This window comes from Melozone crissalis, unplaced genomic scaffold, assembly GCF_028551555.1.
Source record: "Melozone crissalis strain CALT ecotype California unplaced genomic scaffold, PUWL_Pcris_2 ptg000017l_1, whole genome shotgun sequence".
Lineage (NCBI taxonomy): Eukaryota > Metazoa > Chordata > Aves > Passeriformes > Passerellidae > Melozone > Melozone crissalis.
The window spans coordinates 8,085,130-8,218,110 of NW_026535795.1; the positions used below are offsets into that span (position 1 = coordinate 8,085,130).

General features: G+C 53.6%; 1 protein-coding gene across 1 annotated transcript; it reads right to left on the minus strand.

Moving 5' to 3' along the window:
• Nucleotides 1-26,479: 26,479 nt before the first annotated feature.
• On the minus strand, nt 26,480-103,754 carry CDH22 (cadherin 22). Its single transcript, XM_054274428.1, has 12 exons — nt 103,691-103,754; nt 76,611-77,577; nt 72,570-72,864; nt 62,477-62,596; nt 53,053-53,220; nt 51,953-52,140; nt 50,857-51,110; nt 43,827-43,963; nt 36,916-37,037; nt 36,525-36,642; nt 29,056-29,307; nt 26,480-27,719 (listed from the first exon to the last, which is right to left on the minus strand). Exons 2-12 carry the CDS (start codon nt 76,827-76,829, stop codon nt 27,181-27,183), a joined length of 2,412 nt encoding a protein of 803 aa, XP_054130403.1. The 5' UTR covers nt 76,830-77,577; nt 103,691-103,754; the 3' UTR covers nt 26,480-27,180.
• Between the last annotated feature and the right edge of the window lie 29,227 nt (nt 103,755-132,981).

Consider the following 132,981-nt stretch of genomic DNA (forward strand, 5'->3'; position numbering starts at 1 on the left):
GGAAGCAGGAGCTGAGGAATGCTTGGCACAGTTTGGCCGCTGGGCCCACACAAGATTTATCCCTTTTCTCTGCCCCCAGCCATGGCCCAGGAGACTGTGCTTGGTTCAGCCCAGCTGGCAGGGACCACCTTGTATTCCTGCGCCCTCTCCCCAGGCCCTGGCCCCACCAGGACTGCCTGCTGCTCCTGGGGACAGGGGGACACCTGTGTACAGTGACTCAGCCAGAGGCCAGCAGACACTGAGCTGGGAAATTTAATCTACAGCTACAAGAAAGGGCTGTGGAGCCTCTGGATGCATGAGCCTGCTGCTTCTGTCAAGAAGAAAAATAGGAAAGGGGCGTAGGGAATTAGACAAAGGCCACGAAGCAGGGAGGGAGGGTCGGGTGAATTTGGGCAGAGCAGGCAGCGGCTGCTGCAGCCCCACAGGGGGCTGGTGGCCAAACATCCTTGGTCCCAAAGCCAAGATGCAGAGCTGGGACCAGGGTGGTGAGAGACATCAGTGAGTGCCAAGAAGGGATGGGGGTTGAGGGAGAACAAGCCCCTGGCAGTCTGAGCCTCTGGATTCAGCCTAGATAAGCCCTGCCGTGTCCCATCACCAACCAGGTTAACTGGAGGGATGGATTTGGGATGAATGAGAGCATCCTGAGCTCAAGGACAGATAGCTGAGGTGGCTGTGCAGCAGCAGGCAGTGTATCCATGCAGGCTGAGCCATGGAGAGGACACCTGGAGCCGCAGCACGGAAAGCAGTGACCTGGTCAGAGCTCCCTGCACGTCCCAAGCACCGCAGCGTGGAACCTGGATGACTAATTGCCATTGTCACCACGCCTAATTAGGAGGCTGGCCACAGCCGGCTGGAAACTGTAGGTATTAATTCTTTCTGGCAGGGGTAGTGCCCCGTCCAGAGGGGTTCCCAGCCTGTCCAGAGCAGCTCCCATGGCTCTGGCAGCACGTTCCCATCCTCACCCTGCTCTGCATGCACCCCAAAATCCATCGGCGGGCACACCCCGCTGGACCCCGGCCGGACCCCCCCCCAGGGGACCCTGCTGGGCCGGTGTCCCTCTCCTGTCGCTCGGGGCCGGGTGCGATGGTGCTCCCGCTGTGCCTGGCAGCCGAGCTCGGTGTCTGGGTGACAGGTTTACAAATCACCGCTGCTGCGTGTACTGGGAGCTTGGTTGCCTCGGCATTCATCCCCGCGCTAATTGCTGCCTCCCCGAGGAACCCGATCCATCTCGCTGTAATTGACAAAAGGCAATTAAAAAGCAGTTGTGAATAAAGGGGGACATCTCCGGAGGGCCTGGCAGGAAAGATTTAGGTGCTTTGCTCCCTGGTGCTTTGGAGACGTTCCAGTGGTGTGGCCGGGCAGTGATGCTGGGGTGGCTGTACCCCTCCTGTCCTGTGCCCGGGTGCTCTGCCCGGCTCCCAGAAGAGCTCTTTGCTCTCCCTGCCCTGCCCTGGAGGACCAACACTGGCCCCATGGTTGATCCCAGACTGACCTGGACACCCAGCTGGCTGCAGCATCTCTGGACACCTCCTGGTCCTGCATCCCCATGGGGCCAAAGCCATCACCCTGCAGAGAGCCCATCCCCGGGGCTCCCCTCAATCCCCCCGAGCTGGGAGAGCCCCAGCACCTTCCTCTGCTGGCAACTGTGGGTTCACGGGGAGCAGAGGGCAAAACCACACCAGGAGAGTGCCACGGGAGCAGCCTGGCCCCGCTGTCTGCGGGAGACAAAGGGCAATCAGCAGCGAGTGGCACCGAGAGTGGCACAGCGAGTGGCACGGAGCTGGGCGTCAAGAGCAGCTGATTGAGGAAGAGATGCGTCAGCTGCCTCTTGTGCACAGCAATCTCCTGATTGTGGAGAGCCGCAGGTGCGAGCGCTGCCAGCTCACCTGCAGAGAGGAGCCCTTCCTGCCGGGGTGGAGGGCAGGACAGCGGGGAGGATGCGACAGGGAGCGTGTCCTGTGTCCCCTATGGCAGTGTCCTGTGTCCCTGCACAGCAGAACTCTGTGTCCCCTATGGCAATGTCATGTGTCCCTGCACAGCAGTGCCCTGTGTCCCTGCACAGCAGAACTCTGTGTCCCCTATGGCAGTGCCCTGTGTCCCTGCACAGCAGTGCCCTGTGTACCCTATGGCAGTGCCCTGTGTCCCCATGTGGCAGTGCCCTGTGTCCCCTATAGCAGTGCCCTGTGTCCCTGCACAGCAGAGCCCTGTGTCCCCATGTGGCAGTGCCATGTGTCCCTGCACAGCAGAGCCCTCTGTTCCCTATAGCAGAGCCCTCTGTCCCCTATAGCAGTGCCCTGTGTCCCCTATAGCAGTGCCCTGTGTCCCCTTGTGGCAGTGCCCTATGTCCCGGCACAGCAGTGGCCTGTGTCCCCATGTGTCTATGCTTTGTTCCCCATGTGGCAGTGCCCTGTGTCTCCATGTGGCTGTTGTGCCCTGTGTCCCTGCACAGCAGTGCTCTGTGTCCCCAAGTGTCAGTGCCCTGTGTCCCTGCAGGTATTTTTCAGCTGGGCAGGTCTGTCCCACCCTGGCAGGGACAGTCCACCTGGGGACCAGGGCCCAGGCAGCCCCATGGGCAGCAGCAGGCAGGGGCACTGTGCTGTGTCTCCAGCTATGGGGCAGAGCAATCTGTGCCCACCTTGAGCAGTGCCAGCTGCTAGTGCTACCAGGAGCCAGCCTGTGGCATGGCAGAGCTCCCTTTCTGCCTGCTGCTTGCTTGGGTCAGGGCTCAAAAGCTGCCCAGGGACAGGAAAAAAGAGGCAAAATGCCAGGGGCAAAGTTGCAGACCCAGAGACCCCTGGTGTGTGCTCCACACCCTCCTCTTGGCCCAGAATCCGCACCAGCACTGGCTGGGCATGACTCTCACTGAGAGAATCCCACCTGTCTGTGCTCCATGGGGGGCAAAGTGTCACAGCTGCCCTGTCCCAGGGGTGGTTGCCATGGGACATGAGGCTTTGGTGGCGCTGCCATTTCCAGAGGTGGCAGATGGCAGGATGTGCTGATGCTGGGATGTTCTTCACCATCTGTTGGGTCTAATTGACTTCCCGCAGAAGTTCTTAAAAAAAATTAAACCAGTTGCAAGAAGAAAATTGTTAATTAAAAGGCCTTTTGATTAGATAGACAAATATTTACCAATTATGACTGACCCCGGCCACTCTATTTTTTGTTTGCAAACTCCACAATCAGCAGTTATCTCAGCAATTACGCCTGTGCCAGCAATTCCCTCGTGTAATGCCTCCCCGGGGGGGGGGAGTCCCTGCAGTGGTGGGGAGGAGGGGGGCACAGCACTCCTGAGCAAGGTGAGCTGCCTGCTCTGCCCTGGGCATGGCCACGCACACCCCACCCACACCCTGCTGGTGTTACAGGTGCCCCGTTGTGGCCATGCTGGTTTTGGGTGGCAGCATCCTCTCCTGGGCAGGCAATTTAGGCTCATGCCACACCATAAGCTAAGGGGACACAATTTCCAGTAGAAAAGCTGTTTGTGCTTTTGGGGGAGACTGAGCACACAGCAGGGCTTCTGGCTGACTCCCTTGGGACAGGGACACTGTGCCCAGGGGCTGCAGGACAGGGGAGCTGTGTCTGTCCTCGTGTTTGCCCATGTCATGCCAATGACTCCTTGGTAAATCCCATTCTCCCAAAGTGGCCAGGCCAGTGTGACCACAGCCTGTGTCACACCAGTCCCCCTCTCTGCAGAGGGCACCAGGGCAGTCCCACTGCACCAAGAGATGTGCTGGGAGGGAGTCTCCCAGTGCAGCACCAGCCGTGCACTCCCAGGGCGGGACGTGGGTTTTAATGTGGTACAAAATTGATGCATGATTCTGAGCAAGCGAATGTTCAGTGTAAATTACCCATGTTAGGCTCCAATCCGTAGCTAATTCATTAGACACACGTTTCTACACAAAAATAAAAAGCCTTCTGCATGCATTGTTCACCAAATGCTCTGAAGAAAAGATGTGGGGAGGCGAGGTAGTCTCTTGACCCACTCTTGAGGTTAAATCCTAATTCCCAGCCTCTCTGCTCCTGCTGCCAGGAGCGGGAACAGCTCCAACTCAGCCTTCCAGGGAAGAGCTGCCAGCACCTGCCTGCCCCAGAGCCTGCTTGACCATGGGGCTGAGCCCCCTCGAAGCACGGGGGCGATGGAGATGATGCACAGCATGGCACTGAGAGCCCTGGCTGCCAGAGCTGCAGGCAGAGCAAACCCTGGGCATCAGCCTCGGCACAGTGCCAGGATGGCTGTGAAGGCACATTCCCATGATGAAGCACTATTGAGAGTCTTATTAATGGAGTGGGAAAGCTAATTGTGATTAAAGTAACAACGGTGCTAAACAGATAATTCTGCCCTGAACGGCAAGATAGATTTTTTTAAAAATGGATGAAAAAGGAAAAGATAGAGTAACCAATCTTTAAAAATACAGAGATCAGTAAGTGAGGATTCATTTTTTTTATTAGCACAGGGCTCTCGAGGGAGGCAATGTGTCTGCATCCCCAGTGCCCGAGACTGCTCAGCCCATAATAAACGGCACACCGGCGATGCTGGGCCTGCCCGCTGCATTGCCATGGCTACTGCTCTCTGCTCTGCAGAAACTAAATATTGAACACAGAGCAGGTGTGCCAGGGATCCCAGCCCTCCCACGCCACCAGCGCCATCCCTCTGGGCAGCTGCTCCCTCAGGAGGGAGAGGTTGGCCAGGGGCACAGGTCAGTGCAGGTGGCCACCACCCCTGTCCCAGCCCCCTGGCTGCAGGAGCCGTGACACCTCAGCCAGGGACAGGGACAGGCCAAGCCCTGGGCTATGGAATCAGCAGGGAGCTTTCTCCAAGGACCTTAAAATTACTGCTGAATGGAGCAGCACCTTTCCCTGCCCTGCAAGGAGAGCCCAGACAGCACCAACACTGTGCGGGCTGCCAGAGCAGGACCCTCCCAGAACCAGGGATCCTCATTCCTGCACTGGCCACAGAGGATATGTGACAGGGACACCCCATTTCCAGCTCCCTTCAGGGCTGGGCTCCTGCTTTCAGCAATCCCAGGAGCTCAGCAGCCACCCTGTGCCTCGTGCTGCCCGCAGTGCCGGGCGCAGCAGCGGGAAGGAGCGTGCGTATCAGGATGCTGGAGGTTATTGCTTTCATTAATAGCTGCATGAGAGAGCTCGAGGTGAGCCAGGCAGGAGCAGAGCCCCCCTCTCAGCATGGCTCCTGCCTGCAAATAGTTTTCACCTCCTTTTTGCTTCCCCAGGGCTCCCCAGGGCCGGTCTCTGCCCAGCGGCTACAGGACTCCTGGGTGCCCCTGGGTGTTTTGCACCCCACTGCTCTCCCACCCCCACTGTGCATTTCTGCTCACCCCTCTAAACGTTCTAATACTGTAAAAGATCCATCAGAAACCTTCCACTCCAGAGGGATATATATTATCTAAATTTGATAAGACAACTTAATTTCTCTCCGTGTCTGTTACTGGCGATAAAACTGGGAGACTTTTATGACCCGGAGTCCTCTGTAAGATTGTCAGGAACTTATTATACAAGGTATAACTGGATTTCTCTCCACAGATGGCTCGCAGCCATGAGCTGTAACGCAATTCTGCAGCACATTTGGTAGAATAAATGCAAAGAGCTTGTTACAGTGAGTTAGATAAGAGAGACGGGAACACGGCTCTCGCAGGCTAATTCGGCATCTGATCTGCCTTTTTCTCACTGTGAAGGACGACTTGGAAAAGTGCATTTCACACTGAGGAAGGAGCCAAGCCCTTCCCAGAGCCACCTGGGATTGGTGCAGAGCCAGCGTGGTGCACTCAGAGGGACAGCACCCAGCGTGTGACGGCAGAGCTGCTGGCCCTCTGCGCGTGCCACCGCTGTGTCCCCAGCGCCAGCAGGTGCCTTCCCACGTGGCACGAGGGCCAGCAGGTCCCTCTCAGAGGCCCTCATGGCAGGCTCATCCGTTATAGTTATCACACAGCCCATTCAGGCTCTGACCAGATAAAGACTGGTGATTTTTTATTTACTGATTTTTTATTTCAGCATCCTGCAGGCAGGATGCCACGCAGCTAGCTCATTTATCTCAATTTGCTCCCTCCCACCTCCCATCCCTAATTTTTCAGCAGAGCCTTGGAGGTGAAAGCCTTATCTCTGTGGCTCTTCTGCACATGGAAAGCAATCATGGCCTCTCCTTGTAGGGGCCCTGGTGGGGCTATTTGTTGTCGGGGCAGTAGCTTTGTGGACTGGAAATGAGACAAATCTCTCTGCAGCTGCTCGTGGCCCTGGGCTGGGGCAGACCCTGCACTGTTTTGTGGGGCTCAGGTGTGGGGCTGCAAGAGCTCCCAGTCATACAGCAGCTCCCCACTGACCATCTCCAAACAAGAAATGCCTTCCCAAGCTCAGACCATGTTAGAGCAAATGGGAAGTGCTGAAAGCCATCAGGTAGTGACAGCATGTTCCTCTTGTAGCACCCATTCCCCTGCAGTCCCACTGGCTGCAATCCCTGGAGTGGGCAGATCCAGCCCTGCAGACTTTGCACATTTCTGCAGGCAGCACCCTGGTGTCACACTGTCCCCAGAGCAGAGGCTTGCCCAGGCCATGCCTGCCCCTGCACCACTGCCAGAGCTCCTGCAGGCATTTGGAAAAACACGGCTGCTCCTTGGCTCTTGGGTCCAGGGAATGGCAGGGCCAGGAGCCCAGCTCAGGGCAGGGCTGCAGCACAGCATGGCCACATTAATTCTGGGTGAAACGTGTTGTTATGTGCATCAGGTTTTGTAATGGAACATGTTTAAAATTCAATAGGAAGAAAGATTAAAAAATAAGTTTCTTATCTAGAGGAGCCATAGAGCCAGTGAGGAAATTATGAATGTCTCGTTGTCCAAGGTTAAAGAGTGAGAGCTGAGGCATGAAAAGGCAGGAGATAAGATGAAATGTTTTCTGTTCAAATGAATGGGCTCCACTCTGCTCCCTAATAAACGATCAGTGTCAATATGACAAATTAATTCTGCATTGAGCTCCACTCAGGGCTCAGTGTGAGCAGGGTGGGGAGGGTCCTGGCCAAGCCTCCAGTGCTAGACCTGTGCCAGGGCCAAGCCAGCCCTGCACAATCCCCTGCTCTGGGAGGGTGCTGCAGGAGAAGTCCCATGTCCCCATGTCCACGAGGCGGGAATGGGATGCCCTGAGCTTCAGCTGTGTGCTGGGATCTGGGAGTGCTCCCTGGGCAGAGAGGGGACCACTGAGGACCCCAAGGACAAGGGGACAGATGACGCATCCCGGACTGGCAGCGGCTGCAGCAGAGCTGTGCCAGCAGTGCTGGCAGAGCAGCCAGGTGACCCCACGGAAGAGATTGGACCTTTTAAAAGAGACAGTGACAAATGAAGCTCTGTTCCACTCGAGGCACAGAGGAAGGGGACAGGGAGGTGCTTCCAGGAGCTGCAAGCTGAAGGTCACTGAGGAGCTGGATGAAGGCAAGGAGGGGTCTGGGAGGGGACAGGAAGGTGCAAGCAGGGTGGGATGGTGGATGTGAACCTGATGGATAGTGCCAGTGTCGCAGACATCTTTTATGAAAAATCTTTTCTTTAAAATTTTTCCTCTTGAGAAGCTGAGAGGCTTCAAGAACAAAATTTAAACAGTGATTATCTGCTGCTGTGGAATGCAACAAATAAATCTGTGATTAGTTTCATGTAGTTGTTTCTAATTAATAGCTAATCACAGCCCAGCTGGCTCAGACAGAGAGTCCGAGCCACAAGCTTTTGTTATCATTCTTTCTTATTCTATTCTTAGCTAGTTTTCAGATGTAATCTTTTCTTCTATTATTTTAGTATAGTTTTAATGTAATACACATCATAAAATAATACATCAAGCCTTCTGAAACATGGAGTCAAATCTTTGTCTCTTCCCTCACTCTGAGACCCCTGTGAGCACAGTCACATGCCAGAGGGGCAGGCAGTGCTGGGAGCAGAGGGCAAGGAGGAGCTGACCCCACCCTGGGAGCAGGGGCTCTGTGGATGATGATTACATGCCTGGCACCAAGGCCTGGCCCTGCCAGCCCTGGTCAGAGTGACCCAGCCAGACCCTCTGTGGTCCTGGCAAAGCCCCCACACCAGTAAGTGATGCTGCTGATGGGGACTTGTTTTCCACTGCTGAGCAGGAGCCCAGGGAGAGGAGCACTGCTCCTTGGGGTGGGGAGCAGGCTGTGTGGGCAGGCAGAGCCCAGTGAACCAGCCAAGCCCTGGAGCTGCACCACCCAGGGAAGGAAAAGGCAGCCATGCCATGCCATGCCATGCCATGCCTGCCATGCCATGCCAGGCCATGCCAGGCCAGCCATGCCAGGCCAGCCATGCCAGGCCAGCAGGTGCCATAACAGCAGCTGCTGTTACTCACAGGAGCTCCTCAGTGCAAGCCATACTCCTGCAGAAGACAAATCACAGCCGACACACAACACTGTTACTCCGTGTTTATCTCCAGCTGCCTGAGGGCAAAAGCAGGTGAAGTTACAGAAAATGTGGGGTGTCTGGAGCTTAGCATCACTGCAGCCCCGGGCAGATCACAGCCCTGTCTGTGCTGGAATCACTCACAGGCAGCCTCTGTCCAGCCAGCCTGGCACATTGTGGGGCTGGATTTGCTTCTTTTGGTGCTGCTGCACCAGCTTGGAGCCCAGCTGACCAAGGAGGGCTCCCATGCCACCGTGCTGCCCTCACCCCAGCATCGTGGCTGGCATGGGAATAGAGCACCATGGGAATTCAGCTCCATTCCCACAGCTGGGCTGTGGGACCTGCTCTGGGAAGGGTTAACAGCCTTCCACACTGACACTGGAGTGGAATGGAAAGAGTATCTCAACAGCTGAGATTAAAACAAGAAAATGAGTATAGAAATTATGTTTGTTAAAGCGAAATAGCTAATATAATCCTCAAAGGATTTTTCCTTTTGACTTAAAAAAAATCTAATATCTTCATTTCCATACCTTTTTTAAGCTAATTTGTGGAAAATTAAAATGGTGAACCCACAAAGGCTGCAGTTTAATTGAATCTTGCATCAGCCCTTGGTGAGCAGTCTCTCTTGGATTCCTTGATTAGTTCCCTCCATTAAATCATTTTTGCATCGTTTAGCTGAGATACTGTCTTCTGGCGGGTCTGGGACTCAGGGACCTGGATAACTCAGTCTCCATCTGAGCAGATGTAAAACGACACGCCATGCTCTGGAGAACTCTCTTGTTTGGCCTCCTGTGTCCCTGGGACTCACTCCTGGGCTGGCTGGGCAGAGAGCAGGCACGGGCTGCCCTCAGCACCAGCCCTGGCACAGCTGAGTGAGTGCAGAGCCTGGCACAGCTCAGCTGGGTGCAGAGCCTGGCACAGCTGAGTGAGTGCAGAGCCTGGCACAGCTCAGGTGGGTGCAGAGCCTGGCACAGCTGAGTGAGTGCAGAGCCCTGGCACAGCTGAGTGGGTGCAGAGCCTGGCACAGCTCAGGTGGGTGCAGAGCCTGGCACAGCTCAGGTGGGTGCAGAGCCCTGGCACAGCTGGGGTGGGTGCAGAGCCTGGCACAGCTGAGTGAGTGCAGAGCCTGGCACAGCTGGGGTGGGTGCAGAGCCCTGGCACAGCTCAGGTGGGTGCAGAGCCCTGGCTCTGCAGGGCTCAGGCTGGAGTGAGCCCAGAGGTGGCAGGACAGGGAGCAGAGCAAGCAGAGGGAGCGATGCTTGGCACTCACAGCTTAGAGTGGGTGCACTCACCCAGCTGTGGGAGGTGTGGAGTGAGGCAGGGACCACAGTGTGACATCCTGGCAGGGGCAGTGCTTCCTCTCTGCCCACCTGGAATGCCCTGTGCATGTGCTGCAAGCACCAGCCCTGCTGGAGCCACCAGTGCCCGGCATGGGCAGCCTCAGCACTGGCAGCCACTGAAGTTCACCTTCTGTGTCTCCCTGCTGAATCCCCTCTTTTTAAGCGTGGATCAATTACACCTATCAAGGATGGCTCTTAATTGAGAGCCCTTGCAGCCTCCCCTGTGCCATGGCACAGCATTCCTGCAGGGACAGGGCCGCTCAGTCTGTCTGGGGGCACCAGCAGCAGCTGCACAGCAGGACAGCTGGCCTGGCTCTGAGCCTGGTGGGCCTTGTTCCAGCCCTGACAGTCTCCTGACCCCGTTGCACTCAGACTGGTGGGTGCTGGATGAGCCAGCTCTCCCTCCTGCATCCCCTGTGCAACTCTGGCACCTCTCGCTGCCCCAGCAGTGGTGCAGGAGTGTTCTGATGGCCTTGTCAGGCTATCATGTCCCATAGATTAAAACAGATTTATATAAAGTCCTTTTCACCCCATTAGATTACTCTGGATTAACCTTGATCTCAGTAATAGATGCTATAAATGTAAGTCCCGCTCAGGGGGATTTTATCCATATGTTCTTGGAAGGCAGAAAGTAGATAAATTCTTAGAGAAGGTCTTACTGAGCGATTAGAAAGATTTAACCTCTTCAGAGTCAGCTGGAGCTGCCAGCCCCTCTGCAGGGAGAGTGCTCAGCCCCATCTCCTCAGGCAGTGCCCCCCAGAGCCAGCACCCCCAGACTGAGCTGGGACACGTCCTGGGCTGTCCCCAGGGCTGGGGACACAGCGTGCTGTGCTGTGTGGGGCTGCCCCATACAGCCCGGGCTCTGCACCCACCCTGAGTCCCACTGCAGCCATCGGGGGGGCTGGTGGCCACCAGCACCTGAGCTGTGCTCACAAAGCCCCTTCAGAGCTGCCTGCTGCTGCTGCTGCCGCTGCCCTTGATTTATGGCCTGCACTTTCCTTGAGAGCTCTGTGCTTTTCCATCAGCAGAAGGGCCAAGCCTGTTGGGCAGAGCCAGCTGCAGCCCTTCGGTGTTTGGTGGCTCAGAAACAGTTAATGCAAGGAGGGATGAAGGCAGGACAAGGAAATTCAAGCAGCTGTTCCAGCAGAGGAAGGGGGAGCCAGCGCATTGCACTACCCAGCACACGTAGGTGTGGCCCGAAGGGGTGGCAGCAACCAAAATTAATTCCCCATCCCCTCCTGCTGCTGATATTAAATTGCTCTAAGCGCAGGCTGGAGCCAGAGCCAAGCTCAGCTCCTCCAGGAGAGTCTGACCAGCAAGTTGCCTTCTGCTTGCTGATCAGAGGAGCACCTGATGGAGGAGGGAGAATTTGGAATTTGGCACTGGGCTGGGCTGCAGAGAACTGGCCCTGCTGGAAGCTGCTGTGATCACACAGCCCGGGCAGGAGAGAGGAACAGGCTGCTGACAGCAGACACAGAAATGAAGAGGAGCCAGCTCTGTGGAGCAGGGCAGAGCTGCAGAGCCACAGCATCCAGGGTGGTCTGTGAACTCTCCTGGGGTTCCTGGTGGGGGCTGCAGTGCTGCTGCAGAGCCTCTGAGGCTGGAGCTGGTGGAAGGGTTTGATTCAGCATTAATCACTGCCTGCCTGTCAGGGTCCTGGCAGGGCTGGCCAGGGGCAGGAAGGGGCTGTGGTTTCACCTGTTCAGCCCCAAGGCAAGGGGCTCTGGGAGGGGAGGATAGACTGCCCTGTGTCTATCAGGGGACACAGCCCTGACAGAAACAGCCCTCTCAGTGCTGCCCACCCTGTGGGCTGCAAGGGCAGCCTGCACTGCACATCTGTACTGCAAGGACACCCCTCCCTGGGCTGGGGGGAGGCAGGGAGGGTACCCAGACCTGCCTGCAGCACAGCAGGATCAGGGGGAGCATGCCACCCCTCTGCCTATGCCCCCAGCCAGGCACCTCTGCACACACCGAGGATGTACAGGAGCACCTGCACTGTTAGCAAAGTCTGATGCAAATGTGCGTGGTTGGCAGTGCCCTGCAGCCAGGGCTGCACCTGATGAGCTGTGGCACAGGGACAGACCAGCCAATCCAGCTGGTGTGAGCAGAGCTCTCTTCAAAGCAGCAGGCACAGGGGATGCAGAGTCAATACTGCATCCCCTGCCCTCAAGGGTGGCTGTGTCCATTACTGCAATGACCTTGCTGCCTCCCCCTGCCAGTGGCCATAGCCACCCACACCCCCAGGGAGGGGGAGCTCCGTCTCCCTTGGATCAGCCAGGACCCACACTCCATCCTGGCTCTCCTCTTGCACCAGGAGACATTTCCTGTGCTGGCTCTGCAGGGCCATGTCCATTCCACACCCCACAGGGGCCCTGAGCAGGTCCAAGGCAGTTTTTGAGCAATGACTTGTGCTGCAGGAAGAAGCACCAGCAAGGAGAGGTGACTGCTCCTCATAACCATCAGTGGGACCCGGGCTGATGGCAGCAGCTGTGGCAGCATCACTCTCAGCTGTGCCCTGCCCTGCACAGCCCTGCAGTGCTGGCCCTGCCCCTGGGAATCTGCAGGGCACCTGTGTGCAGGTGAGCCCAGCCCTGCTCCCTGTGCAAGGCATGGCTCTGCAGGGTGGCTCTGTGGCTGTGCCGAGCTCCATCTCTCTTCCCTGCTCACCCAGCTACTCTGCATGCTGAGCTGAGCCTGCAGGCTCTGCCCACACACCCCTTGCACTGCCAGCCTGCCCAGACCCCTGTTCTTCCAGGCTCAGGAGCCTCCTTCCCACTGCCACTCGCTGGGCCTGTCCTCAGGGCCATCACCAGAGGGTGGGGAGTGCCAGCTCTGCTGTGGAGCTGCTGGGAGCCCCCCGTGCTCTCGAGGCACCCCAATGCACAATGTGCTGACAAAGGGGGGTGGCTGCAGGCAGCACAGGCACTACCTGCACGCTGCAGCTCTCAGGGAGCAGCTGGAGCAGAACCAGCTCAGCAGCAGCCTCCTTCCTGCACCTCCCCTGGGTCACAGGGAGCCCTGGCCCTGCTCACCACAGTCCCAGCCTGAGCTGTGCCCAGCCACTGCCAGGAGGTGCCGGGGTTTGTCCTGCTCTGCCCCTCTCCCAGGGGGCCAGGAGGTCTTACCCAGACGTACAGAAATTCTGCCTGCTGCCATGAGCTGTCACCTCCGATTCTGCTGAATATTTAAAAACCGCCTGAATCTGAAGTGACAAATCCATCATTGACCATCTGCCACTCTGCACGGTCACCCTGCAGCAGTCCCTGACATTTCCAGCTCTGCCCTGACACGAGCCAGTAACTCAGAGATGGAAGGCATCAGCCTCAGCAGGCTGACAGGCGCTGGCCCCCCCTGCCCCAGGCCCCTCGGCAGCCCACGCACGGGGACAGCCGGGTCCAGGGTCCCTCCTGGCACAGACTCTGTGTCCAGGGTCCTCCTGCCCCTCCCTGGCACAGACTCCGTGTCCAGAGCCCCTCCTGCCCCTTCTGCCCTTCCCTGGCACAGACTCCATGTCCGTCTGCTGCCTCCACCGAGCGCACAGCTCCACGCACACCGACCCCACTGCCAGCACAGTCTGGGGGACAGACAGTGGGACACCCTGCTGAGGGCACAGCCATGCCCAAAGCAGACTGTGAGCATCCCCTGCCATCCCTCTGAGGGGTGTTGGGCATGGGCAGCACTGAATCCTCCTGGACGTGTACCAGAGGCTCCCCTAGCACAGCTGAGTGATTGGGGCTCCACTGGGGGCCCCCAGAAGCCTGTCCCTCCCTAGGGCTGCACAGGAGCCCTGCCACGTCCCCATGGCCAGCCAGAGCAGCCAAGCCGCCTCATTCTCTGCACAAGGGATAAGGGGGATACTTGGGCATGAGACACAGCCCATTCCAGGGCCCCCTCCTAGTCCTTGACAGTGTCCTGTGTACACCAGGCAGGGATGATGGGATGGTGCAGGGAACAGGCTGCTTTGGGGCAGTCATTCCCAGATAGAGAAGTGCACATGTTCACTGCCACACATCCCCTGGCAGCACAACAACCACGCTCACTGCTTGGCTGTGTCCTGCAAGGTGAGCCCATGCTCAGCCATCCCTCCCTGCCCCACAGGGACAGGTCTGGGGGGGTCCCTCTCTGAGAGGTGCCCTCCCCAAGGCTGCTCCCCACACAGGATGCAAGAGGAGTGTTACAACTGCCCACTTCCACAGGCTGCTGCACCCTGCACAGCTGCTTTGGGGACCCATGGGTGGCACTGCTCATCTGGGCTCTGAGCCAGTGGCAGTCCAGGCTCCAGCACAGAGCAGGGGAGCCCCAGGAGCTCTTCTGCAGCAAGGGATGCTCTGGGAAGGCAGCATGGCTCTTGTACCCCATGGCCCCAAGAAGGGCCAACAGGTCCCCTCTGCAGAGCTGCTCCTGGCAGCTCTCCACAGAGGAACTGTCTAGCAAGGCCACAGGGCTCTCACCAGCTCTCCTGTGTCTGCAGCAGCTCCAGGGGGAGGCTGTGGGGCCACGTGCCAGGAGACCCCACGGGGGATGCTGTGGGCCGTGGCCCTACACGTGGTGCTTGGCTCAGGCCCGAGCAGAGACAGCCGGGCTGCAGAGAGCTCCCGCCAGCCATTCGCTCCGTGCTTGTAGCTGGCACAGAGCTGCAATTTACAATCAACCTGCTGTTTGAGCTAATTGTGCTGTAATTGCTGAGCTGTGCTCCCTCCTGTTCCACCAGCGAGAGGCGGCTCTCACACTTCTCTTGGCAAGCTGGCACATCCACGGCCAGCAGTGCTCCCACCCCAGCCGTGCCCCGGGCAGAGGCAGCTTTCCTCTCACTCCTCTGCCAGCAAACAGCACCCCGAGCTTGGCAGCTGCTGGTCTCTCTACAACCCTCATTGGAAGCAGCTGCTGGAGGCCAAGGATGACCAGGGCCACGGAGCCTCGTACACGTGGATGGGCAGGCACTGGGCACTGCACAGAGATGTCTCTGCCTCCTGGGAAGGCATCTTGCCAAAGTTTCCTTTATTCTGGATAAAATGTGGGCAATTGGAGGAGCAGAGCAGGCTGTGCTGGGTTCAGGGAGCGGCTGGGTAGGGCCTGGGGTGCCATTGTCCCGCCGCGAGGCAATGAGCTGATGAGCGCTGGGGAAGGGAGATGCCAGGTCATCAATTGTAATTAAAGGACACTGTCACTGCCGGGCTTGGGCTGGCTCCCAGCAACTCCTGTCACTCCCCCGTGCTGACACTGCAAAACTTGTACATCCTCTGTGCTATTTAAAAATCCCATCTTTAATAACTTGGAGACATCAGGAACCTGCATGACAGGCACAGGGGGGATGTCAGACACCAAGGGGACAAGCACAAGGGGAAGGCACTCCCTGGGGACCAGGGGATGCTGCAGGTGGTCCCAGCGCCATGTGAACAGGCAGGGCTCGGTGTCCCCTGCGGGCTCGGTGTCACCTGCAGGCTCGGTGTCACCTGCAGGCTCAGTGTCCCCTGCAGGCCCAGAGCCCCGGGCTTGGTGCCCTGGGCTGGGGCAGAGCCGCAGCCCCGCAGGCAGCCCCGCAGCTCTGCCGCTGCAGGCGGTGTGTGCGTAATCAGCGCTAATCAGGTCGCTCACTAATTGCGGGGCCTCCCGCCGGGTGGTGAGGGCTGGGGGGTGCTGAGGAGGGTGGCACTGCCCTCCCCATCCCCTCTCCTGTCTCGGCCAGGTGTCACATCTCTTGTTGAAGGCATCTGTGCAGAGTGGGCGGTAAACACTAACAAAGGCGCTTGGATTCTCTCAAGTGAGAAGGGTTTGGAAAGTCAATTTTTCCTGAGAAAATTCATCCCTCTTCACATCCCAACAGGTTTTCTCCAAGGACACCGTACCACTGTGTTTTTCTCACAGAGTAATTTGTGGTCCCAGTGGTGGGCAGCCTCATCCTGCCTGCCTGGTGTCCATCCTGCCTGCCTGGTGTCCATCCTCACTGCCTGGTGTCCATCCTGGCTTCCTGGTGTCCCCATGGGATTCCCAGCAGAGGAGATTGGCTGGGCACTGACCCTCCTGGCAGGGAGCCCTGCCCAGCACACCTGGATGTCTGCAGCTTGTCCTCATCATGGGTTTGTGCCTCCAAACCCCATCCCTACCTGACAGGCTGGGGCCTATGTAAATTCCCACCATAGTCACACTGAGAGCTATCAAACTATCTAATTTAATTTCTTTGTGAAAATAAATAGCTAAAGTGGCCCTAGGTACCTGCATAAATACTTCAGCTTTATGTTGGGCCTGTTATTACTTCTCCCAGCTCGTGCAGTTGTAATGCACACTTAATAAGTACATATTTATTGCATGCCTCGTCCTGGTGGAAGAGTAGGGAATTTTTGCTGAATAAGCAGGAAAACAGCTTAGTCTGTAATAAAAAAGAGAGGAAGTTAAACAAAAATATGCTGGGTAATTAATGATTGAGCTTTGAATGGCCATAATTTTTTATTAAGCAAGTATGCAAATATGGCATAAGTGGCTGTGTTAGTATTCAATGGCTTTTTTCAAATATTGATGGCTGATCTCTGGTAAGACTGTGTCTCTTTTCTTCATGCCTGTGTGCACCATGATGAGCAGACGTGAGCACTGCTGTGTGTCCATGTGGGGAGCTGGGAGCAGGTCCCAGGGAGGTGTGCTGCTCCTGTGCAGCCCTGGCCAGCTTCAGTGACCCACACACTCCTCATGTCCCTCCTGCCTGCTGCCAGCCTCTGCCTCTGTCTCTGCTGCTTTCTTTGCCTCCCTGATCCGTTTGTTGCACGCTTCATTAATCCTGATAAATGTGTGGGTTAGTGCTGGGAGAAGCAGCTGCAGGGATGCTGCCACCCTGGAGCTCCCTGTGCTCCTGCTCCGGAGGGTCGGTGCTGGCACCCACCAGCCCTGGGACAGAGTCCTGCTGAGCAGCTGGCACCTGTGCCTGGGGAGCAGGGAGAGCAGGGGACAGGCACAGGGAGAGGGACAATGGCCCCAGGCCTGTGGGGCAGAGATGTCCCATGCAGAGCTGCTCTGTCCCCAAGCACCAGCGCCACAGCCATGCGAGCCAGGTTGGGCATGCAGGTGACAAAAAGTTACTGAGCTGTGGCCAAACCATCACTCCTGTGGATACCAATGACTCTGTACCCTGTGCTGAGTCACAGCAGGGCAGCATGAAGGGTGACACAGACTCCATGGGTAGCTAAGAGGAGAGTCCAAGGGTGTGTGTGGCTGTTCTGGGGCTGCAGAGACACGAGCGGATATGGCAGCACCCTGGGTGTCCCAGCCACAGGGGCCAATCGAGCTTTGGGACTGTTGTGGTGACACAAAGGAGCCCTGGAGATCCTGGGGACGGACAGCCCATGGACAGCACCAGGAGGCTCTGCTCCCCACATGAGTGCTGCTGCTCTGTGGTCAGGGAAGTTGGCTTGGTGGAGCAGTTTTTGACAGGCCACATGAGCCCCAGGGGGAGCAGACCCTGAGTTCCCCCTCCCATCAGAGCAGCAGGGCAGGGAATGACACCAGCCAGTGAGGACAGGCAGGCTGCAGGAGTGACAGGGCCATGGCAGTGCACACAGCAACGCTGGCAAACAGCGAGCTGATCTCCCCATTAGCCCTCATTAGCACGTGGCTGAAAGACAACACGAGTTTAAATTAAGAAGACATCACAATGGTCCCAACTGTGTTACTGCTGTGCTCGGGAGGAGCCCGACAGCTGCTGTTTAATACACCTCCAGGATCTGTCAGGGCACACACGCACTGCACAGCACAGCGTCTGCCTCGGCACACACATGCTTCTGCATGGCTGCACAGCTCCACAGCACACAGCACCTGCCTCTGCACGTGCCCAGCACCCTGCCACACTCAGCCCTGCTGCCCAGGATGTGTCCCTGGGGCAGGAGGTGCTTCCTCCATCACCAGAACACCTTGCTGTGGCTCCATGTGTGTCTGTGCTGGGCAGTGGATGTGTCCCTGTATGCCAGGACACAGCTCTCTTGCACTGTGCCCTCCTGACCCCAGGGAGCAGGAATGAGCCTGTGGATCACCCAGGGTCAGAGTGATGGGTGGCACAGCACAGTCTGGGGTTGCTGCTCCCAGCACAGCAGAGTGGGATATCAGCACTCCATATTTACACTGCACATTCCCAGCGTGACGCCTGCTAATGACTCCCACTGCTACGGGGGAGCTGGTGCTGTCATGGGAAGGAAGGAAAGAAAAATCCTGTTCGTGGGCAGGAAGGGAGCCAGAACCATGTGATGGGAGGTGTAGGGGGCTGATGCTGAAGGTGTGAGCTTGCCCCTCTCAGCAGGGACAGAGCAACCTGCTGATGTCCCCCATGGGTGTCCCACATGGGTGTCCCACGTGAGTAACCCACACAGGTAAGCCTTGCCTGCAAGCTCATCTGCCAGCCCACAGCTCATGCCTGAGGGCCTGCAGGAGCCCCAATCAAGGATTGCCCTTGCTCTTTGTGCCAGGACTTGCAGAAGGGCTGGAGTGTCTGACTGGTGAACAGAACTGTGGTGGGACTCACAAGGGGCAGGATGTTTCCACTACTCATGGCCAGCTGAGTGAGGAAAGCTGTGCTCAGGGATAGATTGTGCTTCCAAGGCCACAGCAGCAACAAGCACTCTCAGCCATGGATTGTGAATTTCCCACACATTTAGTGACAGCATTGGAAATGCATCTGAGTACATTAAACAATTTCAGATAGCATTAACTGTGCTGGCCATGTGCTGGCACAGGGACACCTGCAGGTGCTGCCCTGGGCAGCTCTGGAAACTTCAACAGATTGGGAATTGGTGGGCACTGACAGCCAGGAACGGCTTCTGAGTCCCTGGGATCACTGGGCTCCTCTACCCTCGTGCCAGGTTCTCCCCGCACGTCCACACGTGGCAAGAGGCAGGAAAGGCAAGGCTGGAGCTGAGGGTCTGCACTCACCTCCTGCAGGGAGCAGCCCAGAGCCCAGCCCTGGGAGAAGCAGAGAAATCACTGTGGGGACAAGTGTCTGGTGCCCCTTCATGTCTGAGATGGTGAGTGGGAGAAGCAGAGGTCATCTCCTTCTGGAGGAGCAGAAAGCTGCAGCACAGAGCTCAGTGCAGACCTGCTGCCTCAATTATTTATAGGTACCATGGGTAGAACATGTTTTAATGACATTTGTGCTGGAGCTCAGCAGTGCGGATCCGCAGCCAGCCAAAAGGAATATGTCAGAGGCTTTATGGCCGCTAAAAGCAGCGTGTCAATCACAGTGGCATGCTCACCTCAGCCCTGGATCTGCTCCCCCTGCCCTGAGGAGAGCCTGCTGCTGCTGTGATGGATTGATGGGCAAACCCACAGACACACCAGCATAAGTCACCGGGCCGCTTTTATGGGTAAATCACAAGTAATAAGCTTTCTCTGTAGAATTAGAATGACATCCTGGAAAATTATGCTCTGGTTTTACAGCATATGATGGAAAGGCAATGGACACTTTGGAAGGGGATGCCTGTCCTACCATCAGGCAGCCATGGCTCGAGGCTGGGTGCGGATGAAGCGAGCCTGGGTGGTGGAAACTTGAGCAGGAGATGAAAGAGACAGGGCAGGCCTGGGAATGTGATCTGCACTGGGCTGCACCAGCTCTGCACACAGGACCCATCCAGGCCCTGGGTGATGGCTGGGTGCTGCTGTGCATGGGCAGTGCAGCCCTGGCAAGGAGCACGGCTGCCTCTGGATCCCAGCGATGTCTGCAGCGACAGGAAAGGGATGTGTCTCTGCTTAACCTTGTAATCCTGCAGCCAACTTCTCTGTGCAGCTGGTGGGCTAGGGGTGCACAGGCCAGGGCCCTGGCAGCCAGACCTGAAAGCAGATGAGATTCCAAATCAAGCCATCTGGACACAACACGCTCCAGCAGCTCCAGCAGCTTCCCAGAGAAGAACCTAGGACACAGAGTCGTGATGCTGAAGCACCTCCAGCTCACCAGTGTGTCTGACAGCGTGCCTTGTGCTGGGATTTAAAGACAATTGGCCCTTGTGTCTTTTTGCATTTCTGCTTGCAGAGTGTCATTTTCTTCAGAAAATGCTCTTTTGCAATTACTGTGAATTACACATGAAAAGCAAGCGACCACGTATTGATTGGAGCCCAAGAAAAACACAAAAGCCATTTAGAGTAGATTAACTTTTTCTGGAAAACGGCTTCACAATTATTTAAAGAGATTAATCAGTTCATTTTAGGTCATTTACCATTGTTTCCATGGCCTAGCCTGGAATATCCCCCTCTCCACTGTGGATGGAGATGAGGCCTCCTCAGGAGGAGGACGGGGGGTGCAAGCAGATGGTGCTGCTCTCTGGGTCCCTGTAGAGACTGAATCAGGGCAGGGCACAGGGGAACCCTCTCAGCCAGCCCAAACACCTGCCTGCTCCATGCCAGGTGCAGCCAAAGAACAGGAGGGCAGAATTCCTGGGCCACATCCTGGCTCATGGCTTGTGCACCCTCACTCTCCTCCTGCTCCCCACGCCAGCGTGCTGCAGGCAGAGCAGGCTCCTGCCCTCGAGTATTTCAAAGCGTTTTTTTTTTTCTTCAGGAAGAAAGAATTGAAGTCAAATAGCTCCTGTGGTGGAATACTTCCCAAATGTCAACACAATCTGTGCTACATTACGGGTAAATGTGATAATCTTAACGCCTGGCTTCTTAATGTCAGTGGCACTGAAGTCTGATGGATTGACAGACTGCCAGAATGACACGCAGTCATAGCTGATAAGGGCTCTCTCCGGGGAAATCACAGCTTTTTAAAGATGTTGGCAGCTACTAGCAAGTACCTTTTTATTTAAAAGGATTACAAGCATTGATTGCACTTCCTGTTTTCTTTTTATCACATTCCTGCACCAAGCGAAGCTTGCGCTGCGAGCTGAGCTTTTCAGACAATTATTCTGGAATAATGAAGGCGTGTCATGTTGCCTGTAATGAGTGTTTTCAATGCCTAATTTGCGTGCGGTGTGAAGGGATTTCAGCAGCTGCCGGGCTGCTGGCTAAAGGTGAGTGACTCCTGACCACGGTGGAGGCGGCTCTGCCGGGTGGATGGCAACGCGTGCTTCCCCCAGCTGAACAGGGATTAAAACTCCACCAACTACCACGGTGAAAAACACAAGCCAAGGGGATGCGTTGTGCTTGGAAATGGCTGGTGGCTGCTTCCCCAGCGAACAGCTGGACCAGTTCATGCTCACCTGAGCAGCTCCTCCACAGCAGCGGAGGAGAGAGGGATGAAAAATGGATGTCCATAAAGCTGCAGTGTAGCTGGACAGGGCAGTTAACAACCCTGAGCCACAAACACTTGCTGTCACTGACTACAGATGAGGGATGTCTAAGAATCAACACTTGGCCTCCCAACCATGGGCACAGCAGCACAGGCGGGTGGATGGTGAGCTCTGCACAGCCCAGGGGAGGCAAGCACCAAGCACTGGGCTCCTGCTCTCACCCTTCCTTGCTGCCCAATGCTGTTAAATGCCAGATTTGATCCCTTACACCTGGGTTCCAGTGTTGGTGAGGGCAGGTGGTGTTCAGGACATTCCTCTGGCTGTCCTGGACTGCCCCAACCCCTGCCAGGGGGCTCAGAAGCCCTGGCACAGAGCCCAAGATGCCCCTGTGGGTTTGATTATGACCCATGGAGCAAGTTGCCAACCTTGTATGAAGATCAGCAAGCCACAACAGTTTAAGTAGAATGATAGTGAATTTATCACAGGGTGAAAAAGTAGATTTTTGGGGTTTTTAGAATGGGGGTTCAGGGGGCAAGATGGAGGGATCTGGGTGTGTTCCAGCCTTTCTCCTTCTTCTTCTTGGCCTCCATCTTCTGCTGTGATGGTGGGACTTTTAGATTGGTTTAGAGTAGAAGCTCACTGTCTAACATAGGTGATGGGTATTGGAAAGTAATTGTAAATATTGTACAGGTAGTTTTTAATATAAAAAGATAACACTTCCCTGGGGCCAGGCAGAGTGCCTCTGTCTGTCCTGCTGAGCGGATCTCAGCTGGACAGGAGAAAGAATTTTATAGATAAGATACAATATACAACCTTGAGACCAAGAAATTAAGAGCTCTGATTCCTTCTTCGACCACCAGGCTGGGAAAAGAGATTTTCTGTCTGCAGGTCACTCTGACCAGCTAGAGATCCTGAGAAGGTGGGATGGGATGGCCCAAGGGAAAGCCAGGCCTGTGATTGCTGTGTGGGGAGCCCTGGTTGTGCTTTGCTGTGTATCCCAACTGCTTCAGACTCTGCCCACCCATGCTGGATTCAGCTTTGCAAAGCCAAAGGTATTTCCCTAAAAATTTGAAGAAATCATTAAATCCACATTCCTCTGGAAAGGAGCTGTGGGGCTGGAGAGAGCCCAGGCTGGGGTGTGTGGGTGGCAGATGATGGCCAGCCTGGCTGCTCAGCATGGCACAGCACCCCGAGAGGACACAGTCCTGCTGGCAGCAGGAGCACCAGCTCTCCACCACACTGCCCTGCCTGCTGCACACAGCCAGGGGTGGTCTCAGCCCCACTGACTGCCCAGAAGCACAATTCCAGCGCCAAGTGAAATTCAGTGATTTTGTTTCTCTCCAACTTCTCTGGCTGTGGTGACAGAGCTGTGACAGCTGACTGGAAACACAGCTCTGCTCCCAGCAGTGAGAGGGGAGCAAGAACTGCTGCTGAGCACAAAGCCAGGTCATCTCCAGATACTGGGAGCACTCCTGGGATGGGCTGGGAGGCAGCAGAGCCACAGCAAGCAGACAGCACAAAACAGAGTTCTGTGACAGCAAAAGAGCCCTGACAAGACAGAGCTGCTGCCTGCACCGAGCACAGGGCAGAGATGTGAAACAGATTTTGCTGAGCAGGGAGAGTCTGACACCAAGCCTGAAAGCAGCTCAAGGGCTGGGTAAATGAAAGGATGTAGGGGGCTGGGATATTAGCTGTGCTGGAGGTGGTTAAAAGGAGTCAGATTTCTGGTGATAAAGCAGCTTCCTCAGAGGGTATGGGGAGAGAAGGGATCACCTTCCAGAGCAAGATATTGCCAGTGGGAACGGGAGGTAGAGGTTGACACAGCCTTGCTTCATTCAGCTACCAGAGATGGATTTTCCTCCTGGGGTTGAAGGTATCACTGCCCTTTTTTCACTTCCTTTTAATGATCCCAGCAGATCACATCCATCTTTTGCAAATCCCTCTCTAGAGGGGACCTGGACACCTCGCCTTCTGGAGCCTGCCATGGCTCAGTGCAGGCACTGGAGGTGACTGATGCAGCCTCCCTGTGCTGGGGATGGAAAGGGGCTGCAGCAGCACGTGGCTGATGGGACACAGCCCTGCAGGACCCGTTCAGAATGTGACAGGGGCAGGTGTCACTGTCCTGGCCAGCACTGCCAGCAGACAGCCACAGGTCACGTCCCATGTGGTGAGAAGCATCATCTGCAGAGCAGGACTGGCTTCCCCTCCTGCAGGAGGAGGAGGAGGAGGAGGAGGAGGAGGAGGAGGAGGAGAGGGACCTGTCCTTACCCTGCCCTGATAGGAGGCTGTTGTGCAACTGCTGGAGAGACAGAAGCTGCTGTAGAAGAATTTCCTCAGAAGGGGCTGTGTTGAGGAGGCATGGAGCTATTCAAGCATCTTCACACAGATGCTTCTGCAATCAAAGCTCTCAATAATCCTCCTCTTTTGTAGTGAAGGGTCTGGTTCTGACTGGCAATTTGTTGCTTTGAGCTCTCTCCACTTCCCCACAATATACAAGAAGCAAATCCTCCTGCACAGCACAGGCTCACACTCAATGCCAGGCACTTGTCACCTCCACTGCAGTGAGCACAGTGACTGCAGACACCTCCTCCTCCTCCTCCTCAATGTGGAGCTCCCAGAACACTCCAGACCCCAGCCTCTAGAATCCCAAAGTGTTTGGGTGCCTCAAGTGGGACAGCAGGACTTGGAGAGCTGCGGCTGGATGAGAGTTCTTGTTGCCAAGGACCTGGGCTGGAAACTCGGGTACAGACACTCAGTTCTGTGCAAACGGGCCAAGTGTGCAGACCTGCCAGAGCAGGTGGCTGTGACCACAGCACAGACTGACCTGCTGTGAGGGGGCAATTAATGCTGCAATTAATGGTGATGCTGGCAGAAAGGCTTCCTCAAGGCTGGCAGCTGTAGAGGCACTCACTGTAAGTGCGAGAAGGAAATCTGCATGGATGCTGAGGGCTGACAGCACACCTTGTGCCCCTGGAAAACCCTCTGGCCTCAAGGCTTCCCCCTTCTGTCACAGCTTCCACTAACTGCTGTCATCAAAGGTCACCAGATGCTTCTTCCATAACATTTAGTGAATAATCAAGGGAGCAGGATGGAGTGGAGGCAAGGGGATGGTGAAGGATAAGGGAACACTCAAAGACCTGGGGGAACAATAATCCTGTTTTGCAGCCAGGACTGTAAGATGCTGTTTAAATGGTTTTATGGAGCAGTTTGAAGTCTGCCTGTTCTATCTGCTGACCTGGCCCTGTCCCCTCTCTCTGTGCCTGCTCCATCCCTCCCTGGTGTGCCACTGTCACACTGATGGGTCCTGCAGCCACCTCAGTGAGGCTTCCCAGGCCCAGGGAGGGTCACATTTTACCGTGAACACCTTGATCTTTCCCCAGCCCCTGGCCATCAGGGAAACCACCAGCAATTGATTTAGCTGGGTCAGGCCAGAATGTCATTTATTTGCATTGTTTCAGTATTAAAATTGAGTTTGAAGGAAGGTTTTTTAGCTGCTGCCAGTAACTGAACACTGCTGTAACACACAGCATCACCAAAATGAGAATGGGTCAGGTAGCAAAGCTGTTGACAATGCTCAGATGTACTGAATCCATCAAGAATTACAGAATCATACAATGGTTTGGGCTGCTCAAAGCACAACCCAACTTTCTCTGGAAAGGGATAGAGAAAACCAAGGGCATTTTTTTTTCATTGTTCATTTTCAATTTTTTTTTTCAAGTTCAGAGAGAAAAAATGACCCTTCTCTTGAAGAAGCTTTTTCTGATGAGCATTTCAATGAAAAATGGGAAGAAGCCAGAGATGCAGCATCCTGCCAGTGGGAACTTGCTGCAAGGGCTGGCTGTGCCATGGCCCATCAGCCACCCAGCCCCTCGTGGAAAGCACCAAAGGGACCACAATGAGAGGGCAATGCAAGGAAAAGAAAAAAGACAAAAAAGCACATAAGACTCAGACTAGACGACAAGGAAATAATTTATTTCCAGGTCCCAGAAAGACCTTGAGAAAAAAAAAAATAACAAGGGTGAGGAAATCAACCTTCTAATTTCATCTGGGTAGAGAAACAAAACCGAAGTGACTCCGTGGGACACGGTGGCAGCTGCCAGCTCCCCCTGCGGGGCCGGGCGGGGGGCGCGGGCTCCTCCCGTATTTACAGAAAGGGAAACGCGAGCGTGAGTGCATGCGGAGCACGGGCTGCGCGGGGATGGGAGGGGTGCTAAACACCGACCCTGTCAGACCCCGTCTGCTAGGACAGAGCCCTGCTATTGCACAACACTTGGCTAGAGGGAGCGCCGGTGCCCGGGGGGCTCAGCTCTGCAGCCCAGGGGGAAAACACGAACACATTCCTGAGGAAAGAGAGGGATTTCTCCGTTCTCCTGCTTGGAGGTGCGGGGTGCCACGTGCTCGGGATGCTGTGGCCAGAGCTGGCACTCAGGGCCCTGCTGCCTCCCCAGCAGCATCACAGTGAACCAGCAGCACGCTGGGCACGGGTGCCAGCCGAGGCCCTGAGGGGCTCCTGGTGCCAGCGTGAGCCCAGCCGGGCTCTGCACGGGCGGCAGTGGGCAGGAGCAGCTGAGGGCAGGCACTGGTCCTGTCCCTCTCTGCTGCCAAAGGAACGCCAGCAGCCGGGAAGCAACACGCAGTAAAGAAATGGACACGCATGTACAGCTACAGTTAAACCTGCTCCAGAGAGAGAAACAGGGGCTGTAGTTAAACTAAAAGGACAAACCCAATGACAAGCCCAGGATGTGTCAGGCCTTGGGAGACCGTATCAGTAACCTATCAATGATATAATTGATTTTTTTTCCCAACGTGAACAGATAAGGAGCTGCACCAGCCAGGATGGCCTGAGGTGCTGTGCAAGGACATCACTCTGCAGGCTGTTCAGTTTTCCCTGTGGTGGTTGGCAGGCTGGGAAGGCACTGGGCACCCAGTGCTTTCCCCCAGCATCATCTGCAGCCTAAGGAGCACTGGCACATCCCACTGGCACCTTCCTCCCCCGCCTCCCAAGCCCAGGAATTACATGCAAAAGCAGTCCTGCTGGCAGCTCATGCTGGTTTGCTGCAGGACACTGTGCAGGGCTGGGGACACCCTGGGCATCCCGAGGTGTCACAGATGTGCTGCCCAATCTGCAGCCAGCTCGGCCCCAGAGCTGTGCCAGCAGGTTCTGGCCTCACACACATCTCCTGGGATGGCTGTTCTGTTGCTGATGGTGATGCTCTGCTGTCAGCAGGGTGCAAGCAGGAATTATTCTCCCCAGCCAGGGGCCAGGGCTCTCCTGCACCCTGCAGCAAGGTCCTCCATGGAATGCAGCTCTCCCCCAGCCACTGTGGGCCAGGGAGCACTGACATCCTGCCTGCTGCCCTGTGCAGCTCACTCCATTTGGTGACAGCCAGTGCCTGCTGGGAGCCCTGCAAACCCCAGGTCCTGTGTGAGGGGCTGGCAGAGCCCACCTGGGGGTGGTGCTCTGATGGCACTGCCCAGCACCACAGCTGCTGTGTGGCCCAGGACACAACATCGTGCCTCGGTGACAGGTGGGATATCCCTGGTGTGCCACTGGGGCTGTGGGGCACACCAGCACTTCACAGACAAAGTCTGCTGTGCGGGGAGTGTTGGGGATCCCCTTCACATCACCAGACAGAGGTGAAGGGATTGGCAGCACGGAAGGGAAAGCTGTGAGCAGCCGTTCTGCAGGGTGTGATCCCAGCGTGGCATCCTCCCTCCAGCACCGTGCCCGCAGCCGGGGCTGCTGAGAGCCCCACGGGGAGCAGCGAGAAGGAAGACTTCAAAAAGCAAGTAAACTTAGGAGGGGAAAACCTGAACAGAAGTTAAAAGCTTGTTTCCCTCAGCAAGGAAAGCTCTTAAAGAAATCAAAGCTCTTTAAATGCTCCGACTCAAGTGACAAAAACAATTTAGACAACAAAAGGCTCCCGGTTCGCTCTTCCTCTCCTGGATGGGGATCGCCGAACAGATCTATTTAAATGATAATTTGTGGGGGAGAAACCCTCTCCAAACCCTCTTGAATTAGATCTTCTCCTTCTTAAGTCAATGCGCAGTGCTTTAATGGAGACTGGCTTTGAGGACGCCCCGGCGGCTCCTCCGGGCTCCCCACCCGAGCCGCACAGGAGCAGTCCCCGGTGCAGCCTCTGGCCAGCAGCCGTGCAGTCCGGCCCAGGGGCACAGGATGCCCTGTGGCAGCTCTCGGGCAGCGGTCCCAGCCCAGGGGGTGGCCGGGGCCAGGGGCCGCAGGGGCAGCTAGGACTCCTCGCTGTCCTCGCCGCCCCGGCGCCCCGCGTACAGCGCGGCCAGCTGCCGGAACCGCGGCCCCCAGCCCCCCAGGTAGGAGAAGTCCTGCTCCGAGCCGCTGGACCAGGTGTTGATGGAGCTCAGCGAGGGCACTGGCGAGTCCGAGCCCTCGAAGGCATAGGTCTGGAACGAGTCATAGGGCGGCACAGAGAGGTCCTCGTCCGCCTGCTCCACCTTCCTGCAGATGTAGTCTCTGAACACAGAGAAGTCCAGGTCTGGGCTCTGCACCCACTGCGGGAGGGCGTGCAGCTCCGAGGATGGGTTTCTGCCTGGGCCCCCCTCTCCTGGGCCCCCGCCTCCATCACCAGCTTTGATCTCGCTGAAGTCGTAGAGGCTGCGCAGTGCTGACATGTCATAGGCCTCCGTGTCCTGCTCACCACCTCCTTCATCGTTGTATTTGATGACATTGTCCCTCATGTCCTCGTCCTCCTCAGAGGTCAGGTGGCTTTTGTGGTGCCGCTTCAGCGTGAGGATCAGAAGGACCAGCACTGGGGAAGGAACAGACAGTCAGAGGGGCGCAGAGTCTCAGGGATGCTGTGCTCCTGCAGGGTGAGGACAACCCTGCTCGGTGGCAGGGGTGGAGGCACAGCACCCCCAGCACAGGGAGCCCTGCCAGGATGTCAGAGGGTTCCCAGTATCCAGGCTCATCAAGCAGCAGCCCTGCTGTGTACTGGCTTGGAGACAGCTTTGCCCAGGCTCCAGGGCAGACTGGGAGCCTCCCTCACCATGCAGCGTGACCACCGAGACAGGAGGGAGAGATGGATAAACACACAGCTGAACAGAAATTGATGGGGTCTACAGAAGGTGAGCAGGAAAAGGGGGTGCATGATTCACAGCAGCAGCTAAATGCTGGTGGGTGAATGTGGAGCAGATGGCACAGAGCCTGAGCAGCGAGCCGCAGCTGTGTCCTGGATCATCATCCATTCAGCCCATCACCTTTAAAGCACCAATGTGCACTTTATTTGTCTGGGCAATTAGGCAGAAATTTGTTTGCACTGCGTTGGAAAATGAAACCAGTCTAAAGTGCACCCTGTGGGAAAGGGTTTTCTGAACGGAGATGCAGCAGGAGACAGGGAGTGGAGACACGCCAAGGAGAGGAAACCTCACCAAACAATGTGCTGCCTCCCACAGGTGCCTGGACAAGCCCTGGAGCCGGCCAGGAGCCAGCTCTGGGGCCAGAGAGGGCTTTCAGCAGCTGCATCCATCAACTGTCCTGTGCTAAACCTGAGGGCACTGCAACACCCCTCATTCAGAGCCCCTTCCCACATGCACACACTCCCCATGCCAGCAAAGCTTGTGCCAGTGTGCCAGTGTCAGGCAGCAGCATTCCCAGGGTACAGGTTCTGACCTAGGCAGCACTCTGGTTTGACCACAGCCCAGCTCTGATCCTGCCCACACACTCACACATGCTCTAACACTGACCTTTTCAGGTAAGAGCAGACCTGTGTGCCCCACACCACAAGCTGGGCTCACACAGCCCCATCTGCTGTGAGACGCCTGCGGTGGGCACAGCAGGGCAGCTGCCAAGCAGCTCTTGGCTCCTGCCTGTCCAGGCAGGGAGTGAGCCAGCAGCTCTCCAGGCTCTGCTGGGCAGCATCACACCTGCCTGGCACAGGGAACTCTGCCCTGGCTGCCTTGTGGAGCCCAGCACCATGAGCTGTGACAAACATGGGAGCGCAGGGGCTGAGGTTCATGTCCCCATGCTGCAGCTCCCAGGGAGGAGACAGATGCACAGAAGCACTGTGCCCACATTCATTGATGCTGAGGGAGTGGAGCAGGGCCAGGCCAGGCCAGGGAGGGCTCAGGGGACAGGCAGGCACTCACCAACCAGGATGAGGACGCAGACCAGCAGCGCGATGAGGGCGCCGGGGCTCAGCGTGGCTGACACCACGTAGGCCGTGCTGTTGCAGGACTGGATGGCCCCGGTGCTGTCACAGCCACACACACGGATGGTCAGGGTCCCTGTGCTGCTCAGGGCTGGGGGGCCACTGTCCACCACCAGGATGGGCAGCAGGTACACGTCCTGCTCCTGGCGGTTGAAGCCCACTCTCTGTGTGTGCACCGCTGCCGTGTTGTCTGCAGGGAACAAGGAAAACCTCAGCAAAGTCACCCCCACATCATCACAGCCTGCAGGACCTGCCAGGGGCTCCTCCATGCTCTGGGTGAACAGCAGCTATTCCTACACCACCCCCAGCAGTTATCCTGAGAGAGCCTGGGGCCTCCTCCTCCTCCATCACATGGATCCAGCTCTTGGCTCCCTGGAGCTGCAGCCCCCTTCTAGCCTGAGTGTCTGAACATGGCCAGCTCCACTCCAGCACATTCCCCTTTGCCAGCAGCACCTCAGGGCCAGCCTGGCATCTCCTTTGTCACCACACCTGGCAGTGAGCCTGGCACAGGAGCAGCAGCACATGAGTCTGAACCACGCTGACAAACAACGCAGGTGGCACAGAGAGAGGGGAAAAACTTCCAAAAGACCCTCTGAGAGTGGCACAGAGTCAGGATAAAAATCAACTGCTGACATGTACACACGAACAGACAGGGTCTGCAGGTGGCACTGAGACTGCAAGAGCAGACACTGCTTCTTCCAAAGCCAAAAGCCATGAGTGAATGGTCCTGCCTCAGCCGGAGGGCCTGATACCCCTGTAATCCCTCTGTAACTCCTGAAGGAGTAGGCAGAGCTTCTTCCAAGCCTCCCAGCCAAGTCAGGCATCCTCCTCCCCATCTGCTTACACCCTGCTGCTTGAGGGGCTCAGCTGGCACAGCACAGCTCGTTAAGATCCCATTAACACAGCCACTTCAGGGGCCCTCCAGGGCCCTGGAGCCAGCCATGAACCCAAGGAGCAGCTGCTGCCCACCAGGAGCAGGGGCAGGCACTGACACTGGGACTGGCTCCCTGCTCAGGGGTGCTGCAGGCTGCCAGCCAGCAGCAGCATGGGCAGGATGGGGCTGAACAGCAGGTGACAATTGGAGCCAGGTGTCACAAGCCACTGCCGGCTGTCTGCAGCCTTTATCTAATAAACCATGGATTGCCCACTCACAGCAAGGTGCTGCTGTCTACAGACTCTGCTCATCAGAGCTGATTTATGCCAGACCATCCCCTTTCTCTATGAATCAGCCCTTCCATTGGAAAAGACATGTACGGTAACTCTGGCCCTTGGGCTGCTGCCACCACGGAAATTGCTGTATGGATTGGGGGCTGCACGAGAGCACCAGGGCATGGTGGGGACAGGAGGTGAGCCAGGATGGAAAATCTGCTGGTCAGCCAGGAAGCAGATCCCAAAGGACGTGTGTGGCAGCCAGGGCACTGCAGAGCACAGATTCCTGTCCTATGGGATGCCTGCCACTGTGGCTGAGGCTCCTGGGGCAGTGTGTGGCAGCAGCACCATGGCAATGGGCACAGGTGGCAGCAGGAACAGGGGAGCACTGGCACCTGGGGGCAAGGAGGCTGGACCAAGTGTGGTGGCAGCAACACCTCAGAGCTGCCTGTGGCCTGCTAAAGATGAGCTATGAAAAAAAAATATTGTTATGCTAATCGTTTGCACAAAGGTAATGAGATCTCATTTGGCGCTGGTCCCCCCTCCTTGCTGCAGTGTAGCAGGGGGATATAAATAATGTTAATGGCACTGTCTCAGCAAGAGACCAGGACTAACTCCTGGCTAGTCCAGCTAAAAGTGAGCCTCAGACACCTGGATGGAGTGGGGATAAAACCACAATGTGGTGGTGTTCACAGGGGTCTTAGGATGAGGGAAGAGATGAGGATCTGTCTCCATGTTTCAGAAGGCTGATTTATTAATTTATGATATATATTACATTAAAACTATACTAAAAGAATAGAAGAAAGGGTTCTTCAGAAGGCTAGCTAAGAACAGAATAGGAAAGAATCATAACAAAGGCTTGTGTCTCGGGCTCTTTGTCCGAGCCAGCTGGGCTGTGATTGGCCATTAACTACAAACTACCAACATGGACCAATCAAAGATCTACCTGTTGCATTCCACAGCAGCAGATAATCAATGTTTACATTTTGTTCCTGAGGCCTCTCAGCTTCCCAGGAGGAAAAACCTTAAAGAAAAGATTTTTCATAAAAGATGTCTACGACACCACATGACAAAAAGGACAGACCAAAATGCTGTAAGAGGGTAAGGCTCTGGCCACAGCCCAGGAAGGTCACCTTTGCTGTCACTGTCACACCAGCCAGGTCACCAGCCTGGGGCTGGGGTCAGATCCTGGCTCAGAGGATCCCTGAGCACACAGCCCTGCACCTCCACTCCATCAGCCCAGCCCTCACACAGGGCTGCTGGAACACAGGGCTTGGAACTCCCCCAGCTGCTCCTCAGCACTGTGCAAACGCAGGGGTAGCACCAAACCTCTCTGGAAATGCAGCAGGAGTCTGGCAACTCCCTTCTGTTTACAGGCAGCTCCAGCTCCTGCGAGGGACCTGCGACAAGGCATGCTGTATTTTTAGAAACAGTCTCTAGAAACCAAGGGGAGCTGCACATGCAAGTGGCAGAGGGGCAGGCACCAACCTCAGCTCAGCCCAGACAGTTTAGGCAGTCTGGCACCACTGAAAAAGAAATATTGCCACCCACCAAGTCAAAATAAAGAACGTGGTGGTTAAATTTAACAGCAGCATGACAGACAGGTCTGCTCAGAGAAACCTCGCCTCAGGAAGGGGCTGAGGGTTTGCCCTGTGACCCAAAATTGAGGCAAGGGAGCCACAAAAATCACAGCTACAAATGCTACTTAAAACATCATGAAACTATATTTTATCTCCTGAACAGGGTGGCAGGCGCCCTTCATCCCAGGAGGGAGATGCACAGGGATTTCAAATGTACAGCAATGAAACTGCTCACCAAGGCTTGACAGCCAGAGCCCAGCCTGGCAGGGACCACCTGTCTCTGGCATTGAAATGGCTCCACCACCTGCCCACCACCCCCATGAACTCCTCTCTGCTGGGTGTTTGCACCCCTGTCACTCACAAACTACAGTGTTCCCTTCTGAGATACTCCAAAAAAAGGTGCTCTGCCATAGGATTGTAGTCCTTTTGATCACAAATCTGGGAAAATTTTGCCCACATCTTGGAATGTATATCCTGGAAAATGCATCCAAGGCAATCTCCTACAAAACAACTGTCATTTCTCTTGGTGCAGTTGTTTCTTTACATGTGGCTGACCCACAGCAGCTGCTTGGGGATGTGCCTTGGTGCAGATTTGTTTGCACTGGCACAGCCCAGGCAGCCCTGGCCCCGCAGCCCTCGTGTCTGCTCCTCTGCAGCAGTTTCCTGCCAAATCCATTTCTGGGGTGATGAGCTGAGGAGCAGCAGTGCTTCTCAGGAGCAGCACTGCAATGTGAGCAGACGTTAATCCACAGCTCTCCTGAACAGACGACTCTGGGTCTCCACACTTGGTTTCCTGCCCAGTCCCCACAAAGCTGCACCTTCTGCTGAGCCTGTGCTGAGTGTCCTCTGATGCCCCAGTCCAAACCTTTTACTATCACTGCCTTCCTGCTGCACAAATTGACATTTTCTTCGTAGGATTCCTGCCACCCTCTCTCTGATCACGCAGTGACATTATCCTGTGTTACATCACATCACCTTGTGAGACAGGGCAGGAGATGGCCCTCTGTCCACCTGAGGAGCAGGGCACTGGGCAGGGCAGGAACTGACATGAGCTGAACACACAGGGACTCATCAACACGGCCCTAAGAGGGAACTTTGGAAAGGCAATATACTCTGGTGGTAGCTTAATGTCACTAGGAATAATAAAATAATTAAGTCTCCCAGACTCCCTCTCCAAAGAGGCTCTTGGCAGCCTTGAAGATAGAACTAATAAATCCTTCTCATAACTCAATCTCAAACAGGGCTAGCAGAGCAGGAGGGATTTTGATGTTCCTTCCCTCTCCCACACTCACGGGGCCCTGTGAGCACCTGTGTTCCCCCTCTCTGCTGCCCCAGAGCCTGGGAGCAGCAGCTCTGGGGAGGAGCACCCGGCTGTGCCTGCGGCACACTGCTGCCAGAGCTGCCCCAGGGAGCACACCTCCTCCAGCCCCAGCTGGTGGAAGAAACATCCTGGTTTTCCCTTCTGCCTCTTCCTTCTCTCGAGTTCTCAGGGTATCAGGCCACACACAGCACCACTGCTGCTCCTTCTCTGTTTGCTCAGCCCCGAGGAGGTTTGATGCTCTTTTACACACACACACCCCAAGCCTGCCCCAGCCAAACGAGCATCTGCGCTGCTGGTGCTGAGAGGGGCATCCCTCCGGGGCTGCAGGAGGCTTCCTCTATCCTCAGGCAATCCACAAATCCTAACATTTTGCTTTTGATTGTTAGGATTTTCAGATCTTCTATCACCCATTACATGCTCTTAATGAGACCTGCAGAGAGTTCAGACATCTGCTTGCCGAGCCCTTGAGCCCTGGAGTCAGTAGCTCCATGTGTCACTCCACATTACCTAGCACTCCTTCCAGGTTGCTGGGCTTGCCTGCTTTCTACCATCCCTTCCAACACAATTAGCATTTCTTGGAGAACATGATTTCAGGCTTTAATTGCCTTTGATCCCACTGTAATCAATTTTCTCAGGGCAGAAAGGCCCAGCAAAAGGCGAGTTAGGAAACAGAGGATGGTGAATGCCTTTGGAATGGCACCAGGTGGATCTGAACCTGGTCAGCTTCTCTAATTCCATCTCTCCCTTTAGTCACTCCATATGAGGGGCATCTTCTTCCTGGATGCTTGCTGTTGTTACCACAGGTGACATTTACTCTTTGTCTGGTGAATCAGGGAGTGTGTGAGAGCTCCCTCAGACAGAGCAGAAGCAGGGAAAGAGAGGCACCAACAGGCCATGGTGCTGTTTCCAAACACCCAACTTGCCAATCACCTGTAACTCAGCTATGTGGCTGCAGGGACACCCTTGGTTTTTGCATCTCCAGCCCTGAGCCAGCACAGCTCTGTGTGCCACACCCAGGACATCTGGAGGGAACCCCAAAAGTGCTGTCCCCACCCTGAGAACAAATCACTCCCCGAGGTGGCTTTCTGGTGCCACAAAGGAGCCAAGTGAAGTGGGTGCAAAGCAAAAGAGAGGATTTAAGCAAGAGCTTAGAGAATCCATCTGTGCTGACATCCATCAGTGTCACTCCTTGGCTGCAAAAGCAATATTTATAAATCACGTTTCAAAACTGGCTACAAATTTGTACAAAGAAACAGATGGGCTGGTGGTAGCAGTTTGTCACCACTGATATTTGCAAGGGGGAGTAGAGACAAGTGCATGGTGGAGAGGGGTGAATGCAGGAGAGGGAGGCAATGGGGGAACACAGGGGAGGATGCAGCAAGGTCACCTACGAGAGCAGGGGCAAAGGTGAGTGCACCCAGGGCAGCTGATGGAGTGGAGAAGGGGCAGAAATCAAAGGGAGGGAGATGGCACCAAGGCCTCTGTTAGAAATGAGGGGTGCCTCCATCTGCCACAGGCAGCCACCTCCTCTTGCTGTGGAAGACAGCACTGCTCAGCAACTGGGAGGGTCTCCAAACACTCTGGGAATAACCCTGCAGCAACAACATTTGTTTTCCCAAGAGCAGGAGGCGGGAGGTGATGCCAGCTTTTACTCATTTTATGCAGTGTTACACCACACAAAAAGCTCCAGGGATCATTTAGCACAATGAGTTACCCCGTGCCACGAGAGCCTCATCCCACTCAAGAGAGCAGCAGCTCTGGAGGAGATGGTGGCACACGTGTCCTGCATCTCCTGCAAGGGCAGCTCTTGGGCACTGCTGTGGACACCCACACAGAGCCAGGGAGCCCCTGCCAAGCCCCACACACCCCCAGCCAGTTCCCTGGCAGATGAGCAAACAGCAGTGGTGGCTCTGGGGTGGCAGCCTGGCCATGCAGACACCCTGGCCCAGAGCTCAGAGCATCATGAGGGGCTGGGCAGGGATGGACACCGAGTGCAGCTCAGCCTGTTCAAGCACATTTTCATAAGGTTTTCCAAAGAAAGTGAGGGAAGTTAATCGCTGGGTGTGGGGCAAAATCTGGCTGAGGATTAAAGCCTGTTTACATGATAAGAAGGAAAGGTCTTCTGAACAGCTGCCCTTGAGCAGAGGGGGAGGGACTCAGGTCAGGGACAGCTGTGCTGCTCAGGACACAAAGCAATACCCAGCTGTGCTACCATCACATCTGAAGCTTTTCCATTTTGACTATCCCTAATAATGCTGAACCAAACTGAGCAAGCAGGATCTTACGTCAGCAGAAGGCTCCTGTGATAAGCTCAGAACAAACTAAACCAGGCTTTTGGCAGATAAAGCTGCAAAAGCAGACAAAGAGAATGATTTTAAAAGAAAACCCAACCAAAACCAAAGAAGAATTTCAATGTGATCTGCTGGCCCCTGTGACAAGCACATGAGGCTGGAGAGGGTCCCAGTATCTGCAGGGGACTCTGCTGTACCCACTGCTACAATCAGCACCTAAATTCCCCCTTAAACACCAACCAAAAATAGGAAGCATCCTGATAACTACTTTTCTGGATTGTTACTGTCCACACAAATGCAGCCTGCAAAGTCCAACAGCTGCCAGGCCCAGCCAGCAGAACCTGCATGGCACCCCATCACTCACAGCAGCATTGAGTCACCCAGGATGAGCTACTGAGCTCAGGGATGCAGAGAACCCCAGAGCTGCCCAGAAGAACAGGCTCTGCCTGGCTGCCTGTCCCAAAGGAGAGGATGAGCCCCAGGAAACAGAGGAACTGCACCCAGAGCCACCACCTGACAGGGAATCAGGCTCTGCAGGCTGTGTCCCAGAGAACCCACTGTGGCTGTGGGCTGCCCACAGCATGGCTCCAGTGCCTCCCAGGGCTCTGGAGCTGCTCCCATTTGTCAGGGGCACAGGGCTGGCCACCCACATGGCAGCCCCAAGATGACCCCAGCTCCAGGATTTACCTTGGAGAGGAATAAATCATAACGCTCAAAATGGGAGCGTGTTCTTCTATAAATCCACATCATCTCCTTGCCTGCAGGCAGGTTGGAGATTTCCCATCAAGAAAGGGACTGAGAGCCCTGGAAATACCAAAGGCTTAACCAGACAGCATGAGAGGAGCTTTGTAGCTGCTTGCAGCAAGGAATAAAGCTGGCAGAGCCTCCTTGAGGAAATCCAAGCTGTTAGCTGATCAGTCCCACCATTTCAGGTTGACAAGAAGCTCTGCAACATGCCCAAAGCACCCAGAGCTGGCACAGAGAGACCATAACCCAGCTCCCTGTCCATGGCCAGAGGTGCTGCTCAGCCTGAAGGATGCTGGGCCAAGGGAACAGCAGGACTCACCCTGGATATCCAGCAGAGAGAAGTGGTGGTTGTTGGTGGCTTCAGGCGCCAGGGTGAAGTAGAAGCGGTGCCCGCTCTGAGGCTCGTCCCGGTCCACAACGCTGATGGTCTGGATCAGCTGTGGGGGGAGGGCACAGGTGAGCACCAGAGCTGCTCCCACAGCCTCTCCCAGGGCCCCACTGCAGGGTCCAGGCAGCAGCATCACCAGCTGCAGCCAGGGAGGGACGAGCCTTCAGCCCTGCCAATGGGCTCAGTGGGAGCAGCAGAGTGACTCACCCTGGCACAGGGGCTGCACACCAAGGCTCTAGGGCAGGGGGGACAGATGGGCAAGCTGGCATTAGTCCAGAGTGCTGTCTGCAGCCCTAGACCAGGGCTGGGGGACTCTCACTACCTGGCCTGGCTTGGCATCCTCACACACAGCAGCTTCATAGGGGGTTGCAAGCTCAGGTGGATTGTCATTGACGTCCAGGATTCGGATACGGAGAGAGGCCCTCGACACCTGGGAGTGGTTGTCTGAAACAGAGAGAGAAGCAGAGTTTCAGGACAAAGGGACAACTGCTGCTATCAAAGAGCAAACCCCCTCATCCCCATCTGTCCAGAGCCCATCGTGGGCTGCCAGCACTGCACCTCTGCCTACCTGTGCACAGACTGTCTGCAGGACAGCAGCACCTGCAGAGCATGCTTCAGCCCCGCTGCACCCTGCAAGGGAAGCCCAGCCACTGGGCTGTGTGCCAAGGAGCCCTGAAGCACCACCTGATCCACCCCTGGAAAATTGGAGCAGCCCAGAGCTAGTCCCAGCCATAAGAGTCAGGATCTGTGCTGCAGCAAAACAGCACCAAGATGGGACAGAAAACTGGGATGTGAGATCCCCCTTTGACCCGGATCCTGATCCATATGTGCTCAGGACTGGCAGCAACATCCAAGGGCCAAGCAAATGGAGCTGGGATGTGAAACAGCTGCACCAGCTAAAGGCACAGGTTGGTGGTGAGATCTGTCTGTCCAGCTCTGCTGTGCCCAGGTGACCCAGGGTCAAATGTGCCCCACTGAGGCACGAGGCTCTTGCCCAGGGACACAATCCTCTAATGCTGACACTGGGGTTTTGTTAAACACATCATCCACCAGCTGGCATGAGGGGGGCACGCAGTAAGGCTGAGGGCAGCCCTGTCACCCTGGCACTCACCAGCCCAGCCCCACACAGGCAGTGGTCCCGGGGACCCCCTCCCTTGGGGCTCACTCTGCACGTGGGATGGGGCAGCATTTACACCTCCACTCACTGCAGCATCACTGAGCTGCACACACACTGCCGAGGGACACCGAGCCCGTGGCACAGGATTATAAATCACTCTGGAGGGCCTGATGTTTGCTGAAGCACCTCATATATCTCCAGAAATGAGAACTCCCTCTTACTCCATCTCCTTTGTTTTACCCAGAGGCTGCACCTGTGACAGAACTAATGCTTCTCTCCACGCTCAGGCAGGAGTTCTGCTGCCTGTTTGTCTATAACATTAATAGTGGCCCCAACTGATCAGGTGGGGGAGGACCCCGGGGAGAGGAGATTTAGTGCTGCTCCATAATTAGCCAGGAATGTAAGCCCCCTCCCCAGAGCTGCCTTCACCCGGTTCTCACGTTATCACTCCCTCTCACCCAGACCAGCTGCTCTGGTGATTAGATAGTTGTTTTTGGGGGAGGGAGGCTGAAGTCGTGACTAAAAGCCTAGAACTATGTGTTATTTTAAAAGGCATATTGGTGCAGTGAAATTGCTTGCAGGAAGAGAGAAAGGGGGAGGCAGCAGGGTGAGAAGGGAGCCCAGGGAGGCGGCGGGGTGTGTGCTTGATGCCCACAAATGAGCAGGAAGAAAAAGGGTTCAGTTCCTGCAAGAAGGAGGATGACAGCGTTTCATCACCCCCTCCTCAACCCACAGGGAAGACGGATAACCATCCCTGCTGCTCAGCTCTGGAGCAGGCTGAGATTGCTGAAAGATGAGAAAAGGCAGGAGAGGAGAGGAGAGGAGAGGAGAGGAGAGGAGAGGAGAGGAGAGGAGAGGAGAGGAGAGGAGAGGAGAATCCAGGACCTCAGCTCTTCCCCTTCCTAACTGTGACCCAGAGGAGGAGCTGCTCCCTTAGTGCCCCACAGTGTGGGAGCCAGCTGAGAGCAGGAGCCCATCCCAGCGCTGCCGAACCCAGGAGCTGTTGGGACGGTGCGTGCCAGCTCTGGACATCCAGGTGCTTTCTTCTCTTCGAGTCCACCTCCCCCAGCCCCTGAGGAGGATGTGAGCAGCGTGTTCAGAGCCAGGCAGCAGCACAGGGGTCACATCCCTGCCCGGGCACAGAGCTGGGCACCTGCACCCTCCCCTCCCCAGCCAGGGCTCACGTCCTGCTTCCCTGGGCACAGCTCTGAGACAGTGACCTTTCCAAATGCACCCTGTCATACAGAAACTGTCCTTCTGCCCTTCCAAAACTGCTGAAGCCTGAGGCTTGTGCTCACTCCCGGCTCAGTGACGGGGTCAGAATTTGACGTGTCCAGGAACATCGAGGTTAGAAAGGCAACTGCTGCACTCCTGTCTACCTTTCCAGTGAGGCACATATCAGCTTCTTTGTATTTTGGCTGTACAATGTATATTTGAAGGTTTCTCAATGCTTTATCACCTTCCCTCATCCTTTGAGCCAGTACCTGGATTTACAGGTGGAAAAAATAAAAAATGGTTGGATGTATTTGAAAGAAGCTATCTTCAAAACATCTGAAATAAGTCTTTCATAACAGTGGCATAAACTGATATTATGATGGTCAGAAGTGTGATTGAGATTGTTGGAGCTCATCTGTGATGAAAGGTACAAAGAACTCAACTAACAGGGGATTTACATCTGCGAGGTCAGAAACTCTGGCAGTGCTGTGTGCATGCACCCAAAATGCCAAAATGCTCAGCAGGCAGGTCCCAGGGACAGAAAGAGAAGCAGACAGGGTGGATGAGGCTGTGGTGTGGCTGCTGCAGGCACCTGCCCTCGAAGGGCTCACCTGGCCCGTGACAGAGATGAGGGCAGCACGTGCTGGCTGGGGGCAACCGGAAGGGAAAAGAACCAACTTCCATTGCAGTCTCTCTCCTCGGTATTCCAGCTCAGCTGACTGACATGCAAATTAGTTTAATTATTTCTTCTTCTAAAATAAATTATATTTTGCAGTGGCTGCAATATGTTGTGTCAGGCAAAATTACATTCAATATTTTTAAACTAATTGATGTCAGCCTTGAGAAAACCTGATTGACAGCAGAGAGAAAACTAGGCTGCTACCTAAACGCTTCCCTAAATTAAAATTAAACATGCCGTTTTTCTGCATTTCCTTCAGGAGTTGGAATGCTATTAATCTGAAAAGACTGAGGAAAGAGACATGGAAAACACACAGAACAAGAGGGAGATGCTGGGAGCACAGCCGTGCAGCATGGGAGCTCCAGGCTGGTGACTGGCAGCTGCCTTTGCCAACATGGGAGGAATTATTTCAGAGCCACTGGAGCTGCAGTGCGTGGGGGACAGAGCTGTGCCCAGTGCTTCCACACTGCTGCATCTGTGGCACAGCCACCAGCGTGGCTCAGGGCTCAGCCAGACACCCTGCCCAGGTGCTGTGCAGCAGAACAGGCAGCACTGGGACAGGGATGGCAGGGATGGGACAGGCAGTGCCAGGATTCTGGAGCAGGAGATGGTCTCAGTCCCGCTGCACAGCAACCCTCAGGCCAAGAGTTAAATGCTTCAGGGGAATCTTCATCCTCATCCCAGAGTATTTCCTTATTTAATTAATCATGTAAGTAAGTAATCTCAACAGGACAATATTCTCCTCTTCAACATTCAGATGCAAAACACCAATTTGGCCTCTCCCTGAGCTGCAGACAGCTGAGTGCTCACAGGACTGACACTGAGCAGCTCTGGGCAATGCTGTAGCTCTGCAGCAGCTCCCAGGGATGGGAAGGGATTGACAGTGCTTGGTCACCCCTGCTGTGGCAGGAGAGGAGGGGACTTGTGGCTTCTGCTGTGCCAGGATCCAGCCAGACCCTCACACAATCTCACAATAAAACACTTTGCATTTTTACACACAAACATCTCCTGTGGAGCTCCAAATCCAGCAAATGCCATTTGCCCCCCTCCCCACATACAGCCCAAAGTGCTCAGCAGCTTCTCTGGGTCTGAGGGGAGCCCAGGGGACCCTGGGCAGGCACATGCAGCTGCAGCACCTGGAGCAGCCCAGCTCAGGGACACTGCTGGGCACAGCATCCAATCTGCTCTTCTGTGTCGAGACCAAATTGGTACAATACTGAATTCAAAATTTTTACATTAGTAAGGAAGTCAGAAGAGGCAGGAGTGGAATTCTTTTCCTCACTATCTCAGCAAATTGGGAGAAGAAAATGCAGAGCAGAAGGCTGGGATGTGCCACTCTGCTCTCTAGCCCTGATGTCACGGCGCTGGGGCACAGGGTGGGTTTGGAGCTGTTGTGCAGCTCCTGCCTGCAAACCAGAGTGCTGCTGCCAAGGACAGAGCAGGGCATGCCAGGGGTGTGACTTGTCTGACAGGTGGCTGTATCAGAGGCTGGAGCTGAAAACGTGGTCCCCAGCTGAGGGGAAGCAAAGTGGAAGCAGCAGTTAAGCCAAGTAACATAAATGGCTCTCACCTCTCCTGAGTCCTGCCCAAACTCAGCAGCATGAGAGTCATTAAATTGCATCCAAACACAATGCTCTGATTAAAGCCAGTCTCCAGCAGGAAGATTTATCATCTCAATTACCAGCAGTGGACACAGCAGTCAAGGCCTCATCATTTTACATGAGCAAAGAGGAAAACAGGAAGAGAATCACTAATATTAGCCCAAGGAAGGTAAACAGCTTGCGAGGGAGATGAAGATTTATCTGTGGAAACGCTTGGCCTGGTCCCAGGCTAGATTAGCTGAACAGCCCCCATGCTTCCTGCTGGCTGCCATGCTGCAGGCCAGGCACTCTGCTGGTCCTGGCAGCTCCTGCTGGGGGACAGAGCTGCCCTTGCTCCTCCTGCACCACTGGGGAGCCCAGAGAGCTCATGGGCACAGCTGGGCACCTGCTGCAGCTTTTCTTACTGCTTCCAGGGCAAATACACCCTGATATCCACAGGCGGGAAATAACCTGGACATGGGCTCTGCAGCAGGAGCAGTGGGTGCCAGACAGGGCTCTCCAGAGAGGGGGCACAGCTCCTGTTTGGAGCTGCTGAGCCCCAAAAGCTGCCTGTGGGAACAAGGGTTGCCAGTGGGGCTGGGCAGTGGCACAGCCAGTGACACAGCCAGTGGGGCTCGTCAGTGACACTGATAGGGGCTGGCTGTCCTTCAGCCTGCAGGGGTCAAACCCTGCCCAGGACAGCCCTAACAGCAGAGCAGGAGGGCAGCTCAAGGAGGCCACAGGGATGCAATATCTTGTTGCAATGCACTCTAGGCCATGTTACTGGTGCCATAGGAACCAAGTGAGCCCTGGCACCACGGGAATTCAGTGGGTACAGTTTCCCACCAGCCCCAATGAGCTGAGGCACAATCCTGAGCAGCAGGACTCCCACTGGGTTTGTTCCATTCCTCCTGCCAAGTTTACATCTCACTGAGGACAGAGACTATGTGACCACTTGCCTCTGATGGAGTTGGTCATGTCCAGCCCTGTGGCACCCAGCTGCACCCCACCAGCCCATGGTGAGCACCACAGACACCCGTGTGCCAGGAACTGCTCTCCTGGGTGTGCTGCTACCCTGCATTCCCCACTCCCACTCCAGGGCTGATCCCACTGCACCAGGCACATCCTGACAGCTGCTGCACAGCCCTGCTCCCAAACCCCTCCATCACTCACAAGGCTGTACCTTTACAACTGCCCTTTCCACCAGAGGATCCAGACATAAATTGTACTTTAAATTCAATATCAGTCATTAATATTTCATGATTACAAAACGTTAAGGATAATGTCACTGGGAAGAATGTCTGGGCAGCTAAAACGGATGAGTCAGAGCTCACCATGGGAGAAGTCAGAGCACTGAAGAGTCTCCCTGGCTTTGAAGCAATCCAGCCTGACAGGCTTCCCTGCCAGAGGGGAGCTGCAGCATTTACTGACTTGTTCTGAAATCCTAGCCACAGCGTGTAAATATTGTCCTTCTGATTCTTGTCACCTCACGTTTGCTCTGGATGCTGAGTTGTGCTGCAGTGCTGCCATCCCCCCTCCCTGCAGAGCCTCCCCATGGAGCCCCAGCACAGGGCACAGCTGGGCTGCCCTCCCTGGGATGTACCCAGGCAGGGCTCACAACAGGGCCACAGCCAGGGAGAGCAGGGGTCACTGCCATCACCCAGCACAGAGCATTGGCACAGGGAGGGACTGGGATGCACCATGGAGGCACAGATATCCCTTCTGGGCACTGGGGGTCTGGCCAGGGCCACTGACCCTTCCTCTCCAGGGCTACAGGGCCTGTGCTCTCACCTGGCCAGAGTGGGTGCAGGATGTGACCTCTGGGACTCAAGCCAGGCCTTGACCTGGCTCCTTGAACATGAACACTCAAGAATGAGCAGAGAAACACTCAGAGCAAAGCCTGAGAAGGCTCCTGCCCACAGACAGACAGGCCTTGGCAGATGTCAGCCGGGGTGAGGAGGTGCTCTGCAGCCCCAGCAGCTCCCTGGTACCCACTGCAGGGCCCAGGCTACCCTGGTGACTTGCACCTCCAAAATATGGAAAACTCTGAAGAATATGGCTATGCCTTTCTGTTTCCCAGCATGGTGCCTGGAACATTCTGCTCCCACGGTCCCTTCCCACTGCTGCACCCCAGGATCTCCCATCCATTCCTTCTGTGCCAAGCCTGCACCACTCCAGGCATCCAGAGCTCCACTCCCAGGTGCAGATACAGTCTGTGAATCCCAAACTCTGAGAGCTCTGGCAGAAGCAAGGGCTGACAGTCCTGCAGTGCCACAGGGCTCCAGCTGAGGGGACATCCAATCCACCAGGGCACAGGACTGATGTGAGGGAGGCAGTGATGTGAGCACAGCCCCCCGGGAGCCCCCGGTGCTGCTCAGCAGGTGTGAGTGCAGGCAGCAAGCTGTGCAGGGATGACTGGCAGGGATGGCGCAGAGATAACACAAATTTGATTAGTGTTCATCAAATATACTATTCGACCATGCTCCCTTATTAATGCAGAGTATTTTTAGGTTGTCTAGGGAGATGTCAGACTCAGTACTGCTGCATTTATTTTTCTTTTTTACTTCGGTGTTGATTAACACTCGCGTCTGGGCAGCACCCAGCTTCCTCCTCCTGCCCCCCACAGCATTCCTGCATCTCACCTGCCTCCATGGCCAGGACAGTGATGTTGTGCCACCCTGCTGTCTCCCGGTCCAGGACCTTTCCTGTGACAATTGCCCCTGTTTTGGCATCGATGTCGAAGATCCTCTCGGCGTCGGTGCTGCGGTCGATGGCGTACCTGGGACCAGGCAAAGGGAAATCATGAGCAGCTGGAGGTGCCCACCCTTACCAGCAGCCCCAGGGTACTGGGATCCAACACCACAGGCCCTGTGGCACTGCTCTCCTTGTCCTAGGTTGCAGCATGGTACAGGAAGGCCACATCTCTACCAGGCTGCAAGCCCAGAGCATTCAACTAAAATTAAAGTGTGGCTTTTGGTGGATAAAGTGGAGCTGTGCACGGACTTTGGACAAGGGGAAAAACCTGCTCTGATGGGAGTCTTATGGTTTGGATAGACAGAGCAATACACAAACTGTGGGCTGTAACTTCACCTGTGGCTCTGGGAAGCCTCAGTGCTGTAGGTCCAGGAAAAGCATGAACCAAAGTGAAGGTGGGCACCCCTGCTCGAGGAGCCCATCCCATCTGCTATCCTCTGTGCTGCTCCTGCCACTGCATCCTCAGGTGAGACACCCAGAGGGCAGACACAGGAGGCTGTCAGCCACAGCTGCAGACACCTCAACTGCAGCTGCAGTGGCACAAAGCACAGGCTCTGGGCTGACCATGTGTAACTGGGGCAGCAATCCTGGCAGCAGAGCAGTGGCAGCAGCCAGCATCCCCCCCAATCAACACAGCACAGCACACCAGCAGCCCCAGGATTTGCCCCATTTTGGGCTTCCTGTCCCACAGGGAACAGGCTGATGAGCTCCTCCAGCTCTGGCTGTGTCCAGCTGCTCAGCAGAGACCCATCACAGGCATCACTCTGCTCATTCTGCTGCCTCAGTGCTGCCCCAAACAGCCCCTCCGGAGGGTGGAACCCATGTAATCCCTGGGCCACCCCCAGAGAGCACAACTCCCACTTCTCCCCAAGGGCAGCCCCACAGCCCACGAGGAGTCAGACACCAGGTTTGGCCCTGAGCCTTCACCAGGACACCACAAATCCACGTCCCAGTGGTCTGTCCTGCATTTCCAGCCATTACACATGGAATGGAGCAAGCCAACAGTAAATCAGGGCACAATGAGGTGTGAGATCCTGAAGGAAAGGGCTGGAAGGGAAGTCTGATCCAGCTGAGGCTGCTGAGCACAGCCATAGCACAAATAACACAAACCAGCACTGCAATCAGAATTAGAAATCCAGAAGGCCTGCAAATCACAAACAATACAGCATAATGTTATTGTGTACAGCATCTTTCACACACACTGAATCCCAGAGTGCTTCACAGAATTAAATAATACAAGACAGCAAAGAGTACAAAGGATAAATTACCAAAAGCAGGGCTGTGAATAAATTAAAGCCTTCAGTCACATGTCCAACCACAGAAGGAAGATAAATGTAGAGACAAAGCAAACTGGAAAGCTGGTGAGGTGGGACTGAGAGGCCACAGTGGACAGGAGCAGAGCAGGACAGGCTCCAGGCTGGCAGCAGGTTCAGGACAGGGGAAGTGCTCCATGTGCTGCAGAGCAGTTTTCCAGCTGTGGGTGCATCACCCACATGGCTCACAGCCAAGGAACATCAGCTCACCTTCTTCATGACCCTGTGCTGCTCTGCCCCATGCCCTGGGATGGGACCAGCTGCAGATGGGAGTGCCTCTGGCAGAGCCCCTGCCCATCCACACAGCTCTGATGGAGCACACAAAAAGGCATTCCTACAGTTTAACATGTTTTACAGTACCAGATTACATTTCCTAGTTCTCTTCCTTTTAGACAGATGGGCAGATGAGAGAGTAAATACAACAGCACTTGCTTGTAGCCAAATAAAAACATTCAAAAGTCATTATCTAAATTCACTTGCACCCAGCCGCCACCTAGTACTTATGCAGCTGAATTTCTCCTGCCCCCTTGCATCTAGAGGTGATGGACATCTCCACACAAAGCCAGGTACAAGCTCATGTGTCTCAAAACCAGCTACCAGGGACTGCCTGCATTTTCTGCCCCAACTCCCAGCTGGCAGCAGAGCTTTTACAGGCACACAGCCAACTCCAAAAGGGACAGTGACACTGTCTTGGCATGTACTGCAGCCTCTCATCCACTCTGTTCACTCACTGCAAAGGAAAAGGAGAGGTATGGCCACTCTGAATTGTACAAATCAGTCCAACGTTCTGCTGGGAAGAGGAACAGAAACTGGGATGACAAGACCTGCTACCTTTCCAAGAGCATAACCAGTTCTACATAACTGCTTCCATTGTTCTCCCACACCCCCTGACCTCAAACATGTCCTGCCTTCCACTCCACTTTTTCATGCTGTTAAGTTCAAGATGGTACTTCACCCTCCCCATGGCTTCCCTGCCTCTCAGAGAAGCACATGCCTGTTTTAATCACACTTCTGTCTTAAACAGAGATATCTGCAAAAAAAAAAATCTACGCAGAAAAACCCAGTTAGTGATGGAGACACCCCCAAGCCTGGACACATCTGACAGAGGTGCCCAGCCAGAGGGCAGGAGGATGGCAGGGAGTGCTCAGGGTAATCCACTGGATCCTGTTCTTATGCCTCTCATAGCTTTGCTGCCGAGGATGCCCTGTCCCTTCTGCATGGTGTGTTTGGGACATGCTGCCTGTACCCCATGGCCAGGCACAAACCAAACCACAACTCTGATCCCTTTGGCACCACTGCCACAGAGAAATGTCACCTTCTCAGCATGCCCCAGAGAAGGAGACAGAGCCCAGCACACTGCCAGGGCAGGGCTGACTGTGCTGGCACTCACTGTGACTGTGCCAGTAGGAGGTGGCCAGTAGCTCTCTGCAGCTCCCACAGGCCATGGATGCTCTGGGCTGCTGTGGGAGCTGGGGACTGGGAGGGTGGCACAGGGATGCCCATCAAGCCACAGCCATAAGCTGCTCAGAGCTGCAGATCTCACAGCAGAGCTCACCTTCCAGCAGCTTCCACCTCACCCCATGCTGGAGTGAGCAGGGCTTTGCTGTGCTCACTCACATCATTTGTGCAACACAACCTTCACCACCAGCCTCTCCACCTCTACTCCAGCTTCATATTCACCCTTCCCACTGCAGTCCAACAGTGCTTCTCACCTGGGAAGAGGCAGCATTTAATCCCTCCTCCTCCAGGTGCTCAGAGTCAGGACCTGTGCTCATGTCTCCTGCAGCTGGCTGGTGCTCTGGAGCTGCAGTCCCCAGCTCTGATTGGGATGCAGACCTTGTACTCCATTTCCCTCTCTTCCTGCTGGCACTGCCTCTTGGTCTGGATGTTACAAGTGACTGTTTAATTTCGACAGCTTTCCCCGTGCTCATCTTTCCCATGAATGCGTTTCTCAAGCAGTTTGTTTCACTTTTCCCCTGAACACAACAAGAAGCACATTTTATGCCATGTGTTTTGTTAATAGGGTGCTTTTCAAACACTGCATGAAAAGCTTTTTGTTGTGTTTGTTTTTTCCTCCTCTCCCTTTTGTATTGAAGCAGGTTGTAGTTCTTGCTGTGCTGTTGGAGTCTATAAAATGCCCATGTCCAACACGTGTCTCCAGATTTTGTGAATGCCAAACAAGAATATCTCTGAGAACCTTAAATCCCAAGCAACATCTTCCCAGTGCTGATAAAGCCTGGAATGCACACAATCAGAGCACAGGCTCCCACTGCAGAGAGAGAAACAAAAGGCTCCCATACAAACAGCCTCACACACACAGACAGTCTATCACTGTATTACTTCATACAATGGCTCAGCTGAGAAAAACTGCACTGTGCCCAGAAAACACACAGCTAAAGCCAAAAAGCCAACTGGAAACTAATTTTTTTTTCTGAAAAGAAACAGTTCCAGTCTTTGATAGGGAAAAAACCCAGGGATGGAATAAAATAAAAAGAACTGGACTTTTAGGAGGGCATTTCCCACACTGGTACCACGGAGGGTTTTGTGCCCCACAGAGGGTTCATAGAGCTGCTTGGCCCTGCTGAGCTCAGCACAGCTCCCTGCTCAGGCACTGGTGTCACGGGGAGGGTGTGAGAGATGGGCCCATTCTCTGAGAGATGGGCTGATCTCCAGGGGCCTCCCACAGCCAAGGCAAGCAGCTGCCAGGGGCTCTGCAGGCAGCAGAGCGAGCTCTGTGCAGCTGCAGTGAGGCAGTGAGGAGGTGCCTCAGGGACACCCCTTCAACCCTCACATCTTTGTGACAGGTCACCGAGACCCAGTGCAGCTTGTGGGAAGGGATTTGTTCTCAAACCAAGTGGCCGCATCCTGTGGATCACCAGGAAGGCAGGGGAACATCAGCTGGAATGTGCCTCCAGCAGTTGCTTTGGGCAGTGCAGCAGGAGTCGCACAGCCTTGTTCCTGCTGGCCTGGGGCTGGAAACAAAAAGCCAAGGGCACCTCCCTTCCCGTTTGGCTAAAAATACCTCCTAAACCTCGTTACTGGCAGCCTGGTGTCAGCAGGACCTGGAAACCCTGACGGAGCTGATTTCTGCTCTGCTGTCTCTGGCAATCCTTGTTCTTTGCTGCCTCAAGGGGAGAGCGCATCTCGCTGTGACAGAAGTGGTGGCTGTCCCCTGCTCACAGGCAGAGCCAGCACACAGACCTGAGTCCGGAGAGCAGCCCAGCCCTGCCTCTGCTCCCCGATGAGGAGCAGAAGTTAAAGGGATCCACTGAACTGCAGCATCTTCAAAGGGCTCATACCAACTTCAAGGCACCGAGGATCAAATGCTGGTCGTGCCGTCAGGACCAGGTGCTCTCTAATGTATCAGAGGTGAAGTACAAGTGCTGGCTTCTTGTGACTGAACTTCTGAGCAGCACACTTGAAACGAGAGGGGACTCAGTGCCTCTCCTGCTGACAGGTTAGTGTCACATCCTGGTGCTGCAGGGTGCTGGCATTAATGTCTGTGCGCTGCTTTGAAGCTGTTAACAGCTGCCTACGCAGCAAAGTATTTTATTAAATTACCTGGCTAGCCAGAGGACAGGGAAGCAGGAGACATCCAACTCCACCTTCCTCTTGCATTGGTGCTGCATCAGCACGACCAACAGCAACCTGCAGCTCCACTTGGTACGTGTTAAATGTCTGTGAAGGCTCACCCTGCTGCACTGCCACTGCTCACGACAGCAGGGACTGCAGCACCAGGAGTGAAGGGATGGACAGGTCCCACAGGGCAGCAGGGGGGACACAGGATGAGCTACCTGCCTGGAGATAGCTGGAGGCAGGACACGCATTTGAATGCATCAGCCCTGACAAGGGAAAACACATGGCAATTCCCAAATGGCAATTCCCAAGCTGCAGCAGATGCCTGGGAGTCCTGTTGGCTGGGTCCTTGTGTCTGAGCAGGAGGCACTGCCTTGCCAGCACTGAGCTCACTGCAGGAGAGACTCCCAAAGCGAAGTTTGGGCTCTCACCATCTCGTTCCTGCCCAGTACTTGAATCTGCTTCTCTCTGGTCCAAGTCTCCAGTGCTTTCTGTACAGCATTAAGAGCTTCCCTTCACTGCTTTCTTTTGGTCTGTCTGCAAACAATGCAGCAAGCTCCACGGGGAAGCAGCACAAAGAACAAGAAAAAGCAAGAATAAGAATAGTTCTGTCCCCAAGGTCCCTTTTCTACAATTACAGATCAGAAAGTAAAATCTATGTTCTGCAGCACTGCTAGGAACAGCCAAGTGAAAAAGCACATGCACATGTGCATACACACAGGTATGTGGGCACACCACTCTCCTGCAGGGTGTGTGCTGACAGACACATGCTCAGGGGCAATAAAAAAAGAAATCAGACACATAGCCTGACTGGAGAGGGACTGAAGAGTCACAGGATGAGGTGAGCAGAGGTATGTTGAGAACACATTCAGCACTCAGCAGCCACTAGTGCAAGTGGTGCAGCACTCACATACACAGTTCCTGGCACACCAAGGCTGATTTCAGTCACATTCCCCCCAAAGTCAACTTTGAGCATCCAGCTTTGTGACACAGTACTCTCTGCTAGCTGCCAGGCATCTGTAGATGGCAGCTTTCCATGTGTAAATGCATTTCTGAGCTTTCTAATCATCACAGTCTTTGCATAAGGATCAGGAGATCCTCCTCACCCCACCATGGAACAGAAACCCACGGCTGCACAGCACTGAGCTCAGTGCCCCAAACAGGCACTGGGCGACATCACTGAATGCAGCCAGGTGCTGTAGCTGAGCCCTTGGTGGCCTGTCCCCCTCCAGCCCACATCCCCATCCCTGTCCCTCCCTGCAGGGCTGGCTCCCTGCAGAGCTCTCAGTCACAGCCACTGCTGCTCCCTGGAAGTGAGCGGCCCCGCCGGCACCTGGCACCAGAACACACATTTCAAGGAAATTTTCCACACGTTGAGGATGTTTTCTGAACACCAGATTTCCAACCCAACTGCTCGTGACTCAGGCCAGTTGGCAGGGCCAGAAGGCTGCTTTGTGCCTTAGGTAATAACAATTTAACAAGGTAACAATCTCTTTAGCCACAAATTAAATGGAAATGGGAAATGTCCTGTGCAGATAAGCTGCTGCCTGGATTATGTCCCCTGCCCAAATATAAACTCCTCTGATCTTTGATCCTACGCACACATGCACGCACACAGAGCTGGGCTGCAGCTCTGCACCTCCCAAGCCTCACCTCATTTCTCACCCTTCACCACCATCCTCCTGCCACTCCTGCTGTCAGGTACCACTGCAGATACCTTGCTGTCAGCAGCAAGGACACACAAGCATCACCCAGCCACCTTCCCTGGCACTCCCTTGAGCTCACAAAGCTGTCACCTGTCAGTGACGTATCTGCCACCTGAGACACTGCTGTGCACAGGCTACCACTCACCTGCCAGCTGCCTGTCCCATGACACACACACTGGCCACACATACAGCCCTTTCCACTTTCACCTGCACTCTCCCACCCTCTCTGCCCCAGCCACAAGCCCTCCCAGGCCAGGTGTCCTTGCAGGTGTCCCCATGCCCTGTGCTGGACTGGCTGATGTGAATTTGGGACGGTGCTTTACCGGACAGGGTGATTTGCTGTGTCTGGGTCCAGGGCAGTGACCACCCCCACAACAGAGCCCACGTGGGCATCCTCCTGCACCTCCAGCAGGTTGGAGGGGGGCCGGAACTCGGGGGGCTCGTCCACGTCCAGCACTGAGACCCTCACGATGGTCTGGTCCCGAAAGGTGCCCAGGTCCACGAACCGTGGGTCCACGAACTTGTTGAGGGCCTCCACCACCACAGTGTGCACTTTCTTTGACTCGTAGTCAAGAGGCTGGGGAAGAGGGAAGGAACAGGGTAAGCCACAGGCGGCCCAGGGAGCCCCTCTGCTGCCCCTTCCTTCACCAGAGACATTGGGGCAGCACTAGAGCCACTAAAGCCACCTGCTCCCAAGCAGTGCCTTTGTAACAGCCTGGGGGCTTCTGCTTTGCCCCTCTGCCAGCAGCACCCACACCAAGGGGGCAGGAGGAAGCAGAAGCCTCCATCCCACTCCCCTCAGGGCCTCCAACAGGGTGCACAGGCTGTGAGCAGCCAGGATTCTCTGGGAAGACAGCACAGTGTGTGCTGCACATGAGCGAGTTTTCATCATTAATCACCCTGCTCTTATTTCTACAGGGGAGGCAAGCTGCATACAGTGGCCTTGAAGAACAATCATTCTTTCCTGCCTGCACCAAGTATTTGCTTGATTGTTTTTGCCACCAAAAGCAGATACAGTTAAAGTGCTGCTGGTCAGGTACAGGAATTAGGTAGGCATTTTTCTCCTCTAACAGGTGCTATCAATAACAGCTGTAAGCATTCCTCCCTGTAGTCCTATGCATGGTGTCTCCTCTGCACAGCTCACTGCTTCACTGCCAGCCCCAAGCCACCCTGGGGGGCTCCAGCAAGCACTCTGTGCTGCTCCTTTTCAGCATTTCCTCCCAGACACAGCCCTGTGCTTTGCCATGCAGGCAGAGCAGAGACAGGTCTCTCCCTGCATCAGCAGGCACAAAAATGCAGCTGCTACTGCTGGAGCAGCACTCAGAGCATTTTCTTCAACTCACATTCAACAGCAGCAGTCCCCAAAGGAAACAGTCCTCCTAGGGGGCTGTGCCCTCCCTAGTCAATCACCACTCTCACCTTCTGCACTGTGATGACAGCCTCTTGGGTATTGCTGTCCGTGGTGACTTTGAACATCTCCACCCCTTCCTCATCCTTCACTTGGTATGTCATGTCCGTGTTCTCCCCGACGTCAGAGTCTTCTGCCTTCACCCTCCCGATGGCAGTGCCCACGGGGGCCGTCTCCACAATGCTGAACTGATACATCTCTGCAGGAGAAATGGGCACCAAGGTCACTGCTCCTGCCTCTGAACTGCCCCCACCCTCCACACACTTCCCTGGGGCACCTTTGGGCTGGGAGGGCTGCTCAAACCCCACCGTGCCCACAGTCCAGAATGCCCCAAGAGAAGAAGTAAATACAGCCAAAAACAAGGCTGAGGGAAGATAATTGGGGAGCACTGACATTGCAGGTGCTGTGTGAAGTAAGGGCTGATTTCTCTGCGTGGACACTGCCCTGCAATCAGCGCTCTCTGATTCCTTGCAAAGATTCTTTTGCAATTTCTGATTTCTGGGAGATGCAGTCCAAGAGCTGAGCCTCCCCTAGCTGCAGCCCCTTCCCTGCCCTGCCAGCCTTGAGATGCTAGAGAGCACTGCAGAGCCCTCACAGCCCACCCCTCACAGCAGCATCACCCTGCACCCTGCACCCATCACCAGATCAGACACCAGCACCAGCCACAGGCCACTGGCAGCAGGTTGGAACACAGAGCTGTGCTGTGGCAAGGCTGCTGTCCCTGAGCAGTGTCACTGTCCTCACACTGGGCAAGGGTGTGACAAGGTCTCACACAGCAGCCAGGAGGGGCCAGGCCAGCAGCCACGTTCTGGTCCCAGCTCCCAGGGGACAGCAGCATGGTGGACCTTGCTGGCTTCCAGCTGCTTGGAAGGGCTCAGGAAAAGGACGGCCCTGCTTTCCTACTGCACAAGTCATGTGTGCTTCCAGGCCCTGCACTGGGGCAGGGATCTGGCACCCAGGCAGGGACACCTCCAGACCCAGGAGCTGCGTGTGCCATGGTCCCTGGTTATTGTCACCCTGGAGTGGCCAGGCTGGCTCAGCCTCAGGTTCCACCCCAGCACCCACAGGAGCCAGGACATGCCCCAGTGCCCCCCCGGGCAGCAGCACTCACTCTGAGGGAAGCGTGGCGGGTTGTCGTTGACATCAGTGACCACGATGGTGACGGTGGTGGATCCTGAGAGCCCCCCCAGCTGCCCTGCCATGTCTGTGGCACGGATCACCACCTCGTAGCGGTCCTGCGTCTCGCGGTCCAGGTCTGCCACGGCCGTGCGGATCACACCTGCAAACAGCAGCACACGAGCACAGAGCTGTCACAGGGCAGTCACAGAGCCACACACAGCCTGGGGCTGGAAGGGCTTGCTGGAGATTGCTTTGGACAAGATCCAGACCTGGATCAGCTGGATTTCCCTCTCCACACGGGGCAGATGCTCCAGTATTGCACCAACCTTCACAGCCCTTCCCTGGGCTCACTCTGGTATCCCACAGAATCACATCTGGTGTCAGGCACAGCACCTGCATCTCACCAGTGCATAGAAGAAGGCACTGTCACCTCCCTTCACACTGTCCCCAGCCCCAGCCCTGGTGCTGCTGGCCAGCTCTGCTGCAGGAACACACTGCTGGCCACAGACAGTGCCTGCTGAACCCCTCTGCAAGAGATCATGTCAGCAAAAGCCAACTAAGGGGAGAGAAGGGCACTGAGGGGGAGAAGAACAAGCCCAGGAGGTTGTCAGCCAGCCAGAAACATCCCAAAATTCCTCCTGAAGCCCAGGGATGGCCACAGGCCCAACCTGCTCCCAGCAAGTCTCCTCATGAAGCGTGAAAGAGTCCCAAGTGCTGCTTTTCCTGTGGGCTATTGCAGCTCCCACTGGGTTAAACCCTGGCACAGAGGAGGTTTGTGCTTTTCCTCCAGGGTGACTGGGAGCTGGGTGGAAGATCTGTGGAGGTCAGAGGGGGCAGGAGTCACAGGAAGAGAGGACTCATCCTCACCCCCACCCAAATGCGGGGGCTGTGCTGGGGCCAGCCTGAGGTCTGCTCTGTAAAAACCCAGGCTGAGTCACAAAACTCCTCTGGCACACATCTGCAACAGCCCACTTGTCCTGATCTGCTGAGCAGGAGCCAGGCTTGCTGCAGCACCCCTTACAGAACAGGGGTGCCCCTGCCCAGGCTCCATCTACAACGTGCCATGGCCTGGGCACATCTCAGGGGGAATTGTGTGATTTGGAGAATGGAGGTGTGGGCAGCACATTTCTAAAAGTCCGTCTGCACAAAATCCCTTATTTACAAGTGTCCTTCTAAGTTAAGGAGACCAGAGGCAACAAAACACATGCTCTGTGTCAGAGAATGCACTGGAGCTTAACAAAATGAATGGTGTGGTAGTACTTCTTACAAAAGTAACTCTCTTAAAACCTGTGTTTATAGGTCTCCAGTATTCATCTGGGATTGGGGAAATGGCCAGGACTAAAATATAAAGGAATGTAAAGCAAGAAACAAAGAGCAGTAAAAGCCTGAAAACTCTGTGCATGGCAGAAATTATCTGTCACCCACGACTGTTTCATTTAAATGGAAACAAAGTAGGGGAAAAAAAATTGAGGATGAAAGAAAGAAAGAAAAGACCCTGGTCTGAAGTGGCAGTAGAGTCAGGAAGGAAGGAGTGCTACATGGATACAAGGTCATCAGCACCACATTCCAGTCCCACTGTACCAGCAGCAGCCCATAATAGACAGGAATCATCTCAAAATCCCTTCCAGCTCAGTTCTTTAACATTCCCACAGATTTAGACATTGGTTTATGTTTTTGTAAATCCTCTCTCTTCTAGCGTTTTCTGTTTAACTATCAGCTTTACCTCCTCCTACTGTGAACTGCAAATTCATCTCTGCTTTGTTTCACCACTAATCCTGCCTGGTGCTAGGGACAGACTGGAGGAGGCTGCTGGAATGGGTCCCCAGTGAGAGGTCTGACCCAGGGGGAACAGATCACGGGATGAATCTCTCTCTGACGGGAGCTCCCCTCTTGCTGAACAAACAGCAGAGAACCATCCAGTGGTCTGAGCACCTTGCAATCCATTTGCTGATGTGCAGCACATCGAGCAGTGCTGGAGCATCAAAGGTCCAAGCAGAGGGGAAGCTGAGTTCCAGCAGGCTGCAAGGAGCCAAGGTATGGTACAGGGATAGACCCCAAGGCTACCGGGTATCTTTAATCCACAGCCAGCAGGTTTCCAGTTTCCCCATCCATGTGTCTGCTGTGGCCTTGGGCACCTCCAGACCAGGGCTCACACCATGGAGCCACTGGTGCTGTGGCCCAAGGGCAGCCAGAAATGCCACCGAGCTGGGAGGATGAAATTCCTCCCCCTCGCCCTTTGCATGACATTACAGGTGCAGGCAAAACTGTTCAGGAGACATTTATCACTCCTTCCTTTGTGAAACTAGCAATTATCCCAATGATTAGCATTGTTAGGATTTATTATAAAGACATAACCACCATTTCAGATCGTTGCCATTCTCCAGCTCTCATGGGTGGGCACAATTATCACCCAGCCTCCCTTGTCCCTCTGTCACTTCAGGTTCTGTAATTACCTGGACTGTCCTGCCTTCAGCCCCAGAGATAAGGGAGCAGGTCTGAACTCAGATCAGGTAGGACTGTTAATCACTGCAGAAACAAACCCTTGGTAGTGGCTGCACCACGAGGATATCCTGATCCAACACAGAGGTTGTAAACCTCCCCGTCGATACGGACTCTCAGAGGAGATTGTGCTGTTATCCCTGGGGTAGCTTGGGCCACTGATCAATTGTATTGGGTCTGGGTGCTATTAGCACCTTGAGGGGCTGCTCTCAGTCTAGAGGTATGGTGTAATTTTTGTAGGTTTTGTTTTACTCCAAGGTTGCCCCAATTGAAAAACACAGACCAGTGGCTTATGAGTCAGTGAAGCCAGGATAGGCACTATTATCATCCAGCCTCCCTTGTCCCTCTGTCACTTCAGGTTCTGTAATTACCTGGACCCTCCTGCCTTCAGCCCCACAGATAAGGGAGCAGGTGATTACCCTGTGATGGGGCCCAGGGTGTGCTTTGACCCCCTCATTCACCTGCTGTGCTCAGAGGGAGCCGTTCAGACCCTCACACAGAGAGGCAGAGGGGATGCAGAAAATGAGGGAAGGACCCATCCCAGCATGGATGGCACCCTCCCACATGGGCCAGCCCTGCACAAAGCCCCAGGCTCAGGGGCCAGCCCAGCTGCTCGTGCTGACAGGCCTCTCCTGCCACCCCACCGTGAATACAAAACTCTTATTTCTGGGCAAGCACTGTCTCATTGAAATTTAAGCAATTCTGTTAATTAACGGGGTCTGAAGCATTTTATAATGAAAATGATTCATGTCAGCACAATAGTGATGAATTGGGATGAGAGGGAAAAAGCTCATGCATTCACCAAGGCTGTAATGACTTAACTGAGCTGCTCGTAATGATATAGCTCATAATACGCCATGCAGGATGGGAGGAAAGTGCTCAGGCACTTCCCAGAACACCCCCAAGGTCACTCGTCCCAACAGGGAGCAAGTCCAGGCTGTTTGGCACATGCAGAGTGGGGCCAATGTCCCCAGCCAGCTCCTGTTCCTCCAGCAGCACAAGGCAGACAAAATCTCTGCCTGTGGTAGGGGTGGAGACTGATCAGAAACTCCCTCTCATGGTGTGGTGTGCCCAGTCCATCCTGGACAGGGGGGGATCTGCTGCAGACAGACTGCCAGACCTCCAGGAGCCCATCAGGACTGTCCCTGGGATGCTATTCCCAAATGGCATGGGCCACACCAGGCCACCAGCCCGAGTCAGGCTGGCTTTGTCTCCTAGGCTGAGGCACCTCTCACCATTTGCTAATGGCTGTGGCAGATCAGAGTCTCCACACGTGCTCCACATCCATGTGGCACTAAGGGCACTGCCTCAAACACTTACCAGCAGCAAACCCACATGGTCCCATCCTCCAGAGCCAAGACAGTCTCTGCTCCCAAAACCTGACCCCCAGGGACTCTGCAAAGAAGCTGCAAGGGATGGAGACACAGACCTTCCTTCCTCAAGGCTGTACAGAGAGCACAGAAAAGCCATTGCTATCATCTCCCAAGATTCACCTTCTTTCCAGCTGGAAAAACTGACAAACTTTGTCTTTCCCAGACACTGCTAACAAAGCAAGAACAACCTCGAGCTCAGACTTGTCTGCCCCATTCTTGTCACTATCTGTTACAGCTGAATAATGTGGACACGTGGTGGCATACCCTCTGGTACAAGGCACATGTGGCTTTCCAGCATGATCCAGATTAATCAGTATAATTACCAGGCAAGGGGACACTTAGAGCATCACATAAATACCACAGAATCTGCTCCAACAGCAGACTCTCTTCGGGTGACAAAAATAAAGCAGGACAAAGCACTCAGCAGGTAACTGCCTTCCAGGAATCCCATCATGAGGGGCTTTTCTCTGCTCTCAGGTGCCCCTAGGTCAGATGCCCACATCCTCAGACGCTGCCTGGACAAGGCACCTTCCAGCTGAGGGCAGGAGGAGCAACAAGCCAGAAAGTCGTGGAGTAACAAAGAGGGACCTATCCTGAGGAGGTTCCTGATCCATCACAGCTCAAAGCAGGCAGTCCTCAAAGGCAGATGAGATTACCCTGGGCCATAAAGAGTCAAGCTTTTAGTATCTCCAGGGATGGAAGTGCCACCATCATGGTGACAATTCTTGTCTTCCTGCCATTTGGGTCTCTTTAGTGTGCATGCCTGAGAAGAATCTGGGTCTGTCTCCTCTATTCCTCTCTCCTATTTAGCTGGATAAAGCAGATTAATTTCTGCCAGCAGCCTGGTCAGTCAGATCAAACCCATCTCTGCCTCAGGCCAGGAATGGCAAGGCACCTGCCAAACTGACTGCAATTCCTCACCTGTGCCCTCACCTGCCTGCAGGGACACAGAAATACCAATATATCTGCCAAGACCCCAGTCCTGCTGGAAGCACACATCCTGGAGGAGGTCAGCCCTTGCAGAAGAGGTCTTGGCTCCAAGAACCAGCACTTCAGTCTCCCTCCAGCCCCCATCCTGTCCTTCAGCTCAGCACAATTTGAGAGGCAGAAGCTAAAGGTGCTCTGAGCGAAATACAAGGCACAAAGGGTCAGGAGGTTCAGGAAGCACCTAACAAGGGCTTGTTCCAGGCTGCAATCAGCTTTGCCCATGCCAGTGCAGAGCCAGCACACTCACCCTTCCTTTGTCCCTTCTTTTAGCAGCTAAGTCCCTCACCACTCAACATTAATTCCCTCAGCACATTAGTAGATACACTTGAATTTCCTCAAGATGACCAAACATACAATTTGGTCCCAAATCAGCTGAAGTTCCTGCACAGTCTCAGAAAAATGCTGGTAATGTTCAATCTCACTGACAAGAGGAATCCCCTTAAATAGATGTGGCTTCTCTGCAGCCTCTTGTGCCTTACACTCAGCGTCCCTTGTGCCTGTGCAGAGCTCTGGTGGATAAGGGACAGGGATGGGGCACAGATCTGCATAACCTCTGGGCACACAGAACACACATCTGTGTTTCCAGGCACCAAGGAGCATTTTTAACAAACTGGCAAGAGCAGCAGAGAAACTGTTCTGCCTCCCACCACCCCATCACACACACTAACAGCTCAGTGTGCAGCAGGCTCCCAGCCCCAGCTCCTCTCCCAGCCCAGCCTCACTGCCCCAGGACCAGGCAGGTCTGTCTCCAAACACAGCAAGGCTGGCAGGTAGGGCTGAAATAACTGAGAACTGCACACAAATAACCATCAGCTTCATCCCAGCAGAGCAGCGCCTCCATTCTCCCTGGCATAAAAAGCTCCAAGCCCTTATGGCTCAGTCTTTAAATCAGGACACAGGCTCTAGAACTCAGGAGCTGGCTTAAGTCATCACAAATGCCAGACTGCATTTCAAATACCTTCTGAGTTCTGTCTTTTCCCTGCATTCAGCAGAGTGACAGATTTGAAGAACAACCTCTTCCTTACGGTAAAAAGCCAGGCTCCCATGCACAGCCCCAAACTGAAAAGCTGGCTTTTAAGGAGGCAAACATAATGAAACCTATGGTGTTCCATGCTGTGGTTGCTCTAAAACACTCAATATCCCTACAAAAGGATGAACAAGACTGCTGGAAACAGGGGCAGCAGGCTGTGGGGTGTTGAGCTGCTTCAGGCTCCCTCCCAAGGAAGGGATCACAGGCAGCAGTGAGTTTCCAGCCACACTGCCCAGGGATGAGAAAGGGCACTGCAAAGGACAGGGGAACAGACATGAGCTGCCTGCCAAAAGAGAGATTTGCCCCTATAAAGGTGAATAATCTGCAGTGGTACAGAGAATACAGGGTGATATAAAGCAGCATGAAAACACAGCCCGTGGATTTAAATGCACAAATTTCTCCTCTCATGTAAATGCACTCAGAGTGCCCACACTCAGGTGCACATCTCCATATTGGAAAAGAATAAGCTTGAAAGATCTTGTTGAGGATGGGATTCCTGGAGCTGCCACTAAACCTCCCACCCTGTGTAACTTTGGGAGAGCTGGGCTCGTGGCCCAGCAGCAGCGAGGGGGATTCTGCTGCCAGATCAGTGCTCTCACCCAGAGCCAACACCCAGCAGAGCAGCAGAAGAGGCTGTTTCCCCCTGGAAGCAGCAGGGCAGAGCTGTGTGCTGGTGGCTGTGAGAGCACAGCCTCCTGAGCAGATCAGAGCAGCCACAGCACGGGCACTGCTGCTCACCTGCTGCAAGGAGCAAAGATTGCCCGCACCCTGTCTGAGAGAGGAAGGCAGCACAAAGCTCACAAAGCTTAATGCCTGCAGGCTCTTGCAACAAGCCACGGGGATATTCTTACAGCTGGCAAGAAAACCTTGCCTCAAAAGCTTATGCATATAAAGCTCCCCAGTCACACAAAAAGAAAGCCAGCCTTGACCTCCAGCACCCACAGGTGAAGTTCTTGAACCTGATTTGGTGTACACAACACAAGTTTCAGTCTGTGAAACTAATCTCAAAGCGTGAGAGTGGCTGCTGTATATGAAAGAAAGAAAAGCTCGTGTGCATCAGCTGTGCTTTCTCTTCACCACCATTCAATTCTGGAATCTTCCTGCAGCATAAATGCCATCCTGCTGCTCCCACTATTCCAGTGGAGCCATTTAGATGCTTGTCTCCCTCCAAAGAGACCTGAGATGCTTCAGGCATTCAGGGCTTACTGAGTGGCAGGACTTGGCACAGCACAGCAGCCAGACAGTTTGGGTTTGCCTCTGAAAGGTCCATTGAATACAAAATCCCAGCTGAACACTACAGCTGGCAACATCCATGAACAGGAGACAGAGTTAGCTACACATGGTCCATGTTCATACACACAGGCATGGAAACCACTTTTGTACCTGTGCTATGAGGGAGGGTGTGAAAAGAGCACAAGGCAAGGGGGGAAGAGAGACCCTGTGCTGGAAGGAGTCAGGGCTGAGGTGGTGTGCAAGGCAGCACATGCATGCATGCACCTGCAAGAAACAGCAGAGAAGGAGGTCAAAAACCAAAAATGGAAATCAAATTGTTCTTCATTATCATATATTATAAGAAATGTAACATGCCAAGTTTTTATGGTTCTTTTTATGGCCATTAATAACAATGGTGGCTCTGAGAGCTGCGCTGCTGCTATGGATAATTAAATCTTATGCTCAGGGCAGAAGCTGGGCCACCTCGGGCAATCAGACTTGGATTCCCCTGTGCAGCATAAAGTCTTGTTCTAACAGAATGAGGGTGGGAGCAGGTTGGGGTGTGTTTGGATGGATATGATGACACTTTGTGCCCACACAGCACTGCAGCCACAACTTGAGGGGCTGATGGGCAGAGCTGCAGCCCTGCAGTGCTGGGGAGGCAGCTGCCACAGGCCATTTGCAGCTCAGAGACCCCAGAGTCAGCCCCAACACCTGTGTTAGCAGCCAGATATCCTGCAAGCAGACATGCTCAAGAGGGGCTGGAGTCTTCTGCAGACTGTCAGCAATTTTGCCTTTGTGAAACACAAGCAAGTAAAACAGTAAATCAACCCCCCAGTGTATGAAACAGCCAGCTTGAGAATTAAGATACAAGAAGTCAAGGAATCAAGAAGCTTGGATTCCCAGAGTGACATTAATTCTCACCGCAGTCCCACAGGGCACATTTTAGTTTATGCCTTAATACAGAGCATTAATGTGGCAGGAAGCTGAGCCTCTGCACGTCCTGGCTTGTGCATTGGCTCCCAGTGGTCCCTCTTCATTCCAGCAGCCAGACTTCACTCACACAAAGCTGTCTCACATTAGCAGGATCTCACGTGCACCTGAATTTTCAGTGGTTAGCCTATTGTTCCTACACACACAATATAAAACAAAGCAAATCTGGCAGAGAAGAGAGCCCAGGTGCAACAGCTCCTGAGCATGGGGTGGGTACAGCCCCAGCCTGCTGCTTGTGCCCTCTCCCCCCTGCACCAGCCTCAGTCCAGACAGAAGCACTTCCCAGCACAGGCCACAGTGTCAGGTGTGTGCAGGAGCTCCTAAACCCCCAAATCTGAGCATTCCTTCAGCAGCAGCAAGGCTGGTGGCAGAGCCAGGGCTGGGCCCAGCTTCCCCATGTGCACCAGAGCACGGTCAGGAGCTGGAGGGTTTCTTGCAGGTGCAGAGGCTCAGGCACACAGACCTTCTTCACACTTACACCAGCATCTCCAAACAAATCCCAGCCTTAGAAAACATCAGCACAGACACAGATCAGCCTGACAGAGACTTGGGACTCCAGCCCAGTTTATGCCACTGTGGTTCAGCAATAGGGTGGGGAGGACTTTGCTGTCCAGTTTTCCAGCACAAGCTGCAGCTCCTCAGCCTGCTTGTCCTTTGACAAATTTTCCTTAAACTACGGGCACTTTACTGCATGCTTTGTGCCTTAAATATCCCTTATTAGCATTTGAGTGTCTTCCCTTCTTAGCAAGCTTGTGAGGCTCTCATTAAGGGTAATGAGAGTCAAACTCCTGGGAGGCAAGGAGAATATATACCCCAACATCTCCTGGTTATGGTCTACTCTAACCAGTATGTCAGAGCATCATCTACAAGGGATTTATTACAGAGGCATTTTACAACAGGCTCTATTATAAGTTATTAAGGAATGGAGCAGCTTCTACTGTTCTTTCATTAAATATTAATAGAACATTTATAAACCTATCCTTAATTTAAAGTGTTACCTTTAATCAAAGCCCTGGTGATAATGATGCAGCCTTTGGTAAGGCCCCTTTGGTAATATTTAAACCTTCTCCAGTGAAGTCTTATGTGCCTGGGGGGGCATTCCTGCTCCAGGCAGAGAGGAGCTCTGGCCAGTGCAGGTGCAGATCAGGCACTCTGGGCATGCAGCTGCAGATCCTGCTGCAGGCAGGGCATGGAGCTGGGCAGCAGCTTCCTCTGCAACAGCCCTGCCAGCAGCATCCAGCACCACTGGCCATCAGGGAGGCACAGATGTGGCTCACAGCCATGTGGGATGTCGTGGCCCAGCCCAGCTGGGTGCTGCTCACCTGTTTTGCTGTCCACAGTGAAGTGCTGCTCCCCCTCCAGCACGCTGTAGACCACCCTGGCACTGCTCCCATAGGTGGGGTCGTCGGCATCAGAGGCCATCACCTGCATCACAGAGGTGCCTGCAGCAGGGACAAGGAAGGAAAGAGAAAGTCAGGCAGGAATTTAGAAGAGCAGCACAGACCTCATAGCAGGGCCCAACACTGATTGCTTGCACATGATGAGGGGAAGGAGAACAGCTGGGTGCAAATGCAGCATCACCTCCCCACCAACACCTGAGAGCCAGGACTCCAGACACAAATGCCTCTGGTGTGCTGCAGAGTGGCAGCAGGGACAGGATCCTGGAGCAGGACCTGCTCTCCAGGAGATCACTGCTCTGATCAGCTGGGAGCTTTCCCCCAGTAGCTTTCTGCTGGACCATCTGGGGACGTCATATGGGCACCTGCCCTTCCTGTCAGCACAGAGTGAGGGACATGGTCACCTCCAGCACAGAGGGACCACCCAGCTGGGGCCTGACTCACACTGCAGCTGCACACCTGCCCAGGGACAGCAGCCTGAGGAGAGGAGAGGCTTTCACTTGCCCAGACATAGCACCAGGTCCTCATGCTCTACACGTAGCAGGGCAGGAGGACTATAAATTGGATAAAAGTCCATCAAATGTCTGCAATTAAGTTATTGATTTTCAAGGCTGCCTCATTAAACTGGGTACTTCACTCCAACTGTCCCTGTGATGGCTTTAATTTGACATCATGTTCAATTTAACAAAAGCAGGACCCAGGACATGAAGGTGGGGGCAGGAGCAAAGGGGCTGAGATGCAGAGAGACAACAGAAGGGAGAAAGGAAGGGAAGCCTACCCCTGCCTAGAGACACCTTGAGAGAGGAGGTGGTGAGACCAAAGCACTGTGAGGACAGGCTAACATGTTCCATCTCCAGCACCAGACTCAGAGCATCCCTACCCAGAGGTCAAGCACTGGAGCAGTCAGACAAAAGCAGCCTCTGTTCCTCTGTTCCTGTGCCACAGGAGCAGATAAGGAGCTGAAACCATCCCTGGTGCCTTCCTCCTCCTTTGTCAGCAGACCACAAGCCTAGAGGCTCCAGGCAAGGCAGGGGTTTCCTGTACCAGCCCTGCCCAGACTCAGGCAGGAGATGAGGCAGCAGAGCACAGTGCTGCTGTGAGCAGCTGGGATGCACAGGCTCCCCCAGTCCAGTTCACTCGGATCTCCTGGAAAGGGTGCTCACTGAGGGAAACGAGCAGTTACCATGGTTGCTTTTCATTCTCCCTGGCAGCCTGCTCAGAGCTGCAGCTCTGCTGATAACAGGAGAATCCCCCTCATCAGTCTTCAGCAACAAGCTAGTTTGAGTCAACTTATTTATGCTTTGCTGTCTCCAGTGGAGTTATGGCGCATCCCTGCCAGGCACGTCCAGATTTTACACCACGGCAACACTGGCTCTCTGCCTGGCAAACAACTGTTCAAGAAATACTATTGCTGCATTTCCTCCTCCTCTCCCTGCCATAACACAGCTCCTTCAGGCAGGTATGAGCCAAGGCACATCACTCCCACACCAGCCCTGCACATTCCCCCGGGCAGCCTGGCGTGCTCCCTTGGGAAGCTTCTGATCAGAAAGCAAAAACAGGGACCAGAGAAGGGAGATGACACCAGGGTCTCCAACATCCTTCTCCCAGCTGCAGGAGAGAAGCCTCCTAGGGATGCTGGAGGTGCCAAAGTCTGAGGATCACAGCAAGCAGTACCTGCCCATGGGAACAAGGGAGGGCACAGCCTGGCAGCAATCAGCTGAGAGCCCAGTGCCCACAGCAGCACCACTCCTGCCCCTGCAGCACAGGCAGACCCTGCTGGCTTTGCACAAACACCCCTCACCCCAAGAACCACTTCTTCCTGCTGAGGGTTAGGAGATTTAAACCTCACCCACAAGCCCATCAGTTTATTTCCCTCCCTTGCCCTGTACACCCTGTGTCAGGACTGCACATCTGCAGACAGAGCAGGTGCCCCAAGCCTCCTGCTCCAGCCTGTTTGTGCAGTCATCCCAAGGCAGGGATCAGGAGAGGCAGACTGGCCACGAAACGTTTGCACCAGACTCTGCATCTCAAGATGCATTCATTCAATTGCACAACTCACCTCCTAATCCATCCCTGTCAGGCACAGCTGAACTCCCTGTGTTCCAGAATTTACCTGGATGCTGCCAAGCTGCAGAGTCTGAAGAGAAGGCAGGATCTGTGCCCACCCAGAGCATGGTTTGTGTCACCATTCCAAGCCATGCTTGGACAGGTGAGGTGGGCTGCTGCTCTCAGGTTTCCTGTGCCACTGAAAGCTCCTGGCCCACAGCTGCTGGGCACTCCCAAGAACTGGAAAAACAGGGCAGCAGCTCCAGCTCCAGGTGCCAGGGGAGAGCCCCATGTTTGGGACCAGAGTTTTCTGCTCAAGGGCAAGGGAAACCAAGCAGCATTGCAGCAAGACACCTTCACTCCGAGGCAGAGAGGGGCCACAGTGCCCTTGGGCTGCAGCCAGCAATGCCAGAGGTGATGAAGGCTCTGCCCTTCCCCACCTGCCTACACAGCATCTCATTAACAAAAGAGCAACATCAGCCAGGTAGGGAGCACTGACCCCTCTTTGTGCTTTGACTTCTTGTCTGCAAAGATGCCTGCTCAAGGTCACCTAAAGGGTATCAGGAATTTATTAGTTTAACTTTCCAGCACCCTCCCCTAACCTCCATTTATCCCTTTCCCACCCTTCCCTGTCCATGTGAAGAGCAGTGGCATTCAATTTCAGCTGAACCTGGTCCACTCCTTCCTGCAGAGACAAGCTTTCCCTGGCTCCCACCCTGCTCCAATATTAGTCCCTGCTCTCCAAGCACAGCACTGCCCACAGCAAGTACAGAATGTACAGCTTTTATTTAGTTTTCTGGCACATGCCTTAGCCATAAAAGATACACTAAATAAAATCTAAACATCCATCATGTACTCTATCACCCGCCTCCCATAGCCAAGGAGCCTGAGCCCATATCCAGAGAGATAATTAGACATGTAAAATGAGATAAGACCTTGGTTCCTCCTCCGACAAGCTCACTCCACAGATCAGAGGAAACCAACAATGTTACATAAAAATTAACGGGTCAGAATCCATCTCTAATTCTCCTTCTGCAACGGGGAGCTCTGGCACAGCAGATCAAACAAACCCTGATTTCCTCCAGAGGGAAGAGAGAGCAAGACCCTTACTTCCCTCAGCCTAGTTGGCTGTGGCTGCCAGCCATCCTCTGTCCCCATGGGCCCTTCTTGGGCTGTCCCCATTCCTCACCCTGAGCCATCCTGGAGACGTGCCAGGGCCAGCAGCCAGCCCTGAGCTCTGCCAGCAGCATCCCTGCTCTGCTGTGAGCAGGGTCAGCAGGGCAAGAGGGCTGCCCACACCCAGAGGTGCCCGTGATGCCCCACTGAGGTGTTTGTGGGGGTCCCCAGAATGAGATGAGAGATGAGAATTTGACTCCATGTTCTCAGAAGGTTGAGAATTATTATTATATTATATTATATTATATTATATTATATTTTTAATTATATTATATTTTTAATTATATTTTTAATTATATTATATTATAGTATATTAATTATATTGTATTGATTATATAAATTCTATTCTATTCTATTCTAGAATGCTATACTAAAACTGTACCAAAGAAAGAGAAGGATACAGACAGAAGGCTTAACAAGAATGAATAATAAAAACTCGTGACTGACTCAGAGAGTCCGACACAGCTGGCTGTGTTTGGTTATGAAATAAAAACAATTCACATGTTTGGATAAGCAATCTCCAAACATGGAGAAGCTGAGGCTTCCCACCTTCCCAGGAGAAGAAATCCTGGCGAAGGGATTTTTCAGAAAATACCACGGTGATATTTTCCCTGCAGGAGCTGTGTCTCTGCAGGGTCCCTCCCCTGAGGGCAGCCCCCAGAGCCACCCTGCCATGCTGAGTGCCCCCAGGGCTGCCAGGGCACAGCAGCCCAGCCCAGTGCCCTGCATGGCATGGATGGGCTCTGCAGGGCACCTCTGCAATGCCAATGCAGGCCTGTCCTGGCACCTGTGACTGCCTTCCCACAGGACCCAGAGCCTCTGGGGCCATCCCTGCATGAAAAGGCTGAGAGCTCCAGGCCACTTGCTATGCCACTCACTGCAAACACGTTCAGCTAAAAGAAATGTTGACAGGCAAACTCCAAACACATCCACGAGCAGAGAGGGCCTGCACTGAATCCACAAGGAGGTGCCTGGGACCTGTCACTCCCCCAGGGACTGAAGCACAGCCAGGCTCTGGGCAGGCAAAGAGGCAAATGAGGAGCAGGGAAAACCAGCACTTGCTAAACTTGGCTGTCTCTCCTCATGGCAGCATTCACTGTTCTGTGGTGAAACCAGGAGCCTCCAGATGCTCTCCAGACCAGCTCGGCGGCTCAGTTGCACCTGCAGAGAGCAGGGACAGTTTCTGGCCATGCTGAGAGCCCTTTCTGTGGGATCTGGCCAGCTCCAGGACAGCACTGGGGCACTCCAGCCCTGCAGAACATCAGGGGCCCTGCAAGGAGTGCTGTGTCATGCAAAGCCATGTTCCTTGGCCTGATGCCAGTGTGCAGCACTCCCATTCCAGGTGCCTGGGTGCCATGGGGCAGGAGGGAGTTTATAAACAATGCAATTTACAGCTTTTCTCTGGCCCCAAACACCTGCAGTGGCTGATGCACCCCAGACACATTCAGGCAGGACACCAGGGAAAAAAAGAACTGGAGTAGCTTCAAAATTACTGGAGCAGAAGTGAGTTTCTTGCAATCTTGTGAACATCCTGACTTGGTAGAAAGCCAGGCCCAGAGGAGATTCACTGCACAGCCCTGCTACCCCACAGGACAAGCCCCAGGGCAGTAACCAGGGTGCAATTGCTCCAATCTGCTACTCTGAAACTTCTTTTGGGGTATCTGGCCAGAGAAAGGCACTGCACAAAGCACCCCAGCCCCTGGCATGGAGCAGATAAACTGGTGCCATGGGGAGCAAACCACAGCATCCCATGGAGGGGCTGAGGTTGTGAGGGGCTGGATGAGATCCCCACCTGGGCAGGGCAGTGTTTGAGCCTGTCCTGTGACCCAGAGCACAGTGCAGGAGGGGAAGGACTCCTCTCACCAAGGATAGACAGACAGGGCAGCCCCAGCTCCCAGCAGCTTCCAGATACACAAAGTGACTTCAGCACTTTCCAGCAAGGCGGGTGTGTGGGGGAAATCCGATTGCCTGCAAGTGTTCTGGCTGTATGGTAAACAAAGTGTTTTTCTCTGCTTCCAGCACGGAGATTAAACAATTTCTTTTCACAATAATCACTTCTGCATTCAGCCAGCTTTGTGCTGGAGTCAGGGCTTGACCCCAAGTTTCTGTCTGTACAGCCAAATCGCCTCTAATCTGGACATGGTGCTACACAGAGAAATGAGAGTGGAATGCACCAAGGGAGGAAGGAGTGATGCTCTGATGGGAGCAGATGCCTTTCCTGGCATGCTCCTCACTCCAGACCCTGCCTGCTCCCCAGGGACCCCCCAAGTGAGCTCTGGGCTGCAACACCCACCCTGTGCCACCAGCAGAGCTGTCTGACAGGACAGTGTGCTGGATTTGGGCTCACGCCTCAGTGCAGCAGACAGCTGCTAAGCAGACCCCAGGGAGATCAGGAAAGGAGCCCAAAATACAGCTAATTTTAGCACCTTCTGTAACAGGGTGAAGCTCCTGCAGTTCCAAGGCAGTTGGCTGGGTCTCATCCTACATTCTCCTGAAGCTGCAGGTCTCTCCCTTTGGTGCTGGATTCTGCTCAACTCTGATGTTTTGGAGAGACCCACCCAAGGGGGTGGGTCTCTCAGAGAGGCTGAGCCTGGGGTGCCAGTACAGAGCAAGCTCTTGACCAGCAGCCTCTCCTTGAGGTGACAGGACAGCAGTGAACAGGATTTGCAGTTCAGGCCCCATCCTGCACACACACTGCTCCTTGGTTTGCACGCTGTGGGCACGGGGCAGTCAGTGAAAATACTCCCCAGGAGCCCCTGCCCTCCTCAGCCTGGGTGACTCCAGGGCATTGCCTCCAGCCCAGCTCCCTCTGGGGGCTGAGCAGGGACCTCTCCATCCCTCTGCAGATCCAGCTGCCCTCCCTGCCAGGCTGCAAACCTCCCACAGCAGCTGCACTGCTGCTCCTGATGCCCCAGGCCAGACCAGGTTTCTCCAGAAAAGCCAATTGTTGGTTTTGCAGCTGTTGCTACTGTGCCAAGGGAAGCCAGATAAAGTTATTGGGTCAGCTTCCATTTTGGATGTGCTTCTTCCAAGTGCTAGGTATCCCTGTGTAGGAAACAATGCCTTCTCCAGCCTGGCTCATAGGCTGGGGCTGGCTCCAGGCACCACCTCTGCCCTTTACAAATCCCTTATCCTCCTGACCATCCTGCATCTGCCACTATTGATCCATCAGATAACAACAGCAATCCTTTCTCTTTTCCCTCTGCAGAGGTTCACAATGAGTCTGGATGAGTTCATGGAAGACAGATACTAAAGCTGACTAAACCCCCAGAAACCACCCACAGCCAAAGAAATTTCCAAGCTGAAAACAGATGCTGGCTGGGAGAATATTAAGAGGAGCATCACATGTCCTGTGTGTGCTGCTCCTCCTTGCTAAGAATGCACTTTGACCAATGCCAAGGCAAGATCCTGGAACAAAGAGGCCTTTAGAGCACCCCCAGTCTCAGTCTCAGTACATACACACTTGCCCTGGCCCCAGCACAGAGCAAGGGCAGCTGTGCTGCAAAGCACTCCCAGTTACTCTGAGAGTTTGTGCACTTCTCTCATTTGTTATTCCCTCTTAGACACTAGGAAATCAAATGACTTTCCCTCCCAATTAGTACTCCTTCATTATGCAAATAATGTCCTTTGATCTGCTCCTGCTGTCACAGAGCGGATCTGACTGTATTTGGTTTATTCCTCTTCACGCCCCAGGAAGGCACCCACCTCTGGGAGCTGGGACTGTGCTCTTGGCAGGGAATGGAGAGAGCAGCTGAGAGCTGCCTTGACTGAGAACAAAAACCACCCAAGCACAAACCCCAGCGAGGTCTGGGAAGGCAAGACCACAGGAGGAGGAGGAAGAAGGGGTCACCCTTAACTCTTCAGGCTGGGATGGAGAGCAAAGGCTGCAGAGACAGGGAATGAGCAGCTCCAAGCTGGAGAGCAGCCCTGCCCTTGGAGTGGCCCCATCCCAGTCACCCAGTCACCCTTCTTTTTACTACATTTATCTACTACAGATGAATCCAGGAGGGTCTGAGAGCAGCTCAGCCACCAGCAGGTCCCCAGGCTTTGATCTTGATACACCAATAGCCAAACTAAGTTCGCCAGCCTTCAATCTCCAGCTTGGCCAACACCAAGCTGGGATCACCTCCATCCACACTCAGGAAAGCAGCAAGGCACACTCCCCAGTCACGCTCATGGAAATACCCCACAGCTCTAGGGAAGATGCTCTGTCCAGCTCAGACAGTAAATAATAATCAATACCAACCACAACAAAGCCACAAGCACAGCTGCACCTGGCCTTGATGCCACACAAGGAGCACTCCCACACAAAAAGGGCCTGGCAGGCTGAATATCCTGAACTTCACCTCCCTGGCCCAGCAGCTTCCCATATCCTGCACCCTCAGCCCTTCCTGCAGCATCTGGAGCTGAACTTCTCACACCAGGCCCATGAGCAGCCCCATCTACCTCCCAGCTGCTGAACCTCGGAGGGTTGAGCAGAAAGCTCCTTGCCAGCCTTGCCTGTTTATGCTTTCACAGGCTGTGCCCATCTTGTCCTTCGTGCTGCCTTTCCTGGCAAAGCCCAGGGAGAAGTGGGAAGGAGTTGGGCACTTGCAGCAGCAGCCTCCAGTGGGTCCCTCCAGCTCTGCACTCACCCTGCTGGGGCCCAGGCAGCAGCACCATGGGAGGATAATGTGTGAGGCCCTCCCTGGGCCATCTCCAGGGCCAGGCTGCTCTGGAGGAGCCTGTGCACTCGCCAGCATGGCCAGACTGCAGGCAGGTAGCCTGGAAAGCAGAGCAGGCTCCTGGCTCCAGCTCCCCTCTCCAAGCACACAGCTGGGAAATGCAGCCCACGCCCTTCACAACACTTCTCTTCACTTTTAACTTCCGAGTATTTTAATTTGCAGGAATCGCCTTCTTTCATGTTGTGAAACCGTGTTTCTTTCTCCCTCTGATCTCCAATTTCGCATAGAAACTGTCTCCTTTGATATGTCTTGTTCACATCAGTCTGATCAGGCAGCTCCATAATTGTTAGTGATTTTCAAAGAACTAGGATCCTTGTCTAATACCCAGAGTTGAGAATTCCTTGCTTTTTAAAATGTTGTTCAAGCAAATTAGATTAATTTAATTTCTTTCTTCCCTTTGGGAACAGGATGCCTCTTGCTTTGGTGCCCACATGCTGTCTTTCATTTCTCCAGGAGCACCCAGCTGTAGTTCAAGGGGTCACTCTGACTGAGGCAAGGATTTGCACAGGTAACTGGAAGCAGAAGAGCTTGTTCTGCATACATGAACAGAATCCGGGCAGCAGCAGCTCCTCTGGTGCAATTCCTGCACCTCTGTACCTGCTGCAGGCCACTCACCAGCTTTGCAATATGCTGCACATGAACCATAGAGAGCTGGAGCTCTGTCCCGAGGCAGTGCAGACTGAGCACCATGCCCTGCCCTCTGCAGCCAGGATACCTCTACAGCAGCACAGCAGGACCTGGTGGTTCCCCTGAGCTCCTCTCATGCCCCTGGTGCTCTCAGCTGTCCCCCTGCCCTGGGGGCTCTGCACTCCTGGCACTGTTGCTGTCCCTTGTGCTGTCTCAGCCCTCGCTGAGTGTTGGGGTCCTGCCTGATGTTCAATGCCAGCCTTTCACAAGCTGTCTGCCACCTGGACACAGCCTTTGGGAACAGTGATTTATGGTTCCTGCTCACAGCACATGCCAACACGCACAGGCATGTGCTGTAGGGGTAGGACAGAGCCCAAGGTGCACAGGGAATGCTGTGGCCTCAGGCAGCTCCAGCCATTCTCCCGGACTCCAGCTGGGCTCTGCAGCAGGGGAACCCAGCAGAAGTGAGGGCAGCAGTGCTGCAGCTCACACATCACCTCCCTGCACCCCTCCCAAAGCTTGGGTGGCCACAGTGCTGACTGTCCTGCTCTGCCATCCCAGGGGTTGGACTTGTGCAGCCTCATCATCATCAGCCTGGCCCTCAGAGCTTAGTGAGGCTGGTCACCAACACGCCTGAGAGGGGCCTGCTGCCAAGGGGATGGGCAGTAAAGGCTAACATGGGAAAGCCACACTTCTGTCACAGGGACATGAATTCCCCAGTCTCAGCCAGCAAGGCCTGGCCCCTCAGAGAAGGGCAGACCCAGCTGAGAAGGGGCTGGCAGTTCTGCATGGGGACACTCAAAGGGATGATGTCTGAGCAGCCCTGGGGCTCAGAAGACCAGTAAGGCAGCACACAGAGGATGGCCTGAGCTGGGGGAGAGGCACCACTCAGACCAACCTGAGCCACAGGCAGACTCTGTGAGCCCCTTGATTTATGAGGGTTTAGTCCAACCACCCAGCATGGTTGTGAGCCCCTTGATTTATGAGGGTTTAGTCCAACCACCCAGCATGGTTGTGAGCCCCTTGATTTGTGAGGGTTTAGTCCAACCAGGCAGCCTTCAGGAGGGAGGGGGCTGTGCAAAGCCAGAGTCAATGCACAGCAGGCAGCTGGCACCACCACGACCTGTCCCCAGAGCACGGCTTAGGGCTGAGACTGAGCGCTCAGCCAAAGGCTGGCAATCAGCTCAGAGGATTTATCCACTTGTTTTTCTTAAGCCACCTTATTTATTTTTCCCTTTTGGCTCCCTAGCTCTGCAATCCCTGAGATTTGCAAGTGCTTTTTGTGGGGTACAGCGGGCTCAAAGGAGTGACAAGAGAGAGGTGCAGCTTTCCCAGCCCATCCCAGAGCAGACCAAGGTGTGACAGGGGAGAGGTGCAGAGATCCCATCCCAGAGCAGACCAAGGTGTGACAGGAAGGAGGTGCAGCTTTCCCAGAGCAGACCTACCGACAGGGGACAGCTCGGCCACGCTGCCGATGTAGGGCCCCTCGAGGAAGCGCGGCTCGCTGTCGTTGATGTCCTGCACCTTGATGATGAACTCCGACTCTGGCTCCAGCAGCTGGTCCGTCTGTCTGTCCCGGGCCTGCGCCCGCAGCGTGTAGAAGGTTTTCTGCTCACGGTCCAGGCGCTCGGTGGCGTGGATGTCCCCTGTGATCTCATCGATGAGGAAGATGGTGCCTGCGCCCTCCCCGGAGATGGTGTACTTGATGGAGCCGTCTCCTTCATCCGAGTCCGAGTGGATCTGCCAGGGAAAGAGGGAGAGGGTGGGAGCAGGCTGGGGATGTGCTTGTACCCAACCCCAGCCACCTGCCCATGGTCCCTGTGTGATGCCCCTCTGCTCTTGTTGGACTGGACAGTGACAGAGAGCACGACCAGACAACTCCTGTTCGTTCACATGAAGGCCCAATAAATTAGAATTTCAGGCCTGTCTTTACAGCTCTGCAGATTACAGATTCTGCTAGTGCCCACTCCCACGACTCCTTTAATAAGGGGTTGTGAGATGATGGAAAAGCAAAGGACAACTCAACTGCACTCCAAAGAAAGAGGTTTCCCTATGGGCAAGGACCCAGGACTCTGGCAGCATGGGATCACCTCTCCCAAGCTGCACCATCAGCATCCCCTCCCTTCTACACAACCAAAAGTTTTTTCCCTTTAATTGCCCAAAGTCCATCCTCATCCACCTGCTTTGCCTCGGCCACAGCCACCCTCCATGATCTGGGCAGCTGGTGCTGACAAATCGCCCTGCTGGAGAGCTCACACACATGCTGCACCCCTCTGCTGGGTTTATGTTGCAGGGCAACAGGGGTCACAACATCCCATCATCAGGCCCAGAGCCCCACTTGGACAAAATCTGCAAAAGAGTGTGACAAATCGGCTCATGTCCAGGACTAAAAACAGACCCTGAGGAAGATGCCTTTGCAGGCAATCTCTGCTGCTTCATTTTTTAATTAAGACAATGTTTGGAATTAGGAAAAGAAAGGGTAAACAGCAGCTCCCTAAGGACCAGGAGCTGACTGGAATCCAGGCCAGATGTCCAGAGATAATTTTATTGGTGGCATTAAACTGAGTTATGAGGTTTTTACAATCCAGCCACTTATGAGAAATCTATTAACAGTAACTGGACAGGCAGAATGCATCTTGACAGGGAGCAGCATGGGCATTAATTGGGACAATCCATAATGGGACAGGCCCCCGGAAAGGTTTCATCAGCTGCTTTCATTTGTTTCCTACAATTTTTGCTTAGAATCAGCAAAGTCATGTCCCCCCTCCACAAAAAGAAAAAAGCCGTCCATTAATCGGCTAATGAAATATGAAAATGTTTATGGGCCATTCAATCTTCCAAACTGCAGTTCTATAATCCACCTTTCAGACATATAGCTCTACCAGCAAGAATTTATACCAGAGCTGCCTCTTTTTTTACGATGCCTTCATTATATTTGTCTTGTTAGATACAGTTTATGTATTTATTTCACAAGTGAGGGACCCACACGTTAGGCAATTCAGTGCATTTTGCACAACATTCACAAATTACTGCCCATGGTGACATATCTCTCAAGGCTTGCCTGGAAGGAGACCTTCACTCAGCTCACAAATAGAGCTGTGAGCACAGCAGAGTCTGGGACCACCGTGATGGCTTTGGCTGGAAATGTGCCCATGGGGTGGTCACCCCACCCTGGCCATCCAGTCCCCACCCTCCCCACTGGCTGGGGCAGAGCTTGCTGCCCTCTTCACTTTATCATCCTCTCCCAGCTCTCAGTGCTACTCCGTGAGCTTTTCAGAATGAAGGAGCACCAGGTCTGTACAGTGCAGGCAGCAGAAACCTGCATTTCCTGCTGAACACGGGGCTTATGATTAATAATTAGGCTAGAGATAAAGCATCCAGCACCACATTGAGCTCTCAGCACATCCTCTTCACATATTTGCTCATCACTGACTGCTTGGAGCAGGCACCAGCATCCCTGCAAACCGGAATGCTAGGAAGAAAAATGGAGCCTGGGCTCAAGGGGCTGCAGAGATTGATTTACAGGGGAAGATTAAAAGAGCTAAATCTGTGCTGCTTGGCTAAACAACAACTAATGGGGGAGGGCCGGATGGCAGACTACAGAAACACAAGGGGAGATGCCACAGAGCACATGGCAGGGATGTTCTCCCCTCCCTGTCACAGCAGGCAGGCTTGGGGAGCACCACACAGCCTCAGGGCTCCCTCCACCCCTGGACATGGCAGGACACTGATGTCACACAGCTCTGCTGAGCCCCAAGAGCACAGGGACCACCCAGCCCTGCCTGCAGCTCAGCCCCAAGCAAGGAGAGCAAAGTCTGGGACATCCAGAGGGAGGACAATAGGCTGATCAGTCCCATTTGTTAAACAGGAAAATTGTTTCCTTGTCCTAAAAGACTACAACCAGGATTCTTACCAAGCCATTAATTACATACTAATAATTAAATCAAAATTAAATATGAACAGAGGTGCACATTCCTTATTAAAAGCAATTAAACAGAAAGCACAGATACACAAATAAAAAATGGCTCTGGGGCTAGAAAAGAAAGAAAATCAAATAAAAACTAGCCCGTAATAAAGGCGCACTCTGTTTGCTCCAACTCATAAACCCCGAGTTCATCAATTTTCTTTAAATATTAGCAACTTAATTAAATCTGCTTTTTTCCCTTTAATCCTCTCCTCTATCTAAAATAGATCTGTCCACATGCAGAAGTTTGTAACTAGTGCTGACCCCATAATTCTATTTAAAAAACCCAAAGAAATCCACATCAAACTGACAGCAGCCTCAGGGGAAATTACAGTTCAGAAGAAGGATTAGCTAGAGAACCCAGATTTTATGGAAATGGTATCGGCCCTCCAGAAAGCACATGTAGGTGTGTGAGAGGCATCCACGGAGGGCAAGCCCCAGTGCAGGAAGGCTCTGGACCCACAGACTGTGCTAAGAGGGCTGGCACACTTCTGGGGACAAGGAGTGTCCCAGGCAAGCACTCCATGCTCTCCCAGCAGCAGGAAAAGCCTGGCCCTGCTGCAGGAAAAGCCTGGTCCTGCTGCTTCCAGCCCTGGGGATCCCAGGCAGAGCTGCTGCTGCTGGGAGCCAGGCGGGTGATGTGTTGGGTGATGTGGAAAGGGGCTGTAAAACGGGTGAGTTGTAGGTTTGGGTTCAGCTGGAGCAGAGGCAGAGCCAGGCCTGTGACAGGCCCTGTGCTGCTCCCAGGGGAGCCATGAATTAGCTGGGCCTGCTCCGAGGGCGGCGCAGGAGCGCGGCTTTGAATGTCTGCTGAAACGGACACAAATCACCACTGAAATCCCCGCTGGCCCCTAGCCAAGAAACCCATTTTCAAGCTCCTCCAGACTCACGCCCAGACGGCTGAGGCCATCAGACAGCCCTGCTCTACAAGCTCTTGGGCACTTTCCTTCGGGGTGCGCCCATGCCTCCAGCTCCAGTGTGCTCCTCTGACTGGTCCCAACAGCTAGCACTGCCTTCATCCATATACAAACAACCCATCTGCCTGATGTGAGGGGCAGCTGCTTCTCCAGAGCTCCCAGAAAGGGATAAAACCAGAAGCCCAAGGTGAAATGCTCCTTCAGCCTCAGGACACCAGGAGTGGAGGGAGCAGAGGTCCATGTCCAGCCTTCCCCGGAGGTCACACGCCAGGGAAGTGTGGTGAGCTCCCTCCTGCAGTCCCAGTCCTGTCCAGCACAGCACTGTCACCTGTCCCACAGAGACAGGGCTTCTTGCACCCACCCTCAGACACCATAAAAAGCCAGTATACAACTGTAGGAATGCAGATGTAAGTCTTGGTGTGTCCTGGGAGCACATTAACCTCCCCACCCCCAGCATGGACCAGGCTCCTGCCATCACAGTCCACAGAGTATTTCTCCAGCCAAGCCTCCATGAACAACCTTCACAAGGGCCCTCTCCCTGCTCAGCATTGCCAGCATGTCCACCCTGCCCCTGTCCCCGCCATGGAGACACCAGGCCAGCTTACCTTCCCCACATAGAGCGGCTCCGTGCCCGTGTACTCCTCCACCACAAAGAACTGGTTCCAGACCCAGCCACGCTTCACTCTCCCTCCGGCCAGCAGCGCAGGGTCCCCGGGCTCCCCAGGGCCCTGCCCCACTGTGTGCATGGCCCAGCAGCCCAGCTCCTGCATGGCACACAGCAGCAGCAGCATGGTGCACAGGCAGCCCTGCAGACCCTTCGCCATGGCACTCTAGGGGGCTGCATCAGCAGGAGCTTCTGGGTGTGCAGCCAGCATCCTTTAGGGAAAGGCAGGAGGAAAGTCCACACTAGGAGCTTCTGGACAGGCAGCCAGCATCCTTTAGGGAGAAGAAGGAGGAAAGTCCACACTAGGGGTGTGAGGCTGCCTGGTCAGTGCAGAGCATCCCTGTCCCTGCTGCATGCCGTGCCCTGTCCTGCCTGAGTCACATGTGGGACAAGAGGTGGCCCGGGCTGCCCGCTGCTGGCGTGGGAGCAGTCAGTGCTGGTGCCTGGCAGGCTGCTCCTGGGTTTGCAGAGGAGAGTGTGGCAGCTGGCATTTGTCCCTGGGGACAGAGCTGCAGGGCTCCGTGCTGGGCTGCCGTGGGTCTGGCTGGGCAGGGGGGTGATGCTCAGCCTGCTGCCCACCCTGCCTGCGGGCACACGGGGCACACACACCCGCTGCTGGCATTCACAGGAGAAGGAGGAGGAGGAAGCTCTTCCACAAAGCTTTTCACAGAGGAGTTCACAGGATGAGCTGCTGTGGCCAATGTCTGCCTGTCCTGTGGCAGTCTGGGACTATTGTGCAAGGGGTGTGGCAGGGCAGGTGTGTGTGCCACAGGTGCAGCTCACAAGGCCATTTGTAACTCCATCCCAGTGCCTGCTGAAGGGTCCTTGGGCCAGGTGATTCTGGTCACTTCCATTCTCTGCTGGTTCACGCAGGGAGGTGCAGGGCAGTCAGCAGCATCTCCAGGAGCCTGGAAAAAGCCAAAGTGTCAGAGCTGGTGTGAAAACACGGCCCAGTGTCCCCCTGTGCTGCTCCTGCTGCCTTGCTCAGTATCTCCCACCCTGCCCTGCCCCAGGTGCTCCACAGCCAGGCCAAATCCCACAGGTCCTGCCGAGCAGGAACACAACAGGGAGGGCTGCAGAGCTCCCAGCACTGCAGACATCTGCTCCAGCAGGGACTCAGAGACCAAGGATCCTGCTGACAAGGGCACCCCTCACCACATGGTCCTGGCTGTTGAGAGGAGTGAGGTGTGTGCCTGGAGGGAGGCACTGGTGCCCACCCACACTGCTGGGAGCTGTGCAGCAGCACTCCTGGCACAGCACAGGACCAGAGCACAGCAGGCAGACAAGGCTCACAGTGAGGGATACCAGCCCCTGAGCATGGGAGGTGCAGCCAGTGCAGACACTCCTGCAAGCTCCCCCTGCAGAACCTCTCTGCCATCTCACCTCTGCAGCCATGGGCAGCAGAATAGCATCTGTTCAAGAATCTGCCACCTGGCCGACTCTAAAGGTAACAGTTTGAAAAAGGGCTCTGGTGTAAGCTTCAAAACACCAAGGGCTGGGACACAAGACCTTCAGCCAAGGGTACTGGTATTGCATCCAGTGAGCACATGGAGAGAAGGAGCCTGATCAGGAGATGGGGATGCAGCATCCATCTCTCCCTGCACCAACACCCTGAGGTTCCACCAGAGCTCTGCAATGCCAGCCACAGCCTGATCTACTCATGAAACATGCACCAGCCTGCAGAATTCATCTCCTGTCAGCTGCTCCTCTGGAGGAGCAGAGGAGAGCAGAAAGAGGGTGAATGGAAAGGCAAATGATCCTGGGCTAGGTGTCCATCTACTCCCCACAGAAAGGGAACCAGGCTGTGCTTTGCACAGAGCCCTGCATGAATCTGAACAGTTCAGAGGAGGGACAGCTCCCACATATTTCTCCAGCCCTTTCCCTCACTTGCCATTCCCGTGTGACTCCACCAATGGGGCCATTTCCCAAACAGGGAATCTCTGCTGCACCCTTTCCTGTCTGTATTCACTTGTTGGACAAACACTTCCCTGAGAACCACAAAGCATCATTCTAAACTGCCTGCTCATGCTCACAAGTTGTGTGTCACACAGTGTGCACAAATCTATTCACCAAAAGGTCTCACACACATCCCACCCCATGCACAGCCAAGATCACTCACACACACTGGCTCCTTCTGTCTATTTCTGTCTCATTTGTGTGCACACACATTTCCTGCCCATGTACACACACTGTATTCCACTCACACATGCACATCAGCTGTCACATGTGCCAGCCCTGTGCACTTCATGCTCCAAGGAAAACAGGGTCTCCAGTGTATTTTTATGTTGGCAATCATGGTACAGAAGCAGTAACATTGCTGCCACCCCTCCTCTTTGCCAGCCCATTTATTATAAAGATATTTCACACCAGCCAGGTGAGTTGTTTGCAATGTGTCTTGCAGCCAGGCCTCCCCAAGCAGAAATGCTTCCCGTCCCTGCTCCCAAAGGGCAGCTGGTGAGGGTCCCTATCAAACCCCAGAGTATTTAACTCTGTACACCCAGGGGAGCAAGGTGTCCTGTAGGTGGGGGATGGACTGAGCCATTTCTTCCCACACAGAGGGTAAAGTAAATTCACAGAACAAATGCAGAGACTGGGGTCTGGAGCAACAGAGCTGGGGCTGCCCAACCCACAGCAGAGCAAGACACTCACAAAACCAGCACAAGTGCAAGTGTGCTTTATCACACTTACCTGGCTATATAGAAGATAAATACAGCCAGACATAGTGCACTGCTGTCACAAACAGCACCTCTCCCAACTCTCACACCCAGGAGAGCTCTGGTTATTTTGGAGTAGGTTACCCAGACAGTGAGACATGTCAATAAACTGAGCAGCAAAAGCTGAGCCAGAGCAAGAGTTTCAGGTCAGCAGCAAGGGCAAACAAACAGTAAGTGTGGGAAGAACACCCTGCCCAGCATTTCTGCCTGCCACTCTGCAGCACTTTTACAGGCAACACCTCTGGTTGCATCCAAAATCTGAGTACAAGGAGTTGTAGCTGGTAAACTCAACTGCCAGAAAGAGAATTTAGAAAAGAATCCATCTGCATGTGTTCTCAGGACAGCTATGTCAGCCAGATGCCTGGGGAGAAGCAGCCACCACCTGCTGAAGTCTCCCATTCTGCTCACCCAGCATCCTGCCCTTGCCATCCAGGAGCAGATCCAGCCACACTGATTTATTAAACCCTGCCAGAAGCCTGACAAAGCAGCAGTGCCAGTGCCAGGGTGCAGTTCTGCAACACTGAAGGCCTTCTGAACACATGGGGAGGCTGCAGGAAAGCCAGTCCACTGGAGCAAATCCTGGCACACAACTAACATCAGCATCCAGGGTGTCCAAGCGAGCTGGCACAAAGGCAGCACATTCCCAGAGCCTCCAGAACCCAGCACTGGGGCACACAGCTGGCAGAGAGCACCAGCACTGGCTCTGTGACAGCAGCAGGAGCCACCTTGATTCCCCTCATCACACCATCTCACACCTCGGTGACATCTGATTTCCTCCAGGACACAGGTACCCCAGGCACTCACTGCAGGCAGCCCTGAGCACACAGAAATGGCAGAAATGGACACTGGCCTTCTCTGTCAGCCTGACCAGAGTTACAGCACACCAGTGGAAGCAGCACAGTCCCAAACAGCATCAATAAACCAGTAACAAGAACAGCTTAAATGCACACACTAAGGCAAGGCAGGAGAGAGGAAGCGAGGGCAGAAGAAGATGCTGCAGTGGGCGAGCTCCACTTGAGCAGAGCTGCTCCCTGGCTGGCAGACAAGCTGGCCCACAGTTCCCAAGGCAACTTGTTCAGTCCTGTTGCATCTGAGCACTCCAGAGAGCAGATTCTGCCATGGAGAGGAGAGTCCTGCTGAGCACCCATGGGGCTGGGCTGCGTTGCTGTGGGAAACACAACCTCATGCACAGTCTCAGCTATTGCGCTGGGTTTATATTTCACAGATTCCTCATCTGAGCTGATGCAGTTTGCTGGTGTCACGTGCCCAAAGTTCAGCTGCTCTCAGCTGAGCTGTGTGCTGCTCTTCCTGTGGGCAGCAATGCAGGTGCTGTAACCAGAACTGCCTCATCCAGGTACCACACATCAAAGCCAACCACAGAACCTGTGCTGAACTCCAGTTCCCTGCACCACAAAATGCAGGCCCAGAGACACATCTGTAGCCCAGAGACACATTGCCACAAACCAGATCCTCCTTCTCCAGTGGCAAATTCTCAGCCTGTGTCTCTTCTGTGACAGCTTCAGGGTCACGTCTCTCCTCAGTGTGCAGAACCTTTCCAGCTGTCACATCACACACCTCTTACAGAAGCTGCAAAGCCAAAAGCCCCAAGTCCTACTCCTGCCCTTGCAGCAGCAGAAATGAAGACACACCAGAAGGTCCCATGCACAGGAACCAGGACTGTTTTCATCTTTTATGAAAAATCTTTTCTTTAGGATTTTTCCTCCTGAGAAGCTGAGAGGCCTCAGGAACAAAATGTAAACAATGATTATCTGCTGCTGTGGAATGCAACAAGTAGATTTTTGACTGACCCATGTTAGTTGTTTCTAATTAATGGCCAATCACAGCCCAGCTGGCTCGGACAGAGAGTCCAAGCCACAAGCCTTTGTTATCATTCTTTCTTTTTCTATTCTTAGCTAACCTTCTAATGAAATCCTTTCTTCTATTCTTTTCATACAGTTTTAATATAATATATATAATGAAATAATAAATCAAACCTTCTAAAACATAAAGTCAAATCCTCATCTCTTCCCTCATCCGAAGACCCCTGTGAACACGGTCACACAGCACTAGCACAGTGTTTATTTCCCTGTGTTGTTGAAACCTTTCACCAACAGCTGGAAGTGCCCCTTCCCCCTGCCCCACCTGAGCAGTGGGGCTGTAAATAATCATGGGAGCTGCTGCTGCAGCCAGCCCAGCCCACAGCAGCACACATGTTCCCACGTGGCAACGTGCCCAGCACACCACAGCAAGCAAGTTTCCACGCAGAGTGTGAAGCACCAGACTCTCAGACTGCCCCAGGCCCAGGGTGATGTCCCCTGTCCTGCTGCTCTGCCATCCCCACCTGCAATGATCAGCACAGCTCCCCCTGCCCTCCCCAGCAGAGCTCGTGCAGTTTGTTGGTGTGCATTTGGCACAGCTCTACTGTACATCATGTTGACAGTAGAAATTACATCCTGAGCTTATGTTTTACACTGTGCTCTGTCAGAACTCACCGCAGCCCAGTGATCAGGACAAATTGAATAGCATCCCGTCCATGTCAATATTTATTTCATTTTACAAATGCAGGCTGATGCAGGAGAAAGTAGGCAGGGGGAGGGGGCAGGCAATAGCACACCAGGGCAGCAGTGCCCAGCACACCACAGCCCTGCATTGCTGGCAGCAGCCCAGGGAGGACTGTCCCACCCAGAGGGAGGGAGCATCCCTGGGACCTCATGCACACAGCTCTGCTGGAAGGGCTGGCACACCAGTACTGCCCCTCTGACAAGCCCTAATAATTGGTAAAAAACACAGAATTGCCCACCAGGTACCAGAAAATGCAAAGGCAGGGAAGGAGAGCCCTCTCCCCTCAACCCCAGGCTGCAGCCTCAGCAAACATGAGCTTGGATGTGCTGCTCTGGCTCCCCACTCCTCCCAGCAGAGTGGCAGCAGCATCAGGGCTGCTCCAGCTGCTCAGAACAGCCCTGAGGATGCTGCAAAGGCTGCTGAGGAGCAAGGCAAGAGCAAGGCACTGCTTGTGCCACCTCTAGAATGCAGAGCCACAGCATGAATGCCAAGCACAAGAGTTCCTTAAAGCTGGGGCTTTCTTTGGCTTTACCACAGCCCAGAGGACACAAGGAGAAGAAGGCTGCAGTAGGAGGGTTGCTGGACAGAGACAATTCCTCAGCCTGACACCCACAGTCCTCCTGCTGCTGGATTAGCTGCCTGCAGAATGAGCTCAGGGCAGCACCTCTCACACAGCTCCAGCCCTGCTAGCCAGCAAAGCCAAGGAAGGAACAGAAGCAGCACAGCAGGGACAGGGACAGTCCCTGGGGTGGGGACAGCACCTACAGGCAGAATCCCAACCCCATGGCTGAAAACTGGGGGCCTGTGGACTCCCCTGCTCCTCACAGTGTGCTCTCCCAAGGGCACATCCTGCAGGGGCAAAGGGGGCACGAGAAGAGCTGTGGTGTGCCTGCATCCCCAGGTCTGGAGCAGAATCTCTGACCAGTCATGGGGAGCCACACAGTTACAGCACACCAATGGAAGCAGCACAGTCCCAAACTGTGGTTCTGCCAGCTGTGGCACTGAGCACAGCTGCCTCACAGGGAGGCTGCAGAGCATGGGGAGATACAAGAGGCAGGCTGGAGGTACAGACCTAGAGCACAGTCACAGCTTTGTGGTTTGCAGCTCTGCTTCCAACAGGCAGAACTACAGCACCTCTGGAGACAACCCAGGACAGAAAGCCAGACAGACAGAGCTCCTACCTGACTCCCAGCAAGCAGCCATGAGTGCCCCACTGTCAGAGCAGCAGGAAGAGCACAAGTTTGACACCAGTTTGTTCCCAGAACATGCAAACCCATCTGGAGACCCTTTCTAAATAGTGGAGCCAACTCCACCACCAACCAGCCCCCTCCATTCCCTGCCCAGCTCCTTCTGACCCCACTGTGCCTCTACCTGAGAGCTCAGAGGGTGAGCACTGGCTCCAGCACCATCCAGTGTCAGCTGTGTCACCTCAAGGAACAGCTGAAGCCGCGTGCAAGCATAAGAGCAGCTCTGGGGGTCAAATTAGTGCCAGCTCAGCCTGCAGCCCACAGGGAGCCCACCTGCCTCACATGTGAGAGCGTGGGCAGCACAGCAGCCCAGCCTCAGACAGCCCTGCTGGGACATGGGGCAGGGAAAGCAGCAATTACTCCCAGAGCAATTCTTTCCAGCACTGCCTACAGAGCAGCACGGGCTGTGACCACGGCTCCTCCTGTTAAACAGGATTCAAATCCGCTTAAAGCTCCCCTTCCTGGGCAAAGGAGCAGGCTGGCTCCACACACCCCCCAGATCTGCTGTGTGCAGGTAATGCAGGCATGGCAAGGCTGCTGCAAAGCTTTAAGATGGTTCATAATCTGCAGGCCTAAGGCTAAGACATGAACTCGGGCTCTCCGGAGCTCACTTTCTCTACTGGATATTGTAAGACAAGATGAGGCAAATACAGGTTTTTGGGTTTTTTTTTTTTCTTTTTATAAACTTCTCCTCGAAATACAGAGAGGAGAGATGAGGCAATCTCAGCAGACATAAAACACTGTCAACTCCAGGCCAGGCAGGGGTATCACAATCAAGCTTCCAACATCCCACACGCTGTCTCTTGACAGGAGATGTCAGTACCACACCAGGCACTTGGCCAAGCACCCATCCACATCCCCACAGCTCCTCTCCAGCATTCAAGAGGCACCTCAGGATTCCCCCTTTGGGCTGGACAATGGAAAGCACTGAGCCCTCTGGAATACTCTGCAGCTTTAGAACACCAGGGACCAACAGCACAACCTGGCTGCAGCCCCCACAAACCAGTCCTTGACTGGAAAGCATGAACTCAGATCACTAATTCAGTAAGGGAAGGCAGCACTGCTGAAAGAGAAGTGTGGGATGCCCACTCACACCAAGACAGATGATGGTCACAGGCGCTGCACTGCAAGCTCCCATCCCAGCAGATCCCATCAGTGCCATTTAAGTCTCAATGTTCACATAAAGCTGGACAAAGTACCAGAATACTGGTGCCACATCTGGTAGGAGCATCTGGAAGCTAGACAGGTTTTTGCCACTGCAAGCTCTGCTGAAATTGGGGTTTTGCCCATTGCACCCTCCGCTGAAATGGATCCTGCAAAAGGCAGACTCTAACTCAGTGTCCTTTCCAGAATATCACCAAATTTTGTCAATCTAGCAAGAGATGGCAAGAGATATTGACCTGGATAGCACTGTGTACAAATGCTGGAGATCAGTGGCAAAAGGATCCAAAACTCTGGAGGTTTTTTAATTAAGATATTTAAATTACTTTTGTCTACTTACACACTGAAAGGGTCATGCAACCAGTCACTGGATAAGCATTTCCCAAATGCAGGTCCAGACTGTGCAAGGCAACATTTGGTAGCAATCTGCCTTTCAGCAAGTCTTCAGCCTTGATAGAGAGCACAGCAGACAGACAATGATAAAATCAAGTTCTCCCTCTGATGTCACCACAGCCTCAGCTTTAACAACAGGGCAGAAAACCCATTATCCGTAGTAAAAGTTTAGTCATGCTTATTTTTGAAGTAAATCACTGAATTTCCTCTTTCTGCTCCTTGGAAGTGTTCTCTCAGCAAGGAACTCCTTCATCTGCCTTTCTTCTCAGATCAACTTGCACAGGGTTGAGGAAAGTTGTTTTGGCAGAGGAATGTGTACCTACACAATGCTCAGCTCTGTATGACTAAACATGCCTCTTCCTCCCTTCTTTTTAAGTTGCTTTAAGTTTAATTATTGTCCGCTTTGATGCTGCCTTGAGAAATTATAATAGAAAAATGAGGCAACTGCCAGAGCAGGAGCTATTCACAACCTTTTGACTTCTCATGTTCAGTCACTTTCTGCTATCAGACACACTGTGAGGAACAGTATTTGTTAAAGCTCTCACACAAGCATTGTTTGGAAAGAAGTATTTTCAAAGTTTAGGAGGGTGTTTTTTTTTTCCTCCAAATCTTCTCTAGTCCAAGTTTCAAAGAAATTTTAATTGCAAAGAAAATCTCAACATTTGCCCTAGGGAAGAGGTTTTTACAGCCATAACGGTCTCGCTCTGCAGCAATTCTTTCCCAAATATGGAATTTTCATGCCTTGTCTACGTGAATACAATACTTTTAATTTGTCTTTAAAAACAGTCTCTGAGAGGAGGTGGAAGCAGCCATCACAGCACCTCTGTCACAACTTCTGAGATGGGCAGAGCTCCTCCTGCTGTGGGGAGAGAGCTCCAGAGCTCAGCCCAAGCCTTTCATTTTAGGATGTGGACAGAGAGCTGTGTCTGAAAGCCATTCCCCTAAGAGACCTGCATCTTTTATGCCTCAGCATCTCCTGAGAAGCCTGAAGTGCTCTTGGGCAGAGAACCCTCCCCAGCCTCCCCTGTCAGAGCTGCTCCTGTGGCCAGCCCAGGGACACACAGGGACTGTCACAGACATCTTTCCATGAAAAACCCTTTCCTTAGCATTTTTCCTCCTGAGAAGCTGAGAGGCCTCAAGAACAAAATGTAAACAATGGTTATCTGCTGCTGTGGAATGCAACAGGTGGATCTTTGACTGGCCCATCTTAGATGTTTATAATTAATAGTCAATCACAGCCCAGCTGGCTCAGACAGAAAGTCCAAGAGAGCTGCCTTTGTTATCATTCCTTTCTATTCTTAGCTTAGCCAGCCTTCTGATGAGACCTTTTCTTCTATTCTTTTAGTATAGTTTTAATGTAATATATATCATAAAACAATAAATCAAGACTTCTGAAACATAGAGTCAGATCTCTGTCTCTTCCCTCATCCGAAAACCCCTGTGAACACAGTCACAGGGGACCACCATCAACCCCCTCCTTGCCTCCTGCTGCACTTCTTCTGGCCCTCAACACCACCAAAAGTGACGGGAAAGGAAGGGCACGAGTCCAAAACAGGACAGGTGCAATCAAAGCTGATGGCCCAGACAAAGGGGCCATTTGGATAGGAATTAGAGGACAAAGTAAAGTAAAAAAGCACAAAATGGAATTCTTCCGCTTTGACAAATGTGGAGGGAATTGGCTTCTTTTAAGCCAATGTTTGGCAGATGCATGAATTATTTATCATTCAATATTGTGTGATTAAATGGAAAATTGAAGATGTTCATAGCTCTGTCTGCAACTTCCTACCTCTTGTGAAAGACTCCTCAAATTCCTACACAGAATAACAAGTGGGTATTAGAGTGAGTCAGAAAGGTTCAAAGAAACCTCCTCCAATTTGCTTCTCAAGGTTCAAGGTCACGTTTAGACTCAGTCCTCTGGTGAAATAAATACCATGGCAGGCACACATCACTTTCAGGAAGGGCTCTTGCTGCTGCTCACTCTTCTTCCCTACACATCTTAATCCTCTTAGCAATTTTGTCCTTGGAAATCCCTCAGTCTTCATGACAGGAGATCTGCAACCCCTCTTTACAGAAGGCATGAGGAAGTCCCTTCCTTCCCCTGACAGCACATTGTCATTTTGAGACTCAGACCAGGCTCCCACCAGATCCTCCCCAATGAAGCTGAGAGGCTGTGAGGGAGGACAGGAGAGCAGAAAAAAACCAGGACAAGACCTGGGGGGCTGCACCTGCAGTTCTGCAGTTCTCACAGCGCTTTTCTGCAGTGCAACAGGATCATCTGGTTGAGCACAGCCCAGAATAGAAGCCTGGACCACCTTCCCACTGCAGATGCCTCTTTGGGTGCCTTTGGTCCAAGCTAAGTGGCTTCCTCAGCACCTCAGGACAAGCCTGCAGCAATAAACAGCTGTTGGCAAGGTGGAAGAATGAGTGTAATTAGTCTCCTTAATGCCAATTTCAGTCTGATCTCTCACACTTAAGAAAACTGTTACAACGATTTTCTTTTTTTCAGAGGAGCTCATTAAATAAAAATTAGAAACAAGATAGCATAATGGGTAAGAAAATTGTTTCTGCAACATCCTGCTAAAATCCAACACCGCCCTGCCTACAGACAGGCTCTTCTGGTTTGGAAGGAGATGCTCCAAACCTTCCTGCTCCCCAGGAATTCCTAAGAACCAGGAAGAAAAGAAGGAATCTGGGCACCACAGGAATTTAGGAACCTGAAGCAGGATGGTGCACAGCCTCATCCCCCAGAGAGGAGGCAAATGTGCTTTGCTAGGACTCAGAACTGTGCAGAACAGCCCACCACAGCTGGCAGCAATCCCTGGCAGCTGAGTCTCCAACACAGGTAGCACATTTTAGCCAAGTCTGTTTGAAAGCCAATGTCTCCACGAGGAGCCCAGCAAGGAGAGGGGCTGCCCAGGCAATCAGAGCTCTCCCAGTCCCTTCCTGGGCCCCTGGGGCTGCACACTGAGCACAAACAGGCCAGCAGTGAGCAGCGCTCTTCAGAACAAGCCCCAGAGCCCCACAGGAGCCTCTGGATGTCACCCTGTAGAGACTCACTGAAAACAAAGACCATCTCCCCCTCTCAAAGAACAAACAGGAGAGACCAGAGCCTCTTGCTGGGCCAGGGACCTCTCGGGAGGTTGCAGTTTATTGCAGCTTTGAGACACGTGAAAAGTCTCTGTTTCGGCTCACACATTTGAAGAATGAGTTGGAGTTCTTCAGTTTTTGGTCTCAGAGTTGGTTATTGTATCTTATCTATAAAAATTTTTCTCTTGCTTTGCTGAGATCTGCTCAGCAGGACAGACAGAGGCACTCTGACTGCCCCCAGGGCAGTGTTATCTCTTTATACTACAAACTATGTATAACATATTTACAATTACTTTCTAATACCTATCACCTATGTTATTCAGTGAGCCTCTACTCTAAACTAATCTAAAAGTGCCACCATCACAGCAGAAGATGGAGGTAGAGAAGAAGAAGAAGAAGAAAGGCTGGACACACCCAAGTCTTTCTATCTTGTCTCTAAAACCTCTATTCTAAAAACTCTAAAATCTACTTTTTCACTTAGTGATAATTTTATTATTACACTACTTAAACTTTTGTGGCTTTTAGGTCTTCATACAAAGCTGGTAATTTGCTCTATGGGTCATAATCAAACCCACAGGTGTTCTGGGCTGTGTGCTAGGGTCTCAGAGCCCCCTGGCAACTCTGGACACTTAGAGGGATGTACTGAGTTCTAACAGGGACCTACACACTGGAGCAGATGTGCCAGGAATACTCAGAGCACAGCGCCTGTAGATAACAGCTCCTGCAAAATAAAGGGCTGACCTCCTTGTAAGCAACTTGCAGACAACAGCAACAGGCTAAATTTTGCATTCAACCATTAATGATTGATGCATTATTTATTTGGAATCATTTGCTTCATTCTGCTAATCACATCACCACTACCAGCTCCTGACAATGAGCAGTGCTCGCAGCCATGTCCCAGGAGCCACTCAAACCAAGCCTGGTGGCCTCAGGGCTATTCCACCTCCCCAGGAAAACATCCAGCCTCTGCCAAAAGCTGCTCACTGCCCTGCAGACACCACATGCCCTCTGATGGGCAGCATCTGGCACTACTCACACTGCCCCAGGTCCGCCAAGGGCTCACCTGCAGTCAGGAGAAATCAGCAGCACACTCATGTTCTCCTGCCCTGAGCCCTTCTTGCACTTCGAGCCCAGCTCTCATGTCATGGTTTGACTGCACAACAAGGTAACCACTGTGAGTTTCTGCAAAATTCAGGTGTCAATGGCCCAACTTGGGCCCCACAAAGAAGCTCTCACTGGAAGGGCAAACAGCTCCATAAAGAGAACACACATGGAAACCAGACACCCCCAGAGCAGAACACCCCTTTATCCTCTCAGTGCCACAGCCCAGAATATCCCATTTGAGTCCCCCCCAGGCACTCCTGTGCCACTTTGCAGGCAAAACCCACACAGCAGAGGACACAGACACCCCTTCTCAGAGGAACCAGTCCTTTGGGAATGGACCAAGTCCAGGTGGGAGCTCTGGAGACAGGGACAGAAGGACCACATGTCCCAGGTCACTCACATGCAAATGAAGAAGCATTTTAGCATCCAGTCTGCTAGAAATCAAATTCTGATATCCTTCCATGCCCACTAAATTCTGTTCACAAAGACCAAGAAAAAAAAAAAGGAAGCAAAAGCCTTAATAAATGCTGGAAGAGCAGGGAGCTCCCACCAGCTCCCAGCCCAGCGTAGCTCAGGGATTATCTAGGCAATAGTTTATTTTTCTCTCCAGTATCATTTTCCCAGCTTGATCTCTACTGTCGCAGTATGATGGTTTCACCCCATTAGCCTTGCTTAAAAAAGTGATCCCAGGACTGTGAGTGTTATTGCCCACATAAATCAGGAGGCTTTGAATATGGAGCACCTTTAAATAAACAGCTGATGGAAGTGAAGTTCCGGGATCATTATTAATAGCTTTTCATTTCTGTGGCCGCTGTGCTGTGACATTCTTTCCCAGCAGAAAGCCTCGGCTTCCTATCCCCAGCACATCTGATCCCCCGGGTCCTGCAGCCAGGATGAATGACTGCACCTCTGTGTTAATTGCATCGCCTGCTCCACAAACAGAATGCTAATATTAACCAGCGAGAGGAGGGGAGTCTGCACACCAGCAGTGATGGGACACTTCAGAGAGAGACAAACCAGCCCCACTGCCTTTTCCAGGGCTGCTCCTTCCTCCTTCCCTCGAGGAAGGGCAAATCTTCCAATACACACCAGTGAATGTTACAACAGGTGACAAGGTCCTGTTCAATTTCTGTCCTGTCTGAAGCGCCTTGTACTGGACAGACACCAATTTTCTCTGCTCTGCCAGCAATATTACACCTCTCACAAGCCCCCTGGTAAGCAAAATGATGCCACTCTCTGTCACCCTGGTTTTTTAAGATTTTCTAAGCCTTCTGATGTTGACATTCTTGTAGCGAACTTTCTCGCACACTTTCTGTAAATAACTCATTGTTTCGCATTCCTTTATGGAGGAGGAGAAAGTTGATTGTTGGACTGTTTGTCAGTTGATTGAAAGGACTGTTGGTCTGTCCAGTGTCATTGGAGAGGTGGCACTGTCACCCTCCAATCCACTGTCACTCTTGGAAAACTATAAATGTTGGAGTCAGAAAATAAACTTCCCTTTTCTTCACCTTGAGAACAGTGGTGTGTGCTTCTGCCTGTGCACACAGGTGCTGCCAGGTGGAATTCCCAAAATGTCCATGTGCAGGACCCAGAGCTGCCAACCCTGCTGCACCCACAAATGACATCTTCCCCCAGATCTGTGGAGAGACCAAGTTTCCCCCCAGAAAGTGTGCTCAGGCTCTCTGAGGCACTTTGCCCAGAGAAAGAAGGCAATGATCCTGCTGACAGCCAGCTCCAACAAAGTGACCAATGTAAGTGCTGGCAAAAAGGCTCCACAGTGCTCCAAGGTGCCCAGGAAAAGGCTGGCACCAGAGGGTCCTGCTGCTGCAGCCCACCCTCATCTCCTTCTACTGTTCCTGAGTCATGCTGCTCAAAGAGAAATCACGGGGGAAGCAAATACCCCAAAGCAGCCTGTTGCTGTTTGCAGGGACAGACTGTGCAACAGACATTTGCTGTACATAAACTCAAAGGGCTGCAAAGAGCAGCAAACCACGGGAACAGGTGATGGCTTTTGATTTTACTGCTTGCTCTTTTCCCAAATCCAGCTCTCAGCAAGGAGATTTGGGACACAGGCATAAATAACAGAAGGTTCACCTATGAGAAAGCTGAAGTGGGAGCATCAGAAAACTGGAGTGTGGCTGAACAAGCCTGAAAGAGACCACTACACACTGGGAGTACATTCCTTGGAGGGCTTTGAGAGGGACAAAAAGTGTTAGATGTGCCTCCTGATTTCAGAGCCCTTTTCTAGCTCTGAATTGTGAGGGACTAGCACAGCAGAGACACATCCTTATGCCAAGTCTGTGGGTCTCTGGATATGATTCTGTAAGAATACAGCACCAGCCTTCTCTCTGCAAGGAACTCCTTGCTGAGTGAAGGAAAAGATTTGATTCCTCCTCCAGCACTCCCCCAGTGCTGTATTTGCAGACTGAGAACCAGCATCCAGCAGCCACCCAGGGCCTTCAAGCACAGGAAACACAGTGGGTATCACACATGCAAGGCTCAGTGCATCACAGAAACACTGCTTTCCAACCACCAGACTTCAGCATCCCATTGAAGCATCACCTCTCAGCAGAGGCCAAATGTGCAAATTGCAGTTGAAAGGGAGAACGTTTCTGAAAGCTTGAAGCACGTGAACACAGCAGACTGGAACAGAATCTGCAAGTAGCTTCACTTTAATGTCACTACCAAACCAACAGCACAAAGAGGAAGGGACAGACTGGGAGCCCTGGGAACAACCACTCTGCTCAGCACAACTGATAAAGGGAAATTAATCACTCAGTTCCTCCATCAGGCACAGGGGTTCAGGGCTTTGGTGTAAAACTCCATCAAACAAGACTGGCATCTTCACTCCTGACATTCCTGGATGGACAGAGGACACAGCGTGGGTTCTGCACAGGGCTTATTTCACAATCCAGCCCTTTGCCTCTGACACTCCTGGAAACAGTGAGGCTGTGAGAATCTTCCCAAGCCAGCACCAGGCTTTGAAGGGTCTTTCCTCATGTATCTGCACAAAGCTGGGACCTTGGGGCCTTGTACGTGGGTTCTAATGTTATTATTATCAAAAGGAATAAAGAGGGACACGGTGAAGTCAGAGGCAGCAAAGCAGCCCAGGCAACAAAGGGAGGAAGAAAAAGAGAGATTACAGCAGCAACAGGGAGGACAGAAAAGCAGATGGACAAAGTGCATGGGAAAGAATAGAGAAAAGGGGATACACGTACACGTGAGCAAGCAGGACTGTGCTGGAACATGTGGGAGTGTGGGCGTGCAGGAGGGGGCACAGACGCTCACACAGGCAGGTGCAGCAGCCATTTGCAGCTCCCAGTCCTCCTGCCCAGCCCAGGCTGCCAGCCTGGCACTGCTCCAGCCAGGGATCCGCCTGAGAGCACACACAGCACTCCCCTGGCCCAACCCTCTGCATCCAGGACAGCAGCCACTCTGACAGAGAAAGACCCCCATGACCAAAGACAGACAGACAGACAGACAGACTGACAGACCCTGGCTCTGGGCACCCCTCACTCCCCCCAGAGCAATTCTGTGCCTGGAAGAGGCAGAAGTGGCAGGACACATGTACAGACAGGTGTGGTTTCCTCCAGCTTTGTTACCCTCGCACACATTAACCCTTTGCATCCTGCTCTGTCACTGCACACCCTTGCTTGCACCCCCTCTGTCCTCTGGGCTGCTCCACTTCCCCCTGCACACTCCTTCCCAGCCCCCTTGGTGACAGTCACATCAGAACCCAATTCACACAGCCCCAAATCCCCAGTCCAGAGCCCACCACACCCAATCCATGCTGTCACTTGCACAAGTGCTGAAATCCAAACTGCACATCACCCCCTGTATGCTGCCACACTGATCTCCAGGCCTCCACTGCTCCAGCTGGACACTGCACTGTGTCAGCACTGCAGCACAGACTAAACCTGTTCCTCTCCAACCCACCACCTATCTCAGCAACCTCAGGCAGAGTTTGGGCATCCAAAGCCAAGCAGTGTCCAGCCAAGAAGCCATTCTTGCCCCCCTGGGCCTCTGAGTTGTTGTACATGTCTTTCCCCTCACCTCTCCATCACACCTCACAAGGGTGTGACACCAAACTCACACCTTGAACACACAGCCATGGTGATTCCAAAACAGAAAAACAAGACACAGCTGCCCTGAGCAGGGCTGGTTACAAACCTTTGAGAGGTTCAGGACCAAGCCAGACACAAGCACTGCATCTGGGCACTCCTTGGGCCCCCATGGTGGAGAACACCAAGAGCATTCACTCATCAAACAGCTTTCCACATCTTGGTACACAGAGGTACAGACAGATCTCACACACAAAACATATAAAGGATTAAAAAGTTATCAAAGACTCCAGGCATTGTCTAGAAGAGGACAAAGAAAAAAATAAAAAGCTATTTCTATATATACTTGGGAAGCACCAGATAGCACAGTGATGGACTAGATATAAAAAAGATACAGATGAGTCTCAGTCTCAGCCTTTGATCTCTCACAAGGGAAATGCATGTGCTGCCTTCTGGAAACCAGGACCAGACATTGTGTCCTACCCCTGCCTAAGCCCAGCTCAGCTGCAGTTTAAAGAAAAGCCTTCCAGCCTGGTGCTTCACAGTTCCTCCCTCTCGTTTCTATTTCACAGCAGCTTTTCACAGCCCTGACAGTGCTTACTACAAGCAATACAAGCTCAGCTGCAGGATTTTCTCCTTCTGGGACAGACTAAGGTTTGGAAAATGCCTCCCTAGAAGCAACAAACTTGTCTGGAGCCTGTGGCCAGGAGCTGAAGGCAGATGCTGAGCAGCAGCCCTGAGCAGTCCCAGGTCAGAGCCAGCTCCAGGAAGGAGCTAGCTGAGGATCATTTCCACCAGCTCACCACTGACACACAGTCCTGCTTACCAAGGCTTGCTTTCCAGCACTCTGTTTTTTCTCCAGCTTCTCCCAACACACACCATGCCTAGCAGTCCCCCACACCTGCGTCCTGGTCAGCCTGAGTGTGCCTTGGCCAGCACACCCACAGGACAGAGGCTCCATCTCCTGCTGTCCAGGTCTGACAAGGATTCTTTTCCAAGCCATCTCCCTCAGTATGAGCACTAAAAGGTGTTTAACTGTACTGGGTATGGCTGGGAGGGAGTTAATTATCTTTGCTTGGTGCTGAGTTGTAGCTTTGTGACCAAAACAAAACTGATATTTTAGCTACTGCCAAATGGTGTTTGCAGTGTTAAAACCCTCTCTGCTTCTCACCACGTCCTCAGTAAACAGACTGGGGTGCACAAGAGTTTGGGAGTGGATTACCCAGATCAACCACAAAGCTACCCTGTCTCATCTAACATCGTGCTCAGCAACAAAAAGGGAGAGGAGGGATCTTGGGGGGTTTGTCATCTTTAGCTCAGTAACTCCTGGACATCAGTCCATGCAGAGAAGGCAGTGAGTGTTTGCCTTTGCATCCCTTGTTTTCTTTCTCTCTTCCACTTCCACTTATTAAACCATTTTTATCTCAACCCACACACATTTTCTTGCTTTTACTCTTCCTTTCCTTTTCCCATGACCCACTTGGGAATGAGGGAGTGAATAATTGGCTGTGTGGGGCTTAGCTGCTTACCAAGGCTATCCCACAACAGCCCAAACACTTGGCTGCACCAGTACAGGCCACGTTCACAGCCAGAGCAGAGGAAATCAGACTGCACCCTTCCAAAAGCATTACCCAGAAAGCAGCAGAGTGGCAGAATGAGAAGCTCCATTCTCCTTGCACAGTGCCTTGAGCCTCAGCCCTGTGAGGAGAGCTCACATCTCCAGTTCTGGAGCAGCCAAGCACCACCCCACTTCCCATCTAATCCACTGACACACATTTGCACTCTAGGTGCAAAACCAATTAAAGCCTCAGCTGATGGTTCCAGCATCATTCCCAGCAGACACGAGTCTCCCATTACACAAAACCGCTTTTTAAGAGAAAAATCCATAAATGCTCACCTGTGGTGGCTACTCCAGCTGGGGAGGGTTCAGTGCCTGCGTTCACTCCTTACATCCATTGCTTTGTGATACCGAGAACAGGAGCAGCATCATCTGTCAGTACAACAGTCCTCTAGGCAGGACTGCAGAGCTCCAGCTCAAAAACCCTTGGCTGCCTTCACTAACCCAGCTCTTGGGCAAGGCAATGTCTTGATGATGGTGTCCCCATCTGCAGGGTCAGCCCCTGGTCACTCGTGCCATGGGGACACAGAGTGGCAGCCCCAGCCCTTCGCACACCTGGGGACTGTCCCCTGCCCACACATCCAGCTGTGCCATCAGCCGTGCCACACCTGCCACCGGGGCTGCTCCTGTCCTGCATCGAGCTGGGCCACACCAAACCCACCCAGGGGCTGACCTGAGAGCTGAATCTGGGCAACAAAGCGGAAAAGAGGGGTTTGGGAAACACACAGCGAGACCACAGAGCCACTGCCCAATGGAGGACCCTGTTCTCAGCTCACCTCTCTTTCACATTAATTGGTTAATTGGCACGGCGGGCTGCGCACAGGAACGGAGGAAGGCTGGCTCCCTCTGCCGGCACCGGCCCGACCGGGAGCCCCCGGCCCGTGTCTGCCCCCAGCACCGGGAGCCCCCGGCCCGTGTCCGCCCCCGGTACCGGGAGCAGCCGGAGCCCGGCCCGTGTCCGCCCCCGGTACCGGGAGCCCTCGGCCCGTGTCTGCCCTCCGGTACCGGGAGCAGCCGGAGCCCGGCCCGTGTCCCCACTCAGTACCGGGAGCAGTCGGAGCCCGGCCCGTGTCCGCCCCCGGTACCGGGAGCAGCCGGAGCCCCGTCCGTGTCCACACTCGGTACCGGGAGCAGCCGGAGCCCGGCCCGTGTCCACACTCGGTACCGGGAGCAGTCAGAGCCCGGCCCGTGTCCGCCCCCGGTACCGGGAGCAGCCGGAGCCCCGTCCGTGTCCACACTCGGTACCGGGAGCAGCCGGAGCCCGGCCTGTGTCCACACTCGGTACCGGGAGCAGTCAGAGCCCGGCCCGTGTCCGCCCCCGGTACCGGGAGCAGCCGGAGCCCCGTCCGTGTCCACACTCGGTACCGGGAGCAGTCAGAGCCCGGCCCGTATCCCCTCCGGTACCGGGAGCCCCGGCCCGTGTCTGCCGTCGGTACCGGGAGCCCCGGCCCGTGTCTGCTCTCCGGTACCGGGAGCAGTCAGAGCCCCGCCCGTGTCCCCTCCGGTACCGGGAGCCCCGGCCCATGTCCGCTCTCCGGTACTGGGAGCAGCCGGAGCCCAGCCCGACATCACTGACCTGGCACCGCTGTTATGAACAAGTTTATAGGATAACTCAGTAAATCGATGTTTGCCCTGTTTGTTGGTTGTTAAATGTTAATTACCTGGTTGAATGTGTTGATTCTGTTAGCTGTCGGTGTTGTTGGTCACCCTGCCTGTGCATTTCTGTCCCGAAATGGCTTTAGCCGTAGAGAAGGTGACATGTGAGTAACATGTAAATTAAAACACAACTTGCAATTCCAGAGAAGAACACCCTCAAAAGAGGAGCCAACTTGCGGTGTAAGGGACTGAGTGACATGTCCTACTCGGGAACTGTCACTCTATTCCATCGGTGTGATTTCGGGTGTCACCATAACCTTACAAAAACAGGACCAGGATGAGGATTTTGGACGATAAACTTTGCAGTTTTCCTAGGCACGCTCACGAGGGTGGAAGCCCCAGCTCTGCTACACAGCAAAGCTGTTCTACCTCCTCCTCCACGTCACTGAAGGGAGCAGCAGCACCCAGAGCTGATTTCATAAATAAAGGTGTTAAGAGGAGCAGGTCTCCTTGCCCTTATTTTTACTACACTTTGGGGGCTCGCCTTACTACACTGCCACAACCCCCCAGAGCTGCCACAGCACAAATTCAGGGTGCCCAGGGAACGGGTGCCCTGCCTTGGGACAGCATTACTGCAGCAGGAATTATTTTGGGAAAAACACCATGCTGCTGGGAAACAGCCTGGGAGGGCTGTAGCAAACGGGTGTTCAGCTGACTTTTGAAAAGTTTAAGCAGGGATGTAATTTCTTAAGGACTCTGCTGATGCTCAGCTATTCCTACCTGCCATCAAAAGGTTTAGCTGTATTTCATAAGTGGGAAGGCAGCCAAGCTCAGAAAGCTGGTGAAGTCCAGCTCTCAAAGCAATGCCTCCCTCCTCACCTGTCTGTCCTCGACCTTCCAGACTCCAGGGGCAGGGAAAACAATTCCCTGTCCACAGAGGCACAACACTGTCACATGTCAACAGCCACATGCCTAGCTGGGGCTGTAACAATAGCAAAAGCACATTTTCACACAGCTAAAAACACTGAATAGGGAAAATATAGAAAGATCCAAGGGTAACTCTGCAGTTTGGCAGTGGTGGGGGTGGAACCAACAGTGCCCTGTCCCAGGTTAACAAGATGATTTGCTCACTGTTAGTATATTCACAACTCAACTGATTCTCTCTAGAGAGGGTGATGAGGACAGGAGGAGGTGCTCAGAGCTTAGGAGCCACTTTTAATGACAAGGATTATTGGAGAAACAGCATTTTGGGGATTTGGGATTCCGGGAAGAAGCTGCAGTAGGAGCAGAGGGAGATAATCCCAGTGTGACAGACAGAGACGCAAGGAAGCAGCACTGAAGGAGGGAGTGCAGCATCCCCAGGCACACACAGGAGTTACTGTCTGGCTCAAGGGAACATCCATTCCAGAGCAGGAGGCTGCCAGAACAAGGGTCTGGCCCACAGCTTCAGCTCTCTTCCCTCCTGGCATGGTCAGACCAGTCTGGTTCCTCTGGACCAGCCAAACCATTATCTGTCCTTGCTGACTCTGGCCATCAGTGGGGCCAGAGGCTCCATCTGCCCCACAGGGCAGAGGATCAGGGTCCCTGGCCAGCCTGTGAGCAAACAGCCAGCCTGGGGCTCCCAGGCTCTGCCCCAAAGGCAGCAGAGGGGCACCGAGGGGGCAGAGCCAGGCCAGGGCCAAGGGGACACAGCCCAGGGTACCCAGCTCCAATACCTCTGAGGAGGGCATGGGGCCTTTCCTGGGCTGGTGTCTGCCTGCACACAGCTCAGCAGAGCACAGGCAAGGGCAGCAGTGCTCAAAAAGGAGTCCAGAAACAGATGGATGTCACCTGCAGAGGCTGTGCTGGGTCCCCAGGGGCTGCCATGCACTGCACTGGGGATGAAGCTGCCCCAAGCCTGTGGCTGCAGCACCCAGGAGGGGCTGATTGTGCACAGACCAGGACAGCTCATCTGTGGGAATGAGCTCCCTCCTGCCAGGCCAGTTTTGTGACCACATCTCACCCTTTTGCCATCAAAACCTCAGGGAAGTGCCAGCTTACCAAAGCAGTGCTCAGCTCCTGTGCTTGCTCCCACAGCTGCTCCTTCCCAATGTCTCACTCACAGCCTTTATCTGCAGGGTGAGCACCACTACCTGTACCCACACTCACACACGGGCTCCTGCCAAAAGGCATTCAGAGCTTTCAAGGCTCCTTTTATTGCCCAAGATGTTTCTATGGCGACTACCTTCACATCCCATCATTGGCTGTGGAAAGCTTCTGGCCATCAGCAGCTTCAGGTGAGTTGAGCTTCAAGTCACCTGTAGTTTTTAATGCCACTGGCTACAGCCAGCTGGGAAGGGATTAACAAAGCCCCAGGTGAAGAGGGAATGGTGAGCACGGCAGTGTCAAAGAGGAGTGAGCCCCATTCTCCTTCCCCTTGGTGTTCTTTCGAGTCCTGTAGCAGGGAGGAGCAACAGAGAGGGGCAGGGGGTGTCTGCAAAAGGGTATTGGACAAACAATTCTGCTTTCATGGTTCCCTGAAGGATTTCCCAATCACCAAAGCTCACAGAACTGCCATAAGCAAAGCACAGGACCACTTCAGCCCAGCAGCCATACCAGTGCCCTATCCAGAGTCAGGATGCTCCCAGCTCTGCTCCTACAGGGTAGTCACAAATCTGTGGGTGCTTCACCTCCATCACAGCCACAGCTTCCATCATGAGCCAGGAGGGCCAAATTGAGCACACGTGACAGCAGTGACAGTGTGAGACAAACAGGGTGGCTCTGTCTGGGGAGCAGACCCTGCCCACAACAGTGTGACAGCAGTGCTAACAGGCACTTAGCCCAGAGAAGGGGGCTGAGGAGTGTGAGCCAAGGCATGGCTCTCCCACAAGAGATCTGAAATCAGCAAGTGCAGCACTGAGCAGAGTCAAAGCTGAATGAGTTCTGTTGGGTTTACTTTCTCCAGACTCATGGGTGGCACTGCCAGAGCACGGCAGTGAGTAAAAGCAGGACAGCAGAACAGGGCACACCAAGTGCAGAATTCCCAGACAAGAGCAGGAGGGCAGGACTGGGAACACAGAAGTGCTGCCCTTGCTGCAATGAGTATTATTGCAGCCTTGCCTTGTGTTCAGTGAGCTGTCCTGACATGGGGCACCCAGCAGAAAGGAGACACTTTCTGAAAAGCACCCTGATTTCCAGCTTGCAGATGTAGCAGCAATGAATGATGCAGTCAAGCCTGGCCCTTGGGCTGGAGCAGATGGACCAGCTCTGGGCTGGCTGCCTCTCCTGTGCCCCAGGGCACAACTACACCTGCTTTCAAGAAGGAAAATGCAGGGGCCTCAGCTTAGCAGGGTCTGTCCCCCACCTTTTAGGCAAAGCTGCCTTCTAGGAGGTCTGGGGAGAGCCACCCCAGCTGACACTGGTGTGTGCCCTCACCGCCACCCGGGCTGGGTCAGCAGTGTGGAAGCAGCTGAGACAGCGCCTGGAAACCTGTGTGGACACAAAAGGCATGCCCAGCCACGGAGGCACAGGCACCCAGACACCCCCATGCTGTGAACAGTCTCTCCTTGTGCTCCCACCTCCCAGCACAGTCCTGCACCCCTCTTTTCTGCACATGCACCAGGAATCATCAACAGCTAAGGGAGCTCTGGGACTGCCATGGGCCCCACACGCCCTTGCTCAGGCTCACAGTGTCCCACAGGCCTCAGAAGAAGGTGCTGTAATGCTGGCAAAGAGCTGAGACATCCATTTGCAAGAAGAATTCCAACCACACTGCAAGAGGATCTGAGGAACAGCATCCCAAAGAAGATCCACAGCTGGACCTAGACCCTCTGCAGGCATCCCAGACAGCCCTGTGGGGTAACAAAAGGCACACACTGCTGGAGAAATATCCACTTTTGCTACCCAGAACCAGCACAAAAATGCCATCCAACAACCATTCCCCAACAGGATACAACAGAACTCCCTTCTTCCTGCCACAAAGGACAATAAAAAGAAAGAAAAAATGCAAGAGATACGGAGCCAGGCTAAGGTAAGGTCTGGACTAGACTCTGAAAGCAAAGTTGTTGCAAAGGATAAAACTGAAAATTACTGTAATGTGCTGTATTCCTTTTATGGACTTCGCAAATAATAGAAAGTGATGACTACATGAAAAGGAAACTGTGAACTAACTGGAGGATGGGTCTCTGCAGTGGCTGCCAGCAGGAGCACAGCCCCGTGCCTGAGCCCTCCACAGCTCTCCAAGCAGAAACCAACCCACAAACTGGACACAACTGCAGAGAGAGATGTCCCACAGAGCTGAGCAGGCAGGGGACACCCAGCTCATGCTGGGTGAACAGCTGGGTCCAAGTCCAACCCCATACTCCAAGTCTGCGGCGATTTGCTGTCAAAATCCAGCCACAAAGACTTGGCTTTTCTGCTGGGGTAGAGCAGGGACTTCACAATTGACACAGCTCACAGGGACATGCAGGCATGAGACCCGAGAATGCAGCAGCAGCCAAGGCAAAGGACAGAGCTCTGTGCCCTCACCTGCAGCCCAGGACTGCCACACACCTGAGAGCAAGGTGACACAGGGGACCTGCTCCCTGCAGAGCCAAGAGCACACGGTGCTGAGGGCATTCCCAGAGCAACCAACAGCCTGAGGCAAAGCTGGTGGCATCCCTCCCCATCGGGCACCCCTTTCACAAAGAAACACCATGGGATAAACTGGTGGTAAGACAAAAGAGATCCTGAGAACAGCAAGGAGCTGCACACCGTGTCCACCTACAACCTCGGGCAAGCAATCTGCTTGGGATTCACACCCACCTCATCTTTACATGTAATTTCTCAAGAAAGCAGATCACTCAAAATGGCCTGTGCCTCGGGATATGCATGGACTTATCTGCAGAGAAGTGTCATTGCTTGTAAACCCAAACATAGTTGCATAACCACATGGTTAAAAGATAACAGCACAAATTCATACATGGCTGTATCCTTATGCACGAATACTCTTCAGCGACATGATGTCACAAGAACCCAAGTGTCACCACACCATTTCTTTTTCAAACTGTTTTCATTTGCTTTTAAAATGTAGGCTTTTAAAATATAAAAACTAATCATTTGAAAAAATAAGTAATTGTACTTTAAAGAAATAGCAGCAGATTAAATCCCACCTGAAGTCCAGTTTTGTTTCAAAGCTTTCACGAACAATCTAATCCTTCTAATGAAATAAAGTCTTTGGGTTGAAAAAGGGGCTTCAAATAAACAAACATTCCCTCTGCAACATTTCCAGCCAAATTTTACTGCTATGGGATAGTGATTATGAGCACAAAAGTAAAATTTGCTACAAAAAAAGCCTTGCTAGCTCAATATTATTTTTAATGTGCAAAAAAAAAAAAGCCCAAAAGCTGACCAGACAATATAAACAACAAAGAGCAAATTGTGACCCTTTTCTCATAATCCTTAAACACAAGAAAGAACTATGACTCTTTCAAACATGACATTTAAATCATGAAAATATGGTATTTTTTGGGATGGAGCTAGTAAGAATAGGATTTTAACTGTTATTTTTAACCCAAAGACAACCTTTTCTTTCCCTTTTTTTTTTTTTTTTTTTTTTTCTGGAGGCCTGCTAGCTTCTTTTGAAAAAGAGTTTTAAAACTGACCTTGTTCCAGTAGCCACTTGTCTGTCATAGGTATGAAATCACCATATCATATTATAAAGTGTCAATGCACCAAAAAGCAAAGGGCATTTTTTTTTCCCCCAGAAGGAACAAAACTGGCTTTTTTACCTATGAAACAGCACATACTTTTTCTTTCATGAGCCCACCAATTTCAGCACGGTATTATTCGGCAGCCGGCATTTCATACAGAGACCAAACCTCACTTGCTCTGACCCTCACCTCACTGGAGCAGAGATGTACGTGAGACAAAAGTCAGCACAGAATCTGGGCCACCTTATTTAGATTTCAGCGGGCTCTACCCTGTGCTGCTCTCAGGGTGCTGTCAACATTTCAGGGAATTCATCAATGAGCAGCACAACCACCTTTTGGCCTTGAACACAAACAAACACAGCACCAGCACAGAGGAACCGTTTCAGACTTAAAGCCAGAGAAACAATTTATTTTCAGCATTTAAAAACTGATGTACCAGGACAATGATCTCCAACCCTGATAATTGTTTGCTGCAAATACTCATTACCCAGCGCTCTTGAAAGAAGTGGAGAGCGTTCATCAGCCTCATAGGGAAAACATGGCAAAGCCCAGGTTCTGAGCAATCTGCGAGTACAGAGACTGCAGGCTTCAGCCATGCTCTGTGCATTGGGTACTCTGAAGAGACAGAAACAGGTCCCAAAGAAACAGTCATGAGCTGAGATTTCCTCAGTAGTATGCAAGCCTGTGTTGCAGCACAGCATTTTAACAGCGCAAGGACCAACCCAGGAGCAGGGAGAGAGAGGCACATTCCCCCATTCATTTCCTCAGGCCATGCAAACAAGCTCAGGAGAACCAGAGCTCTTCGAAACCACCCACCCATCCTTCAGGTCCAAAGGCATCCCTGAGGTGCGCGGCACTGTCTCATGAAGTTCAGTCTGAACTCCCGAGCCTGCCCCTCCTCGCCGCTGCCTACACCATCACCCCTACAACTGGTGCTGTTCATGCATAAAACCAGGGTAGGTGAGGAGACAGGGCAGATGTCCCCAGACTGTGCAGGATGTTAAAAGTGTCAGAAACCAAAGGAAAACGAAGAGGCATCAAGTGCATCGCTCCACTCCCAGGGAGCCCAGGGTGGGTGAGAGGCACCTGGCGAGGCAGCGCTGGGCCAGGGCACGCAGGGAGCAGATGCGGCTGCAGATCCCGCTCCCAGAAGGCCTGAGCACAGCTGGTTGGGAACCACATTTTAAATGAGGAAAGTGCTAGTTTTAGAACAGTTATTTTTAGTTTGTTGTTAGAAAAAAATGTGGCTCTGTGAAGGGAGATGTTACCCGGCCGGCTCTAAGGGCTCCCGCTGGGTCCCTCGGGTATGGCAGCCACACATCCACACGCGCCCAAAGCAAATTCCGTGAGGAATGGGCACGGAATGGGTACGGAATGGGTATGAAAGCTCCGTTCTCAGTGAGAGAAATGGGGAGATGGATCGTGGGTAGGAAGGAGCCCGAAGAGAATGTTTTAAGATACCACCGGTGAAAAAAGGAGCCGCAGCTCTTCAAGCACCGAACTGTTTTAATTGGAGGGTGTGCACGGACCCGCAGCTGGCGCGGCCGCGCTGGAGGCATCAAACCTCTGGCTTCGCCCGCCGACACCAAGGAGACCGGGACACACCGGGGCACACCGGGGAACCCCGGGACTGCCCGGGACTGCCCGGCCCGAGGCGGCGGCGACCCCGGGGCCGGGCCGAGCCCGCGCTCACCCGCGGGGAGCGCCCGCCGCAGCCCCGCCGAGCGGCGGCAAAGTTTGCGGCGCGGCGAGGGACGGAGAAGTTGGGCTCCCCCGCCGCCCCCCAGCCCCCGCCCGCCCCGCTCTTACCTGGGGCGGCGGCCGCGGCGGCTCCCCCGCGCCGGGCGCTCGGCCTCCCGCGGCATCCTGCGGGCCCCCGCGGCGCGGAGCGGAGCCCCGGCAGCCCCGGCAGCCGGGCACGGAGCGGAGCGCAGCCCCGGCACCGAGCGGAGCGGAGCCCGGCAGCGGGGCACGGAGCGGATCTCAGGCTCGGCGGCCGGGCACGGAGCGGATGGCAGCCCGGGCAGGCGGGCACGGAGCGGAGCGCAGCCGCTGCGCCCCGGCACGGAGCGGATGGCAGCCCCGGCAGCAGCGCGGAGCCCCGAGCGGCGGCGGCGGCGAGCGGAGCCGGTGCTGGCACCGGGCGGGCAGGGCGCAGGCGGGGCGCGGGCGGCGGGAGCGCGGCGGGGGCTGCATGTGCGGCGAGAGCCGCCTTCCTCCCCCTCGCTCCCTGCCTGCTTCCCCTCCTTCCCCGCCAGCCCAGCCCTGCCCAGCCCTGCCCGGCCCGGCCCAGCCCAGCCTCTGCTGGAGACTCTGAGAATGCAGCGAGCGCCGGGTCCGCGCCCCGGGCTGGCCCCGGAGCCTCCCCCAGGGACCCGCCCTGGGGACCCGCCCGTTCCCGGGATGCGGCCCCGCTCCCCCGCGGGCTGGCGCGGCCCCCGGCGGGCGGCTCTGCCCTGCCCGCGGCTCCGCTCCGCTCCCCAGCCCGCGGTGCCCCCGCCCCGTGCCCGCATCGCCTCCGCCGCCCCGGGGCCTCGCCGGCCGCCCCGGGGGCGGGAGCGGGGCGCGGACGGGGGCAGGGGCAGACTCGGCCACCCCAGGTAAGGATCAGCCCTCCTGTGCCCGGCACTGAGATCCGACTCAGTGCGTGGAGCGCGGGGCTGAGCCGGGGTGCCGGGCATCAGAGAGACCCCAGCCCACACTTCTGCTGCCTTTGGATGGTGCCAGACACTGATGGCCCAGTGGCATCGTAGCAGGAGCTCTGTCAGGGGCTCTGGGCATCTCTGGGGCTGAGCCTGGGGCTGTCAGACCCTCTCCCACTGGGCACCATGGCTGTTGGCATCCTCAGCACCCACCTCAGCTCTTTGGTGCCTTCTGCAGAGTCTTGCTCGAAGCGTGGTGGGCACTGTCCTGACTCAGCAGCTTTTGAGGGTGCAGGGGCAGAAGTGGCAGCACAGTTGTTGCCTTCAGTAGAGTCACACACCAGCTGCAGGATCCACAGACCAGTCTGGGCCAGTGGAAGATGGAAGCAGGAAGAAGCTCAAGGCTAGTGAGACTGCAGCACTGTATTTGGAGATGGATAAACCTTGCAAGTCAGGTTTTAGTCACAGCTCAGGCAAGCAGGCTCCAGTGGGACATTTCCCAGTCTCCACTGCCCAGACACTCACATCTTACCTGGAGAAAATGCTCTCCTGTGTTCACAGCATCCTGTTATTTGGCCTTGGAGTTTGGCCCTGAAAGGAACACAAGAGAACACCAGAGGAGGGAATGCAGTGTTGCTCCATTTGTACAGCACCTTGTGTACAAGACAAACAAATCCTCTGCTTGGCCAATTTGGTCAAGAAACAGTAGTAACCCAGTAGCAGGTTAACCACAAATATGTGGATCTGGTGCTTCCTGTTCAGGCAGGTGCCCTGAAGGTGAGGGAGAGGTGAGGGGAAAGCAAAAGAGAGGCTCATAAGCACAGCATGGACCCAGGAGGAGTGGCTCCTCCTTTCCAGGAGCAAAAGATGAGCAGGATGCAGACCCAGCAGCAGCTCTGGCAGCTTTATTTCCCACCTTTGCACTGGCTGGCACAAGGCTTCCCACCACCCTACTGCTGCATGACTCCCACCCTCAGAGGCCAAGGCGACCCTCAAGACATCCCAGGAAATGCTCCACATCAGCCCCTTCAGACACAGAAGCATCTAGAAATGTCCTCAATCCCAGTGTGAGACTGAGAGACCTGCCAGCTGCAAGCACTGCTGCCAAAGTGGATCCCACTTGAGCCTGATGCTCTTGTAGGGAAAGGAGCAAAGCCTGGAGCACAGCTGCTGCTCTGCTAACACAGTCTGCAAACAGAGATTGTGTGCTCAGTGCCAACCCAGCCCCGGGACACCTGCAAGGCTCTGGTGCCAGCTAGGACACTGGCACTGGGAACACCCAGATCCTTCCCCTGGGGCAGCCGAGAGGTCACCTCGCACACTGCAGGTGGAGCTGAGCCCGCTAAACTGGTGTGACACTGGGAGGAGATGGTCCCAGCACTTGTCTGTAGCCATGGTGCCCTTTTCCAGCCTGTTTTTGCTGACACAGAAGATTTCTCTCTCCTCCCACTGCCCCCTCCCCTGTGGTACAGCCTCTCCATGCCTGATCTAGTTGAAGAAGTCCCTGCTTATCACATGTGGGTTGGGCTAGCTGACCTTTAAAGGTCCCCTCCAACCCACACCATGCTATGATGACTCCATGGTTCCATGCCCCCTTGCTGCTGCCATGCAGGTGCTGGTAAGGCCAGGCAGCCTGACCCTCCCAGCTCCCAGATGAGCCCAGGAGAGCACCACAGTGAGGCACTTTATGACAGTCCTTCCATGACACCCAAAACCAGGGGTGCTTCAAATGGCCAGGAGCCACCACGGGGAAGCAGAGATGGAGGATGCAGAGCAGGAGAACCAAGAACCACCAGTGACATGGTCACTCCTGTGGCTCCCCATGACCATGAGTGCAGACTCCACAGCTGTGTCCCAGCCCCTCTGAGAAGCTGACATGTCACTGCCATGTCATGTCTTGTCTGTGCAGTGACAGAAGGATGGACAGGTTATCCTTTGGCTTTGCTGCCATCCCCTTTATCTCCATGAGAATTTAGTCCCCATCTGGCTTCTCTTTTTCTCTTATTCTCATCACTGCTTTACCCCAGTGTTTAAATAGCTCTTTTGTATTTTTTGGCTTTCCTCTACCTGCAGCAGTGTTCCCTTACTCTGTTATACTCTCCCCATCTCATTGAGCTCCAGGCCCCTTGCTTTGTTCTCTCCCTATCTCTCCCTTTCTTTCTGCTGGTGCCTTGTTCCTTTTCTTGTTGTGATTTGTCTTCTCTGCTCTGTCCCTTTCACTCTTCTATTCTCCTTATCTCTTTTTGCTTCTTCCTCTTCCTTTTCCCAGTCTTTGCACTTCCCCCCTTCCTCTCTGTGCCTTTGTCTGTAAGGAGTTGAAAGTTAAAAGCTTTTCCAACTTGATCCTGAGCAGCTTTCCCTGGTGCTTTCATCTCCACAACACATTTGTAAAACTGCTCAGACTGAAGAGCCATGACATGAACAACTGAAGAAATATCAGAAAGAAACAGGACTCCCAACATGGAATGGAAATCTTCCTTTTCCAAAAAAAAAAAAATCTCTGTTTCACTAGCACTGAGATTTTTCTCTCCACAGCTCCTTAAAACACAACATAAAACCCATTTACCGCCATATAAAACCCATTTACCAAGATTTCATTTTCCTGGCCTCATTCTCCTTCCTGGAGACTTCCTGGAGTTCTGTAGGAGGTAGACACAGGGGAGCCTGAGAGCTCCCCATCATCTGCCAAAGAATAGCTGTGACCAACCTGTTCTGCCTTCCCCATCTCTAACAGGTCCTGCCAGGTGTGTCAGTGCTGTATCACAAACTGCTGTCCAGAGGGAAGTGCTGCTCACACCAGGAAAGGTGCTCTGGCTCTTGTCCAACCCTGCTCCTGCTCTGCCTTCATGCAAAGATGGCAGAGACCTGGCAAACTCTCCATCTGATGTGTCACCAGCTCCTCTCAGCTGCCAAAAGGAGCTCTTTCTCAGCTCCTTCTCGTGTTCCGTGCAAGGTCCAGCATTGTTTGTTTGGGTATAGCAGCTGCAGACCACTTCAGGGAAATTCAGGGGATTGATGCGTTCAAGCTGCTTTGTTTGGTGCTCCTGTGCAGCCTGTGCAGTGCAGGGCTCATGTGTGAGCACAGGAGTGTGGTCAATCTCACCTGTGACCAGGAAACCCCAGAGTTACCAGCACAGATCTGTGCTGTGTCACATGGAGCAAGCCCAAGTGCTGTCTGCTTACTTGGAAATTTGTTGCTGAGAAGCCCATGAATCTTGGCTATTCTCACAACTCCGTGAGAGATTAATCTTGCTAAATCCTCCTACTCCTTCCCTATTGGAGAAACAGATTCAGCACAGGACAAGCTTTGTGACTCACCTCTCTGTTGGCAGAGCCATCTCCCATTAATCTAACTCCCTGTCTAATGTCCACATTTGGCAGGCAGGCAATCCATCTCCAGTCCAGCTCTGTCCAGGATCCAGCTCCCCTGTCACTCAGAGCTTTCCCAACACTGGGTGCCCTGCAGGGCTTCTCCCAGGCAGGACAAGGGCAGCCTGCAGCCCACTGCCCACAGTGACAGCAGGGGACACAATTTGGGCAGGATGTGCGCTTGCTAGGCAGAGAGATCCCTGGCTGCAGCGGCTGCTGGGCTCAGCAGCTGTCCTGCAGAGCTGTGTGCATTCCCTCAGCACAGCCCAGCTCCTCTCAGCAGAACCACAGAGATGCACACAGCTCAGTGCCAGCAGCCTCGCTCCTCCTGGGGGCAGGATTCAGTCTGCTGCCCTCCAAAATTCACCCTGGAAGGAGATGGGCACTGCGTGTCAGGACTGGCAGGGAGGGCTTTGCTCACAGAGCTGCAGCTCAGGGTGCCATGGGAGATGCATGGGAGCAAGTCCCCCTGACACATTCCCTGCAAAGGGTCCCTGGGAGGTCACATTTGCTCCATTGTGGTTTTCAGCTACCTCTGGCCAGCTGCTCATCCTTGTCTCAGAGGCACTGCCTGTCTCTGGAGGGCTGCACTGTGGGATGCCCTGTTACCTGCCCTGATTGCCCCCTGCCTTTACCTGGCTGCTGTTCTGGTTTAGGATGGTTTAGGGTGGACCCCACAGGCAGGTTGTACCACATGGCTTTCTTCACAGCCCATGGTCTGGGAGAGGTTCTGCACCCTTAAAAGGTGCAGCACGATGATTCCTGCTGGAAATAGGGGCATGAGCTGAAGGGAGCAGTCCTGTGCTCACACAAGTCCTGCAGAACTGGGGACACTGTAACACCACACAGAGCATGTCCACACGAAGATGGAGGTGACAAAACATGATTGGGAGGAACACAGCCCCAGCACTGCCTTGTTTGCTGGGCACACCTGAGCCAAATGCCCCAAACTCTTGCCCAGAGCCATTTCTCATGTCACCCTACTTACGTTATTCCCTTTCCCAGACAACCGTGCCTTGCTCAGGTTCTTCTGTGCTGCTGAGGGTCTTTTTCTGGGAACATTCCCGCTGCCCCACAGATTCAGGCATTGCCTGTCACCACAGCCTGGCAGCTCCCCCCATCTTTATTCTCCCTGAGTACTGTGTCATTTGCAGACTCCACGGTGTCAGCCTTGTGATTAGATTCCAATGCCTTTATGAATAATTTGTTGCGCAATTATAAAGCAAATATTTAATTGAACTTTATGTAAAATTGCTTCTGCCTCTGAAGCACTGAACCCCAGTTTTGGGAGAGGGCTGTGCATGACCCCATCAGGCTCTGGGTGCCCTGTGACGAGGCAAGCAGAGCACTGCCAGAGCCCCTCCCAGCAGCCTGTGCCTGCCTGCAGCCAGCTGGGCCTGCCAGGGGACCACAGGGGGTGGCTGCACACTGGCCCCAGAGACTGCTGCAGATGCAGCAGCTGCGGGATGGGTGAGCCTCCCTTTCCTTGGGATCATGTTCTGGGGCACAGGTAGGGATTTGTCTCCTGTTGGTGAGCTCCCTTCCTTTGGGACCATGTCCTGGGGCGCAGGTAGGGGATGTGTCTCCTTATGGGTGAGCCTCCCTTCCCTTGGGAGCAGTCCTGGGGCACAGGCAGGGATGTGTCTCCCTATGGGTGAGCCTCCCTTCCCTTAGGACCATGTCCTGGGGCACAGGTAGGGATGTGCCTCCCTCCCTGCCAGCTGCAGCATTCCCACAGTGTGCCCAGTGCAGTGCTGGCAGAGCTCAGCCTGAAGGATGTCACTGTGGAAAATGTCTCTGTGACGAGTGGATGGCAGTCAGGTTTCAGCACAAAGATAAGGACGCGTGCAAAGACCCTGGATTTTCTTCTTTCCAGCCCTTTCACTCCAGGACAAGACTGGAGTGTGCAGTTGAAAATTTTAACTTCAGCTGACTCTGCAAAGGAAGGTATTCTCCATTGGCCATGTCTCAACAGCATGGAACACCAGTTTGAATTGATAACAGGAGCCTTGGGTGTCCATCTCAGCACATGCAAGGGCCTGTGGTCTGTGCAGGAACACTCAGTACCAGACATCACCCACAGGCTCAGCTGGAAGAGGCTGAACAGGAAGGGTCTGGAACACCTCAGATTGGCCATGGCATTGCATCTGCACAGGAAAACATCTGTATCAGCAGAACCAACAGAACTGGACGAAATCCTAATTTACCATGGTCTGTAAAAGAGGCTGAAGTGCCTATTTCCAGTGAGGCGAATTTGAAATTGAAAGAGGAAAACGAGTGCATTGAAGAGATCAGAAGCTCCTTTCCAAGCGTGTATCTGGTGCAGGTAATTGCTAACTGACCTGGAGGGGCTCTTGAAATCGACCTAATGCAGCAGATTCTGCTGCTCAGAGTGGCTCCAGGGCTGGGGACAGCATGTGCTGGCACTGTCCCTGCAGTGTGCTGGCACAGGAGGACAGGCTGGGCACTGGGGGCTACAGCATGGTAAAGGGAAGGTCTAAGGCTCCCCCCAAAAGTTTTTCAGCCTGGCCTGGAGCATGTCCAGCTGGAAGGGCCTGGGCAGCTGCTGGGAGCTGGACACTTGTCCTTGCACAGGGCAGGCCTGATTGTAGTGATGGGGGAGCCAAGGCTTGGAACCTGGAGCCTTGGGAGGTTGGAGCAGGGATGGATGGGGGGTCTGCTCAGAACTTGGCAACTCAGGAACTGGGTCTGGACAACCAGGTGGGAGCTGGAGTCCCAGCTGGGAAGGTGCAGAATGCAACGTGCCCTGCCGACATGGGTGTGTGGTTACTGGTTTCTCCGCACAAACCAGTGAGGAATGTCTGTCCCCTGTGGCAGCCTGGGGTTATTCCCTTCCCCAGCAGCACTCTCTTGCCTCTCATCTCAGCTTGGGCAGCCCTTTTACTCAGCTCTTGCTTTTATGCCTCCGGATGAAGCAGCACAGCTTACCCTTTGGCTGGCAGCCGCACGTCCCCTGCTGACAGCACACCCCGGGACCAGGCCCATTAGCTTTTGCCCCTGGCAGCTTCCCTTCCTTCCCAGCCCTTGTTCCTTTTCACTCATAGGCGTTAAAGGTTCCTTTCAAGGTACACCTTTCTGCTTCCTCTGCAATCCAGACATTTCTTTAATAAATCACATCTGTACTGGCTCTGTGATGTCTATTTGGCTTTGAGCTGTCATCTCCACTGCTTATTGTGCCCAGCGTGAAATGCTGCCACTCTGCCTATAAAAATTGGAGGTTGGGGCAGTTATTTGTAGCAAGTCATTCAACATTTGCTTTACTGATCCAGGCCCAGACTGAGGAAAGCCCATTGACAAGTACTTGGCTCTGCTAATGGGCAGGCAGATGAATTGCCCCTGCTGTGGGATGTGTTCACAGAGTGCCCTCCCTTCAGTGGCACAGGGACTTATTCCAAATTGTTTGCTCCCAAGGCTTACATCTAGATGCACAGATAACTGAAGCTATGCCCTAGATATGCAATATGAAAAAGAGAGGGCAGAGAAAATGAGGAAAGGCAGAGGTTGGGACCATCGAGTCTGGGTTGTCTCCAAGAATCCCAGATAGATGGAAAGCTTAGGACCAGGAGCACCATGATACAGCCTCCCTTTGTCCTTCTCTCCCCAGTCCACACACAGGCACACACACACACTCTCTCTCTCACTCACTCTTCTGCAGCCCTGAGGTCAGCCAAAGGCAGAGAAAAATGAGGTTCAAAGCAATTGTAATCTTCCTGTGATAATTACAGAACTGTGGTGCAGTGAAAGTCACAGTCTGGCTGCAGAAAGCAGTGGAGAGGCTGCAAGCTGGAAAACAGTTGTTTGTTTCTGTCACTAGGATGGTGGTTGGACTCACATCCCAGAAAGGAAGAGTGATGAAGATGAGCACTGCTGGAGTAACCAGGGCTGAGGGCAGCCCTGGGGAGGATTTGCAGTCTGGGATGGGAGGATCACCATGATGTGGCTGGGAAGGACCAGCAAAGCCCTCCTGTACCCCAGGGCTTTGGTTCAGTGCCTACATCTAGGGGGTGCAGCATCAGCCCCAGCTCTGCTCACCTTTCATCATGCCCTGCTCCCTCTGACTCAAATCCTGCTCAGCCACCACCTCTGTTAAATTAACTGGCAATGTATGTGAATATGCAGTCCTGGCTTCCTTCATCCCGTGGCAGTCCTACCGCACTGAATTTAAAGTCACACTTTCCTTGTGCCATTTATTGTCCTGCTGTTGTGCCTAGTAGGCTTCTGTGAGTATCTGACAGGGTTCTACAGCTTTTCCAAAGCGCAGCTGCAGGAATCTGAACCTGCCAAAGATGTGCTGTAAATGCATCATGTGGGGCTCCTATGCTCACTCAATTACCAGGATCCAAAGAATGATCCTAACTTTCTAAAAATATTTGTATTTCCAAACTGTGTACTTGTGTCTTCCCTACTACATTTCAAACAGTCCAGTATAGATATTTTTAGAATAGACTCAAACACAGTCCATCATGTCCCTTGAGCACATAATTAAGTAGTCACCAGTTTAGCTGTTGTATGCCTGCCTTTCCTTTTCCCAGGCATACTGTCCTCCTAACCCACCTTGGAATTGTCATTTTCCTGAAATTAGCAGTGGCACAGGCATGGAATGGCACCTCTTGGCTGTTTTCACCCCTTCAGACTGTAAAGGCTATGAGATGCTCTTACTGGCCCAAAATCCTCCAGAGCCAAGGCTATGGATGCAGCTTTTATGAATACACATTCTGAATCACATTTTCGCAGGCTTTTACAAGGATATGGCTTAGGGCCATGTTTGTTGTAACTTTGAGTTTTCTGGGAAATACTCCTGCTTTCTGTAGCTGCTGCATATCCATTGCCAGGGATGATTTTTCCTCTGCAGTGGGTGTTCCTCTGGGTGGGCAGAGAAGCCTTCTTGCCCAGCAGACTTGTTCTGTTGCAGCTCCTGGCTCCTGCACATATGCTGGTCTTTCCTGGTGTGCTATTGCCATATGCAGAATTTCACAGATCAGCCTGTGCTCAGAATTCTCGCAGATCCTCAGCTCCAAGGTTTTACTGCAGGTCTTTAATTCTGTCACATATTGATCGACTGTTTCTGCTTGCTCGAAAAGGATTGGAAATGTTAAAATGATTCATTGTTTGGTGGGATACACAGTCGCATTTTGTTATGTTTCTCTTACACATTCCTTTCCTCCTCCCACCAGCAGCACAGAGACCAGGGCTTTCACGTTAGTGCTTCTTTCATCTGCACTAATTGCTAAGTGGATCTCAAACTGCCTGACAGTTTCCGTTCTCTACTGCATCCCAGCAGGGAAGGATTTAATGCTGGACCCTGTGATACGCTTGTTAGTTCTTCCAAGAGCTCCTGGAAACCACTAAAGTTCATATTTAAATTTTGTCAGAGCCACCTTGCAGAGAGAAGTGTATGTATGAGGAAAGATTGCCTTCATTGGGGCTGAACCAGCGCTGATAAAAGTGACTTAGCTCTGAAGAGCGAATCGCGGGGAGTTAAAAATAATTTCCCGGAGCATCTTCCTGTGGCCCCAGCTCTGAGAATGAGCAACGAGCCTGGCATTCTGAGAGCCCAGCCCAGAGCCCATGGGGGGCAGCACAGCCCTGGCTGTGGGAGGGACTCTGTGCCCAGCCCCTGTGTGGGTCAGGCAGAGCCATCCCTCCTTCCCCTCTGCACTGGAGACAGCACAGCTGCTGCCCCAAGGCAGCCCCAGCAGCTCCAGCAGGGCACATTGCCCCTTCCCTTCCTGTCAGGGCTGCCAGGGCACAGCCTGGTTTGGCAGGGAACCCTCCTGGCACCGGGCTGGGGAGGCAGAGCAGCCCTGGCACCCCTGGGGATGCTGTGCTGGTGCTGGGAGCTGCCTCCTGGCACAGCAGCAGCCTGGAAGGGCAGCTGGGTGGAACTGGGCCCTTTGCTCCTCAGCGCCAGGCTGCCAGGAGCTGGATGGCCATGCCCAAGCAGGCCAGAACATGGCTCCTTAGGGAATCCTTGGAATTGCCTTTGGAGAAACAGCAGCAGCCTGCACCGTGGCACTGGGGCAGGCATGAGGAGCAGGCTCCACTTGCCATTTCCTTTTCTTAAACTTCAAATGTGCCATCAGACGTAAATTATTCACTTGTAATCCCTGGAGCTGGCAGCAGCTCAGAGAGGATCCAGCTCAGGTGATAAGAAGGAGGAAAGAAAAAAGAGGAACCCATTAAATTTAAAAACCTCTGAGAGCCACAAAATGTAAAAATGTATTCAGGACAGGAGCCAGGCCAGGATAGGGAAGCTGAGGGTCTGGCACTCACAGCTCTCTGAGTAGTGGGGTGCCATGAAAGACAGGGCTTGGTAGTTCTGAGTGCTCTGCTCTGTTACCTCATCTAACTCCTCATGAGGCTTTGTCCTGTGTCTGTGGTGAAAATGGAAGGAGAAAAGAGTAGGAAATCCTGCTGGAGTGTCCAGCCCAGGCTGAGAGCAGAGTCCTGCTCTCCAAGGATGCATTTGGGGGATGCATTTGGGGGAAGCTCCCTCTCCACAGCCAGACCCTGGCTCAGTCTCCTGACAGAAGGTGTTGGGGATCCCCAAAGTCCAGGTGTGGGAGCAGCTGTGTCACAGCATCAGCATCACCCAGCAGCACTGTCCGCAGGGACACGACCACGATGCCCAGAGCTGCCTGGGCTCCTGCAGCATCCTTGGAAAGCTTGTTTACTTGGTCCTGATGCAGTTACCATGCTAACTGGAAACAGAGAGCAGCCCCTGGCAAGGCAGGGGCTGCAGAGAGCTGGAATGAAAAACATTTCAAATGTTTCGCTTCACCAGCCTGGCTGCCCCTTTGCCCACCAGCCTCGGTCTGCTCCTGCAGCAGGAGCTCCAGCACCTCTGAAACAAACTGCATCCATCAGGGAGGAACTCTCCCACCTCCCAGGCCTGGAAAGATGTCCTGAACATCTCCCCAGGAGCCAGCACCCCTCCCCATGTGCCAGGGACTGAGCAAGCTGCAGGCACTCAGGGATTGCTGCTCTCCTGAGCCCTGCAGGAGCCTCTGCAGGCAGGGGCAGGGCTGCAGCCCAGCCCAGCCCCACAGCTCTGCAAGAGGGGCTGACAATGGGGTGGGGGAGGCCCACTTAGCTCAGCCCTCCCCAGAAGCTGGAGGGATAGCTTTGGAACCCAGCACATCCCTCTGGCTGTCCAGGACAGCCAGGACCCCTGCCAGGGGCCTCAGAGACCCTGGCATGGAGCCCAAAACACCTCTGGGTTTGATTATGACCCGTGGAGCAAATTACCAACCTTGTATGAAGATCAGCAAGCCACAATAGTTTAGGTAGAATAATAGTGAAGTTATCATGGGGTGAAAAAGCAGATTTTGGGGTTTCTAGAATGGGGATCCAGGGGGCAAGATGGAGGAATCTGGGCGTGCCCAGCCTTTCTCCTTCTTCTTCTTGGCCTCCATCTTCTGCTGTGATGGTGGCACTTACAGATTGGTTTAGAGTAGAAGCTCACTGTCTAACATAGGTGATAGGTATTGGAAAGTAATTGTAAACATTGTACCTGTAGTTTTAGTATAAAGACATAACACTGCCCTGGGGCAGGCAGAGTGCCTGGAACTGTTCTGCTGGACGGACCTCGGCAGGGCAGGAGAAAATTTTTTACAGATAAGAAACAATAAACAACCTTGAGACCGAGAACTGAAGAGCTCCAACTCATTCTTCAAGCACTCAGGCTGAGAAAAGAGACTTTTAACATTTCTTGGGGTCACAGCGACCAGCAAAAGATCCTGAGATTGGGAGACACAGGGGATGTGACAATGTCCTAGCCCAGCCTCAGTGGCTCTGCAGACACAGCACCACGGGAAGGGGCTCATTCTGAGCTCCACCCAGGCTGGTGGGCAGCTCCCCCTTCACCTCCCTGTGCTGCCAGTGGCTGTGGGAGGACAAAGAGCATCAGTGCTGGCCCATGTCTGCCAGGAGATCCCTGGCAGGGCTGGGGTAGGATTCAGAGAGGACTGGCCCTCACAGCAGCTGAGAGAACTGGTGGCTTTAGAGTGTCCAGGATCTTGTGCATCCTTTTGTCACTGCACACCAGCTCCCCATCCTCTGTGCTCTGGGCTCAGACCCGGACTCAGATCCAGACCCAGGCTGAGCTTTGTGTCTCCAGCCTTTTGCAGCACAGCTCAAGCTGCCTGAGACAACCCAAACCTCAGGACTCCCTGTCAGCTCCACTCTGTAACTGAGGTGAGGAAAGGGGCTGCAGGTGCTGCAGGGGCTGCACCAGCCTGGACTGGAGGAGCAGCCTGAGACCCTGCGAGCAGATCAGCTGCACCTCCTGCCTTGGCTGCCAGCACCTGCAGGGAGCCTGGATCCCTCCTCAGAAGAGCAGCCAGATGGGAAAGGTCTGTGTGAGTCTGATAACAGCGGCTGCTTGGCTTCCCTCCCTGGCAGGGCTGCACAGGACACACAAGTGCTTGTGTCTGGCACTGCAGGAACACAGGGGCCAGGCTGGCATCTCTGCCCTTTAGAGCCCCCAGCACAGCTTCCCCTGATGGAGGTGCCCAGGGAGTGCAGAGTGAATGCTCACCCCATGGTGAAGGGCAGGTGCATCCCTGGGTGTGCTCAGACACTTGGCAGACGCTGAGCCAGGCTCCACAGCACAAGGTGATGGTTCAGAGTGCAAAGCCAGCACCTCTTCCCCAGCAGGGCTCAAGGAATCCATCCCTGCCCCAAAACTCACTGAAGGACATGGAGCTGCTGCTGGCTCTGGAGCACCCAGGGCAGGACAGGAGCTAAAGGCCAGGCAGCTCTTTCTTGCACTTGGATGCCAGCAGGGAAGCTGTGGATGTGAGGGGTAAAGCCAGGCAACAGAAAAGAACAAGGCAGTGCTTGTGGCAGAAGTGCTGAAATCCGCTATTATTCTACACTCTAAACTTATTTTTAAAATTCTCTTTCCTCTGCAGATGGTGCAAACAAAGTGCCAAGTGATCTGCCCCCACTTTTCTGCACAGCAAGCAAGAAGACATCACTGTATCCAACAGGTGGACGGAGGTGGGCACCTCCACCAGCAGGCACCAGCCCCAGCTCATTCACCCTGCACCAAAGGCATCTCAGCAAGCCAAGCAGCTCCACCCTGCTTCACCCATGGGAAGAACAGAGCACCAGAGCAAGGCCAGGGTGCTGAGCAGGCTGGGGGAATGTGGGCAAGGATGGAGGATTTTTCTGTGGGTGGAAGGGAGAGGAAGGCTTGGGAAAAGTCTCCACATTCCCTGGGACTGTGGAAACCACTGGCAACAGGGCGAACATCAGGGTCAGTCTAGTTCACCAAAACTGGAAGTTCAGTGTATGCTTCTGCATCACAGCTTGCTGAAAATTCTTGGAATTTAGGTGGAGGATGGATGTGATGGCAATGATAAAACCTGGGCTTTGCAACCCATTTTCACACTTGGGGCCTGTGAGGTGGGCTTGGCTTGTTAGGTAGGTGAAGAGATCACAGTGATGGTACCGGGAGAGGAGGCAGAAATCAAGGCAGAGAGTGATGTCTGTGATCAGTCACGTGACAATCAAAACAGAAAATAAAGCCCAACACCCAGCACTTGGCTTTTGCTCCTGCCAATCTCTCTGCACCCTCGTAATCAGCAAATCCAGAATCAGCCTCCATCCCCTGCACGTGGGGAAGGTGACAGGGATCAGCAAGGCATTGTAAAATTGGTTCTATTTTTACATGCACAGAAGGAACAAGGACTGCCCACCACCTCTGTTTCCCCCTGACAGCAGGACCAGCACTGCCTGGGCCAGCAGTGCCCAAACCCTTGGTATTTACTGTCCTTGGCTGCAGGGGCAGCATGGGCCTTTCCTTGGGCATCCTGGCACTTTGGGGCTGTGAATATCCCAGGGTCATTCTGGAACTTGCTGGAGCCTCCCCAGCTCTTCCTGGCTTTCCCAGGATTTCTGGGCACAAGCCTGCAGCCCCTGGTCTGACCCCACAGCCCTGGCTGTACTCAGCTCTGCTGTGCCTTCCCCGGGGTGGGTGCAGGGTCACTCCTGCTGATGCTGCTGCTGCTGCCCAGGGCTGGTGCTGCAGCAGAGCCCAGCAGAGCTGTGCAGAGCAGCTCCCCACAGACACTGCACCCCACTCCCCCCAGCTCTGTGTGCCCGGGGCTGCACAGACCCCAGCACCCCAATCCTGCCCTGGTGCCAGGAACAAAGCCCTTCCTGAGCAGGCTGGGCTGCCTTGCCTACAACTAAATATTCACATGCACTGTGCTCCAGCCCTTTGATCAGCAATTTATCTCTCCATGCCACAAGTTTCCTGGAGCCTGGCGTTTCCGCCCCGTGCTCAGCCCGGGTCCCAGGAGCCCCAGAGACAGGTGTGAGGAATTAGCTACAGGGGCTAATGCTCTGACAGGAACCAGCTCCAAAAGCAGGGGACAGAGTGTAATGTTTATTACATTTGAAGCAAAGCAAACATGTGGCCTACTTGTGTATCTAGAAAGAATTAATTGGGGAGCTCCACAAAGCAGCAGATTATAAATTAGAATAATTTTCACCAACTTCAGCCCATTCATCTTGTTTCACAGCAGGCCTGTCAGCTCGGGCTGACGTGGCCCAGTGCAGCCCCAGGCCCAGCTGCTGTGTGCTGGCACAGAGGGCTCTCACAGCCAAACCCATGGGCACAGCCTGCCAAAACCCATGGGCAGCACCTGGCCTTCAGCCAGGGCACACACACCTTTAATGGAAACAAGCTCAGAGCCTTAAGAATGGCCCAGAGGTGCTGAGGGCCAGCAGCTGCCATCTGCAGGGGTGTGCAGAGTGCTCTGCTCCAGGCACAGCAGAGATGCTGGGCACTCACCTTGTGCTCCTCCAGCCCCTCCACCTGCAGGAGCTGAGGGTCTGGTGGGGCTGTGCACACTCCTCCTTACACACCCCACCTGGTTACAATTCCACAATCAGGCTCTCCTGATGGACATAATGGACAGCCAGGTCTCCAAAGTCAGGTGGAGAACCCTTTGCACAGCTCAGAGGTCACCCCCAGGACATCACCCACCATGTGCAGGTGCCTACCTGAGCTGCTGGGAATGTAATGCTCTGCATGCCCAAAGCACTGGGGGCCTTGGACTGACACCTTGAGAAGGGATAAAACCCGTTTGCAGTCAGATTCTGGTGCAAGGAGCAGCAGGAATCACAAACTGGAAAAGCAGCTCATGCCTGAGGTGCTCCAGCCCCCCAAAAACCAGGCCCCAGGAAGGGCTCCAAAAACCAAATCAAGAAATGACCCTGAGATGTTTCAGGGATTCTGTCCTGGAGAAAAAATCCCCCAGAGCAGTGACTGTATCCCAGATGGTGAAATCTCACTGGCACCTCTCAAAGCAGAGGATGAGATAACACTGCTTTGGCCTCCACTTACAGATCCCAAGGGGACAACATGCAAAATACCATATGGATGCTGGGATCATTTTGCTCCAAAAGGTCACCTGCTGCCTTGCTGGACGAAGTGTTGAAAAAGCCAGTGGAGATGGCTGGGCAATGCCTGTAAAGGAGGATCCATCCCTGGAGATGCAGTTCAGGTCAGAGCACTGCCACCATGATCCCAGCTCTCCAGTGATCAAGGCTGGACAGAAGCAGAGGTGGGACCAGAGCCTCAGCACCCACCTGTGCCAGTGGGAGCACTCCCAGGACGGTGTCTGCAGGCTCCAAGGCACAGACACTCAGGATGGTTTCCACAGAGAGGAGCAAAATCTGCCCCAGGAGTTCTCCCAGAGTGGGCAGGAGCAGCTGCCTGGAGCACATTGGTGTGATGCTCCTCCCAACACCCTTCCAGACAGTTTTCAATTCAAAGAGACACGTGCCAATTTGTACTTGGTCTTTTTGACAAAACTATCCAGAAGCAGGAGCTAGCATGCTGCCAAGGCCTTCAGAGATGTATATAACAGTCTTGTCTCAGCTGACAGGACTCGAAAAGCTTCATCCCGTGGCAGGCACTCTCATCAATCTGGTTTTAGCAGCTGAAACAACCTGCTCTGACACAGGAGCTGTCAGGCTCAGCAAGCCCACCCTGGCAAGGCTGTGAGATCAGGATGGGCAGAGCCCTGCAGGCACCAGCCCAGCCTTCCAGACAGGTGCCAGGTGAGGTGCACCTGCCCCAGGCAGGTCTCACTGCAGAGCAGCACCCACCCCTTCCCCATTGCTCTGTCTCAGCTGCAACCCTCACTGCACACCCGGCCAGCTGATAATTTGTGTTAGTTTGTTCAAATGTCATTATTAATTAGTATAAAAACACTATTAGCAATGTTAATGTATTCCAAACAGTTCTGAGCATTGGCACTGTGTGAAAGCAGAACTGGGGCAAACAAAAAGGCAGCAAAGCCAGGCCTGGGCAGGGGCTGAGCTGAGCAGTGAACCAGGATTGTCCCTCCCTCAGCTCTGCTCTCCCTGGTATGGCAGTCAGGAAAAGTTGGACTGAGACAGATTTGTGTTTGTGTGTGTTCGGGAATCATGGCCACAGAAACGACCCAGCAAGGGAATTTTAGGATTAAGAGAAAGGAGCTGAGGCAGGGGCATGGGGGTAGCAACAAAACCAAATGTAAAGTGGATGAATTATTTACTGCAATAAACAATTGTGAAGTCACTTACCCTGGCTCTATGCATTCTAAATGGGGGCTGCAGCATTTCTCACATCTCCCTAGTGTGCTGAGTGATTTTTTTGCAATTGGATGCATGAGGCTGGGGTAATCCTATAAGAGACTCCAGAAGATCAGTTTAGTATTGATCATGTGCTGAATTTAAAGGCTTTCCACATCCATCTGCTGCTGTTCCTCAGGTGACAGCCCAGCAAAGATCTGGGTGCTCACTGGGCCCCTGCACCCCAGAGCTGCCTCATTTGGCTGCATCCTGCACGTGGGGCCAGGGCATCCCACTAGAGCTCTGCTCTGGAGCCAGCAGAGCCACAGAGCTGCTCCCACCCAGCCTCTGGATCAGGTCCCCCAGAGGATCAGGCTCTGGTCAGCTGGTTGTGGATTGCAGTGTGTCACAGCTCAGTCCCAAAGGGACCCATCACAGGGTGGCTGTGGCAGCAGGAGCTTGGAGGAACATCAATCCTGGGGACACAGGGTGACAGGAACAGGCACAGAGAGGGAGCACAGGGAGGAGTGCACATGGAGCAGGACCTGTGTCTCCTGCTCTCTGCAGGGTTGCCAGGCATCTGACTGCAAAGGGTGAGCCCAGGCTCCAGAGACAACAGCCTGGCAGCAGGACAGCTGCTGTGACATGCCCACAAATGTGACAGGAAGAGGGAATTTGGGATTATCGGACTCTTGGATATATTGTGTCATGATGAGGTTTTAGTTTTTCTTTCAGTAATATGCATATTGCAACTTGCAATGGAGCCATGAAAGCTGTGAGCCATGTTTTCCAAATGACAACCTGCTCTAGGATGTTAAATATAAAGTGGTTTTTTTTGTAAAACAACAAGAGTTATATATATGAGAAATGTACTGATTTACTGAAATAGGAGATGTGCAGGGTAGGAAAACAATGACACCTCCAGGTCCATATTTACTTAACAAAGGACCTGTATTCAAGTAACCCTCACTGGTGTACTCACAGAGGTTGAGTGGCTGAAAATAAGGATACAACATGAAGAAGCCCTCTCTATCAGCAGAGAGAGCACATCAGGTGCTCCTTCAACATTCCCAGGCAAAAATAAGAGTCTAAAAATCCATTTTGCACAGCTGTCAGCTGGGGTGAATGGGGGCTGTTGTCACCTATGGGCAGCTCTGCAGAGTGCTGAGAGGCAGCACTCCAAACACAGGGCAGGACCTCAGTGCACTGTACCTGGTAGGTGCAGAGATGCAGATCTTAATTCCAGACATTGATAAGGCTTCCAGTTCCTCTGCTGCTGTTGTTGTTGCTGCTGTTGCTTTGTTTTCAATAGCTGCAGTTAAACATTTAACCTTTACATTGATGGAATGACCCAAACATGTTTTTCCAGGCTGGCCAGCAGCAGGGCTGCCTCACAGTGAGCACAGGGATGATTTTCCTTTCAGCCTGGCAAATCAGTGTGCTGGGTGCCTGGCAGACTTGCAGGTGTCCCCTGCTCAGAACACATGGAAGGGCCTCAAAGGTAAGGAACAAGCATTTCTCCACGCTGCCAGCTCTAACAAAGAGGTGGCACAAGCCTCTGTCCTCTTGGCAAGCACAAGAATAGCAGCTCACAATTTGGACACCATGCAGCTGTTCCAGCTAGGAGGCTGGCTCTGGCTGGTGCTGTCCCATGCCTGTGCCTCTGCCAGCAGCTGAGGCACCTATCCATCATCCTGGCATTTTGGATGGCACAGAAAGAGTTACAGGAAGGAGCAGCAGAGTAATGGTGAGTTAATATGGTCCCATGTTTTTTACTACTCTCAGAATATTAAATTGATCGCCTGGTACCAAAGGCCAGAAGTGTCACCTCTCAACAAGATGAAATCTATGTAGCCTGTGGATAGGGGAAAGCCACAAGATTTATAAAGTCATCCATAAAATTAACATTTGAATGAGGATGTGGGAGAAGAGACCATGAGCTGCAGCAGCAGGTCTGCAAGGTCTCCCTGCCACCCCTGCATTCAGAGCCCAGCAGGCACTGCTGACTGCACCCCCCTGCCCCAGTGCCTGACCCGGAGGTGCCCCACTGCCAGAAAGGGATTGCCAGGAAGCCTTTGGAGGTGGCAGCATGTTAGCAGTGCCATAGGGAGTAAGTGGCAAAGGGCAGGAACCAGTCACATCCAAGATCTCCTTGGGGAACCCCTCCCTGGCACTCACAGAGGCTCAGGCCTCTCTCCCCTCAGCTTCCATGGCTCAGTGTGGGGACAAGCACCTTGCCAAGGCTCCAGCCCACTGCCCAGGTGTCCCTTGGCACAGCAGGGACACAGACACCCAGCATCCCAGCAGCTTTTGGGGTGCACAGCTGCTGGCAAAGGGGCTAGTTCAATGTTCTGTACACTGCCTGTAAAGCCAGGGGCTGGGCACCTCTCTCTGCCCTTTCTCTGCACAGTAAGGAAAATATCCAGTCCTGCCACAAAACTGAAGTCAGGGAGATGCTGGAGCACCTCTGCTCTGGGAACAGCCTGAGAGCTGAGGTTGTTCAGCATGGACAAAAGAAGTTCCTGAGGAAGCCTTAGAGCCCCTTCCAGTGCCTAAAGGGGCTCTAAGAGAGATGAAAAGAATTTTTTACAAGGGTTTATACAAGGATATGAAGTGAGGGAATAAAGGGAATGGCTTCCCAGTGACAGAGAGCAGGGTTGGATGGGATATTTGGAAGAAATGTTTCCCTGTGAGGGTGGTGAGGCTCTGGCGCAGGCTGTCCAGACAAGCTGTGGCTGCCCCATCCCTGGGAGTGCTCAAAGCCAGGGCGGACAGGGCTTGGAGCAACCTGGGACAGTGGAAGGTGTCCCTGTCCATGACAGGCTGTTGGAACAAGATCATCTTTAAGATCCCTTCCAACCCAAGCCATTTTAGGACTCTGTGATTCTATGACCCCACAGACCTACTATCATCCCGTAAGACAGTGCTTGGGTATGGCAATCATATTTTCTGGAAAAATCCCCTTGCCCAAGATTCTTCTCCTGGGAATCTGAGAAGCCTCAGAGAAAAATGAAAACAATATTATCTCATTTTCTTCTCCTGTGTTTTGCTGCTTTGGAATGTGCTTGGAGATTGTTTATCCAACAGGTGATTGTTTGATTGGTTTCATGTGAATTGTTTTGACTTAATGACCAATCATGGCCAAGCTGTGTTGGGACTCTGGAAGGAGTCCGGAGTTTTGATTTGTATCTTTCTAACCTTCTGTCTGTACCCTTTCTGTATTCTTTAGTATAGTTTAGTATGGTATTCTTTTATATAATATAGTATCATAAAATAATAAATTAGCCTTCTAAGGACATGGAATCAGATTTATCATTCCTCCCTTCATCTGGGAACCCCAGAAATACAAGACCTGGGGCCACACACTCACCCAGACCAGCCCATCCCACATTGCACAGCTCAGATTCCTGCCTGGGGCACCTCGCTGTGTGTCCCAGGGGTGGCAGTGTCCCAACTGTCCTGGCAGTCCCTCAGTGTGTGTCACAGGTCCCAGGGTGGCAGTGTCACACGTGTCCTGGCTGTGGGCTCACACCTGGCGCTCCGCTGCTGTCGGCGGCATCACCGCCGTGCAATTAAAGGAATGAAATGTTTATACAGGAATAAATCTGTGCTAATGAGTGCATCCTGCCCTGACAGCCTCTGAAACAGAGCAAGCAACATGGGAGAAGGTTCCAGTGTGCTCTGCCCCAGGCAGCAGCCAGGCCTGGGCATGGAGGTGGGCAGGGAAAGGGAAGCAAAGCCAGGCAGGTGCTGGTGGGGCACAGCAGCCACTGGTGTTTTGATTTCCATTTCTGACAAGGAGTCAGCAGGAAAGACCAATCCCATGTGGGGCTGGCTCAGGCTCAGGAGGTATTTGTGCTGTTTCCTGCTCTGGGAAGGGAACTGCACCTTGCTCAAAGGTTTAGGATGGACAGAAGAGATTTGGATGGTGGGGACACACAGCTTTGGGCCCTGCCACCCAGATGGCCTGTTCAAAACCTTTGCTGCAGGAGGAAATCCCCATGCAGGTCATCCTTGCTCCCCTCCATCCCTCAGAAACACTGCACTAATCCCAGTCCTGCCTACATGGGAAGGCACGGAGACACAGAATCCAATTAGCCTGAAATCCTGCCCTGGCTCCTGCACAGCATCTCCCTCTCTCTCTCAGAGCTGTGGAGCTGCAGAGATAAACAGTGCATTAGGATTCCAGAGGGGTCTGGCAGCAAGGATGGCTCTGGAAGTGCAGCACCAGTGAGACACCCCTGCACCCCTCCCAAACCCCTCCCTCCTCCTGTGCCTCCTCATCCTCACTCTGCCTGCAGCACCTGAGCAAGGTGGGACCTGAGGGCTCAGGGCAGAGCTGGCAGTGCCCAGGCTGCTGTGCCCTGGGGCTCCATCTTTGCTGTGGGAGGATGAGAGGCCTCCAGAGCCACTCCAGGGGGTGGCCAAGGTGGCACCAAGGCCAGTGCCAGGGCCCTTCTCCTTCCCAGGGCACTTCTGTGCCCAGAGAGCCCTTCAGAGCCAGCAGGACACTTGTCACCCTCAGCTTCAGCAGAGAGTGGCCCTGCATGCCTGGCTCTCCAGAATGATCCAGGAGGCAAAGCAGGTCCCAGTCCCACAGAGACAGTGGGAAAAGGGACTGAAAGAGCAAATCCTCCCCTGGGGAAACCAAGCTCAGCCTTTAGCCACCAAGCAGAGTGCAGGGGGTACCTGTTGCTCACTCTGTGCCAGGCCCTGCAGGACCTGAGGCAAGGAGCCCTCTGGGCTTGGTGCTCCCACTGCTGTGCTCACACTCCTGCTTGCACCCCCTGTAAATTACCTGCTTTGCATTTTGCAGCAGCAACTTAACAGTATTAATTCATTGTGTTCTGTCTTTAACAAACACCATTATTATATCACCAGCCAGGATTATGCAAATCCTGCAAAAGGAATTATTTCTCTCCCCAAAGTCACCTTGATTTATCAGTTTTAACCCAAAATGAAATAGTAAGTTGCTTTGGACAAACTGTTAAAAACATGGCCACACATGAGCACTCATGACACGTGGCCAGGAGTCTGTGATGGCCCCACAGGGCACTGTGCCCAGCTGGTGACCCTTCACATGGGCAGGTGACACAGCTCTGGGCTGGCCCACACTGAGTGGACGTGTGTGGTGGTGTTCACAGGGGTCTGAGGATGAGGGAAAAGATGAGGATCTGACTCCATGTTTCAGAAGGCTTGATTTATTATTTTATGATATATATTATATTAAAACTATACTCAAAGAATAGAAGAAAGGATTTAATCAGAAGGCTGGCTAATGATAGAAAAGGAAAGAATGATAACAAAGGCTTGTGACTGATCAGAGAGTCTGAGCCAGCTGACTGTGATTGGCCATTAATTAGAAACATCCAACATGGGCCAATCACAGATGCACCTGTTGCATTCCACAGCAGCAGATAATCATTGTTTACGTTTTGTTCGTGAGGCCTCTCAGCTTCTCAGGAGGAAAAATCCTAAGGAAAGGACTTTTCATAAAAGATGTCTGTGACAGAGGTGGACCAAGACGTGGGGAAAGAACCCCCTTGCAAAATACACCTGGGACAATTCCCTCGGTCCATTGCCCAGGGACAGGCCCTGGAGCAGGACTGAGGCTCTGAAGAAGTGTAGAATCATAAAATCACCAAGGTTGGGAAAACCTACAACATCATCAAGTGCAACATTTGGCCAAAAACCACCACATCAACTAAACCATACCCACATTGAGTCAGTTCCTGAGTGCTTCCAGGGATGGAGACTCCACCACTTCCCTGGGCAGCCCCTTCCAGTGCATGTGGGGCTGGCAGCAAGGAAACCTTGCTAAATTGCATTAAGTGCTGTCCTGTGGCTGCCACTGCTCCGTCCCCATCCCTGTCCCTCCTTTGCAGGTCAGCACTGCAGCCTGGGCCTGTGTCACACTAACAAACCAGGGTGTTCTCCCACACAGGGGTGGGTGCAGCTGGGCACCAGCAAGCAAAGCTGCATTCCCCTCCAGGAATGGGCTCTGGAACAGGGCCCTCAAACAGCTTAAAGCCTTTGGCCATGATTTCCTTGCTGCAGGGATGAAGGCTCGTCACCCCTCTCATGGTGCTGGACCTGACCCCAGCTGTCCCTGTGTAGCTGCTCTGAGAAGGCCCCAACGTGGGAGGAATGATGAGAACTCCATGGATATCAGAAGGCTAATTAATTACTTTATTATACTATATTATTCTATAAATCTAAAACTGAACCTGCCAAGCACTCAACTCTGCACACAACTCTCACACTGCCCAGAATCTGTGACTGTCCCCCAACAGTCCTGACCCACACACACACCTAGCCCTGACAGGCCAAGGAAACAAAACATCCTAACTTTGGGTAAACAATGCCCATGTTGCATTCTGCTTTGGCACAAACACAGGCACAGCATATGAGATAAGAATATTCTTGGGAAGAATTGTGCCTTGCTTATTTCTGTGAAGAGAAATGTGGGGCTACATCCCTCAGCACAAAGGAGGCACTTGTATGATTAAAGGTAACCCTTTCTCCATTATTTGTCAGCAGTTTGAGCCAGTCCTTCAGCAGAGGGGGAGACCAGCACCTTAGCAAGCAGAGAGGATTTCTCCTCTTTCTCAGGGCAGACAGCAAGGCTCTGCACTCTGCAAGCTGAGCTCAGCCTTTTCTTCCAAAAGGGGCCAGGCCTGTGGTGAGTGCTTTGCCCTGACAGCCAGCACTGCTTTATGTGTTCCAGCTCAGTGCAGAGGGGCTGTTCTGAGACAGAGATCTGCTGCAGATTCCATTAACTGTGGATGGTAGCTGTGTTAGAGTATAAAAAAATTCCCCAATTAGTTCTAAATAATTTTTACTTTCAAACTCAATGTGTTCTGGCAGACAAAGCATCAAGGGCACCAACTGTGTGTTGGAGCAGCATGATTGCAGGCTGGTGAATTGAAAAGCCATAGACAGGTGGACACTCAGCAGCTCTTGTGCCTGTGGCTCACATTTAATTCTAACAGAGGATGGGAAATTCCTCAAAAAAACCCAAACATACTATGACAGAGACAAGGATGAAATTAGGCACTGCAACCTATGGTAAAATACAGCTCAGTAACAGATAATTATTCCCAAATCAAACACTGGAACAAAAGATCTTTTAATGAGTCCCTGCACTGTGCCTGGACATCACCCCTGGCACACCTGGGCACACCTGGTCTGGGGCTGCAGTTTGCACCATGAGAAAGGGTTTGATCAGCTTTCAGCCTCACCCATCATGGGCCAGAGGAGCACTGAGCCCCGAGGTTTTGTGGGAACAGAGCTGGGGACAGGCTGGCTGGTGCTGTGGTGTGCAGAGACTGTGAGGAGGAGCTGGAAGAGCCTCCTTGGCCATCCCAGAACAGAGCCTGAGTGCTGGTGGGAGAGATGCCTCCTCCTGGCATGGCACAGACCAGGGCTCCGTGTCGCAGACATCTTTGCATTAAAAATCCTTTCCTTAGGATTTTTCTTCCTGAGAAGCTGAGAGGCTTCAGGAACAAAATGTAAACAATGGTTATCTGCTGCTGTGGAATGCAACAGGTGCATCTGTGATTGGCCCATCTTGGATGTTTATAATTAATGGCCAATCACAGCCCAGTTAGCTTGGACTCTCTGTCCGAGACACAAGCCTTTATTTATTCATTCCATTCTATTCTTAGCTTAGCTAGCCTGAGATGAAACTTTTCCTTCTATTCTTTTTAGTATGGTTTTAATGTAATGTATATCATAAAATAATAAACCAAGCCTTCTGAACATGGAGTCAACATTCTCGTCCCCTCCTTCAATGTAAGACCCTTGTGAACACCATCACAGCTCAGGCTGCTCACAGTGTTAAAATCACACTCATTCCTGCTCTGATGTGTTCCACATGGTCCCTCCTGCATTTCTTACAGCTCCTTCATCTTCTCTGCCTCTCATCCACCCTGGACCCAGCTCCTCAGCACCAGCTCTTATTTCCAGCAGAGCCTGATGTCCTCTGATCATTTCACACCAAACCAGCCTCAGCCAGGCCACCGCTGCCCTTGCATGGTGAGAGAGAAGTTGGAAAGAGGGACTACACAAATCCTCCTGGCCCTGAGAATCCAAAGGGTGACTCTTGCCAGTCCTGCCCACCTTGCAGCTGGGACATCCCTCTCCACAGCCACAGAGCCCCTCAGGGCAGCCCCTGCTCTGCTGGGCACGGGGACAAGGCAGGCCAGAGGCTGGGAAGGTGGGTGCAAAGCTGGAGCACAGGAGGGAGGCAATGGCACAGACCAAAACAGGAGAGGCAATTCAATTTTCAGAGGCTGTCCCACCAATTCAGCTCAGAGAGATGATAAGAAACCCATTTCCAGTGATAGGCACCCTAATCCCCAGCCATCCTGCATTTCCATTTTTGAGAGGCGCTGTTTCCAACAGGGAGGCATTTTCACATCTAGGTTTGCTGGAAGGGACAGCAATGGATTAAATACCAATTTTTCCAGCACTGATTAACTCCTTCTGTGCCTTCTCCTGCCACTTATGCAAGTGCTGGATCACAGGGCAGGGGAATGACTGCTGTGCTGTAGCCTTGGAGCAGTTGCACAGAGCTGGAGGCCTCTCCTGGGCTCTTCCCAGTGGCCTGCAGCCTGAAGAGACAGGGAAGAGGAGAAGAACATGACATGCATCAGCAGTGCAGGCAGAGCAGCTCAGATCAGGGATTTATTATTGCTTAAGGCAGGACTCAGACTCAACTGAGGCACGAGTCATGCAGCTAGCTTTACATCCAGTGTCAAAACCATTAGACAGGTCCAAAGTGCTGCAAGACTGACTTAAAGCCACATTTGGAAGAGAATAGCCACTTAGAGAAAAAGGGAAGCAAACTATGCAGTGGTGGCCATGCCCCCCACGTGCCATTTTCACAGTGTCAGCATTGTAGCCCAGGTGCAGCCTCCAGGTTACTGGAGAGGAGAAAGACAACAGCAGCACAGATGCTGACTTCCAGCATCAAGCAGAACCTCTTCTGTCACTGGGGAGCCACTAAGCCACAGCATTCCTGGAATGCCAGCACAGCCTTTCTCCACATGCCTGTAGCCAGACCTGCATCTGTACCAGCTATCCCAGTCCTCCTCGTCCCAGTGCCCTCACACTGTGCCAGGTTTCTCCATTTATCCCCATTTCCTGATATCAGGCTCCTGCCCACTCTCTGACCAGTCCTTCAGGGAGCTGATGGGCCCCAGGCTCCCAGTTCTGCTTCTACAGCACAACTTTTTACCCTGGCATCCCACCCAGCACTCCCTCCCAGACATGATATAACTCCCAGCACAGGGTGGGAACAAAGCCTGAATGCTCTGATTTAGCCTCTCCCAACCCCTCCCTTGGCCCCAGTGATGAACTGAGCAGCTTTGCTGGAATACCCAGGCAGGCATTGCCTCATAACCCATGAGCTCTCTGTGAAGGAGGGAGCCCTGACTCTCCCATCACTCCCCATGGCTCCAGCACCAGCCACAGCTGTCCATTCATCAAGCACTGCACAAATGGAAATTTAAGGGCTCATGGCTCTATAACACAGAAAACAATTCCCTGTGCGTTTTCACGGCGCTGTAATTTATTGGATCAGAAATGATGAATGGCAGCAGGAGGGGGCAGGGCCAGCGCACAGGGGAGTGCTGATGCACTGGGAAGCAGAGACAGAGAGGAGCAGCTGAGGGCAGGGAGTGGGAAAGCCCCCAGGATTGCTGCTGCATGGGGCTGGGGGAACACCACCACCCACAAACACTGATTTCCTCCCCACCATTCAGGGCAGGATGTGCAGCAGAGGCTTCTGCAAGAAACACCCACATGAGGAAGAAGAGAGCTGGGCCCTGTGCTCCTGAGAGGTGGCACAGCCTCACTCTGCCCAGGCTGCCTTTACAGATTCAAGGCACAGGCAAGAAACGGAAAAAAAGCTCCATCCCTGGGGAAAGAGGAGCACCTGGTGGAAAAACAGAGTGTAAACGTGAGCAGGACAGCTCCTCCCCCCTGTAATCTCCCAGCTCTGGAGTTTGAGCTGCATTCAGCAGTAATTGAAACCAGGCTCTTTAACACAGGTGCCAATTACTGCCTGTTAAAGCAAGGAGCACTGATAGATACAGCAATTACACAGCTCTGCAAGGCTGGAGAGCACAAAATGACATGGAAGGGGCTCCTCACGCCACTGTAGGTGCTGTAGGACAGCTCTCTGCCCCAGCAAACCTCTTGCAGTGTTAGACTTGGCAGGTTCTTGCACACCTGCATCTTCACCTGAGTGAAGAGCCTGCCCTTGCCACAAAGAAGGGAAAAAAATCCTGGGGTGTCCCAGGTAAAGAATTGTCAAGGGAGATGATTCCTGCCTTAGGCAGCACTGCTGAGGCCACACCTGGAGTGCTGTGCCCAGAGCTGGGCTCATCACCACAAGACACACAGACATATTGCAGAGAGACAAGCAATGGGCTATGAAGATTATGAAGGGCCTGGGAGCCCCTCACATCTGGGGAAAGGCTGACAGAGCTGGAACTGCTGAGCCTGGAGAAGGCTCAGGGGAAATCTGTCAATGCCAATAAATATCTGATGGGAGGGTGGAAAGTGGATGGAGCCAGGCTCTGTTCAGTGGTGCCCAGAGACAGACACAAACTGAAACAGGAGGTTCCCCCTGCACACCAGGAGACACTTTTCCCCCGAGAGTGACTCAACACTGGCACAGGTTGCTCAGAAATGTTGTGTAGTCTCCATCCTTGGAGATATCAAAGCCATCAGGACACATTCCTGGGCAGCAGCTCTGGCTGGCTCTGCTTGAGCAAGGGCTTTGCCAAGATGACCCCCAATGTCCCTTCCAACCTGAACCCTGCTGTGACGGTGATCTCCAATCATTCATATTCTTTGTCTTCTGCCATTTCTACACTTCTCTCGCCCAGCTGCCTTTCCCCCACCTCTCTGCTCTTCTTTCTCTTCCTGGGGCTGATGTGGCAGTAAGGAAGGAGGCTGATGCAGGTGTACTCTGCCAACGGTGGCAAGAGGACAATGGAAAGTGGAATTCCCAGAAAAATCCTGCAGAGATCCAAGGCTGTGAACATCAAAATCTGCATACCCCAGCAAGGAGGAAAACCAAGAGAGCCTCAGTGCAGCAGCAGGGGTACCAGAGTCAGAGGCAGTTATTTACCACTGCAGTGACTGCAGAAGGATGTGAGCCCTTTAAAGCCCCAGGCTGGCAGTAACCAGCATTCCTCCCATCTACACCCTGAGCTCCCCCTTCCCCACCTCACAAGGCACCAAGCACAAACCATGTAATTAATCCTACCGAGATGTTCAGCTGCAATGAGAAACGAAGCACATCCTGAGGCATCCCTACTGCTGGCACCAGGCCCCACGTTGCTGCTCTGCCTTGCCACTCCTATGTGTTTTGGAGACAGGCTTGTCTCCCCACAGCAAGCCCACTGGTGCTACACACCCTGTTTGCTGGGCACAGGAGCAGAGGAGTGCAGGGGGCTCTGCAGGGACACTTTCTCCTTGCCCTCAGGATGTTTACGGCACAGAAATTTTAGCAGGAAGCCAAGCATCTGTTCTTCAAATAAAGAGGTCTCCCAGGGGGATGTGTGGGGAGGCAGAATCATCACACATGTAAACACCTGGTCTTACAGGCAGGAACAGAGTTTGAGGAAGGAGTGCAGCACTTCTGAGACTCATTCAGCCTTGCTTCCGCTGCTTAATGAGTTCAAACACCATCAATATTCAGTGGCAGCCCTCCCTTGCCAGGCTGGCTGTGCTGGTGAGGGGCTGGCACAGACATGGCAGCACAAACCCCACAGCAGGGCTCATCCTCCTGTGCTGCTGCAGCACACGTGGCCCTGGCACTGCCCTGCTCCAGAGTTCTTCCAGGACACTCAGCCTTCACACATTTCCTCTGAGAAAAGGGGCAGAGCCAAACTGTGCCACACAATGTTTGTCTGTGCTGAAAGCTGCTTCCCCTGTCCCCTAAAGTGGCCCCTTGTCAGAAAATGGTCTGCACGAGCAGTGAGCTGCACCACTCCTGTCAGACAGCCACAGGGACCACACTATGGCACCAAGACACCTCCTAAAGGCAGGAGACAAGGCTCTGTGCCTGCACACACGGCTGGGGGCTCCCAGGGCTTCCCACCCCGAGCCCACTGCCTCAATCCAAGCCTCAAACAGCTTCAGCAGCACCAAGAGGCCTTGGCTACCTCTGGCCAGGGCACTGCAAAGCCACCCAGGGCTATTTCCAGAGGCAAACAGGATCTACTGGCACTCCCAGCTTCCAACACCATCCTGTCCATGCCTCCATCCTGCCTCCTCAATAGACTCCAATCTTCTCCATGCCTACAGTCTGTACTTAACACTCACTACAGGATTGTGCATTCTCATTTATTTTGTGCCACTGCTGCAGCTCTCCTGGCTCCCTCCTCAAAGTTCTTCATCTTTGGTTCTTTTTCCATTTCCAGCATTTTCAATGCACAGTAGGATTTTTTCCTTATATGAGAGGGTGGGCAAAGGTTC

Excerpts from the sequence above, each read along its gene's own strand:
- CDH22 (XM_054274428.1), bottom strand. The coding sequence starts at position 76,829 with ATGGCGAAGGGTCTGCAGGGCTGCCTGTGCACCATGCTGCTGCTGCTG. Across the intron at positions 43,964-50,856 it reads ACAGCAAATCACCCTGTCCG|GTACGCCATCGACCGCAGCA; the intron begins GTAAAGCACCGT and ends GCCTGGTCCCAG. Across the intron at positions 36,643-36,915 it reads AGGATGCCAAGCCAGGCCAG|CTGATCCAGACCATCAGCGT; the intron begins GTAGTGAGAGTC and ends CTCCCCCCACAG.